At 41.9% G+C, this 128,109-nt stretch overlaps 4 protein-coding genes, 1 long non-coding RNA gene and 2 pseudogenes across 7 annotated transcripts; 6 read left to right on the top strand and 1 right to left on the bottom strand.

Annotated features, from left to right (window-relative positions):
* Positions 1–12,863: 12,863 nt before the first annotated feature.
* On the top strand, positions 12,864–13,844 carry Olfr1396 (olfactory receptor 1396). The gene has a single exon (NM_146337.1). The coding sequence runs from the start codon at positions 12,897–12,899 to the stop codon at positions 13,842–13,844; it is 948 nt and encodes a 315-aa protein (NP_666449.2). The 5' UTR covers positions 12,864–12,896.
* Positions 13,845–25,102: 11,258 nt separating this feature from the next.
* Gm51892 lies at positions 25,103–28,430 on the top strand. Its single transcript, XR_003949669.1, has 3 exons — positions 25,103–25,216; positions 27,550–27,687; positions 28,358–28,430. It is a non-coding gene; the product is annotated as a predicted gene, 51892 (long non-coding RNA).
* A 1,203-nt stretch (positions 28,431–29,633) lies between these two features.
* On the bottom strand, positions 29,634–50,034 carry Ifi47 (interferon gamma inducible protein 47). 3 transcript variants are annotated; one of them, NM_001271677.1, is made up of 3 exons: positions 49,959–50,034; positions 39,477–39,587; positions 29,634–31,232 (listed from the first exon to the last, which is right to left on the bottom strand). In NM_001271677.1, exon 3 carries the CDS (start codon positions 31,211–31,213, stop codon positions 29,951–29,953), a length of 1,263 nt encoding a protein of 420 aa, NP_001258606.1. In that variant the 5' UTR covers positions 31,214–31,232; positions 39,477–39,587; positions 49,959–50,034; the 3' UTR covers positions 29,634–29,950. The 3 variants fall into 3 exon arrangements, with proteins under 3 accessions (NP_001258606.1, NP_001258605.1, NP_032356.1); NM_001271676.1 differs by lacking the exon at positions 49,959–50,034 and adding an exon at positions 34,652–34,861 and having other exon boundaries at positions 39,477–39,604; NM_008330.2 differs by lacking the exon at positions 49,959–50,034 and having other exon boundaries at positions 39,477–39,604.
* On the top strand, positions 33,391–40,596 carry Gm12188 (annotated as a pseudogene).
* Gm12187 (predicted gene 12187) lies at positions 55,529–57,142 on the top strand (annotated as a pseudogene).
* A 5,266-nt stretch (positions 57,143–62,408) lies between these two features.
* Positions 62,409–69,425, top strand: Tgtp2 (T cell specific GTPase 2). Its single transcript, NM_001145164.1, has 2 exons — positions 62,409–62,658; positions 66,860–69,425. Exon 2 carries the CDS (start codon positions 66,878–66,880, stop codon positions 68,123–68,125), a length of 1,248 nt encoding a protein of 415 aa, NP_001138636.1. The 5' UTR covers positions 62,409–62,658; positions 66,860–66,877; the 3' UTR covers positions 68,126–69,425.
* A 5,953-nt stretch (positions 69,426–75,378) lies between these two features.
* 9930111J21Rik2 (RIKEN cDNA 9930111J21 gene 2) lies at positions 75,379–88,961 on the top strand. Its single transcript, NM_173434.1, has 3 exons — positions 75,379–75,473; positions 75,590–75,738; positions 86,803–88,961. Exon 3 carries the CDS (start codon positions 86,826–86,828, stop codon positions 88,227–88,229), a length of 1,404 nt encoding a protein of 467 aa, NP_775610.1. The 5' UTR covers positions 75,379–75,473; positions 75,590–75,738; positions 86,803–86,825; the 3' UTR covers positions 88,230–88,961.
* Positions 88,962–128,109: the final 39,148 nt, after the last annotated feature.

Genomic DNA, 128,109 nt, shown 5'->3' with positions numbered 1-128,109 from the left:
TGAGATTAGTGGCAATAGAATAGTCTCTTATTTTTGGTGTTCCTCTGTCCCATACCAGGTTGCTCTTCTGATATGAGATAGAGATTTTTGGATTGTCCTTTAACAAGCATGTGTTAGTTTAGAGAGGGAGAGAGCCATGCTCCAATCCCAAAGCCAGCTTTAATTTGTTTTTTTTCAATACTTTTTATTATACATTTATTTTTTATTACATATTTTCTTCATTTACATTTCAAATGCTATCCTGAAAGTCCCCTATACCCTCCCATTGCTCTGCTCCCCAACCCACCCACTCCCACTTCCTGGCCCTGGCATTCCCCTGTACTGGGGAACTAACCAGTACCCCCACCCCCACCCCCAGAGCTGTGTTTCTAGTTACATATGTAGCAGAGGATGGCCTAGTCAGCCATCAATGGGAGGAGAGGCCCTTGGTCTTGTGAAGATCATATGCCCCAGCTTTAATTTATAATTGAATTGGGACCACATAAGGACCATTTGCCACTTATATCTGTAGAGGGGCAGCAGAGACAAGCTGGGGGTGGTCAATACCACTTGGCCAATTTACTCTTTTACTTGAGACATATCTGTCAATGATCTGAGCTCTTTCTTCAGATGTTTCACTTGTCCAGTGGTCTCTGGATTACTTAGTTGGATGCTTTTATTCTCCTGGAAAAACAAAAGCAAAAACCTGCCCAGCCCTAACTCTGGAGGTTGGGAAGGGGGTTGCCCTTTTTGGCAGGTTATATCTTTTGTAGGGCAAATGTTTTTTTGGCAACAGAAAAAGTTTTATCTTTCAAATGAAATTTTAAAAACTCTTTTGAAAATTTGAAACTAAACTATGTGAAGATTATTATATACCACCTGAATATGAATGCCTTATAATAATTATTCTCATAGGCTTGTCCTGGTTTAATTTGGTCTTCCAGTCCCCTTATTTTTTAAGTGTTAGGGGTAAACTTTTGAGATTTTTGAATGTCAAATTTATCATTCTTGCTCATTTATTCTGAGTTTGTTCCCTGTCAAATTTTGATATTCTATTCTTCATTAGCATGATGTCAATTTCTCTACTATTTCACTACTTTCAGATATTTTGTCTGTCTTCCTTGTATGAGTGAAATAAAATTTGAAGTCTTTGCTAAATTTTACTAGATTTTGCCATTTCTGTTCATGCCTCCCATTTATCTTTGGCATTTATCTCCCATTTACCTTTGGCATTTATCTGCCAGTTAGTGGTTTCCCATTTTGTTGACCATATAGATATACCATTTCATACATACCACAAATTGAAGAAAATAAAGGATTTTCCTTTTGCTTTCCTAGTTGTCTGTCTTATAGCCAGATTTTGTGGCTCCCTTCTCAGTATTGGTCATTCCATACCCTAATCTATAGGCTGTTCCTTTCCCTAGTTTTGGTTCCATCAGTGGTTGATGAACCATTAGTAAGCAATGCATTAGCCAAATATTGTGAGCATTCCATTGGTCCCCACAGTTCAATAAGTGCCTCTTTTAGGGGAGGGGTGAGTGTTTAAGGATGGGGATTATAGGCAACTGAGCTATTTTCTCAGACCCCTTTGCTACCACACCCTGGTCAAGAAGGAATTCAGATAGGTACCTGTTCCACTGTAATACTGTTGAGGTCTGGGAATCACCACACAAACGACTCAGACATTGATCTTAGTTAAACATGGCTGGCTTATTGAATGCACACCCCATGACTGATTGATCAGGGCCACAGACCAGACTTGGGAGCTGACTGTGGCCCTAAATGATTCTCAGGGCCAGTTTATATGGCAAAAGCTAAAATGAGCTCATGTACAGGTACAAGAAGCACTGCCCAGTGGTCTACTCTGACTCAAGCTATTTGGGCTAGCTAGACAGAACAGGTCTACCTGACCTTTTCTCTGGTTGGTCCTATGTGGAGATTATTGTTGTGGAATTTCTTAAGATTAAAAACCTCAGAACATAACAGGATATGTGGTCAATTTAACCCCACTCTGAATCAGGCTATTTTTCTGTGTTAGTAACTGACTAGCAGGAATAGGCTTTGATTTTTCAAACCCTACTCTATTTGGGGTTATTACCTACCAACCAGGAGTAGGGGAGAAAGAAGGTTAATAGAAAAAGGAGGTTGTGGAGGTGTTTATAAGTAATTCCGTGAGGTGATTCCACTCTTTGTTGTCAGGATAACAGCAGTCCAGTCCAATAGCAAACACCAAACATGAATCAGCATGTGGTAGCACAATCCAACAGGAACAGCAAGGCTCCTCTGAATCAGCATGAGTCAGCAGAAATGGCCAGAATCAGTCAGAATACCTTGAGATGTTCTTTGGCACAGTTCTTTCTATGAAGTGAAGAACAGCGAAGACCAGTCAAAACCAGAAAAGCATTGCATGGCATAGCAACACAAGAGTATCCTCTCACTGTCTGTGGGGTTCTATTTATATCCTTTCTAAACATCACACACCCCCTCTCAAGTGTCTTTTTTCAGCAAAACATTGCATGCCCTCTCACAAGACAGCTTCCATAAAAACATCTCGTGACACAACTGAGTTTTTAAAGGAACCAGAAATTCCCACTTCTAGTGAGCATAGAACAAAATGGCTACAGCTATGCCAGGGGGCGTAGGCTTCACAATACCTTTCCTTCCATGGCTAAGCATGCAAAGGACTCTACCTTCAAATGGATCTAAACCATCATTGTAAGGAGTTTGTTTATGACATAGGGAGTTGGCAATGGCTGAGTATAAGAGTCTCCGTGCTTCCTAAAGTATCCAGATTTGTTTCTCAAAGACAGGATATTTATTCTCTGTATGTATAAAGCATTTGCAATAGAAGCCAACAGACAGATGTTGGTGGAATCCTTTTGCTCCCCAGTTGCCAATACAGCAATAAATATGATATCCATAATTAGGGCATCATCTGATTCAATATTGGTCAGGATTGCACGCATGGAGATGAGCTTATCAGTAGTTGCAAAAGCTGCTCTTTGTTTCTGTCCCCATTGGAAATTAGATGCCTTTCTAAAAACCCTGTAGGAGCTTTTATAATAATGTGTAAATGTGGTATGTGATTTCTCTAGTGTGCAAACATACCAATTAGGAGCTGTAGCTGGGTTTTGTCCCCGGGTGGTGGGATTAAAGGCACACACCACCACCATCTTGTTCACTATAACTCTAGGATTAAAAACAACAACTAATTTATAGAGATCTGACTGTCTCTGCTGGGATTAAAAACATGAGCAAACACCACCCTGTGCAAATATTTTATGTTACCTCCAAAGTACTCCAATTCCTAGAAATTTATAAAACGTGTCTGAACTGTGGGAACCCTTTGAATTTACTTAAAACATTTTAAATCTCTTAACTGTGGTTTTAATACCAAACAACAAAAATATCCTTTTTATTTAAGAAGAAAACTCAAAAGTTGATACCAAGATGGTGTGGGAAAGATGGCAATCAAAAGTCTAACATTCCAACATGACATTAAGACACGTAGTTTAGGAAAACCCATTTTTCATTTCATGCCAGTAAGGTAAGTATGTCTTTGGTAAATTATGATTCAAAAATATTATTTTTTTATTTTTTCATTCCTGATCAAATGAAAGGCATTGATTAGTCTTTATAGTTATAGTTTGGACTGAATGACAAAGTTGTCTGATGGTCACCTCTCCTTATTCAGGAAGGTCTCTCCTATTCGAATCTAATCTTTATCAATCTTAATGGTATCCACAGCTTTTCTTCTCCTATGGAAACAAAGACAAAACCTCTTCACCAACATAACATATATCCTTGTTTCCATTCTGAGTTCAATACATCTTTAAAATATACAGAGTGATTTAATCCAGCCATTTTCTACTATCCAATGTCTCTCTGCAGCTGTTGTTCCTTTCTCATTAGCATTTTTAAAAAATGCAAAGTTAATAAAACACTGTGTAGTATATCTCTGAGATCTTTCTCTTACCCCTTTCTGTCACCCCTTTCTGTTTATTAAGCATATCTTTTAAAGTGAGATTAGATCTTTCTATAACGGCTTGTCCTAGGATTGTGTAGTATACCTGTAGTATGCTTCATGTTATAATATACAAAAAAGTTTCATTTTACCAGAGACACATGCTAGAATGTTGTCAGTCTTAATTTGTACAGGCATCTACATAATAGCTATAACTTCTAATAGATGAGTAATTACAGAATCAGCCTTTTCAGAACATAGGACAGTTGTCTGTTGAATTCTGGATATGTATCTATGGTATGGCACAAATACTTTACTTTTCCAAACTCTGCAAGATGAAACACAGTCACTTGCCAACTTTCATCTCTTTGGATGCCTTTTGGTTACTTCCTGCAGGTAATGGAGTTTGGTTACACAAAGAATAAGTAGGACATAGACTTACAACTTTCTTGGCTCTTTGCTAAGTGTTAGAGAAATTGGTCTTCAAACCTTTGATGTTAACAGTGTCTTTATGAAATTCTGAGGCTTCTATCACATTTCCTATGAATAACTGATCAATTTCATTATTACCTTGTGCTAGAGGGCCTTGTTGACCCATATGGGACTGATATGTGTGATATACAATGGGTAATTTTCTGATTACTTGTTGTAGTTGAATAAATAAATAATTTAATTATGAATCATTTGGAATAATATCAGTGATTTAGTATGTAAAACAACTCTTTCTGCATGTTGAGAGCCAGTAACTATATTCAGGAAAATCATATAATACCACAATAATTGCATACAGCTCTTATTTTTTTTCACTGAATCATAACGGCTCTGAGATACTTATCTTTCCTGACTTACAACTGCCTTTCCTGACTTATTTGCATCATTATAGGATGTAGGTGCTCCACAAATTGTTTTCCCTTTTTACTATATGATGAAGAATTCAATTAATTGCTTTTATGAACTGAAGTCTCGTTTGGGGAATATTTGTTGTTAATATCTCCCCAAAATTGCTGCAAGCTCTTTGCTGATGTTCATTTCCCTGTCCATAATGAGGTAATTTCAGCATTAGCAAAAAGTAACACAATTTCTGCTCAGGCCATTCCTGGTAATTGACAAAGTCTTGTTTACCCTTCCAGAATCAATCCAGAAACCTTTTCTATATAAGTCTTCAGTGTTTTACTCTGTCTGTATGCTTAAAGCATCCATTCTAAGATACTATCTTTTCTCTGCATAAGAATTCCTGTGGGAGAATGAGAGCAAAATAACCAAAATACAATCCAGCTTTGCATCCAAACAGTCCACATGTACATCATTTGTTTTCTACCATAGCCAATTCTTTCTCAGCCTCAGCTGATAATTTTCTTTAACTATTTAAGCTCTGATCATCTTGTAAGGTTTGAAGTAAATTACTTAGCTCTTGAGCAGTTAATCCAATTGTGGGATATAGCCAGTTACTATCACCCAGAAATCTTTGTAAATCATTATCAGTTTGTAATTGATCTCTCCTGACTTATACTTTCTGTGGCTGAACTTCATAAACCTATCTTAAATCATAGATAATTGACAAGATCGTCTCTTTGCTTTTTTGTTTGTTAGTTGTTGTATGTTTGTTTTCAGGAGTAATTTGTAATCCCCATCAAGGAAAAATTCTCTTTACTTTATCAAACATTTTTCCTGAGGTATTTGTATCTGAATAAGCTAGTAAGATATCAGCCATATAATAATAAATTTTAGATTGAGGAAACTGTTGTGAATTATTTCAGATGCCTGTTGTACAAAGTACTAGCACAAGGTAGGACTGTTTAACATTTCTTGTGGTAAGACTTTCCAATGATATCTCTTTATTGGACAACCATTATTATAAGTAGGCACTAAGAAAGCAAACCTTTTCCTATCATGATTATGCAAAGGGACTGTGAAAAGGCAATCTTTAAATCAATTACTATCACAGACCATGATATTTATGATTTATTACTTCTTAAGTAGTAAAGAAGGCAATGGGAATCCAGGATGTAAAGAGCCCATTGGCTGAATCATGTTATTTATGGTTCTTAAAGCTGTTAACATCCTCAATTTTCCTGATTTCCTGTTTATAGCAAGCATGGGGGAATTCCCTGGGCTGGTAAAGTCTTCAGTGTGTTGAATATTTAGGTGCTCCTGTACCAGCTGTTCTAGTACCTGTAGTTTATCTTTTGTCATAGATCATTGTTCCACCCACTTGGGTTCGTCAGTTAACCATTTTAAAGGTAGGGTAATTGGTACCTTTTAAAGACCAACACTTGTCATGATCTGTTTATGGATCAGCTGGACAGTGTGTATATATTCTTGAAAATACATTTTAATATTTTTTCTAAGAATCATTCTTTATTTTATGGTTTGTTTCTGAGACTGGAGGAATGTTAATCTTTGTTTTCTCTTGCTGCAACAAATCACATCCCCATAAGTTCATGGCTATATAAATTAAAGCATGTAGATTTAATTTTCCTATTTGACCTTCTGGTCCTATGCACTAGACCTATTTTGTATTTTGTTTTACCTGAAATAAAGTTCCAACCCTTAGAAGCTGATATTGACCTCCTAAAGAGGCCAATCTTGATGCCAATATTGTGGTGAAATTATTGTTACATCTGCTCCTGTGACTACCAAATCTTCAGTTGCAATGCCATTTATTTGTGTCTTTAGCTTTGGTTTCAGATCATTTATAGCAGTTTGCCAAAAATAGTTGGGTTTTGGATTTTGTTGTTGCTGTTGTTGCTTTGGGTGGATCTTTCCTGAACTTTTGTTTTATCAGCTGAAGCTATTCTGTCCTTGATTTGTGGGAGCCAAGTTGTATCTCCTGGGAAAGGCACATGATTGTTCTGCGGATAACTTCCTGGAGGCGAGGCCCTTGGAGCTTCTCTTCCCCTTGACAAGGACCAGTGGGAATGTTATCCAGAATGACTGCATCGATCCTTGGGAGATGGGACTATGATTCCTGCTTCCTTAAAAGGTTAGTTAAAGACATGATTGATCAAGACCTTCTAAAGAGATTCCTTATTAGATGGTCTCAAAAATTGATAGGAATTTATGAGGAAGGAGGACAGAGACCAGAAATGTCAGATACTTCTTCTGAGGACCTAAGCATACCAATACATTGTAGTAAGGGAAAGTTCAAAACCTACTAAGAGAAGATAGGACAAGTTAGTTCTTAGGTTAAGTTAGCAAGGAAAATTTTCTATGCTCTCAAAATAAATATAAGTTGGATAGATTCATCTTAGCCTTAGATAAGGGGTTACATAAAAGGAAGAAATTATATGGGTTGATAGAAAAAAATGTTAACTGTTAGTTTCTGGTCTTTATGGAAAAGCTGTATGGAGAAGAAGCAAACTGTAAAACTAAGACAGATAATGGCATAAGGATAATTTAAACATATTGTGAGGATATTGAATCATACTGTGACAAAATGCAAAGGTTATATTGCTGTTAAGAAGCTGAAGTCAGTCTTTGCAAAAAAAAAAAAAAAATCAGTGAATGCTTTCTTTGAGCCCTTGTATAATTTTAGTAAATGACTCAGACCTCTTTCCTGATTCTTCAACCTTGTTCCAAGTATTTAAAACTTCTAAAAAACATAGTGCCTCGGTGTGATCATCAATTTCAAGCTGCCTTTGTAACTCAGCATATTAACCTTGGGAAATATTAATACCTCTAGCCCTATCTCACTGTTCTGTGAACCTAGATTCCTCTTTCCACCATGTTTATCACTGTAACTGAGGACCAGTTTCCAATATTGCTGTTGCAATATCTTTCCAGTCTGGCAGGATAATTCTGTTCTGAGTTGCCCATGAATTTAGTATCTGCTTCACATAGGGTGAATTAATAACATATGATATGATTGCTTCCTTGAATCTCCTCAAGTCTAATATGTCTGTAAGATTCCATTTAACTTCTTCATAACCTTGGAGGTGCCTATCATCTCCTGGTAGGTCTTGTGTAGTAACTGGATAAACCAAGGTTGGTTTTCTGACAACTGTGGGCCACCCCTCTTCAATTTCATCATGGGTGGTATGGTAGGTTGTCTAAATTCCTCTGTACTGGGTATTTTTCTCATTTCTTATTTATACGTCTCTCTGATTTTTCCTCTAAGGCTTTTACTTTATCGATCTATTTTTCATATTTTTTTCCTTTTTCCTATATCTCTAAAGCTTTTTCTTTTAGAGGGTACAGAAAGCCATTATGGCTATTAAGGATAAAATATGAAATATCAATAGGCTAGCAAAAACTCTTCTCAAGGATAAAAGAACCTCTGGTGGAATCATCATGCCTGACCTAATTAATGCTGTTTCAGGTCCCACATGATTGGATTGGAACAGAAGTTGTGTTCCACTCACCAGAGGTCCTAAGATCCCATGGAGAGTTCTCTGGGGACCTTGGGGGTGTCCGCAGACTCCATGCCCAAGGTGCCCCAGTGCTGGTGCTGGTGCTGATTGGAAGGGACTGTGACCCTGGTCAGGCCGGGTTTTCTGCTTCACTAATTAATGCTGTCTCAAGTCCCTCATGATTGGATTGGAGCAGCAGTTGTGTTCCACTCACCAGAGGTCCTAAGATCCCGTGGAGATTCCTGTGGGGACCTTGGGTGTGTCTGCAGACTCCGCTTGTCCCCATTTTTATCTGCACCGTACTTCCATGTGGCTTTAATTCCTCCTTTGAAGAGATGGAAGCCACTGTGCCCATAAGTTCCCTGTGGGTATAGAGCCTCTAAGTATCCCTACAGAGACAAAGGTTCAGGTCTGTATGTTGTTTTGTTCCCAGTTCTGTATGATGAACAGTCCCAGGTTCTCTTGGATTACCAGGAAGTAGATTGGGATACAGGAGATGTTCACCCCTCCTCTTATGCTGCTCTGACTGGTGTCTTGTTTCTTTCCTCCTCTTCTTCATCATTCTGTGTGCAGTGCTGTGTTCTTCAATCTGATCAAGATCCCACTGTCATCTTCTCTCAAGGTGTTTAACTCACACATCCTCTCCCCACTGCTCTTGACACCATTGTGTTTGCCTTTCCACCTCTTACAAAGTCACCCTTCTTGTCTCTAGAAAACAGGAGAAAAATTCTCTGAAATGGAAAGTGGAGAAGATAGTGATATATAATTTGGAAATGGCCCTTCTAACATGAAGGACAGATGCTACATATTGTTTTGTGAGTATAGCTGCAGTTCTTCTCTTTCCTGTAGTTTATAAATGCCTCAGGGCCAGGCTTGGGTTCAATACCCACCTTTTTGCCTTCTTTTCATCTCCTTTGTTCCCTCAGAGTCTTGCTATGTACCTGCAGTAGTTTGAAGGAGAATGGCCTCATAGTGTCATGTACTCGGTTGCTTAATCACCAAGGAGTGTTACTACTTGATAGGGATTAGAAGTATTAGGTGTGGCCTTGATGGAAGAAGTATGTCACTGAAGGTGGACTTTGAAGTTTCAAAAGCCCACCCCAGAACCAGGCGCTCACTACTCTCTCTCCTCTCTCCTCTCCTCTCTCTCTCCTCTCTCTCCTCCCTCTCCTCTCTCTCCTCCCTCTCCTTCTCCCTCTCCCTCTCCCTCTCCCTCTCCCTCTCCCTCTCCCTCTCTCTCTCTCTCTCTCTCTCTCTGCTTTTGGATCAGGATGTAGCTCTAAGCTCCTTCTCCAGCACCTTTCCTTCTTGCTGCCATGCTCTCTGTCGTAATAATAGACTAAGCCTCTGAAACTGTAAGCAAGCCCTCAATTAAATGCTTTCATTTATAAGAGTTACCTTGGTCATCCACCAACAGATTGGGAAAGGATCTTTACCAATACTAAATCTGATAGGGGACTAATATCCAATATATACAAAGAACTCAAGAAGCTGGACTCCAAAAAAATTAAATAAACCTATTTTTAAAAATGAGGTACAGAGCTAAACAAAGAATTCTCAACTGAGGAATACCAAATGGTTTAGAAGCACCTGAAAAAACTGTTCAACATCCTTATCATCAGGGAAATGCAAATCAAAACAAACTTGAGATTCAACCTCACACCAGTCAGAATGACTAGGATCAAAAATTCAGGTGACAGTGAAAGACCCCGAGAGGAGCCCCTAGCTCAGGCCCCGGGATAATAGCGAACCCCCAAGAACTCACAAGAGACCAAGCTTGATGCAAACCACATGACGCTTTATTAGGGGAAAGCCAGAGTTCTGGGGATGACTCATATCCCATCTGGGGATGACAACCACTCTGGAAATCAGTTTGGTGGTTCCTCAGAAAATTGGACATAGTACTACTGGAAGATCCAGCAATACCTCTCCTGGGCATATACCCAGAAGATGTCCCAACTTGTAATAAGGACACATGCTCCACTATGTTCATAGCAGCCCTATTTATAATAGCCAGAAGCTGGAAAGAACCCAGATGCCCCTCAACAGAAGAATGAATACAGAAAATGTGGTACATTTACACAATGGAGTACTACTCAGCTACTAAAAACAATGAATTTATGAAATTCTTAGGCAAATGGATGTATCTGGAGGTTATCATCCTGAGTGAGGTAACTGAATCACAAAAGAACACACATAACATGCACTCACTGATTACAATACTTAGAATACCCAAGATACAATGTACAAAATACATGAAACTCAAGAAGAAAACCGAAGTGTGGATACTTTGTTCCTTCTTAGAATGGGGAACAAAATATCCATGGAAGGAGTTACAGAGACCAAGTTCAGAGCAGAGGCTGAAGGAATGACCATCTAGAAACTGTCCCACTTGGGGATCTACCCCATAAACAACCACCAAACCCAGACACTAGGCAGATGCCAACAAGAGCCTGCTGACAAGAGCCTGATATAGCTGTCTCCTGTGAGGCTCTGCCAGTGCCTAGAAAATACAGACATGGATGCTCATAGTCATCCATTGGACAGAGTACAAGGTCCCCAATGAAGGAGCCAGAGAAAGTACCCAAGGAGCTGAAGGAGACTGAAGCCCCATAGGAGGAACATCAATATGAACTAACCAGTACCCTCAGAGCTCCTTGGAACTATAACACTAATCAAAGAAAACACCTGGTGGAACTTGTGACTTTAGCTATATATGTAGCAGAGGATGGACTAGTCAGTCATCAATGAGAGGAGAGGCCCTTGGTCCTGTGAAGGCTCTATGCCCCAATATAGGGGAATGCCAGGACCAGGAATGGGAGTAGGTGTGTTGGGGAGCAGGGTGAGGGGAGAGAGGATAGGGGATTTTTGGAGTGGAAACTAGGAAAGGGGATAACATTTGAAATGTATATAAAGAAAATATCTAATAAAAAAGAGTTGTCTTGGTCATAGTGTCTCTTCACAGAGATAGTAACTAAGTACCTCAGGTTAGCCTTGAACTTTCTGTCCTCCTCCCTCAGCTTCCCAAGTGCTGTAGACTGCCACACCTAGCCAGTGCTCACAGTATATTCAAGCATGATATCTCACGAAGTTCTGTATTTATTGTGGGTAACTAGTAGACGCAGGCTGACTTTGTGATGGAAAAGAAAGGGCGAGTTTGGACTGCAGTTGCAGAGAGGATCTGAGGGGACAGGCACAGTAGAGGTCCTATCATGGCTCCTAGGGATCACAAAGATAAGGTGACAGAACATAAAGTAACCAACCTTAAATTTCTATATTCCTGAGCTCTGGCTGGCCCAGAGGGTAGAAACTCTGGATAGCTTCCTTCTATCTGTCCCCACTGGCCCTGCCTCTGCTATTGTCTCCAAGTTTCCTCTGAGTGGCTTTAATTGTAAGCTTGGGGACTCTGGTTCCAAAGAGGGCATTTGTTTACTCTCATAAGACTTTCTTACTCAGTCTTTGTATTAAGCTTCTACATGGACAAGAGGAGGCAGTTCTATAAGGCAGGTGAGAGACAGATGGTTGGGAGGCAGGGGCAGGCAGCCATCAGTGAGTGGCCTTTAGTTCTTAGATGCTGATTCTGATCCATCACGACCATCTCACTAACTCAGTCTAATTTTTCCTTCTTTATTCCTTTGCTTTGATGCATAATATTTATACATATTTGTGGAACTGAGTATAATATTTAAATACACAATATATAATGCTCAGATTGTGGAAAATGGTATATCTACCATGTCAAATATTTATTATTTTGTCAACTTTCTCCTCATGAGAAGATGCTGTTTATCTGAGACACACTGAAATAGAGTCCCCAGGATGGTATGAACACCCTGGCTAAGAGTTTGGTGCAGCTGGAGAAAGAGATCAGATCTACGAAGAGCAGATACTTCCTGTCCTCTTTCACCTAGTAAGTACAAGCACAGGAAAAGGACAATGAAATTATTTTAGTAGAAGTTCCTCCACCGGGTATCTGTGTTCATTTTCTGTGTTGTTTTTTCTACAGGAAACCAGACAAAAGGTGAGTGCTGGACTTTTTCCTACTCCCACCCCCTAACACATGCTCCCACATACACACAGACATTCTCTCTCTCTCTCTCTCTCTCTCTCTCTCTCTCTCTCTCTAATTCCTATTACCAGTATTTGGTTCATTTCCCCCTTTCTATCTATATATTAGCATATCCTCTTCCTCTATCAAGGGCTTATTGCTGAGTTTTTCTTTGTTTTCTTGATTAATTAATTTATTAATTTACCTTATATCCCAATCCCAGCTTCCCATCCCTCCTCCCTCCCAGTCCCTTTCTCTCACCTTCTCATCCCACATTTTTCTTTTTTTAATGAAAGGATGGGGGGGGGGAGATTGCTCTTTCCAGGAAGTGGGATAAAATTGCAGCTTAGTGAGTTATATTCGTAACACCAGAAAGAAATTCAATTGTATTTATTTTTCATTCCAAATGCAAGTTTCAGTCTGGGATAAGACTCAAGGGAAATGAAATTATTTTGGTAGAAGTTCCTCCACCGGGTATCTGTGTTGATTTTCTGTGTTAGTATGGATGAATATGTCTATGTCTATGTTTTCAGATGACCCGGTACAGCAGCTGAGCATGGCCATGTGGTTGAACCAGTCATCCACAGATGACTTTATCCTCTTGGGCATCTTTTCCTACAGCCCAAGAGATCTTCTTCTTTTCTCTGTGGTCATGCTGGTCTTCACAGCAGCATTGTTTGGGAATGCCCTCCTCATCCTCCTCATCTGCACTGACCCCCGACTCCACACCCCCATGTACTTCTTCCTCAGTCAGCTCTCCCTCATGGACATCATGTTGGTCTGTACCAATGTGCCAAAGATGGCAGTCAACTTCCTGTCTGGCAAGAAGTCCATCTCCTTCGTAGGTTGTGGCATACAAATTGGCCTCTTTGTCTGTCTTGTGGGATCTGAGGGGCTCTTGCTGGGACTCATGGCTTATGATCGCTATGTGGCCATTAGCCACCCACTTCGCTATCCTGTCCTCATGAATCAGAAGGTCTGTCTGCAGATCATTGGGAGCTCTTGGGCCTTTGGGATAGCAGATGGTCTGGTGCAGATGGTAGTGGTAATGACCTTCCCCTATTGTAGCTTGAGGGAGGTGGACCACTTCTTCTGTGAGATGCTCTCCTTGCTAAAGTTGGCCTGTGTGGACACATCCCTATTTGAGAAGATAGTGTTTTTTTGCTGTATCTTCATGCTGCTGTTTCCCTTCTCCATCATTGTAGCCTCTTATACCCGCATCCTAGGAACCGTACTCCATATGCACTCTGCTAAATCCCAGAAAAAGGCTCTGGCCACCTGTTCCTCCCACATGGCAGCTGTCTCTTTCTTCTATGGAGCAGCCATGTTCATCTACCTGAGACCAAGACAATACCGAACCCCAAGCCAGGACAAGATGGTGTCTATCTTCTACACAGTCCTTACTCCTATGCTCAACCCCCTCATTTATAGCTTGAGGAATCGCGATGTGATAGGAGCACTGCAGAAAGGGCTGGACCGATGCAGGGTTGGCAGCCAGCCCTGAGCTCTGGAGTTGGACTCTCTCTTATCATAGCTGTGTTATAGCCAGTAAATAATTTCCCATCTGTGTTTAATCACACAGTTTAATCATAAACAATGAGGTGCTTGACACCTGCTATCTTGGACAGAACTTTATAAACCCTAAACCAGTACTAACTGTATTTCTTGTGATAAATGGATTCCTCCCCCCCCCCCCTCAGTCTTTTGCAGATTTCTTTCTAAGTACGTTATAGAGGAAGGGAAAGCTCTGTTAACTCAAGCGCTGCAGTACCAGGGCATTGAGATGCTATCGTTTATCACTTAAAGCTGGAGTGTTTTCTTTACCAGAAGACTTAACCCTTCTCACTGATGTTCACAGAGTCTCTTAAGTTCCAGGCACCGAGGCCTGTATTACCATTTTTCTCTAATTTACATACTGGTCTTGCACATTATTTGTTTATAATGCTACCACTGTTCTGTTATTTATATTGTACAGCTCACCATTAATGGCAAAAGTGAAAAATCTTCCAGATGGCAGAAAGCAAGATTCTAGAATTCTTTTTAGAGATTTCTCGTCTTTGTACTGCGAAACCTTATTAAGGTTGCTTCAAGGAATAAAAATGGAACATTGTACTACTCAAGAGAAATAGGGTAAACATGGGAGTACTGGATGCACACGGTCCTATAATGATGGATGCACATGGTCCTATAGTAGATGCACACAGTCCTATAGCAAAAATGTGAGTGTCTATCACTTCTGTTTTTAATTGTTCTTGTCATTTTTCCTTTGCTTGAGGCTGAATCTAAACATAATGCTTAAGATAACCCCAATCATCTAGACACTGCAGGTCTCTTGTCTCATACTTTTGACTGTATAGACTAACCTGTTTTCCTCTTGAAGTTGAAGACCTCAGCAAAATTTGAACTTTTATTCAATGTTGTTTACATTCTGACTATAAATCGGACTCACATCCATTGTGCTGAGCCAGGCATCAGTTGTTTGTCCCCATTTGTAATAAAATCATTTTTTCCTGAAATTCCAATGATCTCTTTGAAAGCAGAGAGCAGTCGGGGGGTTGGGGTGGCGGGAGGGAGGGTTTTAAACTAAGTTCTGGAAGTTTTGCCCCAGGAAGGTGCTTGCTCAGTCTTAGGTTCTGCTCACGGAGAACAACAGCATTAATAAATATGATTCTTAAGAAGCGGGGTGGGTGAGATGGAAGAATGTCTGGGGGATGCTGAATTCAATCCGAGAGAGAGAGAGAGACAGAGAGAGAGACACACACACAGAGACACAGAGAGAAAGAGAGACAGAGAGAGAAAGACAGAGAGAGACACAGAGAGAACACAGATGGAGACAGACAGACAGACAGAAATACAGACAGACAGAAAGAGAGAGAGAGAGAGATGGAGAGAAACAGAGAAGGCAGAGAGACAGACAAAAGCATAGTGCTGCCATGGGGACAGGCTAGTAGACAGCCAGCTGAGTTAAATTCTCAAAACAGGCATTTTGTAGTGAACATGCTTATTTCAAAGAACCTTACAGGGGGACTTCCTTCCCTGGGAACCCTAATTGCCAAAAGAAATCTCCAAGGATTTGTGAAAATAGAAGCTGTGTGTCCTTGTAGCTGCCAGAATTTCCACTGTGTGGGCGTGCATAACTTAACTTTGCTGATGATCTCTTGCTGATGCCTGTTAGGTGGAGGCCAAACCAGCAAACTGATTTTAGTGTTTATAGTACTAAACATCTTTCTGGCTCCTCTTCTCTTCTTACCCCAAACATCTGCCTTGTCAAAATTTTAATCTGACCAGATTCTCTTCTTCCAGAAAGTGTTCCTGGTTAAACTCATGCACATTACATCTCCCTCGTATTTTGCAAGCATCAAACCATACATATTATGTACCAACCAGAACCCTTCATCCATAAGCACGAAACATGTAGAATTAATTCATCCCTCTCCCGAGAAAACAAGAATTATCACTAACAAGTTTTGGATACCTGTACGTGAAGGTGAGGATTTGTAGTCCCAGATACTTCTGGGGCAAAAGAGTTGCTTGATTCTACAGATTATTGAGACTCTTTCAGTAAATAAAAACAAAATTTTGAAAGATGTTCTGCTTTAAACTGGGTTTGGTGACAAATGTCTATCAATCTGGAACTCATGAAGTGGAATCAGAATGCTCAAAAACTTAGTATCATCCTCAGTTGCACTGCAAGTTCAAAGCCAACCTAGCATGTATAAGAAAAAGATTGGGCTGAGGACATAGCCCAGTTGATAGCCTGGGTAGAGTAGTACATGCCTATAATCCTAGCACTTGAGAGGTGGAGGCAGGAGGATTAGAAGTTCAGCACAGCTTTGAATACTTGTTTCAATTTAAAAATAAATAGTTTTTAAAAAAAAGCATTAAAAATATTTTTCTAACTTTCACCTAAGTCATAGTGATTTGGGGGTGTTCCTTTTTTCTGATCTTTTAGGGCATATACTATGTTTCCACTGCATTGCCTGGATGTACTGGTTGGTCTTGTGTGTCAAATTGCCACAAGCTGGAGTTATCACAGAGAAAAGAGCCTCCCTTGAGGAAATGCCTTCATGAGATCCAGCTGTAAGGCATTTTTCTCAATTATTGATCTAGGGTGGCCTCCCATTGTGGGTGATGCCATCCCTGGGTTGGCAGTCTTGGGTTCTGTAAGAAATCAAGCTAAGTAAGCCAGTAGATAGCATCCTTCCATGGCCTCTGCATCAGCTCCTGCTTCCTGACCTGCTTCCAGTCCTGACCTCCTTTGGTGATCAACAGCAATGTGGAAGTGTAAGCTGAATAAACCCTTTCCTCCCCAACTTGTTTCTTGGTCATGGTGTTTGTGCAGGAATAGAAACCCTAACTAAGACACTGAACAAAAGCCAGTTTGCTGTTATTATGTTTGCAGCACCCAGCACCTGGATATGCTACACAAAGGTCTACCATGAGTCTTAAACCCAGGATCTGGAAAAGCTGTACAAAGATTTACCATGAGCTGATAACTTAATTCCAAATCAGGTTTTCAATTGGCAGATATCTATTGATCAGCTACTATCCCCCAGACATTTGGGGAATTTGGGGTCACAAGAAACTTCCTTTTGTCCAGGCACACAACTCAATTAACTGGACAAAGTGTCTTATAAATTAAAAGCTATTGAAATAAAACAGACTCAGAAAGGGGAACATCATGGGTTTGTTTCTGTCTGCAAAAATGAAGGTTTTTTAAAAACAGGGTTGAGGAGGTTACTTGGAAAGAAAATGGAGACCAACAGGAAGAGGGAACAGGAGAGATGCACTCCCTGCTCTCTTGAAATGTCTAGCTTAGCCTTAATAGATCACAACACACACACACACACACACACACACAGAGAGAGAGAGAGAGAGAGAGAGAGAGAGAGAGAGAGAGAGAGATTGCACTACAGGTGCTAGGCAATCAACATGCCTGGTCATGAGGGAGATTCTGAGTCTAGGTTATTTATTATAGAAAAATATATTATCGTCTTGTTATGTGTTTGGGTGTTTTGCCTGCATGTAGGCCTATTCTTAAGAAAGGTGTTGGCTACAATCTGTCCTGCCTGCAAGACGTGCTGATGCAGTGATGGTGGTGAGAGTGGCCAACCATGACTGGTCCATGCCTCAAGAGGGAGCCTATGTCTGACACTGCCTGGATGGCCAGGAGCTAGAGGCAGGACAGTCCAGAGGCCCAGGATAGAACCAAACATGACTGGAGTGTGGGAGGGAGGTCAATGAAAAGATTTCTAATCATATTCTGCTATACTCATAGATTGGTACCTAGCCCAACAGTCATCAGAGAGGCATCAAGCACTTATGGCAGTAGCTGCAAAGCCCACAGCCAAACACTAGGTGGAGCCAGGACACCATTCAGTGTAAAAGTATTTTTTTTTTTTTTAGGTATTTTCCTCATTTACATTTTCAATGCTATCCCAAAAGTCCCCCATACCCACCTCCCCAATCCCCTACCCACCCACTCCCCCTTTTTGGCCCTGGGGTTCCCCTGTACTGGGGCATAGAAAGTTTGCAAGTCCAATGGGCCTCTCTTTGCAGTGATGGCCGACTAGGCCATCTTTTGATACATATGCAGCTAGAGACAAGAGCTCTGGGGGTACTGGTTAGTTCATAATGTTGTTCCACCTATAGGGTTGCAGTTCCCTTTAGCTCCTTGGGTAATTTCTCTAGCTCCTCCATTGGGGGCCGTGTGATCCATCCAATAGCTGACTGTGATCATCATCCACTTCTGTGTTTGCTAGGCCCCGGCGTGTTTCGCCATCTCTGAGGCTTATTGCCTCCATCTGCAAAACCTGAGCCTGGTCCTGGAAAGCTTCTAGCTTCCATACAATCTTACCTAGGCCTAGAATGTTTTTCAGCCTCTGAAACTTGCTGCTGAATAAGCTCACCCTTTCTTGTTCTTTCTGATCTCTGGCTGGCTGATTTCAACTCAGCTGTTCTGACTCAAACTTCAGTCCTTGCTGACTAATTCAGTGTGCTTCTTCCCTACTTCCTCCCCCCCCCCCCCCCCATACTCTCTGACTCTCCTAAATCGTTCTGCTTGACTTATAACTAATTCTAGCAATCTGTTCTAATCTTCTGGCTCCTCATTCTTGTCGGGGTCATGGGGCACGCAAATAACGAAGAAAGGACCGCCAAAGTCAGAAATAAACCAAAGGCAACTTTATTCACATCTGGGAAACACTTCTAACTGGACAGGGTCACAGTGAGGCTTGGGAGCTCACAAAAACAACCTTGAAGGGCAGGGGCAGTCTCCTTTGGAAGCATAAGCCCATAGGCAGATAGATGTTCAGGGGATAATAAAGAAGGAATTTATAAATTAGGGGTCAGTTCTCAGGCCCAGGGTGTAGCGGGTAGCAGGATGTTTGTACAGGCTCAGGGCTATTCTAAGACAACAGTCTTATCTCAACGTTTATGGGGCTAAGGCAGGCCAGGTGGTTTTACTGCAGCTGAAAAGAATGCAGTGCTTGGGGACATGCACTGAGATGGGGGCAGCAGACCAATGTCTGGAATTACTCTGGGCTCTTCAGTTCTGTCTTTACCTGGGTCTAGCTTGTTCTCTCTTCAACCTGTCTCTATAAAACTCTCCTGGTAAAACTCTCTCTCTCTCTCTCTCTCTCCCCCCCCCTCTCTCTCTCCTCATGAGAGCTGGGCATATATTATTCTGTCAAATCTTTCTCTGATTCATCACTTTTTCTGCCACTCAGTAAGACATGACTTTCAAACATGGCTGCTTCCTTCTACAAACTTTGGGATTAAAGGTGTGTCTGTATTCCAGCTAGAGGGATTAAAGGTGTGTGCTAAGATTCACAGTGTGATCAAATATCCTGCAACACTGTAGAAGACAGGTAGGGAGGATTGTAGATGCCAGAGAGGTCAAGAACACTATGAGAACTCAGCCTACTAATCAACTAAGCAAGGCTCTAAAGGACTCGCAGAAATAAAAGTGACAAACACGGACCCTGTATGGGTCTGAGCTAGGTCCTCTGCATATAGCTTGTGGTCGTGTAGCTTGGTGTTCTTGTGGGACTTCCAACAGTGAGTGAGAGTCTCTGACTTTCTCCTGCAGTTGGGACCTATTTCCTCCTACTGGGTTGCCATGTGCAGCCATGATATCAGGGTTTGTGCCCAGTCTTATTGCATCTTGTTGGGCCACATTTGATGGATATCCCTGGGGAGGTCGGGGGGGGGGGCTGGTTTTGTTGTTGTTATTCTGTTGGTTTGTTTTTTAAAGGGAAAAAGAGGAGTTGATCTTGGGGAAAGGGGAGGTGGGGGAGGTACTGGGATAAGCAGAGGGAGGGGAAACTGTGGAGGAAAGGTAATGTAAGAGAGAAGAATAAAAGGCTTCCATGTGGATGCTGGCAACTAAACCCAAGTTTTCCAGAAGAGCAACCAGTGCCCTTACCTGCTGAGCCATCTCTCCCCTCCCCCCATTAAGTGTGTGTAAACTAGACCAAGTATATCAACTCCTATGGTTCCTGATTCTTCAGTTTTCCTGTACTCTGATGCATTTTTTCCCTCTCCATTATTTGTTCATAATTTTCTAAGTTTGCAATCAGGGACACTAACATTAGTTATAAAAGTATTATGCCACTTATTTTATTTTCCTTAGCATATATACATTGTAAAAAGTGGGGTTTGTTGTGACCATTTCACACTGTCAAAAACTGTATATTTGTTGTGCTTTACTAAAACTAAGCAGGCAATTCCATGAGAGCAGATGTTTAACCTATCACATTCACACTTGTCCCATATTCCTGTCCTACCATAAGCCTGGAGGAATCTCTGCTCTTGGGAAGTAGAGGTCACAGGGTAAAACATTAGTCTTCCCAGACAGGATTGGTCAGTGAAAAGGTAGGCTTACACGTGTGGAACATGTCAAAAAATTAAAACTTTGACCATAAAGTTTATTGTGAAGTCTGGGACACTTTTGGGGTGAACACAATGGAGCAAGACTAGAGAAGGATGGCGGGCACAAAGGATGTGCACTCTGGTCCTGTACGCTATACCCTATGAGGGATGGCAGCCACAATGGGTGTAGACCTATGAAGCAAACCTCCTGACCAGATAGAAATAGGCCACAGGGTATGGGATGAATCCCAGACATTCATGAGTATGGATGCTGTGTTCCCTATTCCCTCTCTCTGGGTCAGTGAAGACCAAGGAGGGAGCTTGGGTCAGACGGAGCAGTTCTTCCCTGGCCCTCTCACCTAGTAAGAGCAAGTAGGGGAAGAGGAAAATGGTTATTTTAATGCTAGAACTCCCTCTAAAGGTAGGTTTTCTTCAGGACACCCAACCAAAGATAACTGAGAGTCATTTCCCAGTTATTCCATCCTAACTTCACAGTTTCTATGCCAAGCTGATGGTTCATTTTTCAGTTTCTATTTGTGAATTGGCACATCCTTTTCCTCCTATTGTCTGTCCTACTGTTGTTGGAGTGTTGGAGGAAAGGAGAAAGTGAGTCATTTCCCATTCTTTCTTTTCTTATTTATTTATTTATTTATTTATTTATTTATATGAGTACACTGTCATTGTCTTCAGACACACTAGAAGAGGGCATCAGATCCCATTACAGATGGTTGTGAGCCACCATGTGGTTGCCGAGAATTGAACTCAGGACCTCTGGAAGAGCAGTCAGTGTTCTTAACCACTGAGTCACCTCTCCAGCCCTTCTTAATGTCTTATTAATGTTTCCTTACCTTCTTTCTCTCTGTCTGTGAGACCATCCGTGGGTCCCTGAGTTGAAGTATTGTGTGCAGTAGGAAGGCAGTGAAAGTGGGGATCAAGAAAAGTGCTGTGCTGGGCGGTGGTTTTAATCCCAGCACTTGGGAGGCAGAGGCAGGTGGATTTCTGAGTTCGAGGCCAGCCTGGTCTACAGAGTGAGTTCCAGGACAGCCAGGGCTACACAGAGAAACCCTGTCTCAAAACAAACAAACAAACAAACAAACAAACAAAGTGCTGATATGGGACACAGAATATGTTGTCTCCAAAGAACAGTGTGGGGACGAAGCGGCTTCTTAATGCTCTCATCCAAAGGAAGCAAAACAAAACCACCGCCTAAACACCCAGCACACAGAGTTGAAACATGTGAGCCGAAACAAAAATTTTCACAAGGTTTTTCTGGATAATATAAATATTATTCAGCCAAAGAATATCTGCTGAGAACATAACAGTCACTTCGTTAAGAGCCTGGGATCAATATGGTATTCAAAAGCAGCATCAGGAAACATAAGTTCTAGTGAGGACCAGAAGTTAGCAAAATTTTGTAGACAGAGCATACCATACACTGGTACTGCTTGCCAGGCCACACAAGGCAGAAAAGAGCTTCAGAGTGGAAGAAAAAGTCACCTTTAAATAGGGTGTGAGGGGAGTGTTCAGTGAGGACTGGAGATGGCGTGAACATGTCTGGGAAAAGACCTCTGTGTGATGTAACACTGGAAGGTCAAGGCCTTGAAGCTGGTGTCTGTTTTCAATGTTGGGAGAACATGTGGTGGCCAATGGGACTGGACACGAGAGAATTACAGGGGACCAGAAAGAAAGCAGGACTGTGTTGCAGTAAATCTTCAACCCAAATATGCCCCAGCAATGAAAACACAACTCAAATAATATGAATATAAGCTGTGCCTATGTAAGAGTGACAATACTAATCCTAATTTTATATCAATAAAAAATTCATACCAGTGAAAACATTAAATTTGTATCAACTAAATTCTGTAGCAATGTAAGATATAGCTATGTAATAGAACTGGGTGTTAGATTACAGGTGATACTGCTAGGCTCCTCCCAGGGACTTACCAGTGGCTTACATCACCACCTGCCACAATTATCTGCTGCCAGATGTGGGTTGCACACCAGTAGCGTACAAAAAAGACGGCTTGCAACTCCAGTTCTCGCTCTCTCTCCCTCTCCTCTCTCCCCTCCTTCTCCCCATCCCTGTTCCCTGTCTCTCCTCCCATATGTTTGTTCGTGGCTGGCCTCTCTTTCTCTCTTTTGGTCCTTCTTTCTGTCCTCCTGTGTTCCCTCTTCACTGACCTTATGGCTCTGCTCCCGTCTGTCTGCTCTACCCCTTCCTCTCTTCCTCTCTCCAGTCTGTCCTCTCTCCCCCTCTCTTCTCCAAATAGACCTCCCTTATATCAGGTCTGTCTCGTGGCATGATTTCTCAGGGGGGCAACTTGGCATGAGCCCACCAGGTACCCCTGCCCATCTCCACATTACATTTTATAACACTGGGTGGTGATGGGGGTGGGGTTTCTGATGAAGGTCTTTCATAATAAAATTTTCATTCTTACAAATATAGAGTTAATAGCCTGAGATAGGAACAGGCTATGCAATGATGGAAAAGCCAAACAAGGAATTCCAGAGGTGCTGGCATACACAACATAACTAAATTAGGTTAAACCCCGTTAGGGAACATTGCCACCCATGCACAGTGACAGTGACAAGTGCTGGTGTCAGGTGGGAAGTGGCAGCTGTGAAGGAGTTGGGAATGGGAATGTTTTAGAAGGGTCGGCAGGAGCTTCTGACGGACGGACGGACGGACGGACAGACGGAATGACCAAGTTATCGAAAGCTAGCCCTTGAAAGTAACTCCAGTGCAGTAACCAGACAGACCTGTCACTTACTGATGTGGGAAATGGGGTGATGTTGTCCCATGGACGAGGAAGACTTGTTCACCGCACTTTACCTAGGACAAGTTCATTCGAGGGCCATAGTGAAGGATTGTATTGGAATTCAGTGGCTCAGAGTAGTCTCACCTATTATGAAAGCAAACAGCCACATGGGGGCAGCAGAGAGCCAAGAAGCAAGAACCAGGCCTGCGAGTAAGAAAGGAATCTCTGGCTTTGAGTGTGTTTGCTTTTCGGTTTTTGGTTTTTTTCCTTGGTTGTATTTTGGGTTGTTTGATTTGGGTTTGGATTTGGAGGGAGGGGATCTTACATAGCCCAGTTGTTACTGGCACCAGGATGACCTTGAACACCTGACCTTCCCGTCTGCACTTTTCAGAGCTCTCCCCAGCCGTTCTTTATTGTTGCTATGGCTTAATACAGAAACCTCCCCCATGCATGGTCTCCTGCTTTGAATGCTTGCTGCCCCCCTCCCCCCGCTGCTGTCATTTCAGGAGGCTCTGGGTCCTTTAGGAGGTGGGTCCTAGCTGGCAGAAGGAAGTCATCAGGGATTGCTCTTTGAAGGTGACAAGCCAGCCACTGGTTCTATCCCCACTCTTTGTAATTTCTGGTCCACAAAGATGTTAACGGTCTGCCACACAGGTCTGCCTGCCACACCAGGGACTAAGCCACTCTGCCCAGGCTTCTGTGGTTTCTCTCACATCAGGCGCTCAATTAACCTCTCCTTCCTTAAACTGTCTTCTTTCGATACTGTTGCTAATTAATATGAATGCTTCCCAACAACTCACCAGTATGTCCTTAGTCAGTTGCAAATAGTATAAAAATAACTTTCATCTGTCTAATCTATGGAATAGCACAGCCAAGCCAAACCTACTTAAGTTGCTAGCATGTATTTGCATATAGTTGGATGAAATTGTCTTACAGTCTGGTATACGGTAACATGTATGCTATCTCGTGTAATATGTTACATATCTGTATGCAAAAGGAGAAAATGTGCAGGTAACTGTACAAATAGCCATGTGCCCTCGTGCTGCTAGGCAGGCTGAGAACTGTGGCTGACAACCGCCCCCTCCCCCCCCCCCAAGAAGGTATCATCACGTGAGGTTGCCTGGGGAAGGACCCAAATTCAACTGCTGCCTCGCTGTTTCTGCCGGATTCGCATCACTATATAGCACTATCCAATGGAACCGCCATAATGGCTGAGATGTCTACAGTTATCACGACCACCGTGGTCATGTTGGGATTTGTACAAAGTGGGCCCTTCAGAAGGTAGTGAAAACCCAAGGCAGAGCATGTGGGCCACAATGGTGAGGACCTCAAAAGCCGGAGCAAGCAGCCCGTACAGGATAAAGTGGAGAAGAGGGAACCGGGCTGCTCTGAACCACGCTGCTGGTCAGACTCTCCTAAGTTATGTATGCATCCTTTGTTTCTGCTGGCTTCTGCCACTCACAAAAGTTGATTCCAAGCTCTAGAGTCTGAGCGGCTCTCTAAGGGCTGCTTTCACCCGCTGTGCCCTCCACGTGGGACACCTCTCTTGGTCCTGCAGCCTGCTAATACCTCTGACCTTCTACACCCACGAGGACATCTCCCTTTTCTCCTAGTCTCTCCCATCTCCTCCTCTACTGCAGGAGCTGCAGGGCCGTCTGCAGCAGTCTGGGACCCTTCCTTGCTTCCTCCCACTTGGAGCTCCGTAGGTTTCTCTGTGGCTCCTGGAACCTGCTACTATGCCCATTAGTACCCCCCACCACATGGACAACTTTCTACGCCCGATCTGATCTGAGTCTCTCTACTAAAGACACTGGCTCCCTTTTCCCCTGCTCTCTCCTAGCTCCTCCCCACTCCCCTAGGAACCACAGCCCACCTGCAGTCCTGGCTCTCAGCTCCCTCTGTTGCTTATAGGAACAACCCCTCCCCCTGCACCCAGTGTTCTGCTTTTTAAAGCCTGTGGTAGAAAGTCACATGTTTGTTAGTGTTAGAGGATGGTTTTGTGTTCTGTGTATCCAGATGCAGATTTCTATGCTCAGACATCTGGTTGTGGTCCGGATGACGGCAGGGCCAACCATCTCTGGTCTCTATCTTATGTAAACATTGTTTTCCCTTACCGGGTTGGTCAGTGAAAAGCTGATCAGAGAATGCAGGACTTCTGATCCCAGAGGCTGGCCCATAGGAAACATGACATGCAGGTCACCAAGGGTTTCACCCTGAGGACCCACATGGAGCAGAGCAAACCCCGGTGAGTCTCAAAGACTGTGAGCGATGCAGGGCCTGTGCCTGGGATGTACATAGTTTAGAAGGTTAGAATAGATGAATATCTGCCCTCTCATAGTGCTTGAAACTTATTAATAAGCTGACTAGCCCAATCTACATACACCCATCCTTCTGGACAAAGAGTGTTCATGCTTTTAACCCAAAACATTTCTGAGTCCCCAAGTTTTTACTATGACTATGACTCAAAGTCTACTGCCTTTTCTACAGTGTGGATTTCAGTACAGATTATAAGCAGTGGTAACTTTTTAATCTCTTTTTATAAACTTAGAAAATCTCTTGTAAGCTTCAGGGAGTCAACTTGAATCCAGCTCTTGCAGGTCAAATGGCCTCCAGATAAGTACTCCTGACAACAAGCATCCTAAGTTTTCCTGCCTATTCATAAGGGTGGTGACTCTCCCCTTTCCCCTGGTCTTGGGACTCCCTCCCCAACTACCAGAACTGTGGGTCTAAAAGTTTCAAATGCACACCTAGATTAAAAAAAAAGTTCCCCCAAACGTCCTAAATTTACCCTTTCTCCCTAGTCTACCTGTCCTAGAAGATTTAAAATCAATTATAGACTGCTCCAGTGCCAGCTCCAGGTACCCCCTTAAAAAACTCTGCACCCCGGATAGCTTCAAAGCTTCAAAGCAGCTAGCACAAGGTGGTCCAGTCTCACAGACTGCTAGAAAATGCTACCTGCACTTTCTTTGTCCCAGATGGTCCTTCTGGGCCTGGTCAGGAAGTGAAACAACCTTCTCTTCCTGGATTTGGTCAGCATGCCAGCTTCTTTGCCCCACCCCCACCCCAACCTACCAATCAGCACCAATGTCAGCAGGAAGTAGAATCAGCTCCTTATTATCAACCAAAAGGCTGGTATGTCAGGTTTCAGCCTTTTGACCGAGATGCCTATTTAACAATTCAAAATGGATCTGACCACCAGGTTTTCCCCGAATTCCTCAGTCCAGCCTGTTACTGGGCTGGCATACTACCCCACCACCCACCACCACCCCACCCACCACCACCCTCTGCTTCATGACCCCACCACCAACTCTCAAGCTTAGGGGGCTGGGCCACTCTTCCCTAAATAATTCAACTCTTTTGGTTACCCACTCTCTTTGCACCTTTGGGCCTCCTGGTTGCTACACCTGGGTGCTTCTCCCCTCTCTCTTACATTCAGCACAGTATGCTCTTACCACTCTGGACTCTCCCAGATGTCTCTGCCTCTGACTACAATTTCCCTTTTATCTACAATAAAATCTCTCCTACAACTTACCTAGGACCAGCCAGTTATGTTGCTTTCGTTTTTATTTCTGTTTTTCATTCCATTGATTTTTGCCAATCTTTTCTGTCCTGCTCTGATCCTTATTTCTCCACGTCCTCTCAGACTGATTTTGTTTTTCTGTCTTCAAGTTTGCAAACTGTGTGGTGGGGACGTGGTGGGGGGTGCTGAACCCTTTTAAAGCATCAGGGCTCTTTACCAAGTCCACCTTTTCTTGTGTTTCTTTTAATTAGGTATTTTCTTCATTTACATTTCAAATGCTATCCAAAAAGTCCCCCATACCCCCCCTCTTGTATTTTTAATACAGTCATTTAAAACTATATATTTCCATCAGGCCTACCTCAGCCGCAGTCCATTCATTTGGATATTATGTGATTCACCATCATTTGGTTTCCAGCTCCCTTTTTGATCCTTCTTTGACCTTGTAGACCCTCATGGGGAAGGAGACAGAGGAGAAGGGGGAAGAGAAAGAGAGAGAGTCCACATGCAGGGAGAGAGATGGGGATAGAGAGACCAAAATGTCTACATTATATAGGTAAGAGCTTCAGGGGTAGGGGTAGGGGAAGCCCAGCCCCTCAGCTGGAAAGTTCAAGGCAGAGGGCAGGTATGCCAGCCAGGTCCCATAACAGGTAGGGACTAAGGAATGCTGGGAGAACCTGGAGGCCCCTTGTCCTGGGTCTGAATCCCAACACATATGTCATTAAACTTTATTTTCATCCATTCCCCTCCCCTATTGCCATTCGCATGACCCCTTCCCCACAGCCAGCTCCCTCCCTTTCCCCAGTTAGTTCCAATTTCTGCTTTTGTATTGTGTGTATTCCACTACCATCTCTATTTCCCACTGGCCATAAGAGCACTTCTTTCACGATCCCCTTTCTGGTTTCATGACCATCAAATGCATCCTCACATGTAAGTGTATACACACACACACACACACACACACACACACACACACACACACACACCATTTTAAATCTAGGCTTCACAAATGAGAGAATCACAATGTCTAATAACGATGTTCTTTCATATGCACATCACAGTTGAAGCTGGCCTTCCCAGAATGCCTCAGGAAAGGGCTTGAGATGACTCTTCAGCAGCCCTCTCTTGCAAGTGAGTCAGATGGGACACACGGACCACATGTCACTCTACTCCAGCAAGGTTTCCTCTGGCTCAGCTAGGTAATCTAATTCTTGTCTTTACTTTTGCCAAATTGTAACAGGCACATGTTCAGTGCCATCTAATTCATTTTCTAATTTTTGTATTTATCGTTGCTGTTGTTATTATTTGTGTATGTGTTTTGTTGTTTGGGGGGGAGGAGGTGGACAGTTGTGCCATAGCACATGTGTGAGATGGATAGTTGTGCCATAGCACATGTGTGAGATGGATAGTTGTGCCATAGCACACGTGTGAGATGGATAGTTGTGCCATAGCACATGTGTGAGATGGATAGTTGTGCCATAGCACATGTGTGAGATGGATAGTTGTGCCATAGCACATGTGTGAGATGGATAGTTGTGCCATAGCACATGTGTGAGATGGATAGTTGTGCCATAGCACACGTGTGAATGTCAGAGAACAATGTTGCGGGGTTGATTCTCTCCTGCCTCCTTTACATGGGTCCAGGGATTTGATTTCAGGTCTCCAGGCCTGTGGGGCAAATGCTTTTTACCCACTGAGCCATCAACCACCAGCTGGCTAACTGATCTTTCAAAACCCCTCTGACACTCCATCAGACCCTGAGGAGAAAAAATGGTGTACCACACGTGTCCCCTTAGAGGACACCTTCTAGCTTCTCCTTCTAAGTGTTTCATTACAAAAACCCAAACCCAACCCTTTCACACCCTCCAGGAAGAGAGCACTGAACAGCCACGTGTTTCTCCACCACCTTGTTTGGAATTCCAGGGTGATTGCCTTGAAATGGAGAGACTGTGGCCACGTCTCAGGCCAAATGGGAAGAAAGGATAGGTCCTATCTAAGTTTCTGCTACACTCACCACAACAACGTCAGCCTCAAGAATGGGATTTATCGGTGAACTTGCATCTGAGCCTTAAGTCATAAAGGAAAGACACTTCATCCCAAAGGCAAAAGAAAAAAAAAATCTGATGAGTTACCGGTATTGAAAAAATGAAATATAAAGTAGAAAGGTCCAGCTCAATCTCTCCACAGTGAGACCTGGAAGTCGGGGTGTCTCCAGGGTGCCAAGACTTTGATCTCACTGTGTCCACTCACCCAACTCAGCCTAGAATATCAGGATTCCCCCTACCTCAATTATCACATTATTTACACCCCTCCTTCTAGTCAGTATATGCAGGAAGATCCTGACTATGTGAATGTAGCTAAACCCCAGACCCCTCGCCTCACTTCAGCTCCCTCCACCCCTCTCTATGCCTGCCAGGGAGTAGGGATGCTCCTCCCCAGATCACTTAGGGGTCAGCAACTCCATACTCCATGTTTATTCCAAAGCAAGTGCTCCTGTTTCCATCACCACCTCCTGAACCCCGACCACCATCATGGCCTCCTGTTTCCATCACCACCTCCTGAACCCCGACCACCATCATGGCCTCCTGTTTCCATCACTACCTCCTGAACCCCGACCGCCATCATGACCTCCTCTGGGATGATGACAGAGACTCCTGGAGGTGAGAGCTCAACCTTGATCTCTCCACAGTCAAGCATAGCGATCCTCCATGGGGGAGCTCTGCCAGGCCATTCCTCTACCCAACCTGCTTTCTGCCTCCCTTGAGGAAAAAAAGCAAACTCATATGTTAGGCCTTCTTGGAAGTGACTCCAGTTTCCTCTCTACCTCTCTTCATCCTCTGACTTCCCCTACTTTCCTTAGTTCCCATCAGATTGCTGCCGTTTCTACAACCAGCTCTTCTCACATTAGTGTGCTGTACTCCTAACTGCAGATTCCCCCTTGACCTCTTACTCATCGTGTTCTTTCCTGGGTCTTCTCCTATGTCACTACTTCATCTTGTCACCACCTCCTGGGCATGTTGCACTTTCCCACAGGTAAAGTTGTAGTATGCCTTTAACCGTGTTCTCATATTTATAGACCATTGTTTATTTCAGCGAGGAGGGTGTTGAGATGATAAATGAGAAAAAGAATTAGGAGATAGTGATGTCTAAGTCTCATCTTGTTATTACAAACTTTTTTTATTGGTACAAATGGATCAGAAACAGGTTATCTCTTAACACAGAGGCAGGTGGTATGTTATTGCTGACTATTATCAAGAATAATAAATCAATGAACACAGGAAACAGGGTATGAGCAAAAAACAATTCATGCATGGTAGTAATCTCTAGAGGGAAGCAATGGACTTCCTTCATGGGATACACTTCTGTGGAGCTTAGGGAAGAGCTGGCCTGGGAGTTTGGTGGAAGGACAACCAACCCCATTGCCAATTTGGACACACAATTTGAAATCCATTCACTGTTTAGCTAGGCAACATTTACTGTTTCTATCTTTCTCAAGAGATGTTTAGCATCGTCAACCACTATGTTAAGGAACTGTGTGCGCCTATAATAGACTTTTAAAGCCTGGAAGGCAGAAGATTCAGGGCCTCCTTTCACAGCACAAAAAGCTTCAGCAGCACTCGTAGCTTGCGCTATTATGCTGTTATCCTTTACAAGGGACCAGAAATCCAAGCACTTAAGTTCCCCCTTGATGTCTGCCAAGGGTGCGCCCAATTTTTCAGCAATCTCTTTAATCGATTGATCATCCAAGCCAAAATAGCTTCGGTAATCCTTCAAGCACTGTTCTTGTTCAGGCAAATCAAAGCCCTTAAAGAAAGTCATGAAGGGGATGAAGCTCACAGCTGCTGACTTCAAGGCCTCCAGCCAGATCTTCTCCCGAAGAAAATGTTTCTTTAGCTCAATGGAAGCATCCGAGATATTGGGCAAGAGCAGGGCAAACATATGACGCTTGTGCCCAGGGAGCTCCTTTAGCAGAGTCTCCTCCAGCTTGGGGAAATCAAACGCACCCAGATCCAAGTTGGAGATCAGGAAGATGCATGGTTCAGTCACCCCAGTTTTGATGAGATTAGTCACACAGTAGTCTCGAATCTGCTGAAGGACTTTCTCCTTCTTGAAAGCTATGGGTTTGGCTTTCTGTTCATTATATAAGTCACTATCCACCTTGGTTCTAACAAAGTAGAACTTCTTCCCAGCATCCTTTATTTTCTGAGCCAGGAGAGCATCATTGAGGCTGAAGCGGGAAGAAGAAATGATGATGAAGAAGTCATAGTTGGCAAATCCCACTTGGTCTAGATAAGCGTCTGCGTGGAAATTGGGTGTCCCAGTCCCAGGCAGGTCCCAGAAGATCACTTTGGGATATTTTGGATGTTGATAGGGGGTTTTACACATAGTGGTCTCCACAGTCCCAACATCAGCGGATTCATCTGCTTCGTGGCCCAGCCCTCGAAGGGCATTTATAAAACTGGACTTGCCAGTCCCAGACTGCCCGATCACAGCCACCTCCAGGATAGCATTCTCTGCAGCACTAATTGCTTTCTGAATCTGGATCATGACATCAGAGAGATTTCCCTCCTGGAGGGCTTTGTGAATACCAGTGAGGGTTTCTGGAGAGAGCATGCCTCCTGCCTTACTGATTAATGCAGAGTACTGAGGCAGAAACTCCTTAGCTAATTGTTGGAAACTATTTTCTGAAGCACCCTTCAGGAAGGCTGAGATGAACTGATCCATGGCAGTTACCAGGGAAGCTCTGTGAGAAGGGAGAAAGACCAAAGAGGTAAGGAGAGAGGATTGATAAAAGAGAAACCTGCCCCTCCAGACATAATAGCCCCTGTGGGCCACTCCTGTCCTCACAGGCTGGTTCATGCCAGTGTAACTCATTTATATTACAGGAGAAGACACACTTATTCTCTTTCTTATTGGTTTCTGTGTCTCAGATTCAGGAGAGGGTAACCACCCCTTGCACTGTCAGAATAATGATCCCAAAGATGTCCACATCAACCCCCCCCCCCCCAGAATCTGTGAATATATAATTTACACAGCAGAAGTGAGTTGGCTGCTGTGAATAACAGTTTTCAGGTAGGGCTAAAATTTTGCATTATTCAGATAAACTCAAGCGCAAATTTAATTTTGAACTAATTTTAGATTTCTGGCTTCCAGAACTAAAAGAGAATAAATTTCTGTTGTTTCAATTGCCCCATAGTAACTGCCCATACTCATGGAGTTATAACAGGAGCTATATCCACACAAGTGCACAATGGCCAGTGGTAAAATCAGCATACTCAACACCTCAAATCCACTAATACATTAGCGTTCCTACGAAAAGACAAAGGGTTTATGAATGGAGAACAACTGTCTCCTTCCTCATGCAGATCCTTCAAAAACAATGTTTAGGACAAGAAAGAACTACTTTTAGCTCTCAAACAAAACAAAATAAAACCAACATATTAATTTTATTATATCCTATAACCCTGACTAGTCAGAAGGCTGAGGCAGGAAAGCAGCAAGTTCCAGGCCTACCTGGCCTCCAGAAGGAGTTCACGAGCAGCTTGTGCAAATTGGGAAGACTACTGCAAAATTTAAAACATAGAAATCAAACCATCCTTAGGCTGCTGACAGGGGCCCACTTGATGCTGAAAGTCACCCCTGTGATTGGCCGGGACAATGGAAGGCCTCCATTCCAGGCCAGGCTTTCCTCCATGTGTCTGTGCCAGGGCCTCTACCGCCAATGCAGATCTGAATAAGGTAAGAATACTGGCTCACATGCATGAACTCTGCCTATGACTTTCTGAACAAGGAATGGACCCAGAAGCTGCTGAAGCAGGAGGAGAAGCTGCTGAAGTGGGAGAAGCTGCTGAAGCAGGAGAAGCTGATATTCTAAAGGAGTTCTACTGAGATGTACCAAGCTCTGCAAGAAAAGCTGAAGGTTTCACTGCAGCCTAGAGTGTGCAGTGAGATGACTGCATGCAGCGGTGTGGAAGATGTTTCTTCTCAGAGGAAGTGTAAAGCTGTGGTGGTGTAAGTTAGTAGGATGTGGGTGGCAGAGAAAACTAAAAGATGTATCTCCTGTGAGTCCTACCACTGTTTTCTTAATGACCCCACTGTGCCTTATTACTGTGTGTCATGTGTTCCTCCTTCATAGTGATAACCTGTCTGCCAGACGTACACCTCTACTGTCCTTGAACCTCCTAATGATGTTAACATTTCCATCATGAAACTGGGAACTTAATGTTCTCCACCGCTGTGGGCTCTGCTGCATTGGACTGAAAAGCTGACAGGATGCCAGAAACCACCTGTGAATTTTGTCTATTTCCCTTTGGGCTCCACAGTCTTTTCAAGTTAAAAGCACAGAAAACATTTCTCCCACTCTGCTCTTTAGCAGAAAAATACCTACAAAAACCAAAAACCAAACCAGAACAAAGTAGTTAACTGGTGTAAACCAGAACATGCTTAAGTTAAGAACGAAAACTTCTAGAAGCTTCTATTTTAAAAGCAATGTCAGTGTTGAGATTAGTGTTACTTGTAGTTTGAACAACCTAATCTATTGAGGATTTTAATAGTTCTTCTTTCTAAGCTTTATATCCATAAAAGCCAGACAGAATAATGTATAAAGTGAAATTTACAACATTCAAAACTCCTTTTTATGTCTATTGCATAAAAGTACATGGAATGCTTACCTAATAATTTTGTACTAAAAAATAAAGTTATTTTCATGACTTTCCAACTTTCCTCACCCTTCCAACTCCATCCCTTCTTTGTTTCTCCTTTGAGAAAACAGACAGGTAAATTAAAAAAAGACAAACAAGGGTTTTTAAACTCTACAAACTAACAACAAAAGAAGAGTAACTAAAAGAAATGCGTGTGTGTGTGTGTGTGTGTGTGTGTGTGTGTGTGTGTGCACATGGGTATGCACACGTGCACACACACATAAACACACACACATCGTAAGAGCTCAAACTTGTAAAGCATAATATACAAGTGGTAAGCATTTTTTTGATTTTTTTTTAAGGCCAAATAAAGCAATATGTGACAAAAGTAAGTCAGGAAGTTCCTTTTCTGTTGGCTATCTACGCTGGGCATGGGCCTGCCCTTCAGAGAGTTTGCATCCCCACGCAGACTCTTCTGGAGAAACTAAATTTTCCTTTTTGAGTGGTTGTTAACTGGAGATAGCTCTGTTGGGACTAGAGCCCATGCCTACTTCCTCATCACAGTGCTGAAAGCCCAACCAGCTTGAACCTGTGCAGGCTCTGTGCATGCTACCACAGTCTCTGAGTTTGTGTGTGCATCAGTTCCTTTGTGTCTTGAAGACACTGTTTTCTTTAACCTAAATCTTCAATGGTTATTTAATCACAAAACAAACAAGTTCTTTTTTAATTTTCATTTTTTTTAACTCATTCACTTTATATCCCACTCACTGCCCCCCTCCTGGTCACCCCCTCCCACAATCCTTCTCCCATTTTCTCTCCCCTTCTCCTCTGAGTGGGTCTCCTTCTCCTTACTATCCCCCATCCTTGCACTTCAAGTCTCTGCTAAGCTAGGCTCTTCCTTTCCCATTGAGGACAGACAAGGCAGCCCAGCCAGAAGAGCATATCCCACATACAGGCAACAGCTTTTGGAATAGTCCCCGCTCCAGTTGTTCAGGAGACCACATGAAGACTGAGCTGCACATCAGCTACATATGTGTAGGGAGGCCTAGGTCCAGCCCATGTCTGTTCTTTGATTAGTAGTTCAGACTCTGAGAGCCCCAAAGGTCCAGGTTAATGGATTCTGTTGGTCTTCCTGTAGAGTTCCTATCCCCTTTCTGGCTGTAGCTCTTCCTCCAAAGAGTCCCTAAGCTCTATCTATGGTTTGGCTGAGGGTGTCTGCATCTGTCTGAGTCAGCTGCTGGGTGGAGCCTCTCAGAGGGCAACTTGCTCCTGTCTGCAGGCAAAGGCATTTCATATTTTCTGAAGAAGCAAGAATTTTCAGTTCAGTAAACAAAAACCAATGAAGTGTGCATCAGGAATTTTAAGTATGCCTTTCTAAAATAATAGTGCTTTTATTTCTATCCTAAGCTATAACCCACCAAAGTGATTTTTCAAAGATAAATTCTAGAAAATCCAGAAAAGTATTGGTTCAGCTTTGTTTCTATAACAGAATCTCAGTGGGTTTTTGTTTTGCAATACTAACCGGGTTTTAATCTGTTTTATTGATTCTTGAATTGTATATTATCTGACACCATTTCAGTGATGGTGGAATGGTCTGGAGAGTTGGGTCAGTAGTTAAGAGCACACACTGCTATTCCTGAGGACCCAGATCAGGTCCCAGCACTCACAGTCTATAATTGTAGCTACAGGGGTCTGACGCTTTTTTCTGATCACACCAGGCACACACATACGCCTAGGCAAAACACGTAAACACATAAAATGATAATAAATCGATCTTTAAGTGATGTTACAAGCATTCACTTTTCTTGTAGCATTTTGGTATAGTGGAGCTATTAATGAGACTTAGAATGTTTAAATAATCACTAGCAGATGCCATACAGGAAGAACTAAAGTGGGCAAGGAAGCTTCCTGGAGACAGCCCATGGTTTAGCACAACTGAGAGGGATGTACCTCAAAGAGGCACCGCCTGGGGGGTGGGCTTCATCTCTGGATTACTTCTTGCTGCTACTATGCTTTCTCATTGCTATCTTCTTCCTGAATATTGACTGCATGGTGTGAACGGGCTTGGGGAGACCCTCCCTGTCCATAGTCCAGCGTGATTTCTTCATGGGAGACAGCCACTCTATTAGGCAACTTTCCTGCAGATCAATGAAGATGAACTTTCATAGAATAATGTTGTTTAGATGAATTGACGATCTTACAGAATTCCTGATTTGGTTTAAATAGTCATAGGAAGTTAGGGCAGTTGATAAGGGAGATTAGGGAATAGTTTAGGATGTTTTGCCAGCTGCTTCCTAGCAGAAAACCTACAGAACACATAAAATTAAAAAAACACACTCCTGGTTACTATGAAATGTTTGCTAAGTTCAAAAAACAAGAACAAAGCAAGCCTGGCTACTAAGGCTCACGAGTTTCACCTACAGGAGACAGACTAATAATTGAGGTTCAGTCCCCACGGTTAAAACTGAGCTTCTGTGTTTGTTGTAAAGTCTACTTTTCTGATCTTATAAGTTTGCTGATGAGTTCTTGGTGTGCACCTTGAGGACTTCGTGATGCGCAGCATGCAGACTGAAGAGATTTTTTTTTCCCCATTGTCTCAAAGAAAGTAAAAATTCTCCGACCTACAGTTCTCTAGTTAACTGTATGTTTACTTTTCTATGAAAAGAGTATAAGAATAGATACATGGTTAACTATGTAGACGAATAAGAATTGTGTTGAGTTAGAATAATGTGATGTCTACCTCCTTTCATGTAACCGCAAATGCTGCCTGCCAAAGGAAATTGGCTGTTAAAAAGTATCTGTCTCACTCAAATTCTGTTCATCTGTAATAGAAAAAGCTGAGTGATCAGATGTGGGATTTAGACTTACTTGTTTTTTAAAAAATATGAAACTTGTAATCATTTGTGTAATTAAAATTCATGATTAAGAAGCCATTGTGTTGTGAGTTCCTTGCTTCATCCACCAAATGTGTGTGTGTGTGTGTGTGTGTGTGAGAGAGAGAGAGAGAGAGAGAGAGAGAGAGAGACAGACAGACAGACAGACAGACAGTCAGACAGACAGAGACGAAAGAGAGTCTATTTTATATTAGTCACCAACCCTGGATTACTGATCTCACTGTTGGAGCTGGACTTTGACAAATGAACTTCTCTGCTGTTACTAAGCAACCATCAGCTTTTGGCTAAGTACAGTGCTAAATGCACAAGGTACTTGGGAGGTTGAAACAACTGTGAGTTCAAGGCCAGTCTTGGCTACATCAGCAACATAATGAAACCTTGCCTTTAAAAAATGGCTTTGGCCCAGTATAAGGGAATGCCAGGGCCAGGAAGTGGGAGTGGGTGTGTTGGGGATCAGTGCGGGGGGGAGGTTATAGGGGACTTTGGAGATAGCATTTGAAATGTAAATGAAGAAAATAATCTAATAAAAAATGGCTTTGACTCTTTTTCATGTTTTTAAAAACTCATGGCGTCTCTACCAAAGAAACTGAAGGGTTACTCTCAACAGACCACATTAGGAGACAACAATTTGTGATCAGCATCTTATTGGTGATAAGAAAAGTGCACACTGCACATCATTGATAAGACCAGAATGTATGCTTTCTCTAACTACAAAATATATATGGACTTTTAGATCATTAGAGTTGATAGTCTTATTTCTGGTTGTGTAGATTATTTACAAATGAAACAAAAGAGGGGAATGTATTAAGAAAGTATCTTGCTTATAGGAAATTTTACTGTAAAAGTTCTTAAATGTAACCTATTTTAATGCATACTTAAGTAAAATTTTAAAAACCAAACAACACAATCGTCATTTCTATCATGTGTCAGTGACCAAAGTAAAATCATTTTGTTGGTAATGAAAAGTAAAAATGGGGCCAGGAAGATGGGTCGAAGGGTAAAACCACTTGTCCTACAAGCCTGGTGACCTTTAATCCCTGGGACTCACATAAAAGGCCAAATATGAGGCACATTGGTAATTTCCCCAATCCTCCTTTGAAATAAGAGCCTTAGGAGAGCGCAGCCTGAAGCTTGCAGGTTAGTTACCTAGAGTCTACAACATAGCCATGGAAACCAGACACACCCACCTCTGTAAGGTAGACGGAAAGTCTAACTCTCCAAAACTGTTTTCTGACCTCTGCACATGTACATGTGATCACACACACATGCACACACAAACAGACACTCACGTATGTATGCACACACACACATACATAAATACACTTTTAAAGTAAAAATATAAAAAATGAAAGGGCTTGGAGTGCAGCTTAGTGGTAGAGCCCTTGCATAGTCCAAGGTTTATGATGCCAAAGGTCCAATCTCAGTACAAAGAAGAAAGAGGAGACAGAGGGTAAGGAAGGGGGTGGGGGAGAGAAGCAAGGGGGAAGAAATGCAGGGAGAAAAAACAGGAATGGGAGGAATAATTATTTTACTTCTGATTACTAATTGTGTATGGTGAACATTAGAACAAATAGAGATCTTTCAGCATCTTAAAAGAAACCAGCCACGCTTTCTCTCAAGTATGTTCTGTAAGTGTGAGGATGGAGGTTAACGTGCTGTCTCTTATGGAGCAGGATGGACATCCTTAGACCTCAGCAAATCAGCTTTACTCGTGTGTCCATGATGAAACATTACTTAGATTTTTGTTAATTATGTTTGTGGTCTGAAGTGTTTAACTTTTGAGCTGGATTCCTTAGTAGACCACATTAAGATGGCTTTGCATGTACCAGTCTTAGAAGTAAACACAAGTTAAAACAACTTGACAGAGGAATTCCCCAAGTGGCTTGTTTTCCAAAGTACCCAGAACAAAACCCTAAGTTTCCCTAGGTCTTGTAACTCAGCAAGGATTGTGAATGGAAATAATAGTGCCCGATCACATTCTGTTTAAAAGGTAAATACAGGGCGAGACGGGCTGGGCGGGATTGCTGGAGGGTCGTGGGCGGTGTGCAGGAGACGTATCAGCGGGCAGCAGCTGCAGCCAGACTCCCAGCTGGGCAACCCCCACTCACCACGTAGCCCTCGATGAGGCGTGCAGCTCCCGCCCAGGCACTACAGCACCACCCCCAGCGGCACACACACAACCCAAATCATCTATGACTGGAAATTCCTGATGGAGTGTCAGAACTCACCTGTTGCCAAAACACCCCCAAAGGACCTGCCAGCCATTTCTGGGTCACTAGCCCTACCAGCGGTGAGCCTCCCATGCAAGCCAGCCAGAGCCACCACCTGCACAGCAGCCCGGAAGATAAGCGGGCAGGCGGTGAAGTTTGAGATGGACATTTAAGGGACCATAGGACGCAGTGATGTTTCTGGGGCCCCTTGGGCCCTTGGGAAAAGAGCCACAGCAGTCAGGCCTTGTACCAGGCAGACACTGGGTGTGGATCGGCCACCCAGTCCTGCTCTTCACTCAGGGCACGTGCTCTGCCTTCCATTTTGTGAACACCAGCACATACCACCTTGTGCCTCTGTTGATAACCGAGCTGCTACTGCAGGGGAATGACTCTCACCCATACCCTCCCTGCATCGAGTGCCAGCAAGTGGACACAGAGGAGTCTGTCAGAATGATCCAGCAATTCTAGCCCTAGCCTCCGGTGCACACCCACCTTTCCTTAGGTTGGGGTAACTGAGAAAACCACCCTTTAACTTCTTTTCCTGAGAGGAAATAAAAGCCACATTTACCCTAGGCCCACAGCTGGACCCTATCTAGAAAAAAAAAAAAGTAAATACAGATGAGACTTTTTAAAAAGGGAGGGGAGGGAGGAAGGAAGGAAGGAAGGAAGGAAGGAAGGAAGGAAGGAAGGAAAGAGAGAGAAAGAAAGGAAGGAAGGAAGGAAGGAAGGAAGGAAGGAAGGAAGGAAGGAGAGAAAGAAAGAAAGAAAGAAAGAAAGAAAGAAAGAAAGAAAGAAAGAAAGAAAGAAAGAGAAAAGAAAAGAGAGAAGGGAAGGGAAGGGAAGGGAAGGGAAGGGAAGGGAAGGGAAGGGAAGGGAAGGGAAGGGAAGGGAAGGGAAGGGAAGGGAAGGGAACGAAAGGAAAGGAAAGGAAGGGAAGGAAAGGAAAGGAAAGAAAAGAAAGCAAAGCTGGCAGGGTTATGCCATACTCTCTGGTGGTGAGATCCGGCCACATTACAGTGAGCATGGTACGTTTCCTATGAGAGTCACCCATAAAGACTCTGCTCAGTCCAAACTTACTCAGAACTCTCACAGAACAACTGGCACCAAAAGGCAGTTCCAGACCCATGACTCCTATCTGTGATAGACCGGTGACATGACCTGCTGCCTATCCAAGCCAGCTCTGCCCTCTTCCCACAAAGCCAAAACCTAGGTCACACCAGGTGCAAAGGCTTTTCGCACTCACCAGATCCAAGAAGTAGAAAATACCGGGTCTGTTTCTCACTGCAGCCCACAGCACAGCCACCACCAACGGCACGGGTCTGCCCTCCTTCAGGAAAGTCTGAAGCAATGAGCCCTAGCAGAGAGAAAAAAATGAAAGATATATTTGCAGGAAACAAAAGTGAAACTAAAGCTCTTTCTTTGTTTCCCCTGCAGCATAAACATTTCCAGGAAAAAGAAAAGGACTTTAACTTGGTCAGAGAATGAAAGAAGCCTGGAAGATTCAAGGCCAGGAAGACATTTCCACTTGGCCTGTGAAGGGTCACTCGGCCAAGACATCAGGGGAATGAGTTCTCTGAAGCCAAAGGATTCCTGGGGACAAGGATGAAAGAGATGAGGGGTTTTCCAAAGACGCCAGTGAATGACTGAAACACACTGCCCATCGGGAAGGACTGTGCCATGCGTCTGCCTCCTTGTCCTTCTCAGGAACACTGTGGCTGACTAACCTCATTTCAGCCCCAAGGCACCCATGAACCTGGGGTCTCACAGGATCCAGAGCCACCAAGACAACTCAGGAAAGAGAGTAATGGAGTCTTCCTAGTTTCCTTTCTCATTTTATCTACCTCAGGATTCCCTCATGAGAGCGTAGTCTGGCACAAAGTGAAGACAGGTTTTCCAAAAACATCATTTGATGCAATGAGATAATCCCTCACAGGTTTTGTTGGTTTTAACGTTTATCACCATGGAGGAAAGACATTTGCTGCCATGTTGGGAAAAGAAGCTGTTGCTGACATGTTCTGTCCTTGGTGAAGTCTGTCTCTGAACATGGATGGTTTGGGTTATATTGACAGTGTTTCTGCATAATTTTTTGTTTTGTTTTGTTTTGGTTTGGTTTTTGTTGTTGTTGTTGTTGTTTTGTATTTTTGAGACAGGGTTTCTCTGTATAGCCCTGGCTGTCCTGGAACTTACTTTGTAGACCAGGCTGGCCTCGAACTCAGAAATCTTCCTGCCTCTGCTTCCCGAGTGCTGGGATTAAAGGCATGTACCACCACGCCCGGAGTTTCTGCGTAATTTTAACACATGTAATCAGATATGAAGAACAGATTACATGCTCCTGTTAATTAAAATGGTGTCTTTTTTTTCCAGCTCTGTGTGATTTGAGTTTATTCTCCATTTGAATGGCTGGGTGAGTGCAGAGAGTGGGAGGTTGATACCGTCCATGGTCTATGGGTCCGATTTTTGATTATCTGAAGGCACACAGTGACTCTGTCTCCTTCTGTACACAGACGTTCACATGCTTAGTGGATTCTTGTATGAGAACCAAGTACATCTCTTTCTTGGTTTCTATATGAGAGCCAAAATTTAGTTCTGAACATTGAAATCTTGAGGTATAGTGCCTGGCTTCCAGATAACTGAAGCCGTGACTCAATTATATGGCAATGTGTCACAGATTCACCATGAAGATACTCTGAGGTATGAAAAGGGGAGAAAGGGCACCATCTCTCTTTATCACTATGAGAGCATTCCTCAGCATCATGGGGCTCCCACGGTACAGTGGGACAAGAGAAGGGTGAATGAGCTGGAAGTCTGAATGTCCAGGAGAAACCAGATCTGCTTAATTCAGAGCTAAGACACCTGCAATGTCCCTGAGAAGGACACTATGGGTCTCTCTTTAGTTACAAAGCAAATGGTGAGTGACCACATCATCCTAGGTCAAGGACAAAGCTGTGTGTTCATTCATGTGTACACATGCTGGACCCATACATGCGTGCATTTCTATGAGCTGGTATATGTGTCTATGTGTGTGATAGGTATGTGTTCCTATGTGACAGATGACCCAGTAGACATAGCCAGTCACAGAACTCTGCATTTAAAATGTGTAGATGTGTGACATAGATCCTGCACTTCCTTAGAATAGTGACATACTGTGGTAAATTGTTAATAATCAAACCAGAAAAAAAAAAACAAAAACAGAAACATTGTCAAGCACACAGGAAAGGGGCAGCCAAGAGAAGCAGCGTGCTAGGCATTCTGAACTTGTTTATCTTCCACTCTCCACAGGGGGCCTCTGCAGTGCCATAGAAAGAAAACGGACACAGTTGTGCTGTCAAGTCTCAAGTTATTTACTTTCCTTTTGCTCCTGCTATCAATTTTGAAAGCAGGGTCTTGGGTGTTTCAAGCTTTGTGTGACTCACAGAGGGTGTGTGTGGCACATACAGAAGTGGGTCAAGGTTTCTGAGCGTGAAATCTCTCATGCTAAACATGACTTGATCACTAGTCACCTCCATCAGCCAAGCACTGTTCAGAGACAAGACCCAAGAAAAGTCAGAAATGCTGAAGCCAGCTCTAGTGGGAGTGGTGTATCCTGACTAGTGTTGTTGTGTTACTTGACACAAGCTAGAATCATTTGAAAAGAGGGAACCACAACTCAGCAAATACCTCCATAAGACTGGCTACTAGGCAAGTGTATAATGCATTTTTTCTTTTTTCTTTTTCCTTTTTTTTTTGTTTTTCTTTTGTTGTTGTTTTTGAGATAGTGTGTCTCTACATAGCTCTGACTGTCTTAGAACTCGCTATGTTCACCAGATTGACCTTGAACTCACAGAGATCCCTCTCTGCCTCCTGAGAGCTGGGACTGAAGGCATACCTCACAATGCCTGTCATGCATTTTTAAATTAATGATTAATGTAGGATAGTCCAACTCATGATAGATAATGCCTCCCCTGGGCTAGTGGTCCTGGGTGCTATAAAAAGCAGACCAAGCAATCCAGGAAAGAACAAGCCAGTGGGTAGCACTCCTTAATAGCTTCTGTTTCAGTTCTTTCCTCCATGTTCCTGCCTTGAGTCCCTTCCCTGGCTTCTCTCCACGATGTGGAAGTATAAGGTGAAATAGACCCTTTCTTCCCTAGGTTGCCTTTGGTCATGGTGTGTTATCACATCAGTAGAAACCCTAACTAAGACAGGGTGAGTACCAGTGCGGGTGCTAGAAGGGTTGAGGGTTAGACCCCCTGTACATACACGTGGAAACAGATAATTGGGCCTGGGTGACTATAGTCTATAGTACACTGAATTCTCAGAAGGTAGAAATAATCTTTTGATCTTGTACTTGTCCCTCCTCTGCACTGTTGAAGATAGTCACTTCTTCAACTGACAAACTGGCAGTGACAAGCAAGAGGAAACCCCAGCTTCAACTGTGGATGGAGAATAAAGATAGCTATTGCATAAAAGAGGGATGGATAAGCAAACCAATCCCTGGCCATCCAACACCATCTGATCTCCACCCCCACTTCCAAACTCCACGTCAGTATTGTTGACTCCCCCCATGGCCAGGGAGTCAAAGTCTCTGTGGACTGAAGGGTATTCCGAAAACACTGGGGCATCCAGAAACTCTGGGAATTTGAGCTCAGGACTGGAAACAAAGCATATTTCATTTTCATTACTAAAGCAAAACATAAAATGATATCTACAGTTGGCTTCAGAACATCCAAGAACAGAGAAGGAGAGCACCTGGTGTTACACCTTATTTTTGCTCTTGTAAAAAGAGCCAAGAAGACCTACCCCCGGATGTTTGCTTTTTCCAGACACAATGTGGACAGGCCAGGGAATTCTCTTCATGTCCTTGTTCTCAAGTGTCTTCACTTATAAAAGTTCCTATAACTCTTCCTAGAAAAATCCCTTGTGGGAAGAACATTTTCTACTCTGCCCCACCCATAGTTCACAATAAGTTCACAGCTTCCTTACATAGGTTCCCACACAATATTCTTCTTGTAGGTTTAGCAAATAAGTGTGTTGCCTAGTTACGTAGCAACACTGTGGGGCTGTGGGGGTGGCTCCATGGTAAAGAACTTATTTTGAAAGACAGAAACAGAAATGGCTGGAAACCTCTTGAGTCTGCACCTCACTCTCTTGCCCCATCTTACATCCATACATAGTCACATGGAACTCAACCACTGCCTGCCTCATTTGACTCTGGTTTATGTCTATTCTTGAATGACCATGCAGAACACTGAGCTCAGATGAATGAACTATGGGCCACATCTGCATTTTCTGGACCTCCTGACTTCTGATTATGTCCCCAAGGACGATGGGGAGTATAGACTTTCAAACTCTGCTTCTGGGGCTGTAAGTAAGTTATGAGTGATTAAACATGTTCTACCTTCTGAATTAATATATTTAAAGAACTCAAATGTGGAAAGATTAGTGAAAGTCCTGTAATGTTTAGTACGATGAACTTCTAGCAATTTATGTTAGGATACAAAGATTTATGCAGTGGCCCCCCAGCACTGGGTTCTTAAATCTAATGAGATAATATGGAAAAATGAAGAAACCAAAAACCGTTTCCAAGGTACCACCAAATAATGGGGCAGGAACAAGCAAACAACAGTGGGAGGAATCTGAGTTATGAGTCGGGACTTAATAGAGCTTTAAGGACTTTGCCTCACTATGAATATTTTGTTGTGGCTCTCACATCCCTGAGAGGTGTTGGTGATGCTAAGTACCCAGAACAGCAGTACACAAGGCAAGCATGACAAACCAAACCTCAACCATGTTCAAAACAGACTCATACCTAAAAAAGAAAAAGAAGAAGAAACCCTGACTGAAGGAAGCAACTATAAAAATATTCTTTTTTTTTTTTTGTAATTAATGAAGGAGAGAAGGTGATGACTTTAAGCTCACGGCCTTCCCATCTTCCTTCTACAGGGAAATGACTCTTGCACACTTCTTCTAAACAATTAACCATGGGCAGATAACCCATATATGTGGGACCACTGAGGAGATTCAGCATACTTTCCACTGACACACATGGTTCAGGGCCAGGGTTCTGACCAGCCATTCCTCATTGCTCCTATGTTTTCTTGTATGAAGTCTTGAGCCAGGGCTCACTGAGAAGTGTAATGGTGAACAATAGGTTTAGAGCATAAATTTGCTGTGTTAGGCTTGTTTTTAAAAATGTTTTTAACTTGTATAAGCCATGAGAAGGTTGTTCCTACCTGAAACGCCCTGTCAGCTATCCAGAGCTGAAGCACTTCCTGGTGCTTCCTGGTTGGGCTGTTTTTGAAAAATTGCTAGTTGCTGAAAAATATTTTGCTGCCCCAGCTATTTCTACAAGAATGGATGGTGAGATTAAACAGGCTACCTGCAAAGCTTTGCTTACTGGCGAACTCCCTGCTTGGTTGCTTGCATGCTTGATTGGCTAAGGCACTTGCTGGAGGTCTGGTACAGAATCAAGCCTCGCCCAAACCCAGACAAGAATGAGTTAATTTATCCAAAATATTAACTTTGTGGGCTTTCCCTGTAGAATCCTTTAGCTGGCAATAGTTGAGGCCTTAGCTAGCTATAAAACGCTCTGGTTTTGTCTTAGCCAGTCTCTTTTTAATAAAAAGGCTCTAATTTACTAAAACCAAAACTTAAGTCAGGCTGCAAAATCTCTAAACCCAAAACTCACACCAGGATAATTTTCCCAGATATAGAAGATATCACATGAGTTATCATTCTCCCAGAGGAATCCAGAGGGGCAGAACAGCTTGGCTCCTTTGTGACCTTATTTACAGAAGAATTTGAGGAGTTTCCACTTGATTCCAACAAACTAGCCATTTCCAGGAATCGAAACTGAAACCTAGTCTGACTACAGCCCCCCTTTTTGATGGTTTAGATAAATAGGGCTCAGATCCTGGCAGAAAAGAGTAGAGAGCAAGGGCTGTGTGTGGACAAGTAAGGACAAAGAAACTCAGGGAGATCCGACTGTCCATCCCACGGTCTCCTCCTATCTATGTGCAGTTCTTCCTGGGACACCAGAACGCCACACCTCACATCTTCTCTTCTCTCTTCTCTTCTCTTCTCTTCTCTTCTCTTCTCTTCTCTTCTCTTCTCTTCTCTTCTCTTCTCTTCTCTTCTCTTCTCCCGTCCCCTCCCCTCCCCCCCTCCTCTCCCCTCTCCTCTCCTCTCCCTCTCCTCTCCCTCTCCTCTCCCTCTCTTCTCCCTCTCTTCTCCCTCTCCCGCCTTGCCCTGCCCTGCCCTGCCCTGCCCTTGTCTTCATAGACATCCTGAATCTGAGTTTCAGTTTTAGAAAAAGACCTTTCCTGAGAGGAGATCCATCACAGAAGTGTTATTGCCACCAGATCAAGGTCACCACTGCTGAGGTTAGGGTGTCTAGATTCAGCTTGTTCAATAACCCAAGATGTATGATAACATGAGGAGTGGAGCCCTGACACCAGGAAAGGAGAACTCAGAGCTTTGTACTCAGGGAGGATCCTGGGCACAGGAGTTTCCTTCAGTGGCCATCTTCTGGACTACAGAGAATCCCAGAGAAGAGGAGGCAACCCCTTCCTTCCACCTGTGTGTTATAGACCATGCTTGTCTTCTGGAGCAGTCAAGCTTGGAGAAAGATGCCAGGTTGGGATACTCAGATGCCCTTGGAGTCCGGGCTGTAGGCTCTCCTTTTGTCCCATGGAGATAAAGTCCCAGATCAGAAACAGCCACAGACAAGCTCTGCCAGATCATGTTAGGGCCTCTAGTTTTCAAAGATTCTTCTGCCCTCTGTCACTTGCTACTCTGAAGGGCCTATTTTATAGTTCTTCCTGTTTCTCTCTTGCAGTGTACAAAATGATATGCTTAATACATTCTGGATTTTCACTATAGTATGACTTCAGGAGTTTCTTTTTCTGCCCTGTATATCTGGAGTTCTACATGTATCTAGATGTGCCTTGCTGTCCCTTAATTGGGGGACATTTTTGCTAGGATTCATTGAATATATATTGGATGCTATGGGAAAGGAGTTCTTCTTCTTCTATTTTCTGGTGTTCCAAAGATTACACATGGTTTATTCATAGGTTTTTCAATTATTATGGCCAAACTTGAACAAGTCTTCCAATACTATATTATCTATATATACCTAAAACTTCAGATAATCTCTCTTTCAGGTGATCCATTGTGTTAATGTGCCTTTCCAATGAGCATTTGATTTACAAAAAAAAATAATTTTAGCCTCATATAAGACACAGGTTTCTTCAGTATTTCTTTTTATTCACTTCCATTATCATGCCCTTTGTTGACCCCTGATTGTCATTCATCTGACTGAGTCCTTTTTCCTTGATCATATTGATAATCATCCTTTTGAATTCTCTGTCTGGACCTTTACCTATGTCATTCTCATGAAAACCAGAAGAATTCCCTGGCATTTATAGTTTTTAGAGGAGATCAGCTGTCTTTGCTTTTCATATAACACTTGGCTTTGTGTTCAAATCTGATGTTGTGAGTTAGATCACTTGTTGTGGTTCTGAGTTATGCAGGAGAAGAAAGAGAAACCCTGCAGGACAGGTTAAAGCTTAGCAAGCAGCAGGGAAGGACAGTCTCTGATAGAATGAAACCCACAGAGGCTTACAGAAGCAGTTTCTTTGATTGACACACACACACACAAAAGCCATTTAGGAATTCAGTTCCCACAGACCAAAACCTCTTGCTTAATCTAGGAGTTGTCTGAAAGAATCATTACCTGAGCAATTCTCGGGCACACAAGGCTTCCTGGTTTGCCAGGTGAGTCTTGGTACTGAGGACATGCTAAGGATCTGAAATTCCCAAGAATCAGCAACCCCCAAAATCTCAGATAACTGTCACTGATTGTTTTCAAGAGCTTAACTTCACACTGTAAGTGGCCATCACTCCAAAGTAAATGCCAGGTGCAATGGCTCTTCCAGTTTGCCCACTGCATCTCTCTTTTGTTTAAACTCTATTCAGTTATCTTGGGAATTAAATTTATGTTGAAGATCATGCATCCTTCCAGTAAATACAGTGTTTTCTCTATCATGCTGTTTCACAATCTTGCACAAAGGAGCCAGTAAAGCTATAAGTAAAAAGACAAGGATAGCAGTTGCTAGACCAAGGAATCTATTTAAATGATGCACAAGATTGAAGAAAGCTAAAATATCTGCACTGCTTTCCATAACATTCACCCCAGTCATTTCAGGCAAGCTTTTTGAGAACATATTCTTAATTTCTTGTTGAAAATTATAAATCATTTAATAAGAATGAGGGTGGCCCATCAAATGCATTTTAACCTTTTTTCCAGTCATACTTGTTCTCATTGAAATTTAAAGATAAAATACAATATATAACATGCCATCACATTTAAACTTCACTTGTTCTTTGTCTCTAACTCCAGTTAGTATTAGAGCTTGTCTCAGATCAGCTATTTCATTAACCATGTCACTATTTTATTGTGTTGAGTCCAAAGTTCTGCAGAATGTTTATGCCAGTCCCTCATGAACTCGGCAGTTCAAATTACTTTATGAACCGCTGATCTACCTGCAGTGTATCAACAGTAGCTAAAGCAATAATCCCCATAGCTACAGCAACAAACACCCCAGTCATCCTACAAGTTCTTCTTAATACTCTCATCAAGTATTAAAAATCATCACAGGTGAATTTTGCCATGGTCTTGACAATCTTACCGCCTTCTGGACAGCTGGCTTTGCTCTAAGAAAGCACAAACTTTCTGAAGTGACATTTAAGGACATACTAGAATTAGCACAGCTATGAAGAGTCCGATAGTCACAAGGGATACTATAATCATTAGGCTGGCACTGGACAGGCCTTTTCAGTAGCAAATTAGGGAATGATATCCATACTACAAAGGGGTGACATAGATTTAAGCTAAAGGTCAAAGACGACAAACCATCATTAATGTTTAAACTCCTTTTCCATGCTTTAGGAGGGTAAAAGGCACTTGTTAATTTCCAGAAATAAGTCTGCACTGGATGGTCAGATTGCAGGAGAGCACTGACAGTCCAACTCCATGCCATCAAATACATTCATTAACAGTAGAACTAATTTCCACAGTTCCAATTGAACTCTACTGTTGCAGTCTAAATTCTGAGTAAGACCATTTTCCTGAAGAAAGCCATAAGAGCTCCAATCAATGGTTTCTTCAGAGGAGATGTCAACAAGCATCCAAGGGTGCTCCCTTTAACATTTCTGCCTCTGTATCCAGTCTAATGCCTTGTCAGTAATCCACATATCACAAGGCGAAATGTCAGATTTATGGAACTAGTAGCAATAATCTTCTATCATCCTCTAAAGGCATGTAAAATTTATTATGAAAATTCTAGGTAGCATCAACTATGGACAACCATAACTTGAAAAGTTCTATGTAGACTTTGAGTTCTATTTACCCATAAAATAGGAGTTCCTTGCACTCCCACAGTATAATTCATGATTTCTGTACCCTGCTCCATAGGCTTAGCACTTCTCCAGTTGTCATAAGGATCAGGGAAACAAAAAGATTGACTAACCACCAAGGGAAGATCTGTATCCCCCCCCCCAATTTACTTCTATGTTAATTATAGAATTAGGAGTATAGGCCCAGTGTGTATCCTTGGTCCCCATTGCTGTATAACATCCACAGACAGCATACCAAGGAACAAAGTTGTACCATTCAAAGGTTTTGTCAAATTTTTATCAATTCTGATAGTGACCACAACACTTGGTTTCAATTCTGATGTCAAAACATAATGATTATTTATCAAACATTCATTGTAAAAATAAAGGATTGCAGACTGTTCCTATAGACCAAGCCACATCGGAACAACAAAGCATGAGAAGTGTCACAGAGACTGTGAACAATGCGATGTGTCTTTGTGTGTATGTGTGTGCAATGTGTGTGTGTGTGTGTGTGTGTGTGTGTGTGTGTGTGTGTGTGTGTGTAAAGATATATATTTAGGCTTGGTTGGCTATAACATAGAATACATACATATTGTATCTAATATATATTACATGTAATATATTGAGTGGCTCTTACTCATTTCACTACATTGTTAAGGACAGTCACTGTCAGCCCCTGCCCATGAGAAACTGTGAGCACCAGCCAGGAGACAACCCAGGTCCAGCTCTGGATAGGGAATACTCCCAGCTCTGCACAGTTGGGCTATCCTTAAAACATTACTAATTGTTCAAAACTGTTTCACTGCCCCTAGATAGGCCTACAAGGTAATGGGTCACAGATGAAACAGGCTAATGTCTAAGCCCTGCTGTTGTGTGAACTGCTTGTTGGAATTGCTGGGGGTCCTGCTGGAGGTCTGTTACAGAATCAAGACTTGCCAGTGCTCGGGCAGGATATAAATTAATTTGATCCCCAAATAATAACTGTGGTTATTCACTCTATAATTCTTTAGCTAACAATATTTGGGACCTTACTTAGAGAATTTTCTCTGGTTTTGTCTTGGTCAGGCTCCTTCTTAGTAAAACACCTCTAATTTACTGAAACCAAAACTCCAGCCAGACTAGTGACTGTCTGAACAACCACAGACCCATAGAATCACATAGGAAAATACTGGAGCAAGGAAAAACAATGGATTAGCCCCTTGTCCCTACAGTCTGTGCCTCTGTGGTTAGGAAGTCTCTGCCTGGTGTGGTCAGGAGTGGGGTTAGTGAGGGTGGCTTTCAATTTAATACCACCTTGGAGTCATTTGGATAGAGAGTGGACTTCTGCGTGGGATCAGAGACCGGTACTCACAGTGAAGATGGAGGAAACGCTTCTCATCAAAATGCAGTGCAAGGGTCAGGGAAGATGAGCCACAGTGCTCTCAGAGGTTCAGGGCAGCAATGCAGTTTATAATGCCTAACATCCGTGAAACATTTTTGAGCAATTATCAAATTTTTAAAAATAGCCCAACCATACCAGGAAACATTGCATCCGGCCAGCTAACTGAGTGCTTTCAAAGTAGGAGCAACTTCCTCATGGCTTATGCAAGATAAAAATGAGTTTCTTTTTACAAAATGTAGCACACTTAACACATTAATCACAATGTTCACCATTTCCATGGATTTTTCTATGAGTGGCTAGGGAGATAATCACAGGATAAAGTAACTGTCTTTCAAAGAGAAAGTTATGAGTTGGATACCCAGAATCCACATAAAAGACAGGCATAGTGGAGTGAGCTTGTAATTCCAGCACTGAAGAAGGAGGGAGGTGGATCCCTGAAGCTCCCTTGTCAGACACCCTTGCCTAATTGGTGAAATATAGGCCAGTGAGTGTGTCTTTCTCAAAATAAGGATATCTGAGAAACAACAGCATCTACACACACATGTCCACACACACACACACACACACACACACACACACACACACACACACAAAGAGAGAGACAGAGACAGAGACAGACACAGAGACGGACACAGAGACAGAGACAGAGACAGAGACAGAGGCAGAGACAGAGACAGAGTAAGACAGAGAGATGAGGGAAAGAATATCAACAGAATAAGGCAGGGTTACAGCAAGTGTCTGCAATCATTGAGACATGGGCTTACTGGATCTGAAAGGCAGTACTGCTCAGCAGTAGATGACATCATTTGACAAGAGGATCTTGAGGTAGGGAAGCAAAATGGTCAGTAGGAGGGAGCCCTGACACTGGAATCAAAGGAGGCCTCCTGGTACCAGGGCAGAGGGTCCTCCATTATGGATTATTTCACTCAGGGGTTGTTCACAGAAAGGCTCTTCTCTGTCTTCTGCACCACAGAGCACCCCCAACCCAGACAGGAGCAAAGTTCCATAACACCCACACATCCTGGGTCTGTTGATCTTCTGATGCCATCTTGAACTTGGAGAAAGAGGGTGTATTGTGGGGCCATATTCCTCAGAGTCAATGCAGGGTCCTCTTTGGGGTGGAGGGTTGTTGTTGTAGTTTTTATTGTTATTTTTTATTTTGGCTTTGGTTTTGGTTGAGATCTTGCATGCTTTCAACCTAATATTAAGACCTTTTTTTCTATTCCTGTGAATGATGGCATTAGAATATTGATAGGAATTGCATTGAATCTTTAGATTAATTTTCATATGCCAGCCATTTTTATGACATTAATTCTGATCACAATGTGTGCCTCCTTTTCATTGTTTTGAGCACTATTTCATAAAGGTCATTTCACCAATAAGATCCTTTGAAAGAAAAAAAAAGAGGACGTGGAGGAGGAAAGAGAGAAACAAAGAAATGAACAAAGAAAATCAAGTGCTGCAGCCCTGTGGATTTATATTTGTTTTGTCTGAGCTCTCTTGCTTTTTATCCTGTCTGGTATCCAGGCCATACCATGTGCTTTTCTTACTGTGTTTCTGAGGCAGAGCTTGAAACCAGGACAGTGATGTCATCAGTATTTTCCCTGCCTCAGGCTTGCGTTGTCTGGGATCTTGCATGCTTTCAACCTAATATTAAGACTTTTTTTTCTATTCCTGTGAATGATGGCATTAGAATATTGATAGGAATTGCATTGAATCTGTAGATTAATTTTCATATGCCAGCCATTTTTATGACATTAATTCTTCTAATCCTATGGGATGAGTAGTATTTCTTTTTTAGTGTACTCCAATGTTTTTGAAGCTCTTAAAGGTTCAGTTATTCAGGGCTTTTCCTTTCCTGGTTACTCTTATTTCGAGGAATGTTATTTGGGGAAAGGTGGTGGCTAATTGTATAAATGAGATTGATTCTGTTTTCTTCTTTAGCATGTTTATCATTGGGATACATGACGCGACCAAGATTTTTAAGTTAATTTTGAGTTCTGTCACTTTCATGAAATGATTGTAAGAGTTCTCTGAGGAAGACTTGGGGTTCTATTATGAATAGAACCTTATATTATCTTTGACTCTTGCCTTTTCTATTTATAGTTTTTTTCCACTTGTTTTTTTATTGTCCTAGCTAAGACTTCAAGTACTGAACTGAATAAAGAATGGATAATAAAGGAGGTTTACTCATTTGGCACAACGTGGGCCATATGTTTGCCATATGCAGCTTTTAATATGTTGAGATGTGTTCTCTCCTTTCCCAATTTCTTTAGGAACTTGTCATGAAGAACATGTTTGATGTTTGTGTCAGATCATGGGCTCTTAGGAGAATTTTCCCTGGCCTGAGCTTAGGTCCTCCCACTGGGAGCCTCTTGCATGCCTTGTTTTTAAAAATGTACCTAAATCTCCTGTGGCCAACATGAACTTAGAAACCATGTCTGGCTGAACATCTAATATTTTTCTATTTTCCTATAAATGTACCATCATATATAAACAAGCAGTAATGGGTCTTGGGCCTGCCCTATATATGAGTCATATGTTACCATTTGGGATGTCCAGGACATAGACACAGCTCTGAGTTACTGGTATCAAGAGGAGCAGAGAGCAAACCTGTCATCTGCAGATGATGTTCTCAAGAAGTCTCTATAATGCCACTATTAAGATAAAAAAATGCTGGTTTTTCATCTTACCTTTCCCTTAACTAGGATGATATAGGTAGAGTATTCTCATTTCTCATTACTACATAGTTTAGGTCAAGATTCTCCACAGGAGCAGAACTGCTAGATAGAATCTACATGCATTAAAGGAGATCTAATAGAGTGGCTAAGCACCTGTGATCTGGCCAGTCCAACAGTAGATGTCTCCTGAAGGGAAAGCCAAGAACTCAGTCCATGAGGCTGCCTGTCACAGCCGGCTTTCAGTGTACACTGGAAGCCCTAAGAAGTGGGCTCTAATTCCAGTGAATGAATGCCGCCGCAGCAGAATAGATAAACTTGCCAGCTTAAATGAGAGCAAGCAAGCAAAGAAGAAATGTCTCCTTCCTCCTTGTCCTTTTATGTGGGTTGCCACCCAAGATGTAGCCCAGAATTAGAGTAGATCTTCCAACCTCAAATGATGCCATTTAGAAAAATGCATTAGAGGGGTGCCCAGCTACTTGGGTTTCAGTAAATTCCAGATGGAGACAATTTGAGCACCAAGATGAGACATCACTTGGGGTTTGTTAAAAGACAATTTCAACACTTTCTTATGTTGGGGTCCAGGAACTGGCCTACAAACCACACCATACACCAGTCTCAGTCAGCCACGAATAGTTTATGGAGCATTTGCTCCAGGACTGACCAATCAGTGCCACAGACCAGACTTGGGAGCTGATTAACACTGAGCCAGATTCATAGAGAGCTTTGAACTCTGAAATCAACAAATCTCTGTGCCAAGTTATTCCACTAATCTGTATTTAGAGATAAGAGGCTTCCTAAACAACATATATTTGTGGCATGCTTCTCCTGTCCTAATTGGTTGGGTGACCAACTGAGGCAGGGTGACTTGACTTGCCTAGCTTTCATGTCCCAACTTGCCAACCAGGGTGTCAGTTACCTCTGCACAAGCATTTGTGGCTAACTATATAAAGCAGGTCTCATTGACCTCTGTTATGATTGGTTTCCAAGAACAATAATGCATAGAACATAACAGACTTTGGGTTAAGAGTTAGCTCACGTAACAAAACATTCGTAGTAACAGTCACAACAACTTATGAGAAAGTTTACTTGTAATAGTGTAACATGAATGGCTAGAGGCAGTAGATATCCAGGCCATAACAACTTAGTTTTCCCACTACATAGTCTTCCAGCACCTGCACCACTATGGAAAATGACATGAAAACATTTTGGCCAGTGTGTGTTTTGTTTTGATTTTCCAAGACAATGTTCTCTGTATAGCAGCACTGGATGTTCTTGAACTCACTTTGTAGACTATCCTGATCTTGAACTCATCTGCATGCCTCTGCCTCTGTAGGCCATGTTCTTCAGGCACACACACACACACACACACACACAGAGTTTTGTAAGATTAGTTTCATCCTGTGAAAGTCAACATGTGTTATTTGTGGCTCTGAGGTCCGTATTCTTTTCTCTGAACAACAACTTCCAATTATACTAAATTTTTTCTGAAAAGCTCATGGTTTCATTTTTCTTCACAATTGCATAGATCCTTATTTTGTTTATGTTCCATAATGTCTTTGTCCATTCATCTACACTGAGTTGATTTCATTGTGATCATTAACACAGCATCTATAACCACGGATGTGCTTGCATCTGTGTGGTCTGTTGACTAACAGTCCTTCACGTTGAAGTGAGTAGTGTACCTGGGACAGTGATCAATATCTGAAGGAACTGCACCAACTTTTAACAGTGAGTGTGCTTCCTCTTTTCAACATTTGCTGTTGGTAGTGGTTTCTTGGAGGTAACATTCTGATTGAATTGCCCTTCCTCTGATAGTTCAGGAAATCGAGTAAATTTTCAATATGTATCAGCCATTTCATATAGTCTCTTGGCTGTCTCTCTCTCTCTCATTGGTCCACTAATTGACTGAATGATTTAGTTTTTCACTGTTTCAGGGATTATTACATTTTCAAAATACTCCACCCCTCCCCCAGATCTGACATCATTTGTTGTGTCTTCCACATCACACTAAGCCTTAGAGGGGGTAATTGAGGACATTTAGGACTGAGCATTCAAAAGTCACTTATGCACAATTCTTTGACCATCATGAATTAATCTAAAGTTACTCTTACTCACTAGCTTCTATGACCAAAGTTAAGAGCCATGCTAATTCGTGGATACAAACATGAAAATGTAAATGACAAATTGATGGCCATACCATGCCCATTTGACAAAATAACAGTAGCAGCTTCCCCACCAGAGCCTATGACCTCCACAACCAGAAGGTTTTAATTGCCACAACAAAGGGTTTTCAGCACCAAAGAGTGAAAGAACTTTTGTAGATATCAAAGTCACAAGAAACCCAGTAGATCAAGAGTCTCCACAGCCTTAGGATGCCTTCTGACCATGAGCTGAGCTCTCCCATTGAATTTGCTACCATTCATGTCTATTATTGAAGTAAAACTGAAAACCTGAATGTTAGTGTGCATGTCATAATGTGACCTTATCTGGAAAGGCTGACAGAACTATGAACTTGGGTAACTTCTTTTCCAGACAAAAATCTGGACATCTTAACCCAGGCTGACTTCATACTTGTGATCCATAGCGCCACCACCTCCCTAGTGCTGCTATTACAGGGTTGATTTTCATCTGGAAGAAGTAAAAACATTGTAAAGAAGAAAATAGTCAAAGGTTAAGGAATGTGAGTCAAACCAAAATTTGAACCTACAGCCAGGAGTAAGTGCTGTCCTGTCCTGCACATTTGATTAAAGAGAAGAAAGTCTCTATTTATAATGTAGGGGCAGGTACTGGACCCTGCGCTCCCATTGGTTGTTCTTGCTGAACTAATTTGTTGACCTTTTTGGTTTGTTCCTCCCTTAGGTACCATTGACATTTGCCAAGATTGGGTCAAACTTCCTCTTCTACATCCCCTCCAAAGGAGGATCCTGCTTTTGACCTTCCAGATGAAAACCAAAATCCTGTCTCAGGAATTAATCACCTTCATTGAATTGTACCTAGAAGATGGAAACCTTTAGGAAACAGTTTCTGCAATCAGCAGTGCTCTGGGTGACATAGAGAAAGTCCCACTGAACATTGCAGTGATGGGGGAGACTGGGGCTGGAAAGTCCAGTCTCATCAATGCTCTCCAGGGAACAGGAGCTGATGAAGACGGTGTGACTGCTCCTGTTGGGGTGGTATATACAACCATTGAGAAAAAATCATACCCATACGCAAAGTTTCCCAGTGCAATACTATGGGAACTGCCTGCCATTGGGTTTCATCACTTCCAACCACATGATTATCTGAAGAAAATCAAGTTTGAGGAGTATGACTTCATTATTGTCTCTGCTGGACGCATTAAACATAGTGATGTAGAACTTGCCAAAGCTATTGTGCAAATGAATAGAGGTTTGTACTTTAATCGAACAAAGACAGATATTGATCTAAAGAATGAAAAACTGTATAACCCTATGAGATTCAATAGAGAGAACACATTGAAGAGTCTTCAAATTTGCATTTCAAGTAATCTCAAAGAATGTTTCCACCAGGAGCCTCCAGTCTTCTTAGTCTCTAACTTTGATGTGTCTGACTTTGACTTCCCAAAGCTGGAATCCACCCTTCTCAGCCAGCTCCCAGCCTACAAACACCAAATATTCATGAGAACTTTGCAAGTTGTTATAAATGCCATAGTAGACTGGAAGAGGGATATGCTGAAACAAAAGGTCTGGAAGGAATCCACAACTCCAAGAGCATGGGCTACCATACCATCCCTGGGACTGACCCAAAAGGACATGGAGATGTTGCAACAGACTTTGAATGACTATAGATCCTCCTTTGGCCTGGATGAGGCATCACTGAAAAACATCGCTGAGGATTTGAACGTGACACTGGAGGAGCTCAAGGCAAACATTAAGTCTCCACATTTGCTCTCAGATGAGCCAGATACATCCTTAACAGAGAAACTATTGAAGTACATTGGAAATCCCTACTTTTCAAAGGTTTTCCACTTGCAAAATTATTTCATTGACACGGTTGCAAGCGATGTTAAAATTATCCTCAGTAAAGAAGAGCTTTTCACAGAGCAGGTGAGCTCATTCAACTCTAAGGCCTCTCCATATCGGGAGGAGTCCGTGGGGGAAGTGTTTCCAGTTGGTCCAGGAAGCACCTTTCTATTTCACTTCTTTGAGATGTTTCAAAGTGACTCTGACAAACTTTGTCATGTCCATGTTCTGCTCCTGTTGACATCCTGGGGTCTCTCTGGTGAGACTGTTACATGATGCACTCCTAAGGCTTTTCATTGTAAATCATCTCATTTCTCTGGTGTTTATTTGCTTTGTATTTAAGAAGTGTTTCCGTTAGATGGCAAGCTACTTGTCAGTTCCCTTTTGATCCTATGCTTTGAGAACCTCAGGTGGGCCAATCTGATGAAGTTTTTCATACCTGTTTCCCTTTAAGAGCTTCAAGGTTTCCATCTTACAGCAAGCTCTTTGGGACACATAGGGTTGGTTTTTGTATAGTGTGAAGAGTGAGTGTCAAGGTTTAACCTTGCCTGATGTCCAGTTTGCCAAATTCCATTCTTCAAACCATCTGCCCTTTGTACAGTGTGAGCATTCAGAAGCCTTGGTGACATATTGACTGACTGTAGATGCAATCTGTTGCCTGCACAGTCATGCACATTGGTGGCTCTGCTCTGCCTCTCAGTTTGTTGGTCTATGAGCCTGTCTTCATGCAGTTATTGGACTGTTTTTGTCACTGTGGCTCTGTGCTATGCTTGAAATCAGGTATTGCAGTGACTCCTAGCCCCGCTGGTTTTGATCAATATTGTTTTGGCTATTTGCAGTCTTCTGTGTTCCCACGTGAGTTTTGTGATTCCACAGTCTAGTTCTAAATGGCATTGATGTTTTGATTGAAATTGCATTGAGTCTGTAGATCACTATCTGAAGTATGGACACTTTGATAACATTGAGGTTTATAAACTGTAAACGGTAATCTTAGCATCTTTTGTTGCCTTCTTTGAGATTTCTTTCATGTCTGTTTTGGAGCATCTCACTTCCTTGGTTTCTTAATGAAACTTGACTGCTTCTTTCCTTGCTTGCTCTCTACCTTCCTTTCTTCCTACCTTCTTACTCTGCCTTCTTCTCTGGTGTGTATATTGTGCTTATTGTAAATGAACTTTCAAGAATTCTTTCAAAATTTTACATTTCTGAATATCTAAGACAAATCTTATGTATTTATTTTAATTTCATTCATCAGTATTTTCCTGGTTCTCATTGAGGTTTTTTTCTATTTCATTACATTTTAAGTGCACATACAACATGGAGAGTTTTACTAAGGCATTTCCATACATGTATGCCATTATACATTGTCATTCAGTCTTATCTGTTCTTATTCATTCATTTGCCTGCTGCCCTCTGCCATTCCCCGCCCTTATCTAGCTACTTCCCTTAAAGTCCCTTCTTCTTCTCATACACATTCTGTTCCTCATTAGATACATTTCCTCCTTCAACATTTCTTGCTTCTCATGTGATTGATTTTTTTCATTATTTATGAAGTATTTGACAGGAATTTAATCTACTCCAATTTCTTTGGAATCTTTTAAAATATTTATTTATACATTTATTTTCATGTATATGAGTCTTCGCATAGCCTTAAAACCAAGAATCAGATCTCATTAGAGATGATTGTAAGCCACTATATGGTTGCTGGGAATTGAACTCAGAACCTCTGGAAGAGCAGACAGACCTCTCAACTGCCGAGCCATCTCTTCAGCCCTCTTCAGAATCTTTTATTAGAGAGTTATGATCCTTTGTGTGCATTGTTGCCTTGGCTATTTTGAATAGTTACAGTGTTCTGTGTAGCAATGTGTGCTTCTGAATGGAAATATCTACCAATTATATAGAATGTCCTTATTAAGAAAATTCTCCAGAAAAACGGATCTTAGGAGGTTGGGTTGTTATGTAATATTAGGTTTATTTCCAGCTGGCCATCACAGTGTAGATGCCATATCACTCTTCTGGTGGCATCTAGTGAGTTTTAGCTCAATCTATTCCATGTCAGACTTGTTGAAAACCATTGTTTCAGATGGTTGCACAAGACTGGGACTCTCATACACTGCACACAACTGTGACATAAATAGGAGAGTATAAATGATGCACTATAGATGAATTTAAATTCATTTCTGTGATCACAATTACCAAGAGTTCTTAAATAATACTTGTAAATCAGTTGAGGGCATCCCAGCACCAGTGAAACAGAGATGAGGAGACTTCTGGAACTCATACTGTATGCATGAGCACCTGCACACGTGCATGCATCTTCACATACAAATTGTCAAGTAATTACCCTGGGAGTTTTGATATCTTAATATATTATTCCTAGTGACAGTATTATATATACGGATGCCCTCCTTTCCCTTACTTTTATTGGTGACATGGGTCCCAACAAGATAATTAGCTGACTCAAGAAAAAACTCTGTCTAACTGTAGCTTCTGTGTTGAAATCTGCATACCACATTATTAACACCAGAGTATCAGAGCTAAGCGAAGCCAGTCTCTCATGACTTCTTGCATTCACCTTGTGTTCTAATTCTAACTCCAAAGTTCTATATGTGTCTGAAACACCAAGAGAACACGATATGTCTGAAACACCAAGAGAAAACGATATAGCTGTGATTCATACTCTTCATCCCAAAGTTCTGGTATTTTTAGTACCAGTATTGATAAACTCTGACCTACATGAAGGCTGGTTTTTCCACAATTCATGAATATCATGAAATATACATAGTTTTAATGTTATTTTAAGATTATAATAAACTAGGAGTATCAGACAAAAATTGACGTGGCCTAAATGACCAAAATATGTAATATATGGACATATATGTAATATGTGGATTCCTAAAGGAAACACATCTGACCTTTAGTTTGTTTCTTTGGCCCAAAGAACTGATGGTTCCTCAAATAAGGGCTTTCATGGAAATAGTTTTATTCAGGCTTATTTATTTATTTATTTGGGCATTGACTCTTTTTTTATTCTATCATATTCTTTAAAATTTATAAATTATTGTAACAATAAAAATGAGCATTATAAAGGTTGTTTGATATAAAGCAAAAAATAATTGAACAGTCTTATGTAGATGCTTGTCTACAGTAATACTGAAATACATGCATTTTTCTCAATATGAATTTTGAATCACTCCAAACATGTTAGCTGCATGATATTTTAAAATAATATATTACTGTTAGTTGTTTTAAATGAACATAAAGTCTTTTTGTTTGTTTGTTTTGTTTTTAGTAGAGCTTAAAATCTTGCTCTTACTGTGGCACAAACCCAAAATAAGAACAAATTTTAGACATTGGAGCTCATTATAATAAGGCTTACTTCAATGTTCCTCACATCACCAAAGGATTTTACCTCCATAGTAGCTAAGCTAAGAGTTAACAGTTCTGCTGCACCAAGGAATGAATTATAGGTTTGATTTTGAATACAGAGTCCCTGTTGTGGTCAAAGCTATTTGACTTGAGTGATTGTCTTCATTCTCGGTCCACAGGGAACATATTACATTCATTTAAGAAATGGTGTGTGTATTAAGATGGTCCATCCATGAAGTAATTCATCAACTGTTTTAATGAACAATGATTCCTCCTTGGAGGGTGGCACAGACATTTGGTGAGGCTACGATACTGGTTCATTGGCTGTGATGATTTTGAAAAGCATTCAACTCAGAAAAAGAATAACTTATAAACTCTTCTTCAAAATGGATACAATAATTATAAATATCAAGTAAAGCACTCAGTCTCACTGTTTGTTCTTCTCTTGCAAGCCACCTCCCAAATTGATTGTCTACTTCTTTTGGCTGTATAAATAATTTTGAAATATGTCAGCTATTCTAAAAACCATAGTATAGTATAAAAACATCAAATAAACAATCCTATCGACAGAGAGGCTAAGATAGGAAAAGCATGATTTCAAGACCATTATGTAGTACACAGAAGATATTGTTACCTACAAATAAGCAGAAAGTGTATATGGATTGTACAATATTGGACATATTTCTCCAATACCAAATTAGAGAGACCAGTGGATGACATGCAACAAATTTCTTTTTTTTTTCTTTTTTTTTTTATTACGTATTTTCCTGAATTACATTTCCAATGCTATCCCAAAAGTCCCACACTCCCCTACCCACCCATTCCCATTTTTTGGCCCTGGCGTTCCCCTGTACTGGGGCATATAAAGTTTGACTGACCAATGGGCCTCTCTTTCCAGTGATGGCCAACTAGGCCATCTTTTGATACATATGCAGCTAGAGTCAAGAGCTCTGGGGTACTGGTTAGTTCATAATGTTGTTCCACCGATAGGGTTGCAGATCTCTTTAGCTCCTTGGATACTTTCTCTGGCTCCTCAATTGGGGGCCCTGTGATCCATCCAATAGTTGACTGTGAGCATCCACTTCTGTGTTTGCTAGGCCCCGGCCTAGTCTCACAAGAGACAACTATATTACAGTACTTGCAACAAAGGCTTGTTAGTGTATGCAATGGTGTCATCGTTTAGAGGCTAATTATGGGATGGATCCCTGGATATGGCAGTCTCTAGATGGTCCATCCTTTTGTCTCAGCTCCAAACTTTGTCTCTGTAACTCCTTTCATGGGTGATTGTTTCTAATTATAAGAAGGAGCAAAGTGTCCACACTTTGGTCATCGTTCTTCTTCAGTTTCATGTGTTTTGCATAGTGTACCTTATATCTCACTATACTAAGTTTCTGGGCTAATATCCAATTATCAGTGAGTACATTTCATTTGAGTTCTTTTGTGATTGGGTTACCTCACTCAGGATGATGCCCTCCAGGTCCAACCATTTGCCTAGGAATTTCATAAATTCATTCTTTTTAATGGCTGAGTAGTACTCCATTGTGTAAATGTACCACATTTTTTTGTATCCATTCCTCTGTTGAGGAGCATCTGGGTTCTTTCCAGCTTCTGGCTATTATAAACAAGGCTGCTATGAACATAGTAGAGCATGTGTCCTTCTTACCGGTTGGGACATCTTCTGGATATATGCCCAGGAGAGGTATTGCGGTATCCTCCGGTAGTACTATGTCCAATTTTCTGAGGAACCACCAGACTGATTTCCAGAGTGGATGTACAAGCCTGCAATCCCACCAACAATGGAGGAGTGTTCCTCTTTCTCCACATCCTCGCCAGCATCAGCATCTCCCCTCTCCCCTCTTCCCTCTCCTCTCCTCTCATCTCCCTTCTCCTCTCATCTCCCTTCTCCTCCCCTCTCCCCTTTCCTTTCATCTCCTCTCTCCTATCTTCTCTCCTCTCTGTTCTCTCCTCTGTCCTCTCTCCTTTTGCTTCTCCTCTCTCCTTTCTCCCCTTTCTCCTCTCCCCTTCTACCCTACAATCTACCGCCCTATTCACTCTCTTTCTTTCCCCCTAGCCCCCTGTTCCCTTTCATCTCTTCCCAACTACCCTTCCCATGCCCTAAATAAACTCTATTCTATTTCTGTGACTAGTGCCTCCCCTGGAGAAAATGCCTCACCAGGGGCCCACAGAGGCATCCTCACTACCACCACCCCCCAAACACACACACCATACTGCACCTCTATCAAACATATTCCTGGTTGTTTCTTTTTATAAAACACAATATAGTTGACATTTGATTCCTACAAGCTAGCCATTTCCAGGAATCGAAACCGAAACCTACTCTGATTACAGCCCCCCTCTTTGGTGGTTTAGATAAATAGGGCTCAGATCCTGGCAGAAAAGTGTAGAGAGCAAGGGCTGTGTGTGGACCAGTAAGGACAAAGAAACTCAGGGAGATCCAACTGTCCATCCCACGGTCTCCTCCTTTCTATGTGCAGTTCTTCCTGGGACACCAGAACTCCACACCTCATGTCCTCTCTTCATAAACATCCTGAATCTGAATTCAGTTTTAGATAAAGACGTTCCCTAAGAGGAAAGCCATCACAGAAGTGTTATTGCCACCAGATCAAGGTCACCACTGCTGAGGTAAGTGAAGGGCGTCTAGCTTCAGCTTGTTTGATAATCCAAGATGTGTGATAGCATGAGGAGTGCTGTCCTGACACCAGGAAAGGAGAGCTCAGGTTTGTACTCAGGGAGGATCCTGGGCACAGGAGTATCTTTCAATGGCCATTTTTTGGACCACAGAACATCCCAAAGCAGAGGAGACAACCCCTACCTTCCACCTGTGTTTTGTGGACCATGCTTGTCTTCTGGAGCAGTCAAGCTTGGAGAAAGATGCCAGGTTGGGATACTCAGATGCCCTTGGAGTCCATGCTGTAGGCTCTTCATTTGTCCCATGGAGATAAAGTCCCAGATCAGAAACAGCCACAGACAAGCTCTGGCAGATCATGTTAGGGCCTCTAGTTTTCAAAAGATTCCTCTGCCCTCTGTCACCTGTTACATAGAAGGGCCTTTTTGTAGTTCTTTCTGTTTCTCTCTTGCAGTGTGCAAAACAATTTGCTTTATGCATTCTGGACTTTCACTATAGTATGAATTCAGCAGTTTCTTTTTCTTTTTTTTTTTTTTTCATGACCCCAAAATATTTATTTTTAATTGGTTGGCACTGTAAGATTGTAGGAAACTACCAAGCCAGAATTTGGTGTCTAAAAACTATTTACAAACCTTAGCAACCATATTTCATATTTTTACCAAGTTAACAGAAAAACCTTGAATTGATATTTCACTTAGACATCATAAAGTATTCCCTAATTACATTGAATGATATTGACAAAAGTGGATGGAATAGATAGAAAATAAATGACTATATCACACAGTACATTAAAAATTGAAACATATCAAATGTTTTAAAAGGTTCAGTTGATTTGAAAAGAAAATGTAATCATTTCTCTAAGCCAAAGGAAACCAGAAGTAAATATCATTAAAATGGGTATATTTAAAATCTTCTTACAAATTCTTTTTAATCAGAAATATCTGAATAATAAGAAATGGAGGAAAATGTTTGTAAGACAGTCTAATAAGGCTAATAAGGTCGTCTTACACAAAAAAAAACCACTTCTAATCTAGTGAGAAAACCACCTACACACACCTGTCTCTAGCCACTTGTGAGCATGTATGCACGACACGCAGGTACTCTGTGGCTCTTTTCCTCCAGCCAGGCATTAATGACAGAGATCCTCACAGGGTTCCTCTTGCCCGCTTTAAGCTTTTCTCTTTTTTTTTTTTAATTAGGTATTTTCCTTGTTTACATTTTCAATGCTATTCCAAAGGTCCCCCATACCCACCCCCAGCAGTTTCTTTTTCTACCCTGTGTATCTGGACTTCTACAATCCTCTTTTATATGTCTGGGTGTGATTTTTCTGTCCCTAAATTTGGGGACATTTTTGCTAGGAAAATTCCTCTATGTTGTCTGCGAATCCTGATAATTTCATATGGTCCACTCTGTTGTGAGCCTTCCTATTGAGCACTTAATTTAATGAATCTTTAATCTCTAGCCTCATCCACCATTTTGAGTGGCATTTTTAATCTCTACATCACCAACCAAATATCATACTAGTACTGCTCCAAGGGCCCCAGGGCCTCCAGCATATAGGTAAGAAAGGACTGCATTTTCTGGCCTCCATGGGAGAGTATGCACCTAACCCTTTAGAAACTTGATGCCCCAGGGAAGGGAGTTGCATGGTGGTAGGGCACCCTCTCAGACGCAAAGGGGAGGGGGAATGGAATGAAGAAAGCTGGAAGAAGGGACCAGGAGGGGGACCAATATCTGAAATGTAAACAGATATAAAAATTGTTTGTTTGTTTTTTTTTAAGAAAGCTGTGATGTGTAGGTTAGTCAGCAAAGGTTAGATGAACTTGGGCGTCTAATACCCAACAGTGTGAATGCTGATTGCCCTGGGTAAGTGGGTGGGTGAACATCTGGTGACGCTTACAGGCCAGGGAATGGGTAGGGGAGTGGCCTATCAGGCATTGCAGGTTGAGAGATCTGAAGTCTCAAAGGCATTGAGGGGTTGAGGGGTGAGTGGGTGAGTGGGTGGTAGACAGGAAGGTTGATCTTCTTTCTGTTCTGTTTCAAATATATGGCCTATAATTCTTTATTACTGTGACATACCTATAAACAAATACATGAACTCAATCTGCTGAGTACATTTAGTGTAGCTTCTATACAGAGATATACAGATAAACAAGATAGGCAGATAAACGGGAACAGATGGATAGGCAGGCAGACAGACAGATATTAGGACTGAACATAGGAACTAAATAACTTTGGGAATTATTTCGGGAGCTCATCGCTGGGAAGACTAACTCTGCCACTCTGCAGCTTTTTATTGCTTGTGACTCTTCACCTAAGTGTGACAATCCATGCAATTTCCCACATCCACGTAGGTATGTCCATTGGTGGCATTACTGTTCAGGTCTGTTTAATGGCCACATTGCTGAGATTTCACAAGTGTATCATTCCTGTCATATCTAGAAGACTCAGTCTTACACCAGACTTTCTGGTCTTTTGACTCTTGTAGTCTTTCTGCACCCTCTTCTGCAGTGTTGCCTGTCTTAGGTGTAAGGCTTATGTTGTAATGTATCAACTGAGGCTGAGCATCACACAGTCAGTTGCTGTCTGCATTGTGACTAGTTGTGGCTTTCTGACATGATCTCTGACTGCTGGCAAAAGGAGCATCTTTAATCGCTGGCTAGTGAGTGAGAGTCCCAAATACCTGTGGGTATAAAGATAAGTATTGAGGAGCAGTGAGGAATTATATTTAGATGGGAAACTGGCCTAGTGGGCTCTCTTCTGAGACCCTTGACCTACCTGGCCACGTAGGGTTCCTTAGGTTTTCACCTACCAGGCATGATTTTCTTCCTGTTCAGACAGCCTGAAGTCAAACTAGACAGTGGTCTGTCATCACCAACACACAAATGCCACAATGGCACCTCTACAGTTATCTCAATGTGATGGTGGTCATTGTACTTCATAGGTGTCACAGGTGGGTAGGTTATTGCTTTCCTCCCTTGGCAACATTCCAGCACCTTCTGGTATTATGAAAACTGGTCCTCAGGAAAACACTTCTGGGTCAGAATCAGCTCAATTTCTCCAAGTTCTGTATCTGAAATGTGTGGTGACTTCACAAAAGGGACCTTCAACTTCTGAGGCTCAAATAAGGTCAACAGCAATAGCATGTATTGGGGGAGTTTCATGTACACCACTGACAAACAACTCAAAGTTTCTCCTGCCTGACAATGAAGTTTCTGTTACTCTGTGGCTGATGGGGAAGTCATTCTCAGCCATAGGAAGTGTCATTACTTCATTTAAAGTATACACATATGTAGGCATGTGTTCCTACAAGTACTATAAATAATTTAGGTAAATATGAAATAATGATTCCCAATGTAGTCTTTTTCCATAGTTTTGTTTTAACTCTTTTTCCAAGTTAATCCATGTGTTTTCTTGAGTATCTGAGCCAAGGTGATTTCTAGAAATGTTATTACCTTAAAACTCTGGACTACATTACACATGCTGTTTGTCAGAGTTCTCCCAGAATGTACCCCTCAGTGCTGGCTGTGTATGCTGGATGCATAATCTCTTGGAAGCTCTGATTTTTAGTTTGTCTTGAGTTCCACCCTCATCCACCCAGAGAGCACAGTTCCGGGAGCATACACCTTGATCTTCAGAACAGCAGGAAGCAGGGCTCACTGGGCCCTCTTAGGAGTCTGCCTACCACAGAGGCCATGTCCCACTTCCTCTAAGACAAAAGGGGGAACTTGCAGTTGGTTGGACATTCTTTTCAAATCAGTCATTCCTCCCGTTGTCCTGTGTCATTCCCTCGTTATATGATAACCCACACAATGAGGCTAGAGTTCCAGAGGCCCTATGGACACCTTAGGAAAGGGTTCACATAAGGTTGAGGACACAGCCAGGGGAAGTATTGCTTCTTTTGCATTAAATGTACTGCTCTGTCCTTTTAGACTGCAGTGGGTAACTGTACAGAGTCAGTGGAGTCTGACTTACACCAGCAAGTGTGAGGAAATTTCTAGGAGAAAGCAAAATCTGAACAAGAGGACTTGGTCTATCCTGGTCAGCAGTAGAAGCAGCAACTGAGAGAAGCGAGGGAAGGCAATACTGGCTCTCATGGGGGGCTGGGGAGGGTCCACCTTTACTGTACAAGCCAACAGCAAGGCTTGTCCTGCTTTAATTAATGATTAGCATTTCTCCCCTCTCTTCTCCATTCAGCTTCTACCATACAGAGCCATGGCTTGGGCCTCCAGCTTTGATGCATTCTTTAAGAATTTTAAAAGGGAAAGCAAAATCATCTCTGAATATGACATCACCTTGATTATGACTTACATAGAGGAAAATAAGCTACAGAAAGCTGTTTCTGTAATTGAAAAGGTACTGAGAGACATCGAGAGTGCTCCTCTGCACATAGCTGTGACAGGGGAAACAGGCGCAGGGAAGTCCACTTTCATCAATACCCTGAGGGGGGTGGGGCATGAAGAAAAAGGTGCAGCCCCCACTGGCGCAATAGAGACAACCATGAAGAGAACTCCATACCCACACCCAAAGCTTCCCAACGTGACAATATGGGACCTGCCTGGCATTGGGACCACTAACTTCACACCACAAAACTATCTGACAGAAATGAAGTTTGGTGAGTATGACTTCTTCATTATCATCTCAGCTACACGTTTCAAAGAAAATGATGCACAACTGGCCAAAGCCATTGCACAGATGGGGATGAATTTCTACTTTGTCAGAACCAAGATAGACAGCGACTTAGATAATGAACAGAAGTTTAAGCCTAAGAGTTTCAATAAGGAGGAAGTCCTCAAGAATATTAAGGATTACTGCTCTAATCATCTTCAGGAGTCTCTCGACAGTGAGCCTCCAGTCTTCCTAGTCTCTAACGTTGATATATCGAAGTATGACTTCCCAAAGCTGGAAACTAAACTCCTACAGGATCTCCCAGCCCACAAGCGTCACGTATTCTCACTGTCTTTGCAAAGTCTTACTGAGGCCACCATTAACTACAAGAGAGATTCCCTGAAGCAAAAAGTCTTCCTAGAAGCCATGAAGGCTGGAGCATTAGCCACCATTCCACTTGGTGGCATGATCAGTGATATCTTAGAGAATCTGGATGAAACATTCAATCTCTACAGGTCTTACTTTGGGCTGGATGATGCTTCACTGGAAAACATTGCCCAGGATTTGAACATGTCTGTGGATGACTTCAAGGTACACCTTCGATTTCCCCATTTGTTTGCAGAACACAATGATGAGTCCTTAGAAGACAAGCTATTTAAATATATCAAACACATTTCTTCAGTTACTGGTGGGCCAGTCGCTGCAGTCACTTACTATCGCATGGCTTATTATTTGCAGAATCTCTTTCTTGATACTGCAGCCAATGATGCCATAGCTCTTCTGAATAGTAAAGCACTTTTTGAGAAGAAGGTGGGACCATATATATCTGAGCCCCCCGAGTACTGGGAAGCTTGAAAAAATAAGGCATGAGTTCCAATCAGTGTTCACTCTTAGCTTCACCTTGGGCACGATTTTTAGCCTAGTCCCGATGGGGGAAAAAGTCTCAGTGGCAGGCCAGAGGATTCATGCTTTCCCTTCTCCTGATCCAGAAGATCACCATGGCAAAGGCTTATAGTGCTTAGAGTAGAAAAGAAGTGTCTTCAACATCGTGCAAATATGACAGCAAAGTATATTTGCATTAAAATCATTTCTTAAAAATAAAACAAACACATGATGCGGATTTGGTTTGCATTTTTCTCCTCAAATGAATCCTGAATCTTTTACTCCTATGAAAGTTTTCATGTGCTTTTACATTCTCACTGGCAGCCCTGATTGTCACATTGCCAAGTGGTATTTTGGAAACAGGGACATCGGGTACCCTACAGAGTGTAGACAAACACGTTTTGACCCAGAACTGGGTGTTCCAGGAGATTCTACATGTTGTCAAGTGAACAACTAACATTAATAACCCCATGTGCTAACCAAACCCAGGCTCTTTGCTGACCATGGTAGTATTGGTGCTTTGTCACTAAGGCATGTAAGCACCTCCACATTGCTTCTTCATAGGTGTATAGATGTATGGAAGATTGTTTTAAGCTAGTCACTCCGATGTGCCCTGCCACACTAGACTTCATTTATTCTTTGCATCTATTGATTCCCTGAACTCTGTGGTCCTCCCTCTCTCCAGCCTCCACTGACACCTTTCTCCAGTCAGTTCAACCATCAACTCACGTGAGAGAACAGAGTGAACCTGCCTCTCTGTCCTGTGGCAGAGCTTGTAACACCTACATTGTGGCCTGAAGATGAATGTGAGCCTGTGGAGAGATGTGCCCACCCACACTCCTAAAATATAAACCCCTGACTCAGTATAGAAAACACTCACTGCCCAAAGTTCGGTCAGACTCTAATCTACTTCTGTGTGTTTCAATACTTCACAGAGGAAAGCTATTGCTGACATCTTGCAGAAAGAAGTTGTCAGCAGCTGGCATGGACTCTGAAGGGAAGCTAGACAGCCCATGATGGCAAACATGGCTCTGCCAGGCCTTGCCCTTCTCTTCCATTCCCTCTGCCTTGCTAAAAAACTAACAAACAAACAAAACCCATTACATTCTATTCCTAAAGCTAGCCTCCAAGGCCTATCTTGTTTATTTGATCACTTCCTCTTCCTGAGGTCAACTACCAATGTGTAGTTATCAAAGAATTGATGTCCAGCAATCAAAAGCCCCTTTTGGCTCCCCTAATTAATATGCACAATTAAAATTAAACACTTCATCCTAACACTGAGTTTCCATGTTTGCTTTTATACAATGCCATTTGCCTAAGAGCCACATTTGCCTCCTCTGAATCCAGAGGTAGACCTTTGTCCATCTCAGGGAAAATACCCTTTCCCATTTTCTCTTGTTCCCTTCTCCTCCATCTAGTCCCCTGTGTCTGTCCTTTAGTCCCTGTCATTTGACCCTTTGATGGGACAAATGAATTTCTTTTGTGCTGAGAACTTGGTCTTGGGGTCCTGAGGCAACACTTTTTCATCCTGTCCTTGACAAAGTCTTTCTCTGATGATGGGATCCCCCTGATCCTAGTTACAGGTACATTACAAGAACACATCACTGCCCACTGATAACAATATGCTTCTGCCTACTCAAAATGTGGCATAAAGCTAGTACCCCCCACATCCTGAATATGGTTTATGTATTCTGTTGACAGGTTAGAATGGTTGGAGAGTCTGAACCTGTAGGAAAGGGGCTGATGTCTCGAGGCTCCTTCTCTGATAACCTGGAGTCAAAGTCATCCCTTGCCCCTACCACACACATTCTTACTGTTGTCTTGTCTAAGCCCTGAACATAACTGCTCCTTAGTTCATGGTCACAACACACTTCTAGGAGCTGAAGAACTGGGGTACAGCAGTTGACTTCATCATGCTTGCATCCCTGACTCAGGTTTCTGTGCTAACTTATCTCAAGAAGAGGAGGAGACAGAGGAGAGCAGCCACCTTTGCCTCTGGATAGCTACCAGGGAAGCTTATACTTTAGAGCCCTGATGTCATAGTGACTTGAGACCAGGAAAGAGTGAGTCAGGGTCACACAGAGGAACAGAGTCTGTGAAAAATCAAATCTGCTCACCTCAGAGCTAGGACACCCCCATTTCTATGAGAGGAACTCCAGGGACTGTTCTTTAGTTACAAAGGAAATCCTGGGAGACCATCATCTTGGGGCAAACAACTGTACAAGGAACCATGCAAAGTGCATATATGTTTGTGGATGTGTTCCCATGTGTGCTTGCGTGTGTGTTTGTACAGGGGTCAGTCTGCATGCATGTGTGCTTGTGTGTAACTGATGACCCAATACTTGTAGCTGCATACTAGCCTCTAAAGTTAACAGTGAGTTATGAAGAGAGTGAGTTCAGCAGTTTCTTAGGCCAGTGAAATGCTGTGGTAAATGAGTAGTGATAAAATCACTGTAAGGAGAAGAGTGTTGAATATAGGACAGAAAGGACAACACAGAGACAACCGTCATGTACTTGCATATCCCAAGAAAGTAAAGGAGAAAGGCCTGCCATGTGCATTGTACAATCTCTAACTTTTCCATATCTGTCTTCAGTGAATCCATGATCAACCAGGAAAGCAAAAGGCTTACTGTAAACATGATAGCTTGGAGGAGTTTTAGCTCTTGGTAACTACGAACAGACAGTAACTGTGTGACGGTCTGTGCTTACTGCCAACCTCATTGTAAACAATAGGTGATTGCAGACTCTTCCCATTGGCCAAGCCACATCTGAAAAAAAAAAAAGTATGAAAAGTGCTATGAAGGTCTAAAATCAGCTTGAATTTGTAACATTAGGATGTCTATGTGTGTATGTGTGTGGAACGTGTTTGAGTGTGAAAAGACATATACTAAGGCTTGGGCGGCTATAACATGGAATACATATTGAATATATTGAGTGGCTCTTACTCATTTCACTACATTGTTAAGGACAGTCACTGTCAACCCTTACCGTGAGAAACTGGAAGCACCAGCCAGGGGTCAGCCCAGGTCCACCTGTGGATATGGAATGCTGCCCAGCTCTGCACAGGACCTACCGAATGGGAAGTGAGCAAACCAAGCCCTGGCCAGTGAGCACTGTCTGCCCCACCTCCCAGCAGGCCTCAACTAGGAAGGTTCCAAGCTCAGAAAATAAGTGCAATTGCCCAGTGAAATAAGAACACTCCAGGGCAGGGCATTTGCATGCATGGGTGAGGCTCCAGTGCCAATGCTCAGAACTGAGAATCAAGGAAAATGTCAACTCTGCTGGGGATTTGTGAGCTAGAGATGATGAAAGTCTCAGGGGATGTTGGAAGTCTGAAGAAGGAAAATCCAAGATAAACACTCACAGGTCTTCAAGATGGAACGGAAATATCTGAACACACACACACTCACATCCATATCTCATTTTCTTCACCAATCTTTGTTCTATAGGGTCCCAGGAATCTTTAAAGTTCCCCACAGGTTGGAATCCAGTGTCCTCGTGTGTCTGTTCTTTAATTACACTACCGAGCACTCAGCCCAGTAGACCCAGTCATAAATTACCCCCTTCCACATCCTGTTTATCTTCCTAAGAGCAGGAAATGGTACAGACCTTTCTTTTTTTTAAATTAGATATTGTCTTTATTTACATTTCAAATGTTATCCCCTTTCCTAGTTTCCTCTCCAAAAATCCCCTATACCCTCCCTCCTCACCCTGCTCCCCAACCCACCCACTCCTGCTTCCTGGCCCTGGCATTCCCCTGTACTGGAGCATAGAACCTTCACAAGACCAAGGGCCTCTCCTCCCATTGATGACCCGCTAGACCATTCTCTGCTACATATGCATCTAGAGACAGAAGTCCCGCCATGTGTTTCCTTGGATTTGTGGAATAGCCCCAGGGATCTCTGGGGGTAATGGGTAGTTTATATTGTTCTTCCTCCTAGGGGCCTGCAAACCCATTCAATTCCTTGGGTACTATCTCTAGATCCTTCATTGGGGACCCTGTGCTCAGTCCAATGGATGACTATGAGCATCCACTTCTATATTTGCCAGGCACAGGCAGAGCCTCTCAGGAGTCATTTATATCAGGATCCTGTCAGCAATGTCTTGTTGGCATCTGCAATAGTGTCTGGTTTTGGTGGTTGACTCCTCCATTGCTGGTGGGATTGCAAGCTGGTACAACCACTCTGAAAATCAGTTTGCTGGTTCCTCAGAAAACTGGACATTGTACTACCAGAAGATCCAGCAATACTACTCCTGGGCATATACCCAGAAGATGCTCCAACATTTAATAAGGACACAGGCTCCACTATGTTCATGGCAGCCTTTTATATAATAGCCAGAAGCTAGAAAGAACTCAGATGTCCCTCAACAGAAGAATGGATACAGAAAATGTGATACATTTACACAATGGAGTACTACTCAGCTATTAAAAACAATGAATTTCTGAAATTCTTAGACAAATAGATGGATAGGGAGGATATCATCCTGAGTGAGGTAACCCAATAACAAAAGAACACACATGATATGAACTCACTGATAAGTTCATATTAGCCCAGAAGCTCAGAATACCCAAGATACAATTCCCAAAACACATGAATCTCAAGAAGAAGGAAGACCAAAGTATGGACACTACAATCCTTCTTAGCAGGGGAAACAAAATAACCATGGAAGGAGTTACAGAGACAAAGTGTGGAGCAGAGACTGAAGAAATGCCACCCACACCTTGATAGATGAACTAGGAAAAGCAGACACTGGGAACTCAGGGGAAAGTAGAACTGCAAAAGAGAGTAGACTGGGTTCTGAGCTGCAGAGAAATATGAAGGCATTCCCTGGATATTTGGAAAATGTGGACCAAGGTGTTTGGTGCAGGGCATGACAGGGTTTTCAGGAATGGAAGATAGTACAAATGTGAAGGTCTGACAGGGAAGTGGCAAGAGCCTAAGGGGGATGGTATAAAGTGACAAATGTATTCTGGGTTGACATAACACAAACATGTTTGTTATCATTATTATTATTATTATTATTATTATTATTATTATTATTATTATTATTATTATGTATTTTCTTCATTTACATTACCAATGCTATCCCAAAAGTCCCCCATAACCCCCCCGGCACTCCCCTACCCACCAACTCCCACTTCTTGGCCCTGGGGTACCCTGTACTGAGGCATATGAATGTTTCTTTACCCCAGATAGGAAGCCCACCACAGACCAAGGTACAGATACCACCAAAGTTCAACTTTATGACCCGGTGGGTTTTATCGGGGTTTCTAACACAGCAGGAAATACTCAAGACAGCTTCATTACCGAGGCTCACCCCTGCATGAGTGACAGCTCAGGAAAGCTGGGGCCCTGGAGCAGCTCAGCAGGTCAGAGCGCATCCTTTACAAGTGCTTCTGCTCTAACCCTCTTCCAGGCAGCTCACTGGGTTTCTGCTTCTTCCAGGAAGCTGGTCTGGATGCTGAGTCTTCTCTGCAGCTCAGCTTCATTAGTCTGAGAGGGACTCTCAGCTTTTATGGCTTACTCTGGTGGGAAGGTTCTAGTTAAACTAGTCAGTTTCAGTGCTTCTAGTTCTTCTTGTCCATACATGATCCCTCAGTGTGTGTGTGTTTCTCTGTCCCTCTCTGCATCTCTGACTTTCTCTGTCTCTCTCTGTCTCTGTCTCTCTTTCTGTCTCTCTGTCTACATCTCTGTCTCTGTCTCTCTCTCTCTCTTAAACACACACACACTTCCATCCTACTCTTCTCTACCCACCCCCTTTCTAGTAAAATCCTGCCAGTAGATGTTAGGGTTATGAACTGCAGAGCTGCCCTGAACCTCTGAGAGCTCCATGGCTCATCTTCCCTGTCCCTTGCTCACATTTGGATGAGAAGTGTTTTCTCCATTTTCACTGTAAGTACCAGTCTCTGATCCCACGCAGAAGTCCACTCTCTATTAAAATGACTCCAAGGTAGCATTAAATTGAAAGCCACTCTCACCAACCCCAGTCCTGGCCATACCAGACACAGACTTCCTAACCACAGAGGCACAGACTGTAGGGACAGGAGGCTAATCCAGAGCTATTCCTTGCACCAGCATATTCCTATGTGCTACTATGGGTCTGTGATCGTTCAGACAAATCACTAGTCTGACTGGAGTTTTGTTTTTATTAATTAGAAGTGTTTTATTAGGAAGAAGACTGACCAAGACCAAACCAAACAGAATTCTCTAAGTAATGTTCCAGCAATTGTTAGCCAAAGAATTATAGAGGGAAAAACCACAGTTATTATTTGGGGATCAAATTAACTCTAATCCTATCTGGGTGTGGGCAAGCTTTGATTCTGTAACAGACCTCGAGCAGGGCCCTCAGCCACTCAAGCAAGCAGTTCACACAACAACGAAGCTCAGCAGTTAGCTTGCCTCATCTTGTGACTCACTGGCCAGCTGACAAAGTAGAAAGTGGAAGCAACGTTTTCATAGCTTATACAGGTGAAAAATAATTTTAGTTTTTACAAAATCATGCACAGTGAACTTAACACATTAATCACAGTGATCACCATCTCCGTGGATTTTTCTACGAGTGGCTAGGGAGATAATCACGTGGTAAGTAACATCTTTCAAAGAGAAAGTTATGGATTGGACACCAGAATCCACGTAAAAGTCAGGCATAGTGGAGTGAGTTTGTAATTCCAGCACTGAGCAAGGAGAGGGGCAGAACCCTGAAGCTCACCTGTCAGCCACCCTTGCCTAATCGGTGAAGTGAGTCAGTGAGTGTGTCTGTCCCCAAATAAGGAGCATGATGTCAGAGAAATGACAGCATCTACACATACATTTCCACCTACACACAAACACACACACACACAGAGAAAGAGAAAGACAGAGAGAGAGAAACAAGGAGACAGGGAGTGAGACAGAGAGACACAGAGAGAGAGAGAGAGACTGACAGAGAGAGAAAGAGAGAGAGAGAGGACAGAAAGAATGTCAACAGAATAAGCAAAGGACAGGGCTACAGCAAGCGTCTGCAATCACTGAACCATGGGCTCACTGGGTCTGAAAGTCAGTACTGACTCAGTAATAGATGACATCATCTGAAAAGAGGGTCTTGAGGTAGGGAAGCAGAATGGTGAGTGGTGCATGGGAGCGCTAACACGGGGCTAGGCTGCCAAAGTATTGGGTGGAGCACACAGGAAGCCCTGGAGTTGGCTAATTAAGTAGAGCTCCACCTCCCTCTCTGTGGAAGGATGTGAAACCTTTTCAGCCAACTCTGTAAACCAGAAACAGAGGTCTGGAAATAGAAACTAAATCTTACCCTCATTGCAGTCCCTCCCTTTAAGGACAAGGCAGGTAAGATTCAGATCTAGGAACTGCAGAACAAAGAGCAAAGTCTGTGGGAACTAAGATCTGGAAGGAAATATGAAAACATCTGCCTTTGCTTCCCATCTGTTCTTCTCTCCAGAGCACCAAGACACCAACACTGTGCATCGATCTGTTTCCTGAACATCCCAGCTTAGAGGATTCCAAAGAGAGCTACCCCAGTGACCTTGCTCCCAGAGAAGAAGGAGGTGACATCACAGGAGGGCCACTGGCATCACGGCTCAGGAACAGGTACCTGAAGGGTTCTAAGTGCAGCTGGACCAGAAATCGAGTGCTTACTTGTGGTATCAAAGATAGTCTCCTGGTAGCAGTGCAGAGGACCTTCGGTCATGGCTTATGTCACTCAGGGGTTGTTCACAGAAAGGCTCTTCTCTGTGTTCTGCACCAAAGAGCAGCCCCAACCCACCAGCAAGGCAGCAACAAACTTCCCTGTCACATGCACATCCTAAGCCTGTTGATCTTTTGATGCCAGCTTGAGCTTGGAGAAAGAGGGCAGCTTGTGTGACCAGATTCCTCACAGTCAATACGGGAACCTCTTTGGTGTAGGATACTTGTTGTTGTAGCTTTTTTGTTGTTGTTATTTTGGTTTTGGTTTTGGGTGAGACTGGATCACACAGTGTGCCTCTGACTGACCTAGAACCTGTAGACCAGGCTGGCCTCAATCTCAAGGAGATCCAGCTACCTCTGCTTCTCTGCTTCCTAGGGCTGAGATTAAAGGCATGCTCCACCACACCCAGCTATACTGGAGCTATTTTATTTATCCCCATGAGGATAAAATGCTATCCAGAACACCCACTGCTATTTCCTCTTCTAGAAGGGAACTGTGAGAAGCCTCTCTCTTCAAACTTCTCAGTTCCCCTTTTCAATGTAACCAGCACTCATGATACCTTAACTGTTTGGGGAAGGGGGGTTGAGGAGTCTTCATAAACAGCAAATCATGGGGAAGTAGCCCCCACTTCAGTCTGGGATTCCCATTGAATCTTCTTTAGCTTCTGGGAGCAGCTTCATTCACCCACTCAGGATACCTCTGTTCAAACTTTATTTTGTTTTTTAGGAACTTGAGAAAGGAGCATATTTCCTTATAGCTTGTTCATACATACGGTTTTTGGTTGGCCACACCACAGCCAGTCCTGTGCCACAGCTCTCTGGCTGTCCTCTGGGTTTGAAGCTCTCAGTTCCCATTATTCTTAAGTCCACTTGAATATCCCATATATGCTACTATCTAGCTCCCCCCCCCAAAGCTATTTTTATTCCTCTTATGGCCCTCCTTCCGGTTTCCTGGCCTCTGCAAACACTTCCTACAACATAAATATACATACCTAAAAATGAGAAGCTGAAATCCACATGTGAGTGAAAACATCAGGTTTGCCTTTCTGACATTGGGTGAACTCACTTAACATTTAGTAGTTCTGCCAGTTTGTCTGAAAATTATACACTTGCATTTATATTTATGCATGAATCCAGTTCCATTGTGTCTCTGTGCACATTTTCATTATCCACTTATCATCTAAGCTGATTGCGTTTCTCAGGTATTACTAGAGCAGTAATGAACATGATGTTCCAATATCTTTGTGCTAGGATATAGAGTCCTTTTGGGCTATGCTCAGGAATGGTGTCACTGACCCCATAATGGCTGTGCTTGTTTACAGCCCCACAGCAGCAAATAAGGACTCCCCTTCTGCTACATCCACACCAGCATCTGTTGCCATTTTCTCTCTTGATGCAAACCTCTCTGACTCAGGTGAGATGAAATCCCAAAGTGGCTACAATTCGCATATATTAATGGCTGAGGCTACTGAACACATTAAAGAAATATTTACATTTATTGGCCATTTGTATTTCTTCTTCTGGAACTCTGTTCAGTTACATGCCCCATGGTTTGATTGGGCTGTTTGTTTTCTCACTAATCAGGGTTTTTGTTTTAAATTCTTTGCATATTTTGAACATTAATCTTCTGTTGAATGAACTACTGACAAGAATCCCCTCCCATCTGGAAAAACTGTCTTTCCTCGTCTGTTTCCTTTACTGGACAGAAGCTTTGAATTTCCATGAGCTCCTGCTTGTAGTCATGGCCTTCTTTCCTGAGTAGCTGGAGCCCTCCTGGCAAAGCCCCTACCTATCCCTACTTCTTCTTTTTTTTTTTCCATTTTTATTAGGTATTTAGCTCATTTACATTTCCAATGCTATACCAAAAGTCCCCCATACCCACCCACCCCCACTCCCCTACCCACTCACTCCCCCTATTTGGCCCTGGCGTTCCCCTGTACTGGGGCATATAAAGTTTGTGTGTCCCATGGGCCTCTCTTTGCAGTGATGGCCGACTAGGCCATCTTTTGATACATATGCAGCTAGAGTCAAGAGCTCCGGGGTACTGGTTAGTTCATAATGTTGTTCCACCTATAGGGTTGCAGATCCCTTTAGCTCCTTGGGTAATTTCTCTAGCTCCTCCATTGGGAGCCCTGTGATCCATCCATTAGCTGGCTGTGAGCATCCACTTCTGTGTTTGCTAGGCCCCGGCATAGTCTCACAAGAGACAGCTACATCTGGGTCCTTTCGATAAAATCTTGCTAGTATATGCAATGGTGTCAGCGTTTGGATGCTGATTATGGGGTGGATCCCTGGATATGGCAGTCTCTACATGGTCCATCCTTTCATCTCAGCTCCAAACTTTGTCACTGTAACTCCTTCCAAGGGTGTTTTGTTCCCAATTCTAAGGAGGGGCATAGTGTCCACACTTCAGTCTTCATTCTTCTTGAGTTTCATGTGTGTTAGCAAATTGTATCTTATATCTTGGGTATCCTAGGTTTGGGGCTAATATCCACTTATCAGTGAGTACATATTGTGTGAGTTCCTTTGTGAATGTGTTACCTCACTCAGGATGATGCCCTCCAGGTCCATCCATTTGCCTAAGAATTTCATAAATTCATTCTTTTTAATAGCTGAGTAGTACTCCATTGTGTAGATGTACCACATTTTCTGTATCCATTCCTCTGTTGAGAGGCATCTGGGTTCTTTCCAGCTTCTGGCTATTATAAATAAGGCTGCTATGAACATAGTGGAGCATGTGTCCTTCTTACCAGTTGGGGCATCTTCTCTATCCCTACTTCTTAAGTGTGTTTCTTTCCAGAGTTTTGAGCACCATGTTTTAAAGGAAAGTCCTTTATCCAATAAGATCCTTTGAAAGAAAAAAAAAAAAAAGGAGACATGGAGAAGGGAAGAAACAAACAAACAATGGTCAGGTGCTTGTAGCCCTATGGGTTTATGTCTGTATTATCTGAGCTCTCATGCTTTTATCATGTCTGGTATCCAGACCATACCATGTGCTTTTCTTAATGTGGTTCTGAGGCAGAGCTTGAAACCAAGGACAGTGATGTCATGAGTATTTTCCCTGCCTCAGGCTTGTGTTGTCTGGGATCTTTCATACTTTCAACTAAATTTAATTTTTTTTCTAATTCTGTGAATGGTGACATTAGAATGTTGATAGAAAATGCATTGAAACTGTAGATTAATTTTCTTAAGCCAGCCATATTTTTTGTTTCTCTACTTTTCTAGCTGTGATTTTTTATTAGATAGTTTCTTTATTTACATTTCAAATGTTATCCCTTTTCCTGGTTTCCCCACTGAAAACGCTATATCCCATCCCCTCACCCCCTGCTCACCAACCCATACACTCCAGCTTCCCGGTCCTGGCATTCCCCTATAATGGGGCATCCAGCCTTCTCTGAACCAAGGGCCTCTCCTCCCACTGATGTCCAACAAGGTCATCCTCTGCTATATATGCAGCTGGAGCCATGTGTCTCTCCGTGTGTACTCTTTGGTTGGTGATTTAGTCCTTGGAAGCTTTGGGGGTTCTGGTTGGTTCATATTGTTGTTCGTCCTATGGGGCTACAAACCCCTTTAGCTCCTTCAGTCCTTTCTCTAGCTCCTCTTTGGGAACCTTGAGCTCAGTCTAATGGTTGGCTGAGAGCATCCACCTATGTAGTTGTCAGGCACTGGCAGAGTCTCTCAGGAGACAGCTATATCAGGCTCCTGTCAACAAGCACTGAAAATCCACAATAGTGTCTGAGTTTGGTGACTGTATATAGAATGGATCCCCAGGTGGGGCAGTCTCTGGATGGCCTTTCTTTCTGTCTCTGTTCCACACTTTGTCTCTGTATCTCCTCCCATGAATATTTTCTTCCCCCTTCTCATAAGGACCAAAGTATCCAATCTTTGGTCTTACTTCTTCTTGAGCTTGATATGGTCTGTGAATTGAATCTTGGGTATTCTGAACTTTTGGACTAATATCCACTTATCAGTGAGTGCATACCATGTGTGTTATTTTGTGATTTGGTTACCTCATTCAGGATGGTATTTCCTAGTTCCACCCATTTGTCTAAGAATTTCATGAATCACTGTTTTAATAGCTTTGTACCGCACCATTGTGTAAACATACTACATTTTCTCTATGCATTCCTCTGTTGAAACCCATCTGGGTTCTTTCTAGCTTCTGGCTATTATAAATAGGACTGCTATGAACATAGTGGAAGATGTGTCCTTATTACATGTTGGAGCATCTTCTGAGTATATGCCCAGGAGTGGTACAGCTGGGTTCTCAGGTAGTACTGTGTCCAGTTTTTTGAGGAACTGCCAGAATGATTTCCAGACTGGTTGTACCAGCTTGCAATCGCACCAGCAATGGAGGAGTGTTCCTGTTTCTCCATATCTTTGCCAGCATCTGCTGTCACCTGAGTTTTCAATCTTAGTCATTCTGACTGGTGTAAGAGGATCTTGAACTTTTTTTTAGGTGCTTCTCAGGCCTTTGGTATTCCTCATTCTTTGTTTAGCTCTACACCTCACTGTTTGATTGTGTTTTTGGTTCTCTGGAGTCTAAATGCTTGAGTTCTTTGTATATATTGGATATTAGCTCTTTATCAAATGTAAGGTTGGTAAAGATCTTTTTCCAACTGTTGCTTTCTGTTTTGTCCTATTGACAGTGTCCTTTACCTTACAGAAGATTTGCAATTTTATGAGGTCCCATTGGTTAATTCTTGATCTTAGAGCACAATCCATTGCTGTTCTGTTCAGGAATTTTTCCCCTGTGCACATATCTTCGAGGCTTTTCCCCACTTTCTCCTCTATTAGTTTCAGTGTCTCTGGTTTTATATGGAGTTCTTTGATCTGCTTAGACTTGACCTTTGTACAAGGAGAAAAGAATGAATCAATTCAAATTCTTCTACATAAACGCCGCCAGTTGTGCCAGCACCTTTTGTTGAAAATGCTGTCTTTTTTCCACTGGATGGTTTTAGCTCCCTTGTCAAACATCAAGTGACCATACGTGTGTGGTTTCATTTCTGCGTCTTCAATTCTTTTTTTTTCAATTTTTTATTAGATATTATCTTCATTTACATTTTAAATGCTATCCCAAAAGTCCCCTATACCCTCCCCCGACCCTGCTCCCCTACCCAACACACTCCCACTTCTTGGCCCTAGCATTCCAATGTACTTGAGCAGATAAAGTTTGCAAAACCAGGGGGCCTATCTTTCCAATGATGGTCGACTAGGCCATCTTCTGCTACATATGCAACTGGAGACACGAGCTCTGGAAGTAATAGTTATTTCATAATGTTGTTCCACCTATAGGGTTGCAGACCCCTTCAGCTCCTTGGGAACTTTCTCTAGCTCCTCCATTGGGGGCCCTGTGTTCCATGAAATAGATGACTGTGAGCATTTACTTCTGTATTTGCCATGCACTGGCATAGCCTCACATGAGACAGTTGTTATCAAGGTCCTTGCAGCAAAATCTTGCTGGCATATGGAATAGTGTCTGGGTTTGGTGACTGATTATATGATGGATCCCTGGGTAGGGTAGTCTCTGGATGGTCCATCCTTTCATCTTAGCTCCAAACTTTGTCTCTGTAACTCCTTCCATGGGAATTTTGTTCCCTATTCTAAGGAGGAATGAAGTATCCACACATTGGTCTTCTTTCTTCTTGATTTTCTTGTGTTTTGCTAATTGTATCTTGGGTATTCTAAGTTTTGGGGCTAATATCCACTTATCAGTGAGTGCATATTAAGTGACTTCTTTTGTGATTGGGTTACCTCACTCAGGATGATATCCTCCAGATACATCCATTTGCCCAAGAATTTCATAAATTCATTGTTTTTAATAGCTGAGTAGTATTCCATTGTGTAAATGTACCACATTTTCTGTATCCATTCCTCTGTTGAGGGACATCTGGGTCCTTTCCAGCTTCTGGCTATTATAAGTAAGGCTGCTATGAACATAGTGGAGCATGTGTCCTTATTACCAGTTAGAACATCTTCTGGGTATATGCCCAGGAGAGGTATTGCTGGATCTTCCAGTAGTACTATATCCAATTTTCTGAGGAACTGCCAGACTGACTTCCAGAGTGGGTTGTACAAGCTTGCAATCCCACCAGCAATGGAGGAGTGTTTTCCTCTTTCTCCACGTCCTCGCCAGCATCTGCTGTTACCTAAATTTTTGATCTTAGCCATTCTGACTGGTGTGAGGTGGAATCTCAAGGTTGTTTTAATTTGGATTTCCCTGATGATTAAGGATGTTGAACATTTTTTCAGGTGCTTCTCAGCCATTCGATATTCCTCAGCTGAGAATTATTTGTTTAGCTCTGTACCCCATTTTAATGGGGTTATTTGAATTTCTGGAGTCCAGCTCTTTGAGCTCTTTGTATATATTGGATATTAGTCCCCTATCAGATTTAGGCTTGGTAAAAATCCTCTCCCAAACTGTTGGTCGCCTTTTTGTCTTATTGACAGTGTCTTTGGCCTTACAGAAGCTTTGCAATTTTGTGAGGTCCCATTTGTCAATTCTTGATCTTATAGCACAAGCCATTGCTGTTCTGTTTAGGAATTTTCCCCCTGTGCCCATATCTTCGAGGTTTTTCCCCACTTTCTCCTCTATAAATTTCAGTGTCTCTGGTTTTATGTGGAGTTCTTTGATCCACTTAGACTTGAGCTTTGTACAAGGAGATAAGAATGGATCAATTCGCATTCTTCTACATGATAACTGCCAGTTGTGCCAGCACCATTTGTTGAAAATGCTGTCTTTTGGGCTTGGTGGCGCACACCTTTAATCCCAGCACTTGGGAGACAGAGGCAGGCAGATTTCTGAGTTTGAGGTCAGCCTGGTCTACAGAGTGAGTTCCAGGACAGCCAGGGCTATACAGAGAAACCCTGTCTCAGGGGGAAAAAAAAAATAGGAAAGAAAGAAAATGCTGTCTTTTTTCCACTGGATGGTTTTAGCTCCCTTGTCGAAGATCAAGTGACCATATGTGTGGGTTCATTCCTAGGTCTTCAATTTTATTCCATTGATCTACCTGCCTGTCTCTGAACCAATCCCATGCAGTTATTATCACAATTGCTCTGTAGTACAGCTTGAGGTCAGGGATGGTGATTCCCACAGAAGTACTTTTATTGTTGAGAATAGTTTTTACTTTTCTGGGTTTTTTGTTATTCCACAACAATTTGAGAATTGCTCTTTCTAACTCTGTGATGAATTAAGTTGGGGTTTTGATGGGGATTGCAATGAATCTGTAGATTGCTTTAGGCAAAGTAGCCATTTTTACTATATTCATCTTGCCAATCCATGAGCATGGAAGATCTTTCCATTTTCTGAGATCTTATTCAGTTTATCTCTTCAGAGACTTGAAGTTCTTGTCATACAGATTTTCACTTCCATAGTCAGAGTTAGACAAGGTATTTTATATTATTTGTGACTATTATTAAGAATTTTGTTTCGCAGCGGGCATGGTGGTACATGCCTTTAATAGCAGCACTCTGGAGGCAGAGGCAGGCAGATTTCTGAGTATCAAGCCAGCCTGGTTTACAAAGTGAGTTCCAGGACAGCCAGGGCTATACAGAGAAAACCTGTCTCGAAAAACCAAAAATAAAATAAAATAAAAATAAAATTGTTTCCCTAATTTCTTTGTCAGCATGTTTATCCTTTGAGTACAGGAAAGCTACTGATTTGTTTGAGTTAATTTTATATCTAGCCACTTTGCTAAAGTTGTTTATCAGCTGTAGGAGTGCTCTGGTGTAATTTCTGGGGTCACTTAAGTATCCTATCATGTTATCTTCAAAGAGTAATATTTTAACTTCTTCCTTTTCAATCTGTATTCTTTTGACCTCCATTTGCTGTTTAAATGTTCTGGCTAGGACTTTGAGTATGATATTAAATACCTAGGGAGAGAGTGGGCAGCCTTGTCTAGTCCCTAATTTTAGTGGGATTGCTTCCAGTTTCTCTCCATTTAGTTTGATGTTGGCTAATGGTTTGCTGTATGTTGCTGTTACTATGTTTAAGTATGGGCCTTGAATTCCTTATCATTCCAAGAATTTTGTCATGGAAGGGTGTTGGATTTTGTTAAATGCTTTCTCAGCACCTAATGAAATGGTCATGTGACCATTTTTTTTCTTTCAGTTTGTTTATATAGTGCATTATATTGATGGATTTCCGTATGTTGAACCAACCCTGAATCTCTGGGATGAAGCCTACTTGATCATGATGGCTGACTGTTTTGATGTGTTCTTGGATTCATTTTGCAAGAATATTATTGAGTATTTTTGCATCAATATTGATAAGGGAAATTGGTCTGAAGTTCTCTTTCCTTGTTTGGTCTTTGTGTGCTTTAGGTATCAGAGTACTGTGGCATTGTAGAATGAATTGGGTAGTGTTCCTTCTGTTTCTATGTTGTGGAATAGATTAAAGATATTGGTATTAGGTCTTCTTTGAATGTCTGATAGAACTCTGTAATAAACTTATCTGGTCCTGGGCTTTTTTTTGGTTGGGAGACTATTAATGACTGCTTCTATTTCTTTATGGGTTAGGGGACTGTTAAGATCATTTATGTGATCATTATTTAACTTTGGTACTTGGTATCTGTCTAAAAAATCGTCCATTTCATCAAGAATTTCCAGTTTTGTTGAGTGCAGGGTTTTGTAGTAGGACCTGAAGTCTTTTAATTTCCTTGGTTCCTGTTGTTATGTCTCCCTTTTCATTTCTGATTTTGTTAATTTCGATGCTGTGTCTGTGCCCTCTGGTTAGTCTGGCTAAGTGTTTATCTATCTTGTTGATTTTATCAAAAAATAATAATAATAACAGCTCCTGGTTTTGTTGATTCTTTGTATAGTTCTTTTTCTTTCTACTTGGTTGATTTCAGCCCTGAGTTTGATTATTTCCTGCCTTCTGCTCCTCTTGGGTGTACTTGCTTCTTTTTGTTCCAGAGCTTTCAGAGGTGCTGTCAAGCTGCTAGTGTATGCTCTCTCCAGTTTCTTTTTGGAGGGACTCAGAGCTATGAGTGTTCCTCTTAGGACTGCTTTCATTGTATCCCATAAGTTTGTGTGTGTTGTGGCTTCATTTTCATTGAATTCTAAAATGTCTATAATTTCTCACTTTATTTCTTCCTTGACCAAGTTATCACCGAGTAGGGCATTCTTCAGCTTCCAGGTGTATGTGGGCTTTCTATTGTTTTTATTGCTATTGAAGACAAGTCTTAGTCCATGGTGATCTGATACGATGCATGAGATGATTTCAAACTTTATGTGTTGAGGCCTGTTTTGTGATCAATTAAATGGTCAGTTTTGGAGAAGGTACCATGAGGTACTGAGAAGAAGGTATATCCTTTTGTTGTAGGATAAAATGTTCTATAGATATCTGTTGAATCCATTTGGTTCATAACTTCTGTTAGTTTCACTGTGGCTCTGTTTAGTTTCTGTTTCCATGATCTGTCCATTGATGAGAGTGGGATGTTGAAGTCTCCCACTTTTATTAGGTGAGGTGCAATGTGTGCTTTGAGCATCAGTAGAGTTTCTTTTATGAATGTGGGTGCCCTTCCATTTGCAGCATAGACATTCAGAATTGAGAGTTCTTCTTGGTAGATTTTCCTTTGATGAGTATGAAGTGTCCTTCCTTATCTTTTTGATAATTTTTGCTTGAAAGTTGCTGTTGATATTAGAATGGCTATTCCAGCATGTTTCTTGGGATGATTTGCTTGGAAAAAAAATTTTTCAGCCTCGTATTCTGAGGCAGTGTCTGTCTTTGTCACTGAGGTGGGTTTGCTGTATGCAGCAAAATGGTGGGTCCTGTTTACATATCCAGTCTGTTAGTCTCTATCTTTTTATTGGTGAATTAAGTGCATTGATATTAAGAGATATTAAGGAAAAGAAATTGTTGCTTCCTGTTATTTTTATTCCTAGAGGTGGAATTGTGTTTATGTGAGTATCTTCCTTTTGGTATGTTAAGAGAAGATTGCTTTCTTGCTTTTTCTAGGGTGTAGTTTTCCTCCTTGTGATGGCGTTTTCCATTTATTATCCTTAGAGGGACTGGATTTTTGGAAAGGTATGGTGCAAACTTGGTTGTGTCATGGAATATCTTGGTTTCTTCTTCTATGGTAATTAAGAGTTTTGCTCGCATAGTAGCCTGGGTGGGCATTTGTATTCTCTTAGGGTCTATATGACATCTGCCCAGGATCTTCTAGCTTTCATAGTCTCTGGTGAGAAGTCTGATGTAATTCTGATAGGTCTACCTTTAGATGTTTCTTGATTTTTTTCCCTTACTGCTTGTAATATTCTTCACTTAATGCGTTTGGTTTTTAAATTATTATGTAATGAGAGGAATTACTTTTCTGGTCCAATCTATTTGGAGTTCTGTATGCTTCTTGAATGTTCATGCGCATCTCTTTCTTTAGGTTAGGGAAGTTTTTTTCTATGATTTTTGTTGAAGATATTCACTGGTCCTTTAAGTTGGGAACCTGACTCCCTTCTATACCGATTATCCTTAACTTTGGTTTTTCTCATTGTCTCCTGGATTTCCTAGCTGATTTGGGTTAGGGGCGTTTTTCATTTTACATTTTATTTGACTGTTGTATCAATGTTTTCTATGGTATCTTCTGCACCTGAAATTCTCTCTTATCTCTCTTATATTCTGCTGGTGATGCTTGCATCTATGTCTCCTGATCTCTTTCCTAGGTCTTCTAACTCCAGGGTTGTCCCCTTTGTGGTATGGGTGACTTTTGGGATAGCACTGGAAATGTAAATGAAGAAAATACCTAATAATAATTTAAAAAGAGAGAAAGAAAATAATAGTTAAAGGTGAAGAGTGTGAGTCAAACCAAAATTTAAACCTAAAGCCAGGAGTAAGTGCTGTTAAGTCCTGCACATTTGATTGAAGGGGAGAAAGTCCTTAATTATAATGTAGGGGCCGATATTGGACCCTGCTCTCCCATTGGTTGTTCTTGCTGAACTCATTTGTTAACCATCCTGGTTCTTTCCTTTCTTTAGTACCATCGACACACGTCCAAGGCATGGGTCAGACTTCCTCTTCTACACCCCCTCCAAAAGAGGATCCTGATTTGACCTCCAGCTTTGGCACAAATCTTCAGAATTTCAAGATGAAAACCAAAATCCTGTCTCAGGAATTAATTGCCTTCATTGAATCATCCCTAGAGGATGGAAACCTTCAGGAAACAGTTTCTGCAATCAGCAGTGCTCTGGGTGGCATAGAGAAAGCCCCACTGAACATTGCAGTGATGGGGGAGACTGGGGCTGGAAAGTCCAGTCTCATCAATGCTCTCCAGGGAGTGGGGGATGATGAAGAAGGTGCAGCTGCTTCCACAGGGGTGGTACATACAACCACTGAGAGAACACCATACACTTACACAAAGTTTCCCAGTGTGACACTGTGGGACCTGCCTGGCATTGGATCTACTGCCTTCCAACCACATGATTATCTGAAGAAAATCGAGTTTGAGGAGTATGACTTCTTCATTATTGTCTCTTCCGGACGCTTTAAACATAATGACGCAGAACTTGCCAAAGCCATTGTGCAAATGAATAGGAGTTTCTATTTTGTTCGAACCCACACAGATCTTGATTTAATGGTTGTAAAACGGAGTAATCCTAGGAGATTCAACAGAGAGAACACATTAAAGCAGATTCGACATACCATTTCAAGTATGCTTAAGGAAGTTACCCACCAGGAGCCTCCAGTCTTCTTAGTCTCTAACTTTGATGTGTCTGACTTTGACTTCCCAAAGCTGGAATCCACCCTTCTGAGCCAGCTCCCAGCCTACAAACACCACATGTTCATGCTCACTTTGCCTATTGTTACAGATTCCACCATAGACCGGAAGAGGGATATGCTGAAACAAAAGGTCTGGAAGGAATCCACAATGCCAAGAGCATGGGCTACCATACCATCCCTGGGACTGACCCAAAAGGACATGGAGATGTTGCAACAGACTTTGAATGACTATAGATCTTCCTTTGGCCTGGATGAGGCATCACTGGAAAACATCGCTGAGGATTTGAACGTGACACTGGAGGAGCTCAAGGCAAACATTAAGTCTCCACATTTGCTCTCAGATGAGCCAGATACATCCTTAACGGAGAAACTATTGAAGTACATTGGAAATCCTTACTTTTCAAAGGTTTTCCATTTGCAAAATTATTTCATTGACACGGTTGCGAGCGATGTTAAAATTATCCTCAGTAAAGAAGAGCTTTTCACAGAGCAGGTGAGCTCATTCAACTCTAAGGCCTCTCTATATCGGGAGGAGTCCGTGGGCAAAGTGTTTCCAGTTGGTCCAGGAAGCACCTTTCTATTTCATTTCATTGAAATGTTTCAAAGTGACTCTGACGAACTTTGTCATGTCCATGTTCTGCTCCTGTTGACATCCGGGGGCCTCTCTAGTGAGACTGTTACATGATGCACTCCTAAGGCTTTTCGTTGTAAATCATCTCATTTCTCTGGTGTTTATTTGCTTTGTATTTACGAAGTGTTTCACTTAGATGGCATGCTACTTGTCAGTTCCCTTTTGATCCTACGCTTTGCTGACCCCATGTGGGACAATCTGATGAAGCTTTTCATACCTGTTTCCCTTTAAGATGTTCAAGGTTTCCATATTACAGTAAGCTCTTTGGGACACATAGGGTTGCTTTTTGTATAGCGTGAAGGGTGAGGGTTAGGGTTTAGTCTTGGCTGATGCCCAGTTTTCCCAATTCCATTCTTCAAACAATGTGTCCTTTGTGCAGTATGAGTATTTGGAAGCCTTGCTGAGATACTGGCTGACTGTAGATGCATTCTGTTGCCTGCATGGTTATGGATATATTTCTGGGTTCACTCTTTCTGTCAGCTTGATGGTCCATGAGTCTGTCTTCATGCAGTTATTGGACTGTTTTTGTCACTGTGGCTCTGTGCTATGCCTTGAAATCAGGTATTGTAGTGACTCCTAGCCCTGTTGGTTTTGATCAATATTGTTTTGGCTATTTGCAGTCTTCTGTGTTCCCATGTGAGTTTTATGATCCCACAGTCCAGTTCTATTCTTACTGGCATTGATGTTCTAGTTGAGATTGCATTGAGTCTATAGATCACTTTCTGAAGTATGGACACTTTGACAATGTTAAAGTTTATAAACTATAAACACGGGGATCTTAGCATCTTTTGTTGCGTCCTTTGAGATTTCTTTCATGTCTGTTTTGGAGCATCTCACTTCCTTTATTTCTTAATGAAAATTGTTTGCTTCTTCCTTGCTTGCTCTCTACCTTCTTTTCTTCCTACCTTCTTACTCTGCCTTCTTCTCTGGTGTGTGTGTTGTGTTTATTATAAATGAACTTTCAAGATTAATTTCAAAATTTTTACATTTCTGAATATCTCAGACAAATTTTATGTATTCATTTTAATTTCATTCATCAGTATTTTCTTGGATCTCATTGAGGTTTTTTCTGTTTCATTACATTTTAGGTGCACATACAACACAGTGGGTTTAATTATGGCATTTTCTTACATGTATGCCATTATACATTTTCATTCCACCTTATCTATTCTCATTCATTCATTTGCCTGCTGCCGTCTGCCATGCCCCCCTTATCTAGTTAGCTCCCTTTTACCCTCAAAAGTCCCTTCTTCATGTTCTTGTCACAAATACTCCTTGCTCATCAAATACAATTCCTCCTTCAACATTTCTCACCACTCATGTGATTGACATTTTTTTCATTATTTATGGAGTATTTGAGAGGAATTTAATCTACTTCAATTTCTTTGGAATCTTTTTAAAAATATTCATTTATACATTTAATTTTACGCATATGAGTTTTCACATAGCCTCCCAACCGAGAATCAGATCTCATATGAGAAGGTTGTAAGCCACTATATGGTTACTGGGAATTGAACTCAGGACCTCTGGAAGAGCAGACAGTGCTCTTAACTGCTGAGACATCTTTCCAGCCCTCCTCAGAATCTTTTATTAGAGAGTTATGATCCTTTGTATGATTGTTGCCTTGGCTATTTTGAATAATAATAGTTGTGTGTAGCAATTTGTGCTTCTCAATGGAAATATCTACCACTTATATAGGATGTCCTTATTAAGAAAATTCTCCAGAAAAAAGTGTCTTAGGGGGTTGGGCTGTTATGTAATACTTGGTTTATTTCCAGCTGGCCATCACAGTGTAGATGCCATATCACTAATCTGGGGGGCATCTAGTGAGTTTTGACTCTGTCTATTCCATCTCAGAGTTGTTGAGAACCATTGTTTCAGATGGTCACACAAGACTGGAACTCTCATACACTGTAAGCAAATGTGACATAAATAGTAGGGTGTAAACAATGCACTGTACAAGAATTTGAATTCATTTCTGTAGCCACAATCACCAGGTGTTCCTAAATATTGCTTCTACTTGTAAATCAATGTGGATTGATGTCTATATGCAGGTGAGGGCAGGCACCAGAAGAAGTGAAAGCCAGTGATTTGGCAGTGGAAAAAGAAGGCAGACGGAGGATGTTAGAAATGGGATAGAGAGGACAGAGAGGAGAAGAAAGGAAGATGGAGGAAGAGAAAGACGATCCAGATTCCACGTGGCTTTAAATAGCCACAGGTAGTTATGATTATCTTATAAGGGATGGACAATTACGGACAATTGTCTTATCTAGGTGGGGAATTTATATCGCTATCAATTGGCTTTGAATTAATTCTGTGGGCCTTTTGTGGGGTGAGAATTTACCGATAGAAATCTGACTTATAAATTACAAGCCTCTCCCCTTGGTTGAGCAAACTTTATATGCCCCAGTACAGGGGAACACCAGGGCCAAGAAGTGGGAGTGAGTGGGTAGGGGAGCAGGGAAGGGGGAGGGTATAGGGGACTTTTGGGTTTGCATTTGAAACGTAAATGAAGAAAATATCTAATAAAAAATTAAAAATAAATTGCAAGTCTCTAGAGTTTTGACCTTACTGGGTTACTAGGATTTGGAACCACTGACCACAGCAGGCTGATAGCTAGGAATGTGAGCAGAATCAGCAACAAGAGAGCCACGAGATGGGTGGTCACTATATGGGGCTAGCCATGGAAGCAGCAGGGTTGGGAGTGCCCAAGTATGCAGTGAGAGTGTGGGATGGTGCATATATATATCTGGCAACAAGTGGCATCAATTGTGGCATCCCAGCATCAGAGAGGCAGAGATGTGTAGACCTCTGGAACACATACTATATACATGTGTGCCTGCACACGTGTATGCAGCTTCACATACAAATTGTCAAATAACTACCCTTGCAGTTTTGCTATTTTACTATATTGTTCCTAGTGACAGTGGCTCTACTGATGCCCTCCTTTCCCTAAGTCTGATTGGTGACATGGCTTCCAACACGATGATTGGCTGACTCAAGAATAGAAGTCTGTGTACCTGAAGGTTCTGTGTTAAAATCTGCATACCACATTATTAACACCAGAGTATCAGAGCTAAGTGAAGCCAGTCTCTCCCGACTTCCTGCATTTACATGTGTTCCAACTCTAATTCCAAAGTCTGGTGAGTGTCTGCAACAGTAAAAGAAAAGGATATGGCTGTGATTCATACCCTTCATCCCAAAGTTCTGGTATTTTTAGTAACAGTATTGGTAAGCTTTGATCTACACTCATAGCTGTAATGAAGGATAGTTTTCCACAATTCATGAAATATACATAGTTTCAATGTCCTGCAAAGATTATAATAAACTAGTAGGAGTATCAGACAAAAAAAATCGATGTGATGTAAAAGACCAAAATATTTAATATAGCAACATTTATGTAATATGTGACTTCCTGAAGGAAACACATCTGACATTTATCTTGTTTCTTCCGACTTAAGAATTGATGCTTCCCTGGAGTAGAGCTTTGATGGAAATACTTTTATTCAGATTTCTTAACTTTCAAAATAGTCATTTTCTCTTTTTAGTGGCTTCTTTAACATCTCTTCCTTTATTACTTTCTTCCTTCCTGGCTTTCCTCTGTATCCATTTGGGATTTTCATTTTCAAGGTTGTTTCCTTGAGGTTTGTAGAATGAACACTAGAAAACAGGGACACTGGTTACTTCATGTTGTTGTTACACCTATAGCGCTCGTGTCTCTAGCTGCATATGTAGCAGGAGATGGCCTACTTGGCCATCATTGGGAACAGAGACCCCTTGGTCTTGCAAACTTTATATGCCCCAGTAAAGGGGAACGCCAGGGCCAAGAAGTGCGAGTGAGTGGGTAGGAGAGCAGGGCAGGGGGAGGGTGTAAAGAATTTTCCGGATAGCTTTGGAAATGTAAATAAAGAAAATATCTGGGGGCTGGTGAGATGGCTCAGCGGGTAAGAGCACCCGACTGCCCTTCCGAAGGTCCGGAGTTCAAATCCCAGCAACCACATGGTGGCTCACAACCACCCGTAATGAGATCTGGCTCCCTCTTCTGGACTGTCGGAAGACAGCTACAGTGTACTTACATATAATAAATAAATAAATCTTTTTTTAAAAAATGAAGAACAAGAAAATATCTAATTAAAAAATATTTTTAAAAAAATCCCCCCCCCAAAAAAAGGTAAGCAGGGACACACAGAGAATGTCTTAGGAAACTGCTTACAGTAAGGTGATCACCAACCTCCCCTGTTGAGAAATAAAAAAATAACATGGATACATATCTCCTTTCAAATACATCTGTTTTGTATGTATTTTTATAAGATTTTTAAATTTACATTTCAATTGTTTTCCTCTTTACAGGAGTCCCCTTGAGAAACCCCCTATACTATCTGCGCCCCCTCTCCGCACTCCCCACCGCCTCTATGAGGGTGCTCCCCCACCCACCCACCCACTTCCGTCTTCCCAACCTGGCTTTCACCTACAGTGAGGCATCGAACAACCTCAGAGCCAAGGGCAGCTCCTCCCATTGACGTCCAAGAAAACCATCTTCTGCCATGTATACGGCTGGAGCCATGGGTCCCTAATGTTTACTCTTTAGTTGAATGTCCAGTTCCCAGGAATTCTGGGGGATCTGTCTGGTTGACACTATTGCTCCCCTCATGAGGATGCATACACCCTCAGCTCCTTCAGTCCCTTCTCCAACACCCCCATTGGAGAACCCATGCTCAGTTCAATGGTTGGCTGCAAGCATCTGCCTATGGTATTTGTCAGGCTCTGGCAGAGCCTCTCAGGAGGCACCTATATCAGGCTCTGATCAGCAAGCACTTCCTGGCATCCACAATAGTGTCCAGGTTTGATGACTGTATATGGGATGGGTCCCCAGGTGGGGCAGTCTCTGGATGGCCTTTCCTTCAGCCTCTGATCCACACTTTATCCATATTTCCTCTAGAGAGATACTTTGTTCACCCTTCTAAGAAGCACTGAAGCATCCACACTTTGGTCTTCCTTCTTCTTGAGTTTCATATGGTCTGTGATTGAGTCTTGGGTATTCCAAACTTTTGTGCTAATATCTACTTATCAGTGAGTACATACCATGTGCCTTCTTTTGTGACTGGTTTACATCACTCAGGAGGACATTTTCACGTTCCATCAATCTACCTGGGAATTTCATGGAGTCATTATGATACCTGAGCAGTATTCCATTGTGTAAATGTACCACATTTTCTGAATCCATTCCTCTGTTGAGGGACATCTGGGTTCTTTCCAGCTTCTGGATATTATAAATATGGCTGCTATGAACATAGTGGAGCATGTGTCTTTATTACATGTTGGAGCATCTTCTGGGTATATGCCCAGGAGTGGTGGTATAGCTGGGTCCTCAGGTAGTACTATATCCAGTTTTCTGAGGAACTGCCAGACTGATATCCAGAGTGGTTGTACCAGCTTGCAATCCCACTAGCAATGGAGGAGTGTTCCTCTCTCTCCACTTCCCAGCCAGCATCTATTGTCACATGAGTTTTTTATCTTAGCCATTCTGACTGATGTGAGGTGGAATCTCAGGGTTGTTTTGATTTGCTTTTCCTTCATGCAGGAAGATAAGAATGGAACCATTTGCATTCTTCCACATGCAGATTGCCAGTTGAACCAGCATCATTTGTTGAAAATGCTGCCTTCTTTTTACTGGATGGGTTTAGCTCCTTTGTCTTTAACATATATATGTTTTGTTTTGTTTTTAAGAAAAAAAATGGGTTTGAATGAAGTACCATGCAGAGGTGAACACTGCTTCCTCCAGAAGACATAAAATATTATATGATATTCTGTGTCAGGTGTGGGCTATTTCCCTAGAGGTCCCTCCACCAATACAGACTACAACCACTGCTCATTCACCACAGCTAGAAGACTCAACTGCTGAAGATACAACACTTCAATTATAACACAAAGAAATCAAACTGAAACTGATCTGAAAATTCAGCAGTGGACCTGGAATGCAAAGGTTTATGTACTAGTTAGCACACAAAGGTTTTGGGGTAACCAACTACTCTGAGTAGATTTCAGGCTTACTCTATAGAGCAGATCTCACTGCAAACTTGATGGCTGTAAACCTGGTCCATGGCTTGGCCAGGTCACGATCCCCTCCTTTGTCAAAGACCAAGTGACCATAGGTGTGTGGGTTCATTTCTGGGTCTTCAATTCTATTCCATTGACCTACATGCCTGTCACTGTACAAATACCAGTTATGGTATGCAGTTATTATCACAGTTGCTCTGTAGTACAGCTTGAGGTCAGGGATGGTAATTCCCACAGAAGTTCTTTTATTGTTGAGAATAGTTTTCACTATCTTGAGTTTTTTGTTATTCCAAATGAATTTGAGAATTGTTCTTTCTAACTCTATGAAGAATTGAGTTTGAATTTTGATGGGGATTGCATTGAATCTGTATATTGCTTTAGCGAGATGGCCATTTGACTTTATTAATCCTGCTAATCCACAAGCACGGGAGATCTTTCCATCTTCTGAGGTCTTCTTTGATTTCTTTCTTCAGAGACTTGCAGTTCTTGTCAAACAGATCTTCTACTTGCTTAGTAAGACTCACACCAAGATACTTGATATTGTTTGTGACTATTGTGAAGAGTTTTTCCCTATTTTCCTTCTCAGCATGTTTATCCTTTGAGTAGAGGAAGGCTACTGATTTGTTTGAGTTAATTTTCTATCCAGCCACTTTGCTGAAATTGTTTATCAGCTGTAGGAGTTGTCTCATGAAATTTGGGGGGTCACTTAAGTATGCTATCATGTCATCTGCAAAGAGTGATATTTTGAGTTCTTCCTTTCCAATTTGTATCCTTTGACCTCCTCTTGTTCTCTAATTGATCTAGCTAAAACTTCAAGTACTATACTGAATGGATAGGGAAAGAGAAGGCAGCTTTGGCTAGTTCCTGATTTTAGTGGACTACTTCAAATTTCTCTCCATTTAATATGATGTCACCTACTGGTCTGCTGCATATTGCATTTGCTATGTTTAGGCTTGGGCCTTGAATTACTTATCTTTCCAAGGCTTTTAACATGAGGGGATGTTGGATTTTGTCAAATGCGTTTTCAGCATCTAATGAAATAATCATGTGGGTTTTTTTCCCTTTGAGTTTGTTTATGTAATGGTTTACAGTGATGGATTTCCATATATTGAACCATCCCTGAATCCCTGGGATGAAGCTTACTCGATAGTGGTGAATGATCATTTTGATGTGTTCCTGGATTCAGTTTGTAAGAATTTTCTAGAGTATTTTTGCATTGATATTCATAAGGGAAACTGGTCGAAAGTTCTCTTTCTTTGTTGGGTCTTTGTGTGGTTTTGGTATCAGTATAACCATGTCTTCATAGAAGGTATTGGATAGTGTTCCTTCTGTTTCTATTATATGGGATAGTTTAAAGAATACTGATAATAGCTCGTTTGAAGGTCTGATAGAATTCTGCAATAAACCCATATGATCCTGGCCTTTTTATGGTTGGGAGATTTTAAGTGACTGCTTCTATTTCATTGGGGTTTATGGGACTGTTTAGATGATTTATCTGATCTGGATTTAACTTTGGTATCTGGTATCTGTCTAAAAAAAATTGTCCATTTCCTCCAGAATTTTCAGTTTTGTTGAATACAGGCTTTTCTAGTAGGATCTGATGTTTTTGAATTTCCTTGGTTTCTGTTGTTATGTCTCCCTTTTCATTTCTGATTTTGTTAATTTGGATACTGTCTCTGTTGCCCTGTGGTTAGTCTGGCTAAGGGTTTATCTATCTTGTTGTTTTTCTAAGAGACCCAGCTCCTGGTTTGGTTGAGTCTTTGTATAGTTCTTTCTGTTTCTACTTGGTTGAGTTCAGCCCTGAGTTTGATTATTTCCTGCTTCTTTTTGTTCCAGAGCTTTCAGATGTGCTATCAAGCTGATAATAGTGTATGCTCTCTCCAGTTTCTTTTTGGAGGCACTCAGAGCTATGAGTGTTCCTCTTAGGACTGCTTTCATTGTATCCCATAAATTTGTGTATGTTGTGGTTTCATTTTCATTGAATTCTAAAAAGTCTATAATTTCTTTCTTTATTTCTTCCTTGACCAAGTTGTCATTGAGTAGAGTGTTGTTCAGCTTCCACGTGTTTGTGGGCTTTCTATTGTTAATGTTGCTATTGAAGACAAGTCTTAGTCCGTGGTGATCTGATAGGATGCATGGGATGGTTTCAATCTTCTTGTATCTGTTGAGGCCTGTTTTCTGACCAATTATATGATCAGTTTTGGAGAAGGTACCATGAGGTGCTGAGAAGGGAGTATATTATTTTGTTTTAGGATAAAGTGTTCTATATATATCTGTTAAATCTATTTGGTCCATAACTTCTGTTACTTTCACTGTGTCTCTTTTTAGTTTGTATTTGATGAGATTGGGATGTTGAAGTCTCCCACTATTATTGTGTGAGGTGCAATGGTGTTTGGAGCTTTATTATTTTCTTTTATGAATGTGGGTGCCCTTGCATTTGCAGCATAGATGTTCACAATTGAGAGTTCTTCTTTGTAGATTTTTCCTTTGATGAGTATGAAGTGTCCTTCCTCATCCTTTTTGATAATTTTTGGTTGAAAGTCGATATTATTAAATATTAAAATGTCTACTCCAGCTTGTTTCCTGAAACTCTTTGCTTGGAAAATATTTTCAGCCTTTACTCTGAGGTGGTGTCTATCTTTCACTCTGAGGTTTGTTTCCTGTATGCAGCAAATGTTGGATCCTGTTTATGTATCTGTTAGTCTATGTTTTTAATTGGGTCCATTGATTTTTTTTTTCTCTGATCAAGGCCCATGAGTTTACTAAGAGACTCTCCTTATAAGGGAGAAGGCCCATTCATAGCCCCCCCCCCCCCCGCCTCACCACCAGTCCATTCTTGGTGTCTGGAGCCAACCTGTAAGCAATGTGCAGGATAGGGTGTGTCTCCAGAATGTCTTTTTTTTTTTATTATTACGTATTTTCTTATTACATTTCCAATGCTATCCCAAAAGTCCCGCACCCCCTCCCCCCACTCCCCTACCCACCCATTCCCATTTTTTGGCCCTGGTGTTCCCCTGTACTGGGGCATATGAAGTTTACCTGATCAATGGGCCTCTCTTTCCAGTGATGGCCGACTAGGTCATCTTTTGATACATATGCAGCTAGAGTCAAGAGCTCTGGGGTACTGGTTAGTTCATAATGTTGTTCCACCGATAGGGTTGCAGATCTCTTTAGCTCCTTGGATACTTTCTCTAGCTCCTCAATTGGGGGCCCTGTGATCCATCCAATAGTTGACTGTGAGCATCCACTTCTGTGTTTGCTAGGCCCCGGCCTAGTCTCACAAAGGACAGCTATATCACCATCCTTGCACCAAAGGCTCGCTAGTGTATGCAATGGTGTCATCATTTGGAGGCTAATTATGGGATGGATCCCTGGATATGGCAGTCTCTAGATGGACGATCCTTTTGTCTCAGCTCCAAAATGTGTCTCTGTAACTCCTTCCATGGGTGATTGTTTCCAATTCTAAGAATGACCAAAGTGTCCACACTTTGGTCTTCATTCTTCTTCAGTTTCATATGTTTTGCATATTGTACCTTATATCTCGCTATACTAAGTTTCTGGGTTAATATTCACTTATCAGTGAGTACATTTCATTTGAGTTCTTTTGTGATTGGGTTACCTCACTCAGGATGATGCCCTCCAGGTCCAACCATTGCCTAGGAATTTCATAAATTCGTTCTTTTTAATAGCTGATTAGTACTCCATTGTGTAAATGTACCACATTTTTTGTATCCATTCCTCTGTTGAGGGACATCTGGGCTCTTTCCAGCTTCTGGCTATTATAAATAAGGCTGCTATGAACATAGTGGAGCATGTGTCCTTCTTACCGGTTGGAATATCTTCTGGATATATGCCCAGGAGAGGTATTGCTGGATCCTCCGGTAGTACTATGTCCAATTTTCTGAGGAACCGCCAGACTGATTTCCAGAGTGGTTGTACAAGCGTGCAATCCCACCAACAATGGAGGAGTGTTCCTCTTTCTCCACATCCTCGCAAGCATCTGCTGTCACCTGAATTTTTGATCTTAGCCATTCTGACTGGTGTGAGATGGAATCTCAGGGTTGTTTTGATTTGCATTTCCCTGATGATTAAGGATGTTGAACATTTTTTCAGGTGTTTCTCAGCCTTTCGGTATTCCTCCGGTGAGAATTCTTTGTTCAGCTCTGAGCCCCATTTTTTAAGGGGGTTATTTGATTTTCTGGAGTCCACCCTCTTGAGTTCTTTATATATATTGGATATTAGTCCCCTATCTGATTTAAGATAGGTAAAGATCCCTTCCCAATCTGTTGGTGGTCTTTTTGTCTTATTAACGGTGTCTTTTGTCTTGCAGAAGCTTTGCAGTTTCATGAGGTCCCATTTGTCAATTCTCGATCTTACAGCACAAGCCATTGCTGTTCTATTCAGGAATTTTTTCCCTGTGCCCATATCCTCGAGACTTTTCCCCACTTTCTCCTATATAAGTTTCAGTGTCTCTGGTTTTATGTGAAGTTCCTTGATCCACTTAGATTTGACCTTAGTACAAGGAGAGAGGAATGGGTCGATTCACATTCTTCTACATGATAACAACCAGTTGTGCCAGCACCATTTGTTGAAAATGCTGTCTTTCTTCCACTGGATGGTTTTAGCTCCCTTGTCGAAGATCAAGTGACCATAGGTGTGTGGGTTCATTTCTGGGTCTTTAATTCTATTCCATTGGTCTACTTGTCTGTCACTATACCAGTACCATGCAGTTTTTATAACAATTGCTCTGTAGTAAAGCTTTAGGTCAGGCATGGTGATTCCACCAGAGGTACTTTTATCCTTGAGAAGAGCTTTTGCTATCCTAGGTTTTTTGTTATTCCAGATGAATTTGCAGATTGCTCTTTCTAATTCATTGAAGAATTGAGTTGGAATTTTGATGGGGATAGCAATGAATCTGTAGATTGCTTTTGGCAAGATAGCCATTTTTACAATGTTGATCCTGCCAATCCATGAGCATGGGAGGTCTTTCCATCTTCTGAGATCTTCTTTAATTTCTTTCTTCAGGGACCTGAAGTGTTTATCATACAGATCTTTCACTTCCTTAGTTAGAGTCATGCCAAGATATTTTATATTATTTGTGACTATTGAGAAGGGTGTTGTTTCCCTAATTTCTTTCTCAGCCTGTTTATTCTTTGTGTAGAGAAAGGCCATTGACTTGTTTGAGTTAATTTTATATCCAGCTACTTCACCGAAGCTGTTTATCAGGTTTAGGAGTTCTCTGATTGAATTTTTAGGGTCACTTATATATACTATCATATCATCTGCAAAAAGTGATATTTTGACTTCATCTTTTCCAATTTGTATCCCCTTGATCTCCTTTTGTTGTCGAATTGCTCTGGCTAGGTCTTCAAGTACAATGTTGAAGAGGTAGGGAGAAAGTGGGAAGCCTTGTCTAGTCCCTGATTTTAGTGTGATTGCTTCAAGTTTCTCACCATTTACTTTGATGTTGGCTACTGGTTTGCAATAGATTGCTTTTATCATGTTTACGTATGGGCCTTGAATTCTTGATCTTTCCAAGACTTTTATCATGAATGGGTGTTGGATTTTGTCAAATGCTTTTTCCGCATCTAACAAGATGATCATGTGGTTTTGTCTTTGAGTTTGTTTATATAATGAATTACATTGATGGATTTCCATGTATTGAATCATCCCTGCATCCCTGGGATGAAACCTACTTGGTCGGGATGGATGACTGCTTTGATGTGTTCTTGGATTCGGGTAGCAAGAACTTTATTGAGGATTTTTGCATCCATATTCATAAGGGAAATTGGTCTGAATTTCTCTATCTTTGTTGGATCTTTCTGTGGTTTAGGTATCAGAGTAATTGTGGCTTCATAGAATGAGTTGGGTAGAGTTCCCTCTACTTCTATTTTGTGGAATAGTTTGTGCAGAACTGGGATTAGATCTTCTTTGAAGGTCTGGTAGAACTCTGCACTAAACCCATCTGGTCCTGGGCTTTTTTTGGCTGGGAGACTATTAATGACTGCTTCTATTTCCTTAGGGGATATGGGACTGTTTAGATGGTTAACTTGATCCTGATTTAACTTTGGTACCTGGTATCTGTCTAGAAATTTGTCCATTTTGTCCAGGTTTTCCAGTTTTGTTGAGTATAGCCTTTTGTAGAAGGATCTGATGGTGTTTTGGATTTCTTCAGGATCTGTTGTTATGTCTCCCTTTTCATTTCTGATTTTGTTAATTAGGATGTTGTCCCTGTGCCCTCTAGTGAGTCTAGCTAAGGGTTTATCTATCTTGCTGATTTTCTCAAAGAACCAACTCCTCGTTTGGTTAATTCTTTGAATAGTTCTTCTTGTTTCCACTTGGTTGATTTCACCCCTGAGTTTGATTATTTCCTGCCGTCTACTCCTCTTGGGTGAATTTGCTTCCTTTTTTTCTAGAGCTTTTCTCTGTGTTGTCAAGCTGCTAGTATGTGCTCTCTCCCCTTTCTTTTTGGAGGCACTCAGAGCTATGAGTTTCCCTCTTAGAAATGCTTTCATTGTGTCCCATTGGTTTGGGTATGTTGTGGCTTCATTTTCATTAAACTCTAAAAAGTCTTATTTCTTTCTTTATTCCTTCCTTGACCAGGTATCATTGAGAAGAGTGTTGTTCATTTTCCACGTGAATGTTGGCTTTCCATTATTTATGTTGTTATTGAAGATCAGCCTTAGGCCATGATAGGATACATGGGACAATTTCAATATTTTTCTATCTGTTAAGGCCTGTTTTGTGACCAATTATATGGTCAGTTTTGGAGAAGGTCCCGTGAGGTTCTGAGAAGAAGGTATATCCTTTTGTTTTAGGATAAAATGTTCTGTCGATATCTGTCAGATCCATTTGTTTCATAACTTCTGTTAGTTTCACTGTGTCCCTGTTTAGTTTCTGTTTCCACGATCTGTCCATTGATGAAAGTGGTGTGTTGAAGTCTCCCACTATTATTGTGTGAGGTGCAATGTGTGCTTTGAGCTTTACTAAAGTGTCTTTAATGAATGTGGCTGCCCTTGCATTTGAAGTGTAGATATTCAGAATTGAGGGTTCCTCTTGGAGGATTTTATCTTTGATGAGTATGAAGTGTCCCTCCTTGTCTTTTTTGATAACTTTGGGTTGGAAGTCGATTTTATCCGATATTAGAATGGCTACTCCAGCTTGTTTCTTCAGTCCATTTGCTTGGAAAATTGTTTTCCAGCCTTTCACTCTGAGGTAGTGTCTGTCTTTTTCCCTGAGATGGGTTTCCTGTAAGCAGCAGAATTTCGGGTCCTGTTTGTGTAGCCAGTCTGTTAGTCTATGTCTTTTTATTGGGGAATTGAGTCCATTGATATTAAGAGATATTAAGGAAAAGTAATTGTTGCTTGCTTTTATTTTTGTTGTTAGAGTTGGCATTCTGTTCTTGTGGCTGTCTTCTTTTTGGTTTGTTGAGGGATTACTTTCTTGCTTGTTCTAGGGCATGATTTCCGTCCTTATATTGCTTCTTTTCTGTTATTATCCTTGGAAGGGCTGGATTCGTGGAAAGATAATGTGTGAATTTTGTTTTGTCGTAGAATACTTTGTTTTCTCCATCTATGGTAATTGAGAGTTTGGCCGGGTATAGTAGCCTGGGCTGGCATTTGTGTTCTCATAGTGTCTGTATAACATCTGTCCAGGCTCTTCTGGCTTTCATAGTCTCTGGTGAAAAGTCTGGTGTAATTCTGATAGGCTTGCCTTTATATGTTACTTGACCTTTCTCCCTTACTGCTTTTAATATTCTCTCTTTATTTAGTGCATTTGTTGTTCTGATTATTATGTGTCGGGAGGAATTTCTTTTCTGGTCCAATCTATTTGGAGTTTTGTAGGCTTCTTGTATGTTCATGGGCATGTCATTCTTTAGGTTTGGGAAATTTTCTTCTATAATTTTGTTGAATATATTTGCTTGCCCTTTAAGTTGAAAATCTTCATTCTCATCCACTCCTATTATCCGTAGGTTTGGTCTTCTCATTGTGTCCTGGATTTCCTGGATGTTTTGAGTTAGGATCTTTTTGCATTTTGTATTATCTTTGATTGTTGTGCCGGTGTTCTCTATTGAATCTTCTGCACCTGAGATTCTCTCTTCCATCTCTTGTATTCTGTTGTTGATGCTCGCGTCTATGGTTCCAGATTTCTTTCCTAGGGTTTCTATCTCAAGTGTTGCCTCGCTTTGGGTTTTCTTTATTGTGTCTACTTCCCTTTTTAGGTCTAGTATGGTTTTGTTCATTTCCATCACCTGTTTGGATGTGTTTTCCTGTTTTTCTATAAGGACTTCTACCTGTTTGTGTTTTCCTGTTTTTATTTAAGGACTTGTAACTCTTTAGCAGTGTTCTCCTGTATTTCTTTAAGTGAGTTATTAAAGTTCTTCTTAATGTCCTCTACCATCATCATGAGATATGCTTTTAAATCCGGGTCTAGCTTTTCGGTTGTGTTGGGGTGCCCAGGACTAGGTGGCGTGGGAGTGCTGCGTTCTGATGATGGTGAGTGGTCTTGATTTCTGTTAGTAGGATTCTTATGTTTGCCTTTTGCCATCTGGTATTCTCTGGAGCTGTGCAGGATACACTCGGCGGAGTCCTGGAACCAAGATGTCTGTGCAGGGTACACTCGGCAGGGTCCCGGAACTAAGATGTCTGCTGCCAATGCTCAGGCAAAGCGCTCCCTCGCCGGGCAGGTCCCTATCCTCTGGCCGGGAAAATGGTCACCTGCCTGTGCAGAATACACTCTGCGGGATCCCGGAACCAAGATGTCTGCTGCTGATGCTCAGGCAAAATGCTCCCGCGCCGGGCAGGTCCCAATCCTCAGAATTCTTAAGATCGCGTGGCTGGTGTTGTGGGTATCTGGCGGTAGTCAGCCGACTGTGCACCCTAGCTACCCCGGTGCTGCTCCGACCGGAAGGGGCTTGTGCCCCTACTCAGACCGGGTTTTCTGCTTTCCTAGCTAATGCAGTCTTAGGTCCCGCGAGATTGGATTGGAGCAGATGCTGTGTTCCACTCACCAGAAGTCTTAAGATCGCTTGGCGGATGTTGTGGGTAGCTGGCGGTAGTCAGCCGACTGTGCACCCTAGCTACCCCGGTGCTGCTCCGACCGGAAGGGGCTTGTGCCCCTACTCAGACCGGGTTTTCTGCTTTCCTAGCTAATGCAGTCTTAGGTCCCGCGAGATTGGATTGGAGCAGATGCTGTGTGCCACTCACCAGAAGTCCTAAGATCGCCTGGCGGGTGTTGTGGGTAGCTGGCAGTAGTCAGACGACTGTGCGCCCTAGCTACCCCGGTGCTGCTCGGACCGGAAGGGAGGGTCCATTGATGTTAAGAGAGATTAAGGAGTATTGATTTTTGCTCCCTGTTATTGTTGCTGTTATTTTTATGTTTGAGTGGCTATCTTCTTTTGAGTTTGTTGAAAGAAGATTACTTTTTTTTCCCTAGGGTGTAGTTTTGCTCATTGTGTTGGTGTTTTCTATCTATTATTCTTTGTAGGGTTGGATTTGTGGAAAGATATTGTGTAAATTTGGTTTTTTCGTGGAATAACCTGGTTTCTTCATTTATGATAATTGAATTTTGCTGGGTATAGTAAACTGGGCTGGCATTTGTGCTCTCATAGGGTCTGTATGAAATCTTCTAGCTTTGAGCTTTGCTAAATTTTGTTTTAGGACAAAATGTTCTATAAAACACCTTCTAGCTTTCATAGTCTCTGTTGAGAAGTCTGGTGTAATTATGATAGGTCTGCATTCATATGTTACTTGACCTTCCTCACCTACTGCTTTTAATATTCTTTCTTTGTTTTGTGCATATTGTGTTTTGACTATTATGTGATGGGAAAAATTTTTTTCCGGTCCAATAGTTGGAGTTCTGCAGGCTTCTTGTATGTTCGTGGGCATCTCTTTCTTTAGGTTAGGGAAATTTCCTATAATTTTGTTGGAGATATTTACTGTCCCTTTAAGTTGGGAATCTCTACTCACATCTCTACCCATTATCCTTATGTTTGATCTTCTCATTGTATCCAGGATTTCCTGGATATTTTGAGTTAGGAGCTTTTTGCATTTTGCATTTTCTTTGACAATTGTTGTGTCAATGTGTTCTATGTTATCTACTGCACCTGAGATTCTCTCTTCTGTCTCTTGTATACTGTTGCTAATGCTTGCATCTACGACTCCTGAACTATTTCCTAGGTTTTCTAAGTCCAGGATTGTCTCCCTTTCTGAGTCATTTATTGTTTCTATTCCATTTTTAGACCCTAGATGGTTTTGTTCAATTCTTGCACCTATTGGTTATGTTTTCCTGTAATTCTTTAAGGGATTTTTGTGTCTCCTCTTTGAGGTCTTCTACCTGTTTGCCTGTGTTCTCCTGTATTTCTTTAAGGGAGTTATATATGTCCTTCTTAAAGTCTTCTATCATCATCATGAATTCTGATTTTAAATCAGAGTCTTACTTCTCTGGTTTGTTGGAATATACAAGGCTTGCTGTGATGAGAGAACTGAGTTCTGATGATGCCAAGTAGACTTGGTTTCTGTAGCTTATGTTCTTGCCATTGCCTTTCACCATCTGGTTTTCTCAGGTTTTGACTGGTCTTGCTGGCTCTGTACCTCCTGTAAGCATATGTGTCAGAACTCCTGGGAGACAAACTCTCTCCAAGCAGGAATTGGGTATGGAGATCTGTGGCACAGGATCAGCTCCAGGCACAGATGGAAACCAGAAGAATTCTGTCCCCACCTGTTCCTTGGTTCCTGTGCCCTGATATCTCTGATCAGGTCCCTCTTGGACCAGGAATTTGAACAAATGTGATAGTCTTACCTTTGCTCACAGGTTTGCCAGCACTCCTGGGAGACCAGCTCTATCCCAAGGATATTTGGGTATAGAGCACTGTGGCACAGGTCCAGCTCCAGGTGCTGTAACCCAGTATCAGATCCAGGCACAGACAGGAACCAGAAGGATCTTGTCCCAGGCTGCTCCTCATTTCCTGGGTTCTGACAGTTTCAGGAGGGTCCTTCTGAGAAGTGGTGGTCTTACCTGTGCTCACAGGCATATCAGCACCCCTGGGAGACCGGCTCTCTCCTGGCAGTATTTGGGTATAGACAGCTGTGCCACAAGATCAACTATAGGCACAGAAACATAGAAAATCCTGTCGAAGAAATCTTTTTAACATCTAGTTTTGGAGTTTCAACAAGCACACCTTGCATGTTATGAATGTGCCCCTTAGTTCCTTTGGCCCCCAGACAGGTTCACTTCCAATTTCATGTTATATCTACAATATATCTTATGAATCTATACAAAATCTTAGCTCTGTGAATGAGAAAATGCATTTGTCTTTTTGAGAATGGCTTATTGTCTTAATATAACTACCTACAGTTACATCCAATGCCCTACAAAGGACATAATTTCAATGTACTTTATGGCTAAAAAGAAGTCGATTACACACATATAGTAATATACCCAACCCTCTGGTGGAAATGTCAAAAATCTTTTCTGCTCCATACCTCAAGCCCCTTCCCCCTTTATTCACAGACTAAACAAGAGAAACTAGAATGGCTGTGCTAAGGGACCAGAGGTCATGATTCCTAAGAAACAATTCCCTATGCACTCAAAAGAGGAAGGTAGCCTTTCTATGGGATATGTTGCTTGAGGTTTTTGATATGCTGATCTATGACTTTAAGGATTTTACAATCAAAGAGTACTAATTGTAATAGGAGAGAACAGAATGCAAAGATAACTGAAAATATCAAGAAAACACTGGTGTAGGAAACCACATGGGATAAGTTGATCTTGAATGGGACAACGAAGGAGAAAGGAGAACACAGAAGAAGGTAGGGGCTGAATGAGGGCATGCGGCATGCAGAGCAGAAATGGAGCTAAGAGGCAGGAGCAGAAAGGAAGGTGTTCTGCTAGTAATGGTATCAGCAGCTGAGCTCCCATTTTATCATAAGAACAAATTCCTAGGCCTTGCCCTGTGCACGAATAATTACAGTGTCTCTCTTTTCTTCTCTATTCAGCATCCTCCACTGCACACAGCTACATGCCAGCCTTCCTCTAGCAGACCCTCTCGTTTAACTGCTCAACTTTTGGTGTTCAGCTTTGAAAACTTTTTTAAGAATTTCAAGAAGGAAAGCAAAATCCTCTCTGAGGAAACCATCACCTTGATTGAATCCCATCTGGAGGATAAGAACCTTCAGGGGGCATTGTCTGAAATTAGTCATGCTCTGAGCAACATTGACAAAGCCCCACTGAACATTGCTGTGACTGGAGAAACAGGGACAGGAAAATCCAGCTTTATCAATGCCTTGAGGGGAGTGAGGGATGAAGAAGAAGGTGCAGCACCCACTGGGGTGGTAGAGACAACCATGAAGAGAACTCCATACCCACACCCAAAGCTTCCCAATGTGACAATATGGGACTTGCCTGGCATTGGGTCTACTACCTTCCCACCACAAAACTATCTGACAGAAATGAAGTTTGGTGAGTATGACTTCTTCATTATCATCTCGGCTACATGCTTCAAAGAAATTGATGCACATCTGGCCAAAACTATTGAAAAGATGAACACAAAGTTCTACTTTGTCCGAACCAAGATAGATCAAGATGTCAGTAATGAACAGAGGAGTAAACCTAGGTCTTTCAATAGAGACAGTGTGCTAAAGAAAATAAGAGATGACTGCTCAGGTCATCTCCAGAAGGCTCTCTCCAGTCAGCCTCCAGTCTTCCTAGTCTCTAACTTTGATGTGTCTGACTTTGACTTCCCAAAGCTGGAGACCACCCTACTGAGGGAACTCCCAGCCCACAAGCGCCACCTCTTCATGATGTCCTTGCACAGTGTTACTGAGACTGCCATTGCCCGGAAGAGGGATTTCCTCAGACAGAAGATCTGGCTGGAGGCCCTGAAGGCTGGAGTATGGGCCACCATTCCACTTGGGGGCTTAGTCAGAAATAAAATGCAGAAGTTGGAAGAGACCTTGACTCTCTACAGGTCTTACTTTGGGCTGGATGAAGCTTCACTGGAAAACATTGCCAAGGATTTCAATGTGTCTGTGAATGAAATTAAGGCACACCTTAGGTCTCTCCAGTTGTTAACAAAGAACAATGACATGTCTTTCAAAGAAAAACTGTTGAAATATATTGAATATATTTCCTGTGTTACTGGGGGACCACTTGCCTCAGGCCTTTACTTTAGAAAGACTTACTACTGGCAAAGTCTCTTCATTGATACTGTGGCAAGTGATGCCAAGTCTCTCCTTAATAAGGAAGAGTTTTTGTCAGAGAAGCCAGGATCATGCCTCTCTGACCTCCCTGAATACTGGGAAACAGGAATGGAGCTGTGAGGTACTAACCTTAGGGCTGGCTTCAGGCACGAACTTAAATCCTACTTTTAAGCAGCAAACATTTTCTGGGAGAGGATTCATTTCTTTCAAAGACAGAATATCACTGTGGCAAGTGGAAAGAGAGTTATGCACAGTATAAGCACTGTCTTCCATTAAAGTACCATTATGGCCATCTTGTGTCCCTGGTCCCTATGAGACCATGCTGCACAGATCAGCTCATAGACTGCAGAGGGTGAGCGAGCAGACTGTAGAAGCAACACAGATGCTGGGACAGACCCCAGTTTCAGGCTCCAGATATCTGGGCACCTTCCCTGCCAGAGGAGAAGTGATCACCTGGGAGGGCTCTGACTGCCAGAGCAGGTGAGGGAACCATCTTGTGTCCTGGGTCCCTCAGAGAACAGTCTGTGCAGGTGAGCGCAAAGACTGCAGAGGCAACACATCTTCTGGGACAGGCCCTGCTTTGGGCCTTCATCTTCAGCCAGTTGGCAGGTCTGAACGCCAGACCTCTGTGCACCTTCCCTGCAAGAGGAGAGCTTGCCTGCAGAGAGTACTCTGACCACTGAGACTCAGGAGCAAGCTGGACTCCCAGGACTTCTGACAGATGCTAACAAATCACAGGAGGAACAGGCTCCAGACAGAGACAACTATAACAACTAACACCAGAGATTACCAGATGGTGAAAGGCAAATGTAAGAATCTTGCCAACAGAAACCAAGACCGCTCACCATCATCAGAACACAGCACTCCCATCTCAGCCAGTCCTGGATACCGCAACACACCGGAAGAGCAAGATTCAGATTCAAAATCATATCTCATGATGCTGGTATAGGACCTTAAGAAGGGCATTAATAACTCACTTAAAGAAATACAGGACAACACTGCTAAACAGGTAGAAGTCCTTAAAGAGGAAACAGAAAAATCCCTTAAAGTATTAAAGGAAAACACAACCAAACAGGTGATGGAATTGAACAAAACGAATCAAGATATGAAAAGGGAAGTAGAAACAATAAAGAAAACCCAAAGTGAGACAAATCTGGAGATAGAAACCCTAGGAAAGAAATCAGGAACCATAGATTCGAGCATCAGCAACAGAATACAAAAGATGGAAGAGAGAATCTCAGGTGCAGAAGATTCCATAGAGAACATGGGCACAAGAATCAAAGAAAATGCAAAATGCAAAAAGATCCTAATTCAAAACATCCAGGAAATACAGGACACAATGAGAAGACCAAACCTAGGGATAATAGGATTAGATGAGAATGAAAATTTTTCAACTTAAAGGGCCAGCAAATATCTTCAACAAAATTATAAAAGAAAACTTCCCAAACCTAAAGAAAGAGATGCCCATGAACAAACAAGAAGCCTACAGAACTCCAAATAGACTGCACCAGAAAAGAAATTCCTCCAGACACATAATCAGAATAACAAATGCACTAAATAAAGATAGAATATTAAAAGCAGTAATGGAAAAAGGTCAAGAAACATATAAAGGCAGGCCTATTGGAATTACACCAGACTTCTCACCAGAGACTATGAAAGCCAGAAGATCCTAGACAGATGTTATACAGACCCTAAGAGAACACAAATGTCAGCCCAGGCTACTATACCCAGCAAAACTCTCAATTACCATAGATGTAGAAACCAAAGTATTCTATAACAAAACCAAATTCACACAATATCTTTCCACGAATCCAGCCCTTCAAAGGATATTAACTGGAAAACGCCAACGCAAGGACAGAAACTATACCCTAGAAAAAGCAAGAAAGTAATCCTTCAACAAACCTAAAAGAAGACAGCCCCAAGAACAGAATCTCAACTTTAACAACAAAAATAACAGGAAGCAACAATTACTTTTCTTTAATTTCTCTTAACATCAATGAACTCAATTCCCCAGTAAAAAGACATAGACTAACGGACTGGCTACACAAACAGGACTCAACACTTTGCTGCTTACAGGAAACCCACCTCAGGGAAAAAGACAGACACTACCTCAGAGTGAAAGGCTGGAAAACAATTTTCCAAGCAAATGGTCCAAAGAAACAAGCTGGAGTAGCCATGTTAATACTGAATTAAATTAACTTCCAAAACAAAGTTATCAAAAAAGACAAGGAGGGGCACTTCATACTCACAAAAGGTAAAATCTACCAAGATGAACTCTCAATTCTGAATATCTATGCTCCAAATGCAAGGGCAGCCACATTCATTGAAGAAACTTTAGTAAAGCTCAAAGCACACATTGCACCTCACACAATAATAGTGGGAGACTTCAACACCCCACTCTCACCAATGGACAGATCCTGGAAACAGAAACTAAATAGAGACACATGGACACTAGCCAAAGTTATGAAACAAATGGATTTAATAGACATCTACAGAACATTTTATCCTAAAACAAAAGGATATACCGTCTTCTCAGCACCACAATTTGAGGTACATCCTCAAAAATTGACCATATAATCAGTCACAAAACAGGCCTTAACAGATACAAAAAAAAGATTGAAATTATCCATGCATCCTATCAGATCACCACAGAACAAGACTGATCTTCAATAACAGCATACATAATAGAAAGGCAACATTCACCTGGAAACTGAACAACAGTCTATTCAATGATACCTTGGTCAAGGAAGAAATAAAGAAAGAAATTAAAGACTTTTTAGAGTTTAATGAAAATGAAGCCACAACATACCCAAACTTATGGACACAATGAAGGCAGTCCTAAAAGGAAAACTTATAGAACTGAATGCCTACAAAAAGAAACTAGAGAGAGCATACAATAGCAGCCTGACAGCACACCTAGAAGCTCTAGAACTAAAGGAAACAAATTTACCCTAGCAAACACAGAAGTGGATGCTCACAGTCAGCTATTGTTTGGATGACAGGGCCCACAGTGGAGGCGCTAGAGAAAGTACCCAAGGAGCTAAAGGGATCTGCAACCCTGTAGGTGGAACAACAATATGAACTAACCAGTACCCCCTGGAGCTCGTGTCTCTAGCTGCATATGTATCAGAAGATGACCTAGTCAGCCATCAGTGGAAAGAGAGGCCCATTGGTCGTGCAAACTTTATATGTCTCAGTACAGGGGTACACCAGGGCCAAGAAGTGGGAGTGGGTAGGTAGGAGAGTGGGGGCGAGGGTACGGGGGACTTTTGGGATAGCATTGGAAATGTAAATGAGGAAAATACCTAATAAAAAATTTAAAAAACTAAAAAGAAAGAAAGAAAGAAAGAAAACTAATCACATATGGAAAAATAAAGACAGCACTTTCAGCAAATGGTGCTGGCACATCTGGCAGTTACCATGTAGAAGAATGCAAATTGATCCATTCTTATCTCCTTGTACAGAGCTCAAGTCTAAGTGGATCAAAGAACTCCACATAAAACCAGAGACACTTAAATTTCTAGAGGAGAAAGAGGCAAAAAGCCTCAAAGATATGGGCACTGGAGAAAAATTCCTAAACAGAACAGCAATGGTTTGTGCTGTAAGATCAAGAATCTACAAATGGGACCTCATGAAATTGCAAAGCTTCTGTAAGGCAAAAGACATTATCAATAAGACAAAAAGGCCACCAACACATTGGGAAAGGATTTTTACCAAGCCTAAATCTGATAGGGGACTAATATCCAATATATACAAAGAGCTCAAGAAGCTGGACTCCAGAAATTCAAATAACCCCATTTAAAAATGGGGTACAGAGCTAAACAAATAATTCTCAAGTGAGGAATACCAAATGGCTGAGAAGCACCTGAAAAAAATGCTCAGCATCCTTAATCATCAGGAAAATACAAATCAAACCACCTTGAAATTCCACCTCACTCCAGTCAGAATGGCTAAGAACAAAAATTCAGGTGACAGCAGATGCTGGTGAGGATGTGATGAAAAAGGAGCACTCCTCCATTGCTGGTGGAATGCAAGCCTGCATAAACACTCTGGAAATCAGTAAGATGGTTCCTCAGAAAACTGGATATAATACTACTGGAAGAACGAGCAATCCCTCTCCTGATCATATATCCAGAAGATATTCCAACTGGTAATAAGGACACATGCTCCAATACGTTCATAGTAGCATTATTTATAATAGCCAGAAGCTGGAAAGAACCCAGATGTCCCTCATTAGAGGAATGGATGCAGAAAATGTTGTACATTATGGAGTACTACTCAGCTATTAGAAACAATGAATTTAGGAAATTCTTGGGCAAATGGATTTATCTGTGGGATATCGTCCTGAGTGAGGTAACCCAATAACAAAAGAAGTCACTTGATATGCACTCACTGATAAGTGGATATTAGCCCAGAAACATCGAATATACAAGATACAATTTGCAAAACACAAGAAAATCAAGAAGAAGGAAGTCCAAAGTGTGGATCCTTCATTCCTCCTTAGAGTAGGGAACAAAATACCCATGAAAGGAGTTACAGAGACAAAGTTGGAGCTGAGACGAAAGGATAGACCATTCAGAGATTACTTCACCCAGGGATCCATCCAGACACTATTGCATACTCCACCAAGATTTTGCTGAAAGGACCCTGATATAGCTGTCTCTTTTGAGGCTATGCCAGTGCCTGGCAAACACAGAAGTGGATGCTCACAGTCATCTATAGGATGGAACTCAGGGCCCGGAATGGAGGAGCTAGAGTAAGTATCGAAGCAGCTAAAGGGGTCTGCAACCTTATAGGTGGAACAACAATATGAAATAACCGGTACACCCCGGAGCTCATGTCTCTAACTGTATATGTAGAAGATGGCCTAGTCCACCATCATTGGGAAGAGAGGTCCCTTGGTATTGCAAACTTTATATGCCCCAGTACATGGGAATGCCAGGGCCAAAAAGTGGGAGTGTGTGGGTAGGGGAGCAGGGTGGAGGGAGGGTATAGGGAACTTTCAGGATAGCATTTTTAATATAAATAAAGAAAATATCTAATTTAAAAAGGCAAAAAATAAAGATACAAAATAAATACTAAATAAATAAATAAATAAAGTACCATTATGAAAATATATGGTTGTGTATGTCTGACTTTAAATACTTCGTCTAATTAAACTGAGATCTTTTGTCCCAAGAAGATTCCCCAAACAGTGCCACACTCTTCTAAGATGAAGAAGTTAGCAGACTGTGTAACCATTGGTGTTTTTCTGTAGCTGCATCAGTTTGAGAATAATGACACAGAGGTTGTTTATTCATGAATTAATGCCTATACCTTAGCTCAGCTTGTTCTCCAACTCGCTTATAACTAAATTAACCTGTTTATCCGATTCTGTCTGAAATGTGGCTGGTTGCCTCTTCTCACACAGCTTCCTCCACAACCTGGTGGTGAATCGCTTCAGCCTCACTCTTTCCCAGAGCTCCTTTTTCTCTGCCAGTTGTCTCACCCATTTTTCCTGCCTCTCTATGCGCCATTCAGCTCTTTGTGGATAGATGATGCTTTGACACCATGCACAAGAGCTAATTGACACAATCCTCTCTTGAACTTCGTTGGGGGTTTGGGAAGTACAGGGGTCACGTTCCCAGCACACATCTCCACATTAGGTGGTATGGCCTTAGACATAGTAGGCACACAACACATGGAATGATGACCATTGTCCATGCTCCCTCCAGGAAGAGCTGAGGAAAGCATGGATAAGTAAACACACCTGGAGATCTGTGCAGACACAGACATTGTATTCCACAGCCTTCACCAGTCAAAAGGATGAGTTTGGAATTTGGGATGTAGGCAACACAGGCTCTAATTAAATTGTCATTTCCTGTGATATGGTAAAGGCTCAACAACATCTTAAAATCACAACTCCTGCTCAACACCACGTGCTTAACATAAGAGCCTATAATCTCTTCCTCAACTTACTTCTCCTTTCTCTTCCTCTTTCCTCTCTTCCTATTCCGCTTGCTTTTCTTCTTCTTCCTCTTCATTCTTCTCCCCTCTTCTGTCCTTACTTCTCCCCCTGCTTCTGTCTTTCATTTATCCTCCCAGTTGTGAGACTTAGCAAACACAGTATCTACAGGGCAGTCTTGCAGCCTGGAAATCTTTGGAAGAGTTGGTATTACGGCTTTTGTCCAAACAACAAGAATTCCCTCCTTTTTCTTTCCTAAGGAATGACAAGGGTTTTGCTGTCTAAGTTTTTGTTTGTTTGTCTTTGGTTTTTGTTTTTGTTTGCTTGTTTTTTTTCTCTAAGGACTTCAATTGATTAAAAAGGGGCATTTACAGTAGAAGAGGTCATCTGACATATTCAAAGCCTTCTCCTGTAGAGTCTCTTGTGCAATGCATGGAAGCATCACCTGTCAGTAAAATGCTGTTGGCCAATGAACAAAAGGCAGGAAGTAATAAATGAGAGTTTCAGTAGAAAGGAATGGAATTCTGGGAGACAGAGAGAGAGTGGGAGGTTTTTGTCAGAACACTGAGGAATGCAAATGCATGAACCTGGGAATAGGTAACTACCCACATGGCAGGACTTAGAACAGAATAAGTGGGAAAACTAAGTTGTGAGCTAGTTGAGAAGCAATCCCAAACTTTTGGCCTACACATTGATTCATATACAGTAAGTCTCACTTGCTATTTCTGAAAATAAAGAGGCCAGATGGGAAAGCTTACTTTTCTTTTGGCCCACTGAATGTCTGGCAAGAACTTTCTTGAATAGCCACTTCCCAACCCACTGTGGTTCAACAATTCCAGGCAGGGGCAGGTAACAAAGAAAGTACTCCAGAGAGGTTGTTTGGAAATAGCTCTTATAAGAAGCCCTGGCTGTGCAGAAAAACCAGCTCTTCAACTGTAGCCTCAGTGCATGAAGCTGGACTCAGTTTCTGAGCCATGAAAGAGCCTGGCTATCCTTGAAAGAGAGAGCAAGGGAGGCCTGTGAGCTAACCCAGAGGGTGGAGCTACACTATCTGAGGGTGCTCATGTTAGCCAGACACCTTGTGGCTTGATGACCCAGCTCCTGTGGGCCCAACACCTTCCCTGAGTTAGGGAATGGTCTACATCCAGTGAGGTAGGTCCCAGTTACAGGTAGTAGACAGAAACACCTCTTCTCTGAGAGTAAAAAGTCTTGAGGCCAGTGCAGGAGCAGAATTTCTGATAAGGTAAAAACCTGTTTCAAGTTTTCCTTAACAAGTGGAGCAAAGGCTGTCTAGGCCTCTATTCCCTGCCATTGGATCCCTGTCTTCCCCCACCCCCCACCCCCCAAATCTGGACTGCCTGGTTGGGCTTCAGCAGGAGAGCATGTGCCTAATCCTGCTGGCACTAAATGTTTCAGGGTGGGTGGGACCCAAGGGGGACTCCACTTCTCTTAGTAGAAGGGGAGGGAGCATTGAGAGGAGGAATTTGTAAGGGTGGGATGGGAAGAGAGGAGGAACGGGCTGTGATATGGGTATAAAGTGAATAAAAAATAAATACACTAAAATATTTGAAGTTAAAATTAAAACAAAAAAGGGAAAAGACTGAATATAAACATCACAGATAAATATAAATAGTCTGATTTTGATAAAATTAGGTCCTTTAAGAGAGAATTAAATAAATTAAAAGGAATAAGCCTCATACAGATTGAAATATAATTTAGAGAAAATTGAATACAGAAAAAGATATTAACTTTAGAAAATGTTAAGAGCAATATTAAAATCAATTCCTCAGAGGAAAGAATTTAGAGAAAATTAAATACAAAAATTAAGTTTAGATATCATTCAGAAATAAATAAATAAATACACATAGAAGAAAACGTTCCCCCCCAAAAAAGGAAAAACATTTCTAGAGAAAGGAGAGAGAAGAAACAAGGTGGAGTCTAAAAACAAAGAAAAGAAAAAGAAAAATTTGATAGAATATCTATTAAAAAGAAATAGGTAATATAAGATGAAGTCTCCAGAGAAAGGAGAGAAAGAGAAAAATTCCCCAATGGAAGGCAAAAAAAGAAAACAGTGGTAATATCTCCAAAGAAAGAAACAAGAAAGAGAAATAAAATAGGATCTTCAGAAAAACAAAAGAGAAAAAAAATTTAAAGTAAGGTCTTCAAAGAAATGGGAAAATTAAAATAATTTTTAAAATATGCTATGTAAAAAATGGAAAACTCTGCAGAAGAGAACACTAGGTCCCCTGTGGTTTTGCTTTGACTGTTAACATAAAAATACTTATATGTTCAGTAGTGATTACAATTTTATAAATCCTCTTTAAGGAAGATCAAAATAAAGCAAACTTACGTTTTTAAAGAAGGACTTAAAGATTATAGGCCATAGAACAGAGGTTGGGAGAGCCTAAAGATCAAAATAAAGAACATTCAAATGAATTCAATCCAGAACCTACTAAAACAACACAAGAGTAGTAGCAGATTGGAAAATGGGGGGGGGGGTGATTAAAGGTTAGAATGACAACCAACCAATAGGAATACAATATTCTGAACTGAGCATCCTGATTCTATGTGATGATGCGACCTCAGGATGATGACAAACAATAGCATATGGGTTCCAATTTGTAGAATTTCAAAATCTAAAATATGGACATATGTTGATACACCATTCTATTGATACACAATCAGATTTTCAATGGACTTATTCTGAAAAGGATGATTCTGGGATCATAACTTTAATAGAGATGATGGCATTCTTGGAGATTCCTCTACAGACTGAGGCTGAAAATGTTTCAGCAAATGTATCCATTAGATTACAACAGTGTTTCATACATCATGACATAGAACATGTTAGAACCATACCTTACAATCCTACATGACCAACAATTATGAAGAGATCTAACAAGACTTTAAAGAAAATGCTCATGGAACAAAAGGGAAATATAAGATCAACCAAGATAGATTGAATAATACTTTATTGACTTTAAAGTTTTTAAATGTCAATGAGACAGATAACACAGCTATGAAAATACACTGGGTTTTGGAAGGAACTTGTAGGCTTAGATTTTTCAAAACCTATCTTAATAAAGGTTCCTAAATGCTTCACCCTTCCTTATAGCCCACTGAACAAAGGGGCAGAAGATGTCTAATAGGACAAATGGGTTGTGGACCTGTTTAGAAGTAGTTCTCTGAGGCGATTCTAATCTCCATTGTCAGCAGTTGAGTCCACTAGCATAACACCAACATGAATCAGCAGTGGCAATCTAGTCCATGAATAAGTAGTACAGGCTCAATCCAGAAGAAACCACCAAGCTCCCACACCTACATTGTGTCCTGAACATGAATGTCAGTATGTGGAGGGATGTGCCCTCCCATACTTCTAAAACACACCCCAGACTCTCTGTAGAAAAAGAGCACTGTCCAACTTTAGCTCAGACTCTAATCTGCTTCTGTGTGCTCCAATACTTCACAGAGGAAAGCTGTTGCTGACACCTTGAAGAAAGAAGTTGTCAGGAGCTAGCACGGACGGCGAAGGGAAGCTAGACAGTCCATGGTGGCAAACATGGCTCTGCCAGGCCTTGCCCTTCTCCTCCATTCCCTCTGCCTTGCTAAAAACAAACAAACAAACAAACAAACAAACAAAACCCATTAGATTCTATTCCTAAAGCAAGCCACCAAGGCCTATCTTGTTTATTTGACCACTTCTTCTTCCTGGGGTCCAACTACCAAGGTGTAGTTATCAAAGAATTGATGTCCAGCAATCAAAAGCCCCTTTTGGCTCCCCTAATTAATATTCACAATTAAAATTAAACACTTCAACCTAACACTGGGTTTCCCTGTTTGCCCTTATACACTGCCATTTATCTATGAGCCACATGTGCCTCCTCTATCCAGAGGTAAAGCTTTGTCCCACTCGGGGACAAATACCCTTTCCCATTCTCCTTTGTTCCCTTCCCGTCCTTGTTCCATGTGTCCCCTGTGTCTGTCTTCTAGTCCCTGCCCTCTGACCCTATGGGACAAATGAATCTCTTTTGTGCTGAGAACTTGGTCTTGGGGGGTCCCGAGCCAACACCCTTTCATCTTGTCCTTGATGAAGTCTGTCCCTGAGGATGGGAGTCTCCTGGTCCTAGTTACAGGTACACATCTCTGCCCACTGATACAATATGCTTCTGCCTACTCAGACTGTGGCATATTGCTAGCAACTCCTCACCCTGATTATGGTGTATTTAGTCCATTGACAGGTTAGAATGACTGGAAAAGTAGAACCTATGAGAAAGGGGCTGATGTCTCCAGGCTGTGTCTCTGATATTCTGGAGACAAAGGGATCACTTTCCCCCTACCACACACATCCTGTCACATTCTTACTTTTGTCTTATCTAAGCCCTGAACATAACTCCTCCTTGGTTTCATTGTCACAACGCAATTCTAGGAGCTGAAGAACTGGGGTACAGCAGCTGACTTCGTCATGCTTAGAGCCCTGACTCAGGTTTCTGTGCTAACTTATCTCAAGAAGAGGAGGAGACAGAGGAGAACAGCCACCTTTGCCTCTGGATAGCTGCCAGGGAAACTTATACTTTAGAGCCTTGATTTTATAGTGAGTTGAGACCAGAAAAGAGTGAGTCAGGGTCACACAAGGGAAACGGAGTCTGTCAAAAATCAAATCCGCTCACCTCAGAGCTAGGACACCCCCATTTCTATGAGAGGAACACTCGGGTACATTCTTTAGTTACAATGGAAATCCTGGGAGACCATCATCCTGGAGCAACCAACAGTACAAGGAACCATGTGTGCTGCATATATGTGCGTGGAAGTGTTCCCATGGTGCTTGCCTTTTGTGTTTGCAGAGGGTTCAGACTACATGCATGTGTGCTTGTGTGTAACTGATGACACAATACTCGTAGCTACATATCAGCCTCTAAAGTAAACAGTGAGGTGTGAAGAGCTTGAGTTCAGCAGGTTCTAAGGCCAGTGAAATGCTGTGGTAAATGAGTAATGGTCAATTGGCTGTGAGGAGAAGAATGTTGAACACAGGACAGCAAGGACAACACAGAGACTACAGTCACATACTTCATATCCCAAGAAAGTAAAGAGAGAAAGGCCTGGCATGTGCCTTTTGTAATGGTTATCTTTTCTATGTCTTTCTATAGTAAATCCATGATTAACCAAGAAAGCAAAAGGCTTACTGTAAACATGATAGCTTGGAAACCTTTCAGCTCTCAGTAGTTACAAACAGGTAGTAACTGTGTGAAAGTCTGTGGTTGTAGCTAACCTCATTGTAAATAATAAGTGATTACAGACTCTTCCCAGTGATCCAACAACATCTTTATAACAGGAATCTATAGTGGCAGTTCCTTCGGAGGTCCAGCCAGCAATTTATCAATGCAGATGTGGTTGCTTGAGACCAATCATCAAACTGAGCTCAGAGAAGCTGGTGGGGGAGCTGGTAGGAACACTGGAGGAGCAGAAAAGGACTGCAACCCCATTGGAAGAACAACACAGTCTGGTTCTCCCAGACTCTAGACCACCAAGCAAGGAAGGGATCCATGGATCCAAATATATATGTAGCAGAGGACAGCCTTGCCTGACAGCAATGGGAGGGGAGGCCCTTGGTCCCAGGGAGGTGTGGTGCCCCACAGTAGGGAGATGCTGGAGCACTGGGCAGGAGAGTGTGAATGGGTTGGGGAGTAACCTCATAGAGGACAAGAGGAGGGAGAAGGGCAGATGTGGGATGGGGGGTTGGTGGAGGTATAACGGAAAAGTGGGATATCATGGGATGGGGGTGGGGGTGTTGGTGAAGTGGGTAACTCGGAAGTAGAATATACATTTGACATGTAAACGAGTGGAATGATTAATAAAAAAGGAAAGAAATGAGAAGAATTTTTAAAAACAGCAGACTCAGCAAAGAAATATATATATGTAAAAAGAATAAAAGAAAAGAAAAGAATAAAAAACAAAAGTGTCACAAAGACCTAAGATCAGCTCAAGTTTGTGAACATCTGATGTCTTTGTGTATAAATGTGTGTGCAACATTGTGGGTGTGGAAAGACATATTTTTGGGCTTGGGTGGCTATTACATTGAATACATATTGAATACTTTGAGTAGTTCTTGCTTATTTCACTACATTGTTAAGGACAGTCACTGTAAACCCTTCCCATCAGAAACTGGGAGCACCAGCCAGGGGTCAGCCAAGGTCCAGCTGAGGATGTGGAATACTGCCAGCTCTGCACAGGACCTACCGAATGGGAGGTGAGCAAACCAAGCCCTGGCCAGTGAGCACTGTCTGCCCCACCTCCCAGCAAGCCTCAAGTCAGGAGGGTTCCAACCTCAGCAAATAAATGCAGCTACCCAGTGAAATAAGAACACTCCAGGGCAGGGCATTTGCATGCATGGGTGAGGCTCCAGGCCCCAGGCTCTGAACTGAGAAGGAAAATGTCAGCTCTGCTGGGGATTTGTGAGCTAGAGATGATGAAAGTCTCAAGGGAGGCTGGAGGTCTGAAGAAAGAAAATCCAAGATAAGCACTCACAGGTCTTCAACGAGGAACAGAAATATCTGAACACACACACACATCCATATCTCATCTTTCTTCACCCAACTTTGTTCCATAAGGTCCCAGGAATTTTAAAGATCCCTACAGGTTGGAATCCAGTGTCCTCCTGTGTCTATCCTTTAATTACTCCACCCAGGACTGAGCTCAGCAGAGCCACTCATAAAATACCCACTTCCACATCCTGTTTATATTCCTAAGAGCAGGAAATGGTACAGACCTTTCAAAACCATAGTTCTGAAAGCCTGAGCAACCTTTGAGTGATAAAGTGTCGCTGCCTTCTAATTAAGATATCACAGTGGAGAATTATGAATGATGTGTGTCATTTTCTGTGTATTAATCTCAGAAATTTATGACTAAATGCATAATATCACTATGGATAATGTTACTATTGTAAATATTTAAAAAAAGAAATTTATGAATATGTTCTATGTGGTGTGGGGGAAGGGGATGCATGTGTGGGCCCATGTCAAGGCATCCCTTCCCCCTGAGAGACTAGTCAAAAATGGGATAAAATAAAACAGAGTTATTTAGGGCATGGTGATCCTATCAAATCACCATGGACTCAGGCTGATCTTCAATAACAAAATAAATAATAGAAAGCCAACATTCATGTAAAAACTGAACAACACTCTTCTCAATGATACCTTGGTCAAGGAAGGAATAAAGAAAGAAATTAAGGACTTTTTGGAGTTTAATGAAAATGAAGCCACAACATACCCAAACTTATGGGACACAATGAAAGCATTTCTAAGAGGAAAACTCATAGCTCTGAGTGCCTCCAAAAAGAAACTAGAGAGAGCACACATTGGCAGCTTGACAACACACCTAAAAGCTCTAGAACAAAAGGAAGCAAATTAACCCAAGAGGAGTAGACAGCAGGAAATAATCAAACTCAGGGGCGAAATCAACCAAGTGGAAACAAGAAGAACAATTCAAAGAATCAACCAAAGGAGGAGTTGGTTCTTTGAGAAAATCAACAAGATAGACAAACCCTTAGCCAGACTCGCTAGAGGGCACAGGGAAAGCATCCTAATTAACAAAATCAGAAATGAAAAGGAAGACATAACAACAGATCTGAAGAAATCCAAAACACCATCATCCTTCTACAAAAGGTTATAATCAACAAAACTGGAGAACCTGGAAGAAATGGACAAGTTTCTAGACAGATACCAGGGACCAAGGTTAAATCAAGATCAGGTTAATGATCTAAACAGTCCTATATCCCCTAAAGAAATAGAAGCAGTCATTAATAGTCTCCCAACCAGAAAAAGCCCAGAACCACATGGGTTTAGTGCAGAGTTCTATCAGACCTTCAAAGAAGATCTAATCCCAGTTCTTCACAAACTATTCCACAAAATAGAAGCAGAAAGTACTCTACCCAACTCATTCTATGAAGCCACAATTACTCTGATACCTAAACCACAAAGAGACCCAACAAAGATAGAGAACTTCAGACCATTTTCCCTTATGAATATCGATGCAAAAATCCTCAATAAAGTTCTTGCTACCCGAATCCAAGAACACATCAAAGCAGTCATCCATCCCGACCAAGTAGGTTTCATCCCAGGGATGCAGGGATGATTCAATACATGGAAATCCATCAATGTAATTCATTATATAAACAAACTCAAAGACAAAACCACATGATCATCTCGTTAGACTCGGAGAAAGCATTCAACAAAATCCAACGCCCATTCATGATAAAAGTCTTGGAAAGATCAGGAATTCAAGGCCCATACCTAAACATGATAAAAGCAATCTACAGCAAACGAGTAGCCAACATCAAAGTAAATAGTGAGAAGCTGGAAGCAATCCCACTAAAATCAGGGACTAGACAAGGCTGTCCACTCTCTCCCTACCTATTCAACATTGTACTTGAAGTCCTAGCCAGAGCAATTAGACAACAGAAGGAGATCAACAAATTGGAAAGGAAGAAGTCAAAATATCACTTTTTGCATATTATATGATAGTATATATACGTGACCCTAAAAATTCCACCAGAGAACTCCTAAGCCTGATAAACAGCTTCAGTGCAGTAGCTGGATATAAAATTAATTCAAACAAATTAGTGGCCTTTCTCTACACAAAGGATAAACAAGCTGAGAAAGAAATTAGGGAAACAACACCCATCTCAATAGTCACAAATAATATAAAATACCTTGGTGTGACTCTAACTAAAGGAGTGAAAGATCTGTACAATAATAACTTCAAGTCTCTAAAGAAAGAAATTAAAGAAGAACTCAGAAGATGGAAAGATCTCCCATGCTCATGGATTGACAGGATCAATATAGTAAAAATGGCTATCTCGCCAAAAGCAATCAACACATTTAATGCAATCCCCATCAAAATTCCAACTCAATTCTTCAACAAATTAGAAAGGGCAATCTGCAAATTCATCTGGAATTTCAAAAAACCGAGGATAGCAAAAACTCTTCTCAAGGATAAAAGAACCTCTGGTGGAATCACCATGCCTGACCTAAAGCTGTACTACAGAGCAATTGTGATAAAACCGGCATGGTACTGGTATACTGTCAGACAAGTAGACCAATGGAATAGAATTGAAAACCCAGAAATGAACCCACACACCTATGGTCACTTGGTCTTTGACAAGGGAACAAAAACCATCCATTGGAAAAAAGACAGCATTTTCTTTCTTTTTTTTTTAATTAGGTATTTTCCTCGTTTACATTTTCAATGCTATCCCAAAGGTCCCCCATACACACACCCCCAATCCCCTACCCACCCACTCCCCCTTTTTGGCCCTGGCGTTCCCCTGTACTGGGGCATATAAAGTTTGCAAGTCCAATGGGCCTCTCTTTGCAGTGATGGCCGAGTAGGCCATCTTTTGATACATATGCAGCTAGAGTCAAGAGCTCAGGAGTACTGGTTAGTTCATATTGTTGTTCCACCTCTAGGGTTGCAGTTCCCTTTAGCTCCTTGGGTAATTTCTCTAGCTCCTCCATTGGGGGCCATGTGACCCATCCAATAGCTGACTGTGATCATCCACTTCTGTGTTTGCTAGGCCCCGGCATAGTCTCAAAAGAGAGAGCTATATCTGGGTCCTTTCAGCAAAATCTTGCTAGTGTATGCAATGGTGTCAGCATTTGGAAGCTGATTATGGGATGGATCCCTGCATATGGCAATCACTAGATGATCCATCCTTTCGTCATAGCTCCAAATTTAAGACAGCATTTTCAACAAATGATGCTGGCACAACTGGACATTATCATGTAGAAGACTGCGAATTGATCCATTCCTATCTCCTTGTACTAAGGTCAAATCTAAGTGAATTAAGGAACTCCACATAAAACCAGAGACACTGAAACTTATAGAGGAGAAAGTAGGGAAAAGCCTCAAAGATATGGGTACAGCAGGAACATTCCTAAATACAACAGCAATGACTTGTGCTGTAAGATCAAGAATCGACAAATGGGAACTCATAAAATTGCAAAGCTTCTGAAAGACAAAAGGCACTATCAATAAGACAAAAAGGCCACCAACAGATTGAGAAAGGATCTTTACCTATCCTAAATCAGATAGGGGAATAATATCCAATATATATAAAGAACTCAAGAAGGTGGACTCCAGAAAATCAAATAACCCTATTAAAAAATGCGGCTCAGAGTTAAACAAAGAATTCTCACCTGAGGAATATCTAATGACTGAGAAGCACCCAAAAAAATGTTCAACATCCTTAATCATCAGGGAAATGCAAATAAAAACAAGCCTGAGATTCCACCTCACACCGCTCAGAATGGCTAAGACCAAAAATTCAGGTGACAGCAGATGCTGGCGAGGATGTGGAGAAAGAGGAACACTCCTCCATTGTTGGTGGGATTGCAAGCTTGTACAACCACTCTGGAAATCAGTCTGGCGGTTCCTCAGAAAATTGGACATAGTACTACTGGAGAATCCCACAATATCTCTCCTGGGCATATATCCAGAAGATGTTCCAACCAGTAAGAAGGACACATGCTCCACTATGTTCATAGCAGCCTTTTATATAATAGCCTGAAGCTGGAAAGAACTCAGACATCCCTCAACAGAAGAATGGATACAGAAAATGTGATACATTTACACAATGGAGTACTACTCAGCTATTAAAAAGAATGAATTTATGAAATTCCTAGGCAAATGGATGGAACTGGAGGGCATCATCCTGAGTAAGGTAACCCAATTACAAAAGAACTCACATAATATGTACTCACTGATAAGTGGATATTAGCCCAGAAACTTAGAATACCCAAGATATAAGATACAATTTGCTAAACACATGAAACTCAAGAAGAATGAAGACCAAAGTGTGGACACTTTGCCCCTTCTTAGAATTGAGAATTAAACACCCATGGAGGGAGTTACAGAGACACAGTTCGGAGCTGAGACGAAAGGATGGACCATCTAGAGACTGCCATATCTAGAGATCCATCCCATAATTAGCTTCTAAACGCTGACACCATTGCATACACTAGCAAGATTTTGGTGAAAGGACCCAGATATAGTTGTCTCTTGTGAGACTATGCCGTTGCCTAGCAAACACAGAAGTGGATGCTCACAGTCAGCTATTGGATGGATCACAGGGCCCCAAATGGAGGAGCTAGAGAAAGTACCCAAGGAGCTAAAGGAATCTGCAACCCTATAGGTGGAACAAAAATATGAACTACCCAGTACCCCCCAGAGCTCATGTCTCTAGCTGCATATGTATCAGAAGATGGCCTAGTCAGCCATCAGTGGAAAGAGGCCCATTGGTTGTGCAAACTTTATCTGCCTCAGTACAGGGGAACGCCAGGGCCAAGAAGTGGGAGTGATTGGGTGGGGGAGTGGATGGGGGAACATGTGGGGGGGTTTTGGGATAGAATTGGAAATGTAAATGAAATAAATACCTAATTTTAAAAAAGGTATCACAGTCGAGAATTATGAATGATGTGTGTCATTTTCTGTGTATTGATCTCAGAAATTTATGACTAAATGCATAATGTTACTATGGATAATGTTACTACTGTGATCATAAAAAGAAAAAGAAATTTAAGAATATGTTCTATGTGGGAGTGGGGAAAGGGGATGCATGTGTGGGCCCTTCCCCCTGAGAGACCAGGCATACAATGGGATAAAATAGAACAGAGTTATTTAGGGCATGGTGAGGGGAGTTAAAAGAATAGCAGAGGCAAGGAAAGGGAGAGAGAGAGACAGAGAGAGAAACAGAGAGAGAAACAGAGAAACAGAGACAGAAAAAACAGAGAGACAGAGAGGCAGAGAGACAGAGAGAGTAGAGAAGTAGAGGAAGGCCATGCCCACGTGGAGAGAGGGGGCAGATAATGGGAAGAGAAGAGAAGCAAGGAGGAAACAGGCAAGACAGAGGCAAGATATGTGGGAGATGGAGAAGGGGACACATGACCACTTTTATAGTGGGCCAGGCCTACCTGGCTGTTGCTAGGTAACTGTGAAGAAGAGCATACCTGTTTGCTGCCAGGAACTATGGGGGTAGAAGTTAGAGAGAAGGCCAACAATTACCACAATTGATCTTAAAAGAAAGTAAGAACAATAAAATATGTCCAGAGTCATTGCTCAGTTCAAGACAATGCCACAATTACAACTCTGTAAGGTAGAGGATGCTGCTGCCTAAGGCCACCCACACTTTGATAGATGAACGAGGAAAAGCAGACACTGGGAACTTAGGGGAAAGTAGAACTCAAAGGAGAGTAGACTGGGTTCTGAGCTGCAGAGAAATATGAAGGCATTCCCTGGATATATGGAAACATGTGTACCAACGTGTTTGGTGCAAGGCATGACAGGGTTTTCAGGAATGACAGATGGTACAAAGGTGAAGGTCTGATAGGGAAGTGACAATGATGCGAATAATGGTATAAATTGTACCCGGGGACAGATGGTGGGTATAAAGTGACAAACTGTATCCTGGGTGGTCACAACACCCATGTATGCTCACCCCAGGTATGGAGCCACTACAGACCAACATACAGATACCACCAAAGTTCAACTTTATGAGCCAGTGGGTTTTATCGGGGTTTCTAACACAGCAGGAAATACTCAAGACAGTTTCATCACCAAGGCTCACCCCTGCATGAGTGACAGCTCAGGAAAGCTGGGGCCCTGGAGCAGCTCAGCAGGTCAGAGAGCATCCTTTACAAGTGATTCTGCTCTAACCCTCTTCCAGGCAGCTTACTGGGTTTCTGCTTCTTCCAGGAAGCTGGTCTGGATGCTGAGTCTTCTCTGCAGCTCAGCTTCATTAGTCTGAGAGGGACTCTCAGCCTTTATGGCTTACTCTGGTGGGAAGGTTCTAGTTAAACTAGTCAGTTTCAGTGCTTCTGGTTCTGTCTGCCCAGGCCTGAGCCCTCATTCTCTGTGTGTGGGGGCTTCAAGGGTGGGGTGTCTGTGTGTGTGTGTGCTGGTTCAACTGGCTGTCAGCATGTAGGAAAACACAAATTGACCCATTCTTATCTCCATGTACAAAACTCAAGCCCAAGTGGATCTAGGACCTCCACATAAAGCCAGATACACTGAAACTTATGGAGAGAAAGTGGAGAAGAGCCTGGAACACATGGGCACAGAGGAAAAATTCCTGAACAGAACACCAATAGCTTATGCTCTAGGATCAAGAATCAAAAAATTTGACCTCATAAAATTGCAAAACTTTTATAAGGCAAAGGACACTGTCAATAGGACAAAAAGGCAAACAGAAGATTGGGAAAACACCTTTACCGATCCTACATTTGATAGAGAACTAATATCCAATATATACAAGGAAATCAAGATATTAGATTCCAGAGAATCAAATAACTCTATTTTTATTTTTTTTAACTCTATTTTTAAAATGAGGTACAGGGCTGGTAAAATGGCTCAGTGGTTAAGAGCACCAACTGCTCTTCCAGAGGTCATCAGTTCAAATCCCAGCAACCGCATGGTGACTGACAACCATCCATAACAAGAAACAAATAAAGAACCTATGGGCTGTACCAAGCAGGCCAGAGAAAGAGGTAGAAAGGGAAGGAGGAAAAAATAAAGTTTTTTTTTTAATGTACTTTTAAAAAAGCTATTTAAAAATGAGGTACAGCTAAACAAAGAATTCTCAACTGAGGAATACTGAATGGCTGAGAAGTACCTAAAGCAATGTTCAACATCCCTAGTTATCAAGGAAATGCAAATCAAAACAACCCTGAGATTCCACCTCACACCAGTATGAATGGTTAAGGTCAAAAACTCAGGTGACAGCAGATGCTGGCAAGGATGTGGAGAAAGATGAATACTCCTCCATTGTTGGTGGGATTGCAAGCGGGTACAACCACTGTGGAAATCAGTCTGGCAGTTCCTCAGAAAAATTGGACATAGTATTGCCTGAGGACCAAACTATACCTCTCCTGGGCATATACCCAAAAGAGTCTCCAACATATAACAAGGACACATACTGTACTATGTTCATAGCAGTCTTATTTATTTATTTATTTTTCATTTTTTAGTAGATATTTTCATCATTCACATTTCAAGTCCTATCCCCAAAGCCCCCTATTCCCTCCCCCGACCATGCTCCCAACCCACCCACTCCCTTTTCCTGGCCCTGGCATTTCCCTACACTGGAGCATATGACCTTTGCAAGACTAAGGACCTCTCCTCCCATTGAAGGCCAACTAGGCCATCCTCTGCTACATATGCAACTACAGACACAGTACTGGAGGGTACTGGTTAGTTCATATTGTTGTTCCTCCTTTAGCTCCTTGGGTACTTTCTCTAGCTCCTTCATTAGAGACTCTGTGTTCCATCCAATAGATGCCTGTGAGCATCCACTTCTGTATTTGCCAGGCACTGGTATAGCCTCACAAGAGAGAGCTATATCAGAGTTCTGTCAGTAAAATCTTTCTGGCATATGCAATAACGTCTGGGTTTGGTGGTTGTATATGTGATGGATCCCTGGGTAGGACAGTCTCTGGATGGTCCTTCCTTTTGTCTCAGCTCAGAACTTTGTCTCTGTAACTCCTTCCATGGGTATTTTGTTCCCCATTCTAAGAAGGTGCAAAGTAGCCACACTTTGATATTCCTTCTTCTTGAGTTTCATGTGTTTTGCAAATTGTATCTTGGGTATTCTAAGTTTCTGGGCTAAAATCCACTTATCAGTGAGTGCATATCAAGTGACTTCTTTTGTAATTGGGCTACCTCACTCAGGATGATATCCTCCAGATGC

This window comes from Mus musculus, chromosome 11 (assembly GCF_000001635.26).
Source record: "Mus musculus strain C57BL/6J chromosome 11, GRCm38.p6 C57BL/6J".
Lineage (NCBI taxonomy): Eukaryota > Metazoa > Chordata > Mammalia > Rodentia > Muridae > Mus > Mus musculus.
The sequence above is the reverse complement of the archived record's forward strand: the minus strand, read 5'-3'. Positions and strand labels throughout refer to the sequence as shown.

Coding starts and splice junctions, on each gene's coding strand:
- Olfr1396 (NM_146337.1), top strand. CDS start 12,897: ATGGCCATGTGGTTGAACCAGTCATCCACAGATGACTTTATCCTCTTG.
- Tgtp2 (NM_001145164.1), top strand. CDS start 66,878: ATGGCTTGGGCCTCCAGCTTTGATGCATTCTTTAAGAATTTTAAAAGG.
- Ifi47 (NM_001271677.1), bottom strand. CDS start 31,213: ATGGATCAGTTCATCTCAGCCTTCCTGAAGGGTGCTTCAGAAAATAGT.
- 9930111J21Rik2 (NM_173434.1), top strand. CDS start 86,826: ATGGGTCAGACTTCCTCTTCTACACCCCCTCCAAAAGAGGATCCTGAT.